Below are 144,179 nucleotides of genomic sequence, written 5' to 3'. Positions count from 1 at the left end.
TGTCATTCAGTGATCCAGGCTGACAGAGGCTTTGCCATCTTTGGCGAGTGGTTTCCAAGGCTGCCCTGGTCCTCACCATTCCAGCCAATGGGAACAGAAAAAGAGCATGAGAGGTGTGATGGGTCAGGAAGAAATGGCCATATCACTTCCGCTCACGTTCCGCTGGAGGGAACTTAATCACGTGGCTCTACCCAATGGGGGGTAATGGGGGGTAATGGTAATGTAATGGGGGGACTGGGAACACGGTGCAGCCGGAGATCCAGCCTCAATGATTAGAGCTCCTGTTTGAAAAGCAGTCCACATGCTTATTCCCAGGAAGACTAAAACTAGGGTCTAGGGAAGCAATGTCCAAGTCTTTGGCTAGTCTTGAGGGTAATGAAATTCTGGAGATGGATCAGATCAACACTTCTGGGAAAAGAATAGGAAACTAGAGAAAATCAAGGAAGTGGCCCATAGGGTGTAACCATTAGAAAACCCGTGGGAATGCCCCATGATTTCATCCAAACAGTCTAAGGAAGCATGGGAGGAACTCTTCCCACTGTCCCCATGACTTTGCTGTGGGTCTGGTGACTAATTCCTGTCCCTCCTAACAGTAATCTCCCGCTTGAATTCCCCTGCAGCCATCATCGGGTGAGGGACCCTCAGCTTAGCCTGGAGGAGTTCCCATGGGCCTCATTGCCTCAAGCTAAGAGGCAGTGAAAACAGGCATGAACCCCGAGCAGTCATCCTGCTTCCAGCCACAGAGAACTTGAGAGAGAATAAAGTCAGCATGGCATGGCCAGAACTGGACTCCTAGGAAGACTGCTGTAAAGTAGACACCAGGGGCCAAGAGGTTCGCCAGAGAAGATTCAGCTTGTTAGTTGCTTGTTTGTTGGTTTGAACCTTGGCTTTGGTGGTAAAGTGTCAAGAGTGCATGTTTGGGAGTCAGATAGAGCCGGATTTAAATCCTCCTCTGTGACCTTGAGCAAGTTATACATCCTCTCTGGGCAACAGTTTCCTCTCCTGCAAAAGGGAGGTGGCAAAAACCAACTTGCAGGGCCACGGTGCAGAGTACATGAAACAAAGTTCGGCCCAATAAATAGTTATCTTTCCTTTCTTCCTGTCCCTCAATTTTGGAATCAGTGCGTAGACCCCATGTTGTCTTCTTATAGCAATGTGTACTCACGGGGAGACAGTAGACTCTGTAGTGAGGTCATCTGCCATCACATTTCACATGTTCATGTGATGGAAATGTACATAGTCTATTTCAGGTTTTGCTCACACCCTGCACCTATAATGACCTCCTCACTCTTTTCCACCCACCAGAATTCCTTCCATATTCCAAGGCCAAGGTCACAGCCAGCTCTATGGTGAAGTCCACTCAAGCCTTCAAGTAGGATTCGATGTCCCCAACCTGAGTGTAAACACCCTTGGGGGCAGGGTTTCTGTCTATCTTGTTCACTGCTATATCCCCAACACTTGGGAGAGTGCCTAGCATACAATAGGTGCTCAATATCAGTTAAATGAATTTATTAATTAATTAAACATTCCCCTCTCTACCACCTACAGCCCTACTCATCCCATCACCATTCATTCGTTCTCTCATCTGTCAGCAAATACGATGAGCCTGTTGCACAAGGCATTGTGGGAAATGCTAAAATGACTGGGGACACAGACTGACCTTAGCAGAAAGGATGCCCTCTAGGAGCTCATGGCCAAGGAGAGGACATAGGCGTGTACTGTGTATACACACACACACACACACACACACAAACACACACACACACATACATACATATACATATATACACATACATATAATAAGAATAATATCCGGTAAGTGGAGTACTGTGGCACAGGGGTGGTTCAGAGGACAGGAAAGCTGCCTTTCACTGGAGCGATGGAATGGAGAGAGCATTATCAGATACAGCGTTCTGATTTTAACATATCTCCCACTGCACATCTTGTTACTTATTTTCATACCTGACTCCTCCAATAGTCACCCCCTCATCTTCTGGGTCCCTCATCCTACTTGGAGGGTTCACACTCCTTCCTGCTCCTGGCACAGAAAAGTGGCTTGAATACACGCTGTTTTATTTATTTTTTTAATTTTTTAAAATAATTTTGGCTGCGTTGGGTATTCTCTAGTTGCAGCAAGCAGGGGCTACTCTTCATTGCGGTGCGCGGGCTTCTCATTGCGGTGGCTTCTCTTGTTGCAGAGCACGGGCTCTAGGCGCGGGCTTCAGGAGTTGCGGCTCTCAGGCTCTAGAGCGCAGGCTCAGTAGTTGTGGCGCACGGGCTTAGCTGCTCCGTGGCATGTGGGATCTTCCTGGACCAGGGCTCGAACCGGTGTCCCCTGCATTGGCAGGTGGATTCTTAACCACTGCGCCACCAGGGAAGTCCTACATGCTGTTTTAGAATGCAGGTATTGCTGGGCAGCAATTGCTCAGGTAGAGCCTGTCTGAGTCACAGGAAGAAATGTGTCTTTACGTCTCTCCTTTTTAGACGGTGAGTAAATCGGGAAACAGTGCCAGCTAAACACAGGTCCTCATTTTCCCACTGAGTTAGTTTGAGGGGTTTTGGTCCAATTCTGCTCCCAGAGCCAGAGGCTGAATCTCGAGGCTTGACATTTGATTCCTTCAAGTATCATTTTTTAATTTGCAATAAAAATACAGACATTCTCACTCTTAACTGGGTTGGGAGTACATGCATGGATGAATATGTACCCAGGTATGTGGAGTCTTAAAAGAACAGACTTTTATCTACAGCTTCTTGCCTATTACCTCCTTGTCAATGGCAAATCATTTTGTAAAATCTGGCCCACATCCTGTTAAGCCACCCCTTGCCCCAAATTCACCTGTGCTAATGGCCCTTCATGAAGGCAGGGGTCATCTAAGTATGCTAAGTAACATACCATTATAACATGAACAAGACGTCTCAGCTTAAAAATATCCATCAATTTTCTTGTCTCTAAAAATGTTAGCCTTCACAAACCCAGCAAGCACCATGTATAGAAAAGGCAATGGACCTGCAGCAAGGATATCTGCGCCAGATCTAGGCCCAACTCAAGTCATACCTCTTCCAGAACACTGTTCTGACATCTCTATCCCTCACCAGTCTATCCTTTCTTGGAATTTTTATTTCGTTAATGATCTGTTTCAAATGATTTACATAATGTGCTTAGCACATGCTTGATATATAGTCGGTCCAGCAAACGTTCACTCTCATCATCATCACGGTTACTACACAATCCACCCCTGAATATATTCCATCTTAAATTATGCTCTCAAAACGTCCTGTGTAAGCATCCTGTATAATCAAAACATCTTAACCTTTGAGAACAGGAACTTAGATCTGTACTCCCCTGGGTATACAGTAAATATTTAATACTATTATTTTTGTTTTTCAACTTGGAAACCACAAGAGAATAAGCATGCAAGTAATCTGTAAGTACAGGAAGAAAATGTGAGAGAATCCTCTGTAACATCTAACATCAGTGGCCCATATTGCAGGCATGGCTATAATCTTCAAGATTCAATTCAACAGGGAAATGTGTTAAGCAGACTTCTTTAAAAAACAAAATCAATCCAGACTCAGGATAAAGAAATAATAGGTAGAGAATCTATACAACAAGGGCACACACAAGAAAAGCAGAGAACCATAGTGGACCACAGGCATATACAAATATATTGCAAGTCATTTGGGTCAGGCTATTTTTCACGGAAGGGATTGCCTGGGAGTGGAGAGAAAGTTGCGTAGTGCTTGTTCTAGGATAAAACAGAACCGCTTAATCAGGATTGCTTTGAACTATCACAATTCAAGAATGATGTGGGAAATATGGAAAAGATTTAGAATAAGTTCGCAAACAGGTCCTAGGCAGAAAGGCAAAACCCTCAAGTGAATGGTTACTCTTAAGCCTGAAGAAAAGGATAAAGACTAAAGTTGCGGCAACCTTCATCTGTGAGCAGGTAGGACAGAGGAAGAATGGTGACCAGCTGTTCCTCACTCCACTGGGTCCGGAGTGGAGGAAACAGTCAACAAGAAGAATTTAGGTTAAATGTCAGGATTAATTTCCTGACCATGAGGGTTGTTAAATGCTAAAGTGGTTGACCCACAGATGTTAAGGACTCTCCTTCGTTGACACTCATTAAAAGGAAAAATGAATGAAAACGACACTTCTGTCTTGAACAACTTATGTGAAGACTACCGCCAAGCAGATGGATACGGCAGACGGCTTCTGAAACCTCACGCCCACGTACATATGTGTTATTTTATACATGTCTGTGAGACGGGAGGTATTCAAGAAATAACTGCTACACACTTAGAAGATAATACTCTGTCCAAGTGTACGCTTCTCCCTGCGGTGATGCTTGGGGATGAGAGTGGGTCCAGCATCACCAATTACCACCATTACCAAAATAAGCTCTTTAGGAACCCACTCCAGATCAGCCAAGCTCGGCATGCCCAGCAATGATGTTCTATAGCCGTCCCCAAAGATGGTCCTCTTCTCTTAAATTGAGTAGGGAAATTGAGCAAGAACAAGCTGAAGCTGTCCAACCTGGGCTGAGTCTGCCTGTTTGGTGACGTGAACGGTCTTGGTTTGCAGAGGTGGGAGGGGTGCACTGTTCTCAGAGACAGGGCCCTCGGATCCTGTCTTGTGTTGGTGCCCAGCCTGCTGTGTGGCACCTGACAGACCTCACGGCTTCCCTGATACAGTCTGTGTTCCCACTTGTGAAATGCACTGCCAACAAGAACTGTTGTAAGTTAGGATTAGATACCACTACAGAAAATACCAGAGTTCCAAGGCACCATGTGGCGTCATTATTGCCAAAGTGAGTTTCCCCAAAGGAATCCTCTGCTAAAGAAGAGTAATATTCCATTGTATATATGTACCACATCTTCTTTATCCATTCCTCTGTTGATGGATGAAATTGGGTCATTTGTAGAGACATGGATGGACCTAGAGAGTGTCATACAGAGTGAAGTAAGTCAGAAAGAGAAAAACAAATATCGTATATTAACGCATACATGTGGAATCTAGAAAAATGGTATAGATGACCTTATTTGCAAAGCCGAAATAGAAACACAGATGTAGAAAACAAATGTATGGATACCGAGGGGGAGGGGAAAGGGGTGGGGTGAGAGGAATTGGGAGATTGGGATTGACACATATACGCTATTGATACCATGTATAAAATAGACAACTGATGGGAACGTACTGTATAGCACAGGGAACTCTACTTAATGCACTGTGGTGTCCTAAATGGGAGGGAGGTCCAAAAGGGAGGGGATATATGTATATGTATGGTTGATTCATTTTGCTGTGCAGTAGAAGCTAACACAACATTGTAAAGCAACTCTACTGCAATAAAAATTAATTAATAAAAAATAATAAAGTTGTGATGGAATATTTTTTAAAAAGGAGAGAAGAGGCCGCTGATTTGGGCTGAGCTGGACTGAGCTGGTAGTTCCTGAAAGCAGCGATCAGACCTGGCAGAAGGGAAGACGAGGGCAAGTCCTTAGTTTTCCAAATGCAATTAGCTGCCCTGGGGGATCAGCCAGTTGTTGGGGAAGTGGGAGTCTCAGCTCCCACTTTCAGCTTCACACGCTCACATGTTTCAGACAAAAGGTCAATTTAAAGATCCTACCCTGTTTAGCAATTGGCTGATCAGTCTTCAGAGAAAATGATTTCTGGATGGAACCTGGACAGGGTAACAATGAAGAGAAGCATTAATGACCCAAATTTCCAGTAAGTCAAAAAAAAAAAATCACTTCCTCATGAGGATGTGCAGCTGTGTTGGAGGTCCTGTGATTCTTTTTTATAATTATGATTGTTTATGAAAAAACCCTCAGGGCCATTTCCGGTTGTAGATTCCCAATGTGTGGAAGTAATACTGTAAAATGCCCTTTCCCTTCTCCTGTCACCTTCCCCAAGGACATTCTTCAGCCTGCCTTGTACCCCAGACTTGGTAGCAGAAAATCATGAGGGTGAAGGTGAATTCACCAAAGTTGGACTTAAAAAAGCTTGGGAGGTCACCAGTGAAACAAACTGTCCATTAAGGCAGAGCAAGAACCCTTGACGTGGAGAAGAAGACAAGCTGGTGCTCGCTGGCAGGTGATGAGCAATTAATTAGTGCATCTTTTGCACTTTTTTTTTCAGAGTGGTGTAGATGAAGCAGCATGGTTTGGTACACAAAACAAAGGATTCGGAGATAAGAAAACACAGTTCTAATGCTGGGACTACCACGAGCTGACCTAGAGGCCTCGGCAAGTCTTCTCTGGGCTTCAGTTTCTCCACCTACACATAAAACAAATTGGACTAGATCAGCGAGGGCAGACAGAGTTTCCCTTGCACGTCCCCTCCAGTTGACTGACAGTGGCTGCTGGGACACTACATTGAAAGAGATTCCAAGGCTGTATCCTGGCTCACTAAGAAAAAGTGCTGTGATCCATTAATGATGCCTGCCATGGGTGCAAATAGCAGTTGTGGCACGTGTGCCATGGATTTGCCATCCCTGAGGTGAATGAGCTCGGGCTTGCATTCTACAGTGGTGGGATTCTGCGAAGCCTTTACAGAGTTAATCAGAGCCCAGAGAGAAATCATCCTTCCCTTTTACAAATCAACTTGAAGTTTCTTCAAGCTTTAACTGCTCACCTCCCCCACCATGTCCAAATGGCTGGATCTGAAATGCCTTCTGCAGTCCCACATTGTCCCACATGTCCCAACACACACCTCACTCAGTCATAACCTTGCCCTGTCATTTAACATGGTGGGAGATGACACCCAGCAAAGAGGTGAATAGGAGCTGAAATATTTTTTCATAAACTCATATGACAAGGCCGTATCACATGACTAAATGTAGCTAATGAGGCATAAAGAGAAATGAGCCGTTGAATCAGGAGTGCTGGACTGTAGCCCCAGACTTGCCATCAACCTGAAGGCTCAGACACACCCCACTCCTCTGAAGGACCCCAAGCCCCCCCTCTTCCACCCCTTGTGGGTGATGTCCTCACTTGCCCCCTCTTCACTTGTTACTACTCTGAGATTGTGACAGTTCCATGAACTTTTTTTGGGGAATTAATTACCCTTACAACTTCAGAGCTGAAATGGAACTCAACCTCTTCCCTTGGATAAGGAAACCAAGGCCTCAAGCAGAATGAGCCTTCTCCCAGAGACCAGAGAAACTGGGAAGAAGTCGCTGGGCACCCAGGTGAGGAGGCCAGAGGTATTGTCCCCACTATGACACCCAGTCCCATCCCTACCTTCCTCTCTCCTTGGATAATAGCTGCTCTTCCCACCTGGGCTGGAGGCTCCTACAGGCAGGCAGCATTGTGCAAACAGCAACAAGATGTCATGGAAAGCGTACAGATTAGCATCTATCTCCTCTCAGGCCTGCCACCCTCCCAGCTGGTCTCAGCACACCTGCCGCCCCGTTTATCAAGCCATCTCCAAACCCTCGTCCACAAGACAGAACGATATATTCCCTCCTGCACCTTATCCATCCTTCCTTGCTCACAGATCACCCGGCATATGGTAATTTATGGCTTGTCTATCTTCCTACTAGTCTGCAACTCCTGGGAAGTTTCTTCTTCATGTTTCCTGTCTCCTAGTCTCCAGAGCCAACTGGAGCAAGGTCATGTCTTCAAACTTCAGTTTCCTTATCCCAACTCAAACAAACAAACAAACAAAAAAACCACTAAAACTAAACTAAACTAAAACAAGAATAGCAACACACACTGAGGGCTGGGCACTCTCTCATTTGATGGCTCCATCACTATTTCCACTTTACCAGTGGAGAAACGGAGGCTTAGAGAGATTAAGCAACTCGCCTAAAGTTTCTCAACAAGTAAGAGCTGAAGCTGGGAGGGGATCCCCGGCAGGTGGAAGCCAGGGTCCCCTGATCACCACAATGCTGGCCAGGCCACTTCTGCCAGAACCCCCGACTGTGCCCAGCCTGACAGATGGTCGTGGGAACACATGAGACCCCAGCCCACCCTCCCCCATCCAGGCCAGACATCACCCCCCCACCGCCCAGCATGTCCCTGTAGGATTGATCTGAATCCTTCTCTACTCTGACTTTGTCCCATCACAGTGCAAACTCAAAGGCTCCAGAGAGACGCAGGAGGAGATTTTTTAAGGGGTTGGCACCTTTGGGCACTTAAGGTCCCCTTTCCACACTGCCGTCTAAAAGGAGGGATGTCCTAAAGGGTAAGACCCTTTGTTTCAAGGCAACGGGGACCACACGACCCCCCAGGGAAGCATAGGCTGGAACTAGAAGATGCTTTGTAGAGGGTTTGAAGAAGCTCAGAGCACGCTTGGCTGTAGTGAGAGGTCAAGGCTGGCAGCGCCCCCTCCAGCCTACAGCTCCCCATGCACTTAGGTCCCCTGCCCAGAGCAGTTCCCGAAGAGCACATCTGTCATGCTGATGGGAGAGCAAGAGGCAAGAAGGAGTGACAGGCAGGTGCCTGCTACATGCCAGGTGCTGGCTAGAGTTCACGTGTGTCCTCAAAGTTAGGCCCACCCTTGAGGTGGCTGTTGTTGGACCCATTTCACAGATGAAAACAGAGAGGTTCAGAGGTGAAGTGACTTCCCCAATGACTCTCCCAGAGGACAAAGCTGTCCTAAGGTAATACTCCCTGTTCACCTCTTTCCAAGCGTGGGGACAGTTTGGGGTAGGGGCGGGGTAATGGTCAAGCAGGCTGGTGTGACAAGAATATGCCCATCCTACCTGGGCAGAAAGTGATCCATCCCTGCAGCGTTCTTCTCTCTCCCTCTCCCACTCCCTCTCCTCTTAGGTATGGCTTGGCTGTAGATGCACAGGCAAGTGAGAAGCATGTCTAAATAAAAAATGACCCCAACAGACCCTCTGATCCCGAGGCCTCGAGGCGAGAGGAACAAGTGGGCTGCAGCGGCGACCACGTTCAAGGATGGACAGCTAGAGGCAGGCCAGGACCGAGGAAGAGGTGAACTTGGACTTCGTGCTTCGGCCAGGAGCTTCTGGAGCCGCCCCGGGCTACCTGCCACGTGCCTGAGTGAAGTTAATAAAGTTGCATCCTAATAGCCTCCGAGAGAGGTCTCCTGGGCTGAAGTCCCCGAGGGGTCCAGGCATCAGGAGGTGCTTTGTTCATTTACTTTGGCAAGTTTAGCTCTGCATGCTTCTCGCTGCCCTTCCCCGTCTTTCGCAAGCTTAATAAAGTCTTCGTAATGAGCCTCTCCTTCAGTGAGACTGTGCAGAAGCCACTGAGAAACGGGGCAAAAGTGACAGGTTTTTTCTTTTTCTTTTTTTTTTTTTGAAAAAGAATTATTGTGTTTGCCACAGAGAGAAGTAAGAACTAATGAACTTCTACTCCATTTAGAGGCTACAGTCCCCATTTCTATAATGCAACTCTCCTAGGCGCAACCCATTTCTACTTGATGATTTCCAGGTTGAGCTTTTACACAGTCACTCTCAGGAAGTGGGGCTCGGGAAGTAAAGACACAACATCCCCGATAGCTGGGCAGAGGCTGTGATATCCACTCAGGGGTAACACCTGCTCGTGGCTCCGTCTGTGTGGCCAGCCCTAGGCTAGATGCTGATGAAAACCACGAAAGAAAGAGAGGGGGCAGAGGTGGAGGCCATTGCTTGGCCCTCCCAGGACGGGTGGTGGAAGGTGAGGTCTATGCACCTTGGGGAACAGCACACAAAGCCTACACTCAAGGCTGGCCTGATGGTGTAGTCAGTAAGGGCAGCTGTGACTCACCGCAGGGAAAGGATTCTGGAGCTAATGTTCCTCAGGGAAAGCTTCCTGGAAGAGGGTTCTGACTTTGGTCCTGAAGGAAAGGGGAAAAGAATGAGAGCTACTATTTGCTGAACATCACGTTAGGTATATTACCTTATCCACCCGCCCTATGAGGGAAGTATTGAGATTATCTCTGTTTTCACAGATGAGGAAAACAAAGCCCAGAGAGTTTAAGCAACTTGCCCAAGGACCCACAGCAGCAGCAGAACTTAAGCCCACAACTGTCTGACTCTAAAGCCCACAGCTTTCCACTCTTCCTCATGGTCCTGGGGAAATCTAGGACTTGGATGAGCAAGAGAGATTTAGGGAGAAGTTCACAGAGAGAAAAAGGTTTAAAAAAAAAACATGAAAAAAAGTTGAACGCTCAGTCTCAAAAGATGAAGGTCAGTGTGCCTGCAAACCAATTATAAATTCTAAAAATAGAACCCAACTGAAGCTCAAAGAAAATTTCTTCCATCAAAGACAGCTCTACTTTACCTGTTGCATTAATTTCCTCAGGTTGTCATAACAAATTACCACATCAGAGTTGTTAAGACTACAGAAATGTATTTTCTCATAGTTCTGGAGGCCAGAGTCTGAAATCAAGGTGTTAGCAGGGCCGTGCTCTCTCCAGAGGCTCTAGGGGATAATCCTTCCTTGCCTCTTCCGGGTTCTGGCAGCTCCTGACATTCCTTGGCTTGTGGCAGCATCACTCTTGATCTCTGCTTCCATCTTCACATGGCTTTCTTCCTATGTCTCTCTGGGTCTCCTCATGTTCTATCTTTTATAAGAAAGCTGGTCATTGGATTTAGGGCCCACTCCAATTCAAGGTGGTCTCATCTCAAGATCATACCTTAATTACATCTGCAAGCACCCTATTTCCAAACACCGTTCCATTCACGTACCAGGAGTTAGGATTTGGACATATCTTTGGAGGAACACAGTTCAACCTACTACACTTGCCATGTTGAAAATTTAATTGAATCCATTTCACCCAGTGAGTGTACAGTAACCAGACCTATAAAGCAGTTTAATAAGGGATTAGTGACCTCCCGGTAGAAGGTATGGAATACCTCCTCCCCAGTGGAGAGCAGAACATATGGGGCAACTTCCATGGCCTCCCCTCCCTCCATTGGAACCACAGTCAAGGGGTGTTGTGACTGGTCTTACGGGTACTGGACATACTTTTCCTTCCATCCTCTGTAATGTCTTTCAGATGTATACCTTCCAGGCAGCATGGCAGAACAGAAAGAATGAGCATCAGAGTTAGATGAGCTGGGTTCAAATCCCACGTCTGCCGGTTACTAGCTCTGTGACCTTGTAAGTCATCTACCTGTTTTAGCCTCAGTTTCTGCACCTATAATGCAGAGAAATAACAGAAGCTTTCTCATCAGGATGTCGTAAGGGTTGACAAGGCAAGCCTCGCACACTTTCTGCGCAGTGCCTGGTACATGTTGGCTAATATACCTATTGGACCTTTACCTTATATATCCCTGCAGCTCTAGCACCTAGTACTGAGCTCTGCCCATCAGGAGCAATGGCAGGTGACTCCTGAAGGATGTACACATAAGCTGAATCAGCTGGGGCCCTAGAAGCGTGAAAGGTGGTGGATGCTATGGGTTGGTTTCTCAACTTCCTTTGCTCCCTACTTCTTTACTTCTTAAACTGCAGAGGATGGAAAGCTAAGAAATAAACTTCCAGAGTGCTTTACCGCTGGTGTACTGGATGTAATTTGGGTTCTGTCAAGATTTGGAAGGCTCCTTTCGATGTTTTCCCCCTTCCCCTTCCCTTTTCCCCAAGCCAACAAGGAAAATCATGGAGAACAAGGAAATTATACAGCAGGGTTCCAGAGTCTCCTTTTCAGCTTCCTGAGTATCAAGAGACACGTGAGGTGGAGGCAGCTTCCTGATTCCTGATTCCTGACACCGGGATCACAGGGACTCCATGGTGGTCGAGACAGTCACTCTCCTGGGGGTGCCAGTTTGATAGTGCGGTGTTCCAGGACTCATTCCTGGAGGCCCAACCTAGACCCTACTCCTACTGCCTTTCCCGTGATTATGTAAGCATCTAATTCCTTCTATGAGATTCACCCTGCTCAAAACATAGATATGTGTATTCTTTAGCTTAATACCACACTGTCTCGATTACTCTAGCTTTATAGGGAATCTTGAAATCGAATGCTGTGAATCCTCTAAGTTCATTCTTCTTTCCAAAAACCGTTTGGCTAGTGCACATGCTTTGCTATTCCACACGTAAATTTTAGAATCAGCTAGTCAGTTTCTACAAAAAAAAAAAAAAAAGCCTGTTGCCATTTTGAATGGGATTATATTGACACTTCCTTAAAATATCTAGAGTTGATTTCACTTCCTGTTCTCTATCCAGTCTGACAAAGGCTCTTCCCTGGCCCTTACTTCTGGGCTGCCCCCTCCATTCAGTTCACCTGGGGTCCCTGTTCAACTAATGACAAAGATATGAACTCTTTTAGCCTCTCCCCAAGTCCTGAGCCATTGGCTCCAATGGGCAGCTACTGAAATACACCTCTCCATTTATTCTTGGTGATGCATGCCTCATCCCCCATTCCCCTCTCCCATCGCCTGACACTCCATTTTTCTTCCCTCACCTGGCATCCTCCCTCTCCTGACCCCCTTATGCCACCTATCACCTCAGCTTAAGGTTAAAAGACCTTTATGCAGATTTATTTTTGCACAAGGAAGTACAGCTCTATCCATTACCCTCATTTCCCTCTCCCTCCACCCACCCACCACACTGCCAACCCAGTTCCCTGCCCCAATACACAAAGCCACAAACGCTCTCCCTCAGTCCTAGAGAAAGAGATGACCAAATCCTTCCTCTTCTAGCCTCCAATTGCAGGCTTCCACAGATGGGGAAATTATAAGGTGTGAGGCCTTAGAAAGTTCATAAACTTTTATGCAGATTGGTTTTAGTCTGGTTTAAATTAGGCAACAAAATAGAATTTCCAGATGTTCTATTTGGAATTAACTTGGCTACAGAGAAAAGGCTACTAGGAGGAGGAGTTGGTAATGGGGCTATTTTTACATCCCAGAAAGGGAGTCACAAAAAAGCATATGGACTTGATTAGAAGAGAAGAACCTGCTGCCTGGCACATTAAGAAGACTATTCTCATTTATTCTGGTTGAGGACACACAAAGGTGCAATGAAACATTCTCGAGCCACTGGGAAGATAAAGGGCCAGGGCAATGGTGTTTTGTCCCAGCAGTCAGCTAAAAGCAACGCGAGGATTTTGGGCAGATGTAAGGAATTCTTTGAATGTAAGTCTGATGCTTCTCAAACTTTAATGTGTGTTTAATGAATCCAGAGTAGGTCTTATTAAATGCAGACTGCGATGGGTAGATGATGCCATAGCTGCTGGTCTACAGGCCACGTGTCATGGAGCAAGGCATTAGGGGGCTACAGTGGAGCTAGAAAAGAAGATCCAATTACACCAGTGTTTCTTAAGGACCTTCCATGGATCAGACCCATATCCAAAGGCTGGAGGGTGGGGAGACCGAGAGGGAACATGTGAACACTGGACATCAGCAGAATCTCCAGTGAAAGTGAAGGATGGATAAGTGACTAAACAAAATTCAATAAATGGGTCACAGATCTTTGACTCAAAGGGCTACGGGGACCCTGAAGAGGGAGTGGCTAATTCCGTGGGAACAAAAGGAGGTTCAAACAAGCCAGGTCTTGGGGATGGTGGTGTGTCAGGGAAGAGATGGAAGGGCATTCTCTGTGAGAGGAAGAGGATGTGCAAAGTCCCAGAAGCCACGAAAAAGCCACAACATGTTTAGGAAACAGTGAATTGGGTGGAGCACATGGTGAGTGAGAGAAGGGCTAGAAAACTATATGGAAGCCAAACTGGAAAGTCCTTAGAGCCTTGCTAAGAAATCTGAAGTTAGGGCAAAAACAAGAGTAGCTTGGGTTTATGTCAAGGATGAAAACTGCAGAGGAGGGAATGAGATGCCTTCATCCTTGATTAAGATGAGATTCTTAAACAGGATTATTGCTGAAAACAGAAAGCCCTGATTTCTAGACTTTGCTAATTTTTGTGGTGGAAATATGTCCCCTCAGCTGATTTCAAGATACCAAATGACATCGTTGAACTGAGTTGGGCAGAAATGCTGACAATAGGCTCTTGTGAGTGGATAAGAGTCAGATCCCTCACACCACCACATGGAAGGCCTCCAGGCCTGGCTGCGGTCTATGCGTGGGTATTTCTGCTAGTGTCGTTGGCTTCCTGGGTTGTATGGTCAATGTCTCTTTCTCCCATTTTATTCTACGATCCTCTGCTATCTTACTCTAAGCCACCATTATCAGTGGTGTAACTCTTTCAGCAGCCTCCTGTCTGTTCTTACACTTTCTTCTCTTGTTCCCGCCCAGATAGGGTAACTTCTTAACACACAATCTTACCAGGTCAGTCCCTGGGTTTAAAACTTTCAGTGGCTTTCCATTTCTATTAGGATAAAGTCCAAACTCATCACCACTGCCCACAAGGCTAGTTTTGACTTAGCCCCTGCCTGCCTCTCCAGCTCCATCAGGACCACTCCTGGCTCAGCCACACTGACCAGCTTTGGGGTCTTTGGCTGAGCCAAGTTCCTCTTCAACTCCGGGGCCTTGCTGTGCTTTGCCTCTGCCTGCAAGGCTCTTCCTCCTCCATTGTCTCCTTAGGTAACTCCTACTCATCCTTCAGTCCTCACTCAAAGATTTCTTCCTCAGAGATACCTTCAGTGACCACCCCATCACCACTATTGCTGTCTACCATAGAACCCAGACTTTTAATTTGAAGTGCTGATCCTGTTTGTAATCGTACATTTATTTGTGTGGTCCTTTGTTTAACGTCAGCTTCCCACACTGGACTCCCCATCAGATACTCAGCATTTAGCATAGAGCCAAGCACACGGTAGAAAATAAATGTTTTTTTTTCATTGAATGAACACATTAGTGGTCTATAAGCCCAAAGAGATAAGCAAGATCTTCATGATGGCCATTCCCAGCATTAATCTTTCAGGAAAGAGGAGGAACCCCAGAGAGAAAACTAGAACTAAGAGGGCAGGCATGAGACCACAAGGGAGGCACGTGTCTTTCCCTACATCTAGGGCCTCCCTGTCTTGAACTTGGACCTTGAGGAATCAAGGAGTCTAGACACATGTCCTGGGTGTGGGTGCTGAGGAGGTATGCACCCGTGAAGATGGTTACACCTATAATTCAGGTCCCCTAAAGGCCCTGGTTTGTTCCCCAGACTTGGAAAGAGTGGATGCATTTAAGCTGGTTAAGTGGAGATCAGGAAGCCTTGAACCTAGAATCTTCTACTTTTGTGATGGGATCAGGAAAGGAATGCATTTTCTGTCTGTGTTTTGGCCAAAGGGTAAAAAAGGAAGCAGCAGTCGTCCCTAAGGTACTACTAAGTGGTGGTGATGGGAATTAGCAGGAGAGCTCAAGAGGCCTGCTGAATCTCCGGACCAGGACCAGACGTAGAGCTCTTGGTCTCACTACGGCCAGCCAAGTGCAGCCTCCCTCCAGGTCCAACCTCGAAGGATCTGGTCCTGGTTTCTATGAGGCATAACAGGAAATGTCTTTATGGTCCTGTGGCCTACAGTCTCTGATCCTCCAGTGTAAGGGCTGTAGATCCGTGAGAGCTGCTGCATTCAGGGTCAACATTAAGGGGCCAACTGTAGACGCAGGGCCTCGGGCCATGACCTCTGAAGGAACTATGCACTGGCCTAGACAGGGTGGCAGGATTGTCCCTGGGAAACAAGGAAACTAGGACACATAAGGAGCTCGGATGCAGTGATGGCAAGGCAAAGACGGACAGGGATGGGCCTGGAGAGTGGCAGGCAGATAGGCCAGACCCTGTGGCTCTGCTAGGAATCAGCGGAGCATCAACCCCGTCTCCCCACGCCCATCATGCTGCTCTGGCTCACCCTCTGTCCCAGGAGGTGGGCTGTCAGTCTCTGCGGGGAAGGAGAGACCAAAAGGGAACCCACGCCTTCCCAGAGGCTGCCCAGAGGTCCTGCCATATGGACCCGAATCAGCTCCTCTCTCACTTCCAAATCACTTCACTCATCCGATGCTGACATTCCAGCCCACTTTTCTTTTTCTTTTTTTTTTTTAACATCTTTATTGGAGTATAATTGCTTTACAATGGTGTGTTAGTTTCTGCTTTGTAACAAAGTGAATCAGTTATACATATACATATGTCCCCATATCTCTTCCCTCTTGCATCTCTCTCCCACCCTCCCTATCCCACCCCTCTAGGTGGTCACAAACCACCGAACTGATCTCCCTGTGCTATGCGGCTGCTTCCCACTAGCTATCTATTTTACGTTTGGTAGTGTATATATGTCCATGCCACTCTCTTACCCTGTCACATCTCACCCCTCTCCCTCCCCATATCCTCAAGTCCATTCTCTAGTAGGTCTGTGTCTTTATTCCCATCTTGCCACTAGGTTCTTCATGGCCTTTTTTTTTTTTTCCTTTGATTCCATATATATGTGTTAGCATACTGTATTTGTTTTTCTCTTTCTGACTTACTTCACTCTGTATGACAGACTCTAACTCCATCCACCTCACTACAAATAACTCAATTTCGTTTCTTTTTATGGCTGAGTAATATTCCATTGTATATATGTGCCACATCTTCTTTATCCATTCATCCGATGATGGACACTTAGGTTGCTTCCATGTCCTGGCTATTGTAAATAGAGCTGCAATGAACATTTTGGTACATGACTCTTTTTGAATTATGGTTTTCTCAGGGTATATGCCCAGTAGTGGGATTGCTGGGTCATATGGTAGTTCTATTTGTAGTTTTTTAAGGAACCTCCATACTGTTCTCCATCAGCCCACTTTTCTTAAAGTCTACACCACATAACTCTGCAATGCATATCATTCTGGATTTGTCTCCAATTCATTCACCTCCAGAGTAGGATGTATGAAGAAAGAATAGGAAATCCTACTTGTGTTATTATCCGGCTAAGAAAAGTAACACAGACTTTACAAACATCTAATTCAGGATTTGCCATTGTGGGCCTCACTGGTTCATTAAGTCAGACCCTCAGGCTCACAGTATGGTGGGAATGATAATGACTCCCTCACTCCTCTGATTGTTTCAGCGTCTTGTGACCTACACAGTGTATGTGGAAGTTATGGATTACATCATCTTAAGTAGCAGAATATTTACAGCACTTTGTAATAAGATGTGGAGTGACCATGAATATCTTTTGTACCCTAAGAGGACTGTAGGTTATCTCTTGGCCAAGTATTTTGTTAAACGTAATCGATTTTAACATGAGTTATAGAGTCTTCTTTTGCAAAAAAAAAATCGTTCTAAATTTGCTGGACTTTTTTGTTACGAAACTGGCTCTCATAGTGTAACAGCTGGAATATTCTTAATTAAAAAAAAAAAAATCTATCCTTTCCAGGTAAAAGTAATATTTTAACAAGGAGTGATAAATAACTGTTTTGCCAAAGTAATGTGTGCTATAGTTAAAGTACTCTGAGCACAGATGTTTGGAGATGTTTCCATCACTGTGTAATTTTCTTCTTCAAGATAATATATGTAATACTTTTTCCTTAAAATGCTCTAGTATTTGCATACCTAAAAAAACCTTGGAAACAAGTTTCTAACCTATTTAAAAATTTTCTGAAAGGAGAGCTTCAGTGGATCTTGAACCCATTTGTTAAAAATATAACTTTTGATTAGCTTACAAGAATTGACATTAAGGAAGATGGAAACTGATTAGCTGACTAGATGAATTTCAATAAAAACCTTTGCATCATTGCTGGATGGGATTTTTTTTAAATGAGCATCTTGGTTTAGTAAGCATAGCCAACATTGCATTTCTTCCATTTGGATTTCTATGTCTTTATAAAGATTCTTTTTTCAGCTCTGACAACCATTAAAACGAAGTGTTTTTTAAAAACTAAACTTAGGACCAGAACTTTGAATCCAATGGTCTATCACAAAGGGTTAAACCAACATTAAAACATATTCAAATACATTTTTCTAAAACTAATAATAATTTTGAATGAGAACAAAATGTCTTCTGCCATTAATAAATAAAAATAACTTTTTAAATACTAAAAAGTATTACTTAATGCACCTTTATTGCATCGCCTTTTGTTTCTATAAGTATTTAGTTTCCTTTGAATTTCTTTCTTTTTATATTTAGTTCCTTTTGTCCCATTGATAAATACAATCTTTTAAAATTTTATAAGTATTGACACTTCTTACTTTGTTTTTAGCTCACTCTCATCAGTCTCTAACTTTGTGTATGTTTTATCCTGAATATAACACTAGTGTAGAAAGAGATACATATGGTTTATAAATAAGTAATCATAATGGGGGACTGATGGGGCTGCATGATCAAAAGTGTATAGTGATCACTCTTGCTTCATGTGAATGCCTTGCTTCACCAATAGACTGAAGGCTCCTTGGTGACAGAGAGAGTGACATAATTCTTCCACCACTTCTCTATCCCACCCAACACCTGGCCACTGCTGGTCAGGAAACACTTGTTGAATGGAGGGATGTCAGATCAGTGCAGTCAGGAAAGGATGAATACAATTGTCGAGGAGGCTGGGAAGATGCCCTCCCCTCCTTGGAATTCCACTTGCCTGGGAGTCAGAAGACCTGTGCTCAAGTCATAGCTTTGCCACCAACTTCTTTAGTGACTTTGGTAAGGGTATTACTAATTTTTTTTTCCTTAGCTACAAAATTAAGTTTCTCAAACTTCAGGCATTTATGTACCAAAAGGATTTTTGCCATTTTCTCATAATCCTTAGCCTCTGATTAACCTAATACTTCTCTTTTTAAAAACTCACTTTTTTCACAAGCCTTACCTTAAACAACAATAGCCTGAAATCATGGGATTAATGAAATAGTTATTTTTGTCTACTATACATTAAAATAAGTATGTAACTATTAAAGTATAAAATGTTCATATCCTTGTTAGCCAGAGTGTATGCACCATTCTTTGGAAAATGTGGAGCCAGATGGTATTTCTAAGGTCCATTCAGCTCTGAGCCTTGTGAGTCCATAATTCTATAAATGGGGAGATCCCTGACTTCCTTAGGGCTGTACAAGTCTGGGCACCAAGTTGGGACAGAGGCTCCCACCTTATTTCCGAAACTCAGGAAACACTTCCTGCTTTCCTTCTGGATCATGACTTCAGACAAACTCTTGAGGATAAAAGTAGGATCACTTTTATTTCAATATGACAAGCTCTGTCATATTGAACCACTCCAAACCAGAGCAATATGATACTCTACACATGAATTTCTGATGATTTCTTCTTAAATTCCAACTTTTAACTCAAATCTTCCTTTCCACCCACAAGCACTGAAGCAACAAAGTAGTATTGCCAAGACTGTGGACTTTATATGCGAAGTGACAAGGGGACTGAGACCCATGCTTTGAATCAGGGGACTGGTTTCTGGGTCCAGACCACCAGCAACTTTTCAGCACTGTCACAACGGGCAAGTCACCTAAAGTACCTCAGACGTAAGTGGAGCTGCGACTGGTCCCGTCCCTTGCGCGAAGGATGGAGACATATACGACTATTTTAGCATGTGCACACACTGCTGCTTTTATTCATACGACAAACATTGCTCTGCTCCAGGGCCTGCGCTGAGCATGGGGGGGCACAGCAGCAGCCAAAACAGAGAGCTCTGCCCCCATGGAACTTACATTCTACTAGGAGGAATCAGACAATGAAGATACTACATCATCAAACGGTGGGGGATTTTAGGAGGCGGAGAAAAATAAAGCAGGATGGGGGGATGGGGGATACTTGACAAGAATCAGGGACTCATTCTTCCCCCGACGGCAATTCTCCTCCATACCCTTCCTATCAGCTCCCCTGTTTCTCCCTCCACACTCTCCCCCAATTTCTAAACCCCCTCATGAGTCAGGCCCCATTACTCAGGTCACAACTAGTAGCATGAACCATCCACCAGCCCCCAGACCCAGACATTGTGATGTTCCCCATCTGGTCCTTGTCAGACAAGCTATTAGCCTGGCCCTGAACTAAACCAAGCCAGACCTGGAACCTCAAATCTAACCACAGCTAAAGCAGAAGCCCAAGCAGCCTGCTTGTAGGACCTGGGTAAGTCACTCGGCTTCTCTGGGATGTCAGGTCTCCTTTTCTGTGAAATACAGAGGTGGGATTAGGTTATTTCTAAAGGCCTTTCTAGTACGAAAATTCCTCAAGTGTAATTATCAACCACAAATGAGAATGCAAAAAATATTGAGAGAAGCGGATTATACCCAAACCATGATGATACTCCTAAGACCCTATAATGACATTAACCCTGAAATGGGGGCAGAAAATGGAACTGATGTAGCCCCCAAAGCCATCGCTGACTTAAGAGATCTTGGGAAAATATTCCCTATAGGACATAAAACACTACAACATTGAATTCCTGTCATCTGCCAAACGCTGGGCTAGACATTCATTTAATTGTCCCCACGGTCCTACGAGAGCTGGCTTAGATCTTTACAGCACTTTATACAAGATGAAGCGCCTAGTAGATTCTGCCAGCTCCTGCCATTCTCGGCTCCACAGTGCCTCCTGCCTGTCCAGAAGAGGGCAGAGTTTCTGGGCCAGAGGTCATACACTGGAGGCCTGCATCTGGCCCACAGACGTTTGACTTGACCCACATGTGCAGTTCACCTGTACCGTATTTTCAAAAAATATTAGATTGTAAACAACTAATTTCACACTAAAAAAAAAAAAAAAAAAAAAAAAGACTTTTTATTTTTTTTGTAAAAATCTGAGACTTTAGCCCATATTTATACCTGGTACTGGCTGGATATGGGCCACAATAGCCCCATGAGACAAGGCATGTGCACACCAGTTTGCCACAGACCCCACCACTCTCTATTGCCTCTGGGTCAGCCCCCTTCACTCATTGAAAATACTTACCTGGACTAGTTCCAGACTCCTGTCCTCTGTTCCAGACTTTTGTCATGCCAGGATCCAATGAGTAATGGGACACTGAAAGGTTCTTGGCCAAGTGAGCTGTAGTGAATGTACATTAGATTTATGTAGAAGCCAGAAATGAAAATAATAATAGCTACCCTCCATGGAGTGCCCACCCCACCAGAAACCTGTGCAAAGTGCTCTCACTGGGCATTTCATCTTGTCCTCGTGGCAACCCCTAATAAACTTCGTTTCCAAAAAAAAGGACATAGAAATTCAAGAGAGGTTAAGTGACTCGTCCAAGGTCACACCTTTGATATTTCGAGCCTAGACCAGCCCTACTCTGCCTTAAGCCAGACTTCCCCTCATCCCCACACCTTGCATTTCTCTAGTCCTTTTGACTTTTCCAAGATGTGAACTCTTGCTCCATTATCAAAATCAGGATTTTGTTCTAAACTAAATGATGTTTGAAGGGGTCAACCAGATGTATTCACTCTCTTGTACTGATGGCGAGGATGGCAGGGCAGAGGCAGGGCTAGAGGCAGACGGAGATAGCCTGGCAACAGTTGAGCCATGTCAAATTTGGGAGTGTTTGTGAGACCCATTAACAAGCATGCCTGTGTCTTTTGCAAGACTTCAGACATTCCAGGCCACCAGGCTGATCAAACCAATTTAACGGGGCTAGAGGTGAGGGTGAGCTCAGATTTGCTCAATGTTAGGCTGTGTCTGGGCACACAAAGTCGTGCATTTCTCCCTGACTGGTCAATACTACTGCAGCAAGGAGAGAATTAAAGAAAAATGAAAAATGAAAACTGCACATGTTGCTGGTGTTAGATCATCCTGCTGTTTGCTGGTTTGTTTTTGTGATAGATGATCCTCTAGAATCGACTCTCGGCCCCGATCACGATGGGAGAGTTGTCCTTTGATTCAGCCCTTCCTCACTGAGGGTGGTTCTGTGCGAGGTACGTGCAGCAGACGACTCAGACGTGATCCTTGCCCTAGGAGAGACTCCCATGCCACTGGGGACAGACAGATGTGGAAGCAAAGTGTTCTGGGTGCCCCTCTAAAACTCTGAATGAGGAGTTGGGTCACTTGGCCATGAGTTTTGTGACCACTCCGGGGCTCACTTTTCCTCTCTCCACAAGGGTGGCAATGTAATACCTACCCCACAAGTTCATTGTGAGAATGACCTCACTGGGCACCAACAAATTTTAGTTCTTCTCTTCCCGATCAAAAGGGAAATTGGAGGGCGAATACTTCCTTTGTCCTCTCACCTCACCCCAACGAAGCTTGACACCTTGGTAGATGCCCCTGGGGCACTCAGAAAATCCTCAGGCCTTGGGATCTAAGGAAGGATGCTGCGACCCAAGATCTCAGCATCTTGAAGAAGAGACTCTAAAGTCTGCAGAACAAAAGAGGAAGGTCCTAAAAATAGCTAAGGGGAAGAAAAGAGGTGAGGGGGTTCAGGGGCCTTTTGCAAAGAATATCCAGAAGGGCGGATGTCAATTTCAATTCAGTTACGCATCTAGCTTTTGAGTGCGTGCCTCCTCAGCTATCAGGGTGGGAGTCACAAAGACGAATCATATCCCGCCCCCTCTCCAAGCGGTTAGACTGTAGATTAGTGAGATCTCTGGGGTCCAGCCGCTAGTCAGTCAACCTTGTGCCTCGCTTACCATGCAGACGCCCAGTACGGGTTTGATAAAGGTGTGACTAGACTCCTGGTGCCCTATCATAGAGCCTTCTCTGTGTTCTTCAAAGCCTACCCACCACTATATCCCTGCTCCATCATCACGCATGTCTCCCCAACCTGAAGACACCCCGGGCCCTGCAAACCCCTCAGACTTCCTAGGATCACACTCTATACCAAACGCTTTGAGACCAAAGTTGATTCTGCCTGTACAGTGCACAAACTATCATTTGCCAGCACACAGTAGGAGCACAATGAAAATTAACGAATCAAAGCTCCTTGAGAGCAAGGACCGTGTCTTTATCTACGTCCCAGGCCTATTTGGTATGTTAATAAATTCTTGTAGCTGAGCTGTGTGCTTGCCACAGACAGAGAACATGCAACAGCCTGGGAGAAGGAGGAGACAATGTCAGTAAGTGGGCCTCGAGGCCAGAAGTGGCACTGGCCGTCCATCCCAGGGCGGACCCATGTGGTCACACACAGTGGCTCAACAGCCGGAGTGCCTGTTAAAAAGACCAGCCCTCTGACTCCTTCCGCAGCTCAGAACCCCGGGCTGTACCTGCCCACAGTCTCAGCCGCTGCCCTGCCCAGTGAGTGCAGAGCAAACGTTCTCTTGGTGAACAATGCTGAAACCTGAACCTGCTCTGGGTGAAAAGCCCCATAGAGGGAAAATGGTTGTTTGCCAAGTGATGCTTTTCAAAGCACGCATCTGAAAAGTTTAGAAGAGATGAGTCACAACCCTTAGCCTTTCCCCTCTTTGGATCAGGGCGATAGTGATTGAAGGATAGCTTTAGTATTTTTCCCCAATTCAGTGGCATTAACCTATTTAATTAATTAGACAAAGTCAACATCTTTCTGGTTTGCATATTTAAAGAAGAAATGTGAAACTGTTTAAATTTCCCAGAGCTTGGCACTCATTATTTTCCAGTGAAGTGATGAGATTTGTAGCTCCAAAACCAAATTCAAGCCATTTAAGAAATTTCACGTCAAGCCCCTCAAGGCCAGGTTTGGTCTCACATAATTTTTCTGCTCAGGCTCAAGTCTAGGCGAGGAAATGGCCCAAGGAACACAAGAGGTCCCAGACTTCTTAAGGCTGGATGGTCCTCCTACCCGGAAATTCTCTTCCGAAATGTAAGTAGCCGAGAACCAACCTACATTCTTAAATTCCAGGGAAAAAATATCTCATCCTGGTTGCGACGAATTTGATACTTTTGTGCTCTGTGCAATATGTGTGATATATAATCCGTATCAGGATTTCTAATCCTACATGTAATATGCTTCCTGGAAAGAGAGTAATTCTTTGCTAATCTTTTTGAGTTTATTGCATTTTCTGTCTGGGAGTACTCGATTCTAACGAATCCACTTCTGGCCTTAAAAATCGCTCACTACATTGTTTGTCTATCTGGTAATGTTATCAGTGGAGTCCGGTTATTTATTTGATGAAGAGCAAGGATTGTCCTCCGAGACCCCTTTCTCTGGGTCTTTAACAATTACAATAACTGAATCATTATGCAGCAAACTAAACTCCCATTCAAAATGAATTTTAGATTTTGTTCCTATGCTTTCTGCACATTGAATTGAAAGTTCATGAGTTTTATGACCCGGTTGTGAGGGTGCAGATGAGTGCTAGGGAGGGGAGGGGGGGATTCGAAATCTCTTGGATTGTCATACCGAGAAATCACTGTATAAAATTTTAATTATCTATCTTGAAGTAATAATAAATGTTTGATGAGATAATAATGAGACATGCAGGGAAATGTTAATGAACGTGTGGAACATAAAGAGTTTAAATAAAGGAGGAAGCGGGATCGCTCGGTAATCTGCTGTTACTATTCATGTGTTTGCAACAGTGTCCTGGAAGGATGCCTCATGGTCTTCCTGCAGTCGGAATAATATTGTGTTTGTTTATGGTGGAAACAAAGATCTTTGCATATTTTTCCACTGGCAAAACTGTTACCAAAATAACTCCTAGGTTTCCCTGGGATCTGGAGCCCTGTCCTGAAGTTCCATTTCATGATTTTCTCACTGTATCTCTGGGCTGGTTCCTACTTCCTTGTTGCTACCGGCCAGAGAGAACTTGCACAAGAATAAGGACAGTATCACAGTATCGGAAGCCTCAGGTCGCTGACGTCATCAGCAATCGAGGTGCTGGGGGAGGTTCCCAACTTAATTTCAGCAAAAAATCAGAAGGTGTGTTCTCTTTCGGTGGCGTTGTTTACTTAGAAAAACACCATATAATTAAAACCACTTTATGAGTTGTTGCAAGAAGAGAAATGATGACTCACGCGGCAAGATTTGTGGTTGGCGGGGAGTAGGGGGAGAGTCGGGGGTGGGGATTCTACTCAAGTGAGAAATAGAAAGTTGTGGCCAGATGGGACATTTGCAAATAGTTTTAATTTTTCCCTTATGCTTAGCGGGGCCTTACCCCACCCAGGACTCCAGGAAGAGGCAGAACCAGAAATAAGTAGGATGTGCGAGAGCCTTTATCTGCTGCAGGACCAAACACCTCGGCATCAATTCTGAAGCAAGATTTCAGCAACACAAATGCCCTCGAATGTGGTAGAAAGAGGATGGGGGGAGGGGAACACTCAGAACTGGCTCCACGCAGACTTTACATTTGACTCTTGCCAAAATATTTAAACAACCGAAAGGAAATTTTCATCCGATAACAGAGGGTGGCCAACACTCCAAGTTTTGCAGTAGCAGAGGTAACTTTCGGTAGGTACTTACCATGTTCTAAGGCCTGTATTAAGCACATCACAGGTATTAGCTCATCTGGTCCTCAGAACCCCAAGACATAGGTACTCCTACACCCATTTTGCAGATTCCATAACTCAAGGGTGGTGAAATTAAGAATTTGCCTCAAATCACAATGCCAGTAAGTGGAAGAGCCAGGATCAAAATCTAGTCTCTCTTAAGTTGAAACCTGCGGGTTCTCTCTGCGCGAGGTGGCACTGCCCCTCCAAGTCCTTCCCCTGCACTATTGGGGTGACATATTCCATGCATCGACATGGGGCACACCTCCAGCGCCTACTGTGTTACCAGCCCTTCCAGACCCATATGTACTTGCTGCAGAGGTTGGGGACGGATGGCCACCTGGACTGTCAAAGGCCTCAGAGCAGAGTTTAGGGACCACCTTGGACAGACCACTCACTTTACAGGCCAGGAAATGGGGAGGCCTGGTGTGGGTTGGGTGGGAGGGGGTAGGAGAGTGGAGATAGGAAAGATCTCTCACCTCAGTGCCTGCTTTTCAGGACCTAATTGTTCATACACTTTCTGGTCAACCTCATAAAACCACCTCTCCCAGCACACAACGCGTCAGAAGGGCTCTGCCCTTTAGAGCATCCAAGTAGGGGCTTGATGGGAGGAAGGGGAGGAAGGAAGAGAGTAAGAGGAACTAAGAAAGAAAAAGGGAAGAAAGTACGAAAGAAAAAGCTGTGCCTGAATTCCAACAAAACATATTCCGTTGGGACTGAATTCCTTTTTGTTTGCATGTATCACCGACTCAGCATTTCAGAGGGCACACCAACGGCATTCTCACACAAAACTGAGTCAGACTCAAAATCCACCATTACGACTTAATACATCCAGTATGTAATTTGCACTTAACGGAGAGATATTTGGGACCGTCTCCCCTCCCACTCCACCCTTCAGACTCCCAGCTCCACAGCGGGAGGTAGGCCTCAACACAACACGACCTTCGTGTTCAATCTTCTGACACCAGTGGCGGTTGGCCGGCTGGAAAATTCCATCAGTCTCCTCCGAGGTCCTTGGGCCTGGACCCTGGTTCTCTGGCAAGAGAGCGGACCCTCCTGGGTCCTGCTTCGCTGACACCCTGGAACAAGCCTCCAAGGCCCAGAGCCTGGAGAGAAACGGGGAGCAGAGGACCCCAAGCCCTTCCTCCAGAGAGAGTTACCTCATCAAGTTGGGTGCCCTCCCTGTTCTCTAAAGTTAGAGACTAGCCTGGTGGACGCCGGCTCTGAAGGTGGCCACAGAGGCTGGTTTCCCTTCCGAGGCCCGCTCTGTACTGCCCACAGTGTATACGTTGAGCATCTCGTAGCTCCTCACCAGGCCAGACCAGGCAGGCTTTGCAGAGATGCCCCCGCCCCAGCATCTGCAGCGCAAGCTGGGTGGTGACAAGGACGTAATTTAAACTGTTGCCTAGTGTTCCTCTAAGCCACGGCCTACTTTGCGGGGGGAAAAAAAAACCCCTTCATCTTCAGGCAACAGCTGGAAGGCTTGGATGAATGGTGTGGCTTCAATGTGGAGGGTCACAGAGTCCTGATCTAAGGGCTGCGAAGGCTTGCTCACCCAACTGTTGACACTCAGTAAACGGACGGGGCAGGCGGGGCTGGTGTGGGCATCTGAGGAAGAGGGCGCCCACGCCCCCCAACCCCCCCAGCCAGAGAAAGAATAGGAAGCGACTTCTATTCAGGCTTCCCAGGGGTCCCGGCCCCCCCCTCCGGCCCCTTCCAAAGCCACCAGGCCCTATCCCTGCCTCCAAGTTACCTTGTATTATAACAGGATTAAAGTATATTTAGCTCCTCTATTAGCATACTTTAGCCCCATTTTGGCCTACTTAAGGCTTCCGGCTGGCTTTGATCACTTTTGCGTTCTACTGGCCAACAGGAGGGCCTGGCACGCCAAAAAAAAAAAAAAAAAAAAAGGGTTGGGGGGAGGGGAAATCAGACTGTGAAATTATCCTGAGGCTCCTTTTCTTGTTCCGAGTATTCTGTGGGCTTCCTTAAACGGCCCAGTTTACACCCAGAATGGACAGGAAAAGAGGTAGTAGGAACCAATAGTAATTAGGTCTTAGTTGGAAGAGGAGAGAAAGGGTTTGAGCATCTCCTAAGAAAGGAGGGGGGGAACCCTATAATTTCTACAGTGTCTGCCTTTTTATTGCTTGCATTTGCATATAAATTAAATCCATATTGTAGCTTTAAGGCAAGTCCGGGCTTAGAATTCCACACAGCTCGGGGTCCCATTGTCTTACAACCAGTTCTAGGCGGCAGGGAAATGAAAAGGGAGGGGACAGCAGAGGAAGGCGAAAGTCAGCTTTGTAACGGTTTTAATTGCCTGTTTGTTTTCTCCGCCAATTACGGGCAAATTAATATTTAAACTTTGGGAGGCTGTGAGGAAGTGCTTACAAAATAGGTTTCAGTCTCCGAGGTGTGCAGCCCGCTGCTTTCAGCCATCCTATGGTTGAAATTTCGTGGTGGTGAAAGAAAAAAATCATCATCGGAATGAAGGAACAGCGTGGACCTAGATCCTGTTTCAATTTCTTCTCTCGTGGTGCCCAGGGCGCCGAGATGTCCCTGTGCTTCTGGAATGACCCAGGGTTGCCGGGAAGGGCGCCGGCTGGGTGTCCCTCGCTTTCTTCAGTTTTCCTGTTGACCAGAGGTCTGGCCCAGTGACACTCAGCTGTGTGACAAGTGGTCTCGGGTTAAATTCTGATTCAGTGGCGTGTCGCCAGGGAGCCTTCAGATGCGGGGTGAAGCCACTTTCCGAAACCCACATGCCATCCTAGCAAGCACCTCAGGACGGGAGTGATGTCGCAGGTCTGCGAGGAACATGGTGGGAAAGGGTCTCCCTGCTGTCTTAAAACTATTCCGAAGTAGTGGGAAGGAGTGGGCTTCTCCCTTGATGTTCAGCCTGGTCCAGCCATGGAATGGAAGCACGGAACCCCTGAATCAAAAAGTAATCATTTACACAAGATTCTAATAGAATGCCAAGAAGGCAAGAAGTCCCAGCTAGGCCCGTGTATCCCTTTTGTGGGATGTGTCGCTTGGGTTTATTTCTTTAATTAATATAGGTACCCTACACTGATCCCTCCTCCATCCCACTCCCCTCATCTCCCAAAACATTTCTCCTCCTTAGTGCTGCTGTGGATGTGTGTCGTCTAATTCGGGAGGAGGGGTCAAGTGAGTTATTGTTGTTATTAAGTTCCTCTTATAAATCTCCATTCTGACATTACTTCAATAAATGGTTCCACGGAGTGCTTGGCACCTCTTTGGAGTTATTTGCCTTTGCGAAGCCCCCTCAGAGCCAGTTTGTCTAAGTTCTGTAACCGTCTACACTCTTGGAGTTGATCTGTCTAGAGGTTTTTTGCTCCCACCCGTTTCCTTTTTTTAATTTCCATAATGTTTCTTTCCTGGAAAGAGAGCCAAAAATGCTTCAGCTTCCCAAACACAGCCTCCCCTTTCCTTTGTACACAGAATCTCAGAAAAAATCCGTAGTTTCCCCCCATGAACAGACACTGCTTCTCCCCTGCATTGAGGTCTTCTGATTCTCATTTTCCTTCTCTTCAAAGACTACTCCAAAAGCTCCGTGTTCCTCGCTGAACTGCACAGGATTTTTTACTTCTTTGAAGCAAACCCTTCATGACTCCTCCCTGACCTGGTCCCACGTGGGCACTGCCAGATGGGATGCAGTTTCCTGGGAAACAATGGTGACTCTAATTGGGTACATTTTGCCCATTTGCCTGATCCGTATCTCCGGAAAATGTAAGCTGCCCACAGGGGAGATGCCAATTTCAGCACCTCCCACTGTGTGTCCAAAAAAAGAAAAGTTCAACCTGGTAACCAAATTTTTTTAAGATCAGTCATTGACTGACTAGATGTTATCAAGTTGTTTCAAAATAATGAGAATGATAACAATGCAAGCAAATATTCTTGAGTGTTTACTCCAAGTCAGGCTCAATGCTAAGTGCTTTACGGCAGAACATGTATCTCGTTTTAATCCTCACGACAACCCTAGATGAGCTACGTACTATTTTTTAATCCCAATTTTACAGATAATGTAACACAGAGAGGTCAAGTAACTTACCCTAAGTCCCACAGCCTACAACATGCACAGCCAGGATTCAAACCTAGGCCACCTGCCTAGAGCCCGTTAGTTAACATAACCATCTGCCAACAAGGTCACCTCAGTGACACCAGGTAACACGGGCATCTGGGAGGGGCTGAGACTCTGCACACCACACCCCGACTCACATCGCCTAGTGACAGCCTGCAAGGTACATCCCCATTTCGCTGATCAGAAACTGAGGCTCAGAAAGGTGAAGGATCTTGCTCCTATCTATTGTTAGAAGATCAACTGAGGCATATTAAAATGTTTGAGTTTATTTGAGCAAAAATTGATTGGAATCAGGCAATGCCAAGCCTGAAGTAATTAGGCACCCCACGAGAGGAGCCAGGAAAGATTTTATACAGAGAAAGCACAGAGGCAAAGAAAGGAAGTTATTTGATTGGCTAAAGCTTAAAGCCTAGTTGGCTGTTTATGATTGGTCGTCTTTAGTGTTTTGATTTCATAGCTTTGAGGCATTTATAAGCTTAGATTTTGGTCGGCTTCCTTAGGTCACCACCAAGGCTCATCAGTGTAACGGCTTCCTTGCCTGCATTTAGCACTATATTCCTCATATGCGTAGAGCCCGCACTTAAACCCAAGGCAGCGGGGCTCCAAATGCCACCTTCTTCCCACTGTACCACCTGCTCGCCGTGTAGACGACACCTGGGTGTAAACAGCCATGTTGGTAATACCCACTGACCCCAACAGCTAGCTGACTCCATCACCACCCTTGTAAGTACCCGCAGGTGTGCATGCAGCACTGCTGGGGCAGGTCACGCGGGTCATTACAGACTCTACACAAAAGGCTGCGTGACTGTCCCTGTCCTCACAGACCACACCCTCCGGGGTTGGGGGACAGAGGAAGTCAGACAGACACTGGGAAATGGGCCTGTGATTTGACCTAGCCATGTGTTTTCAAGATCACGGGCAATTCCAATGCTCTGTTTTGATTCCAGTGGATGTGAGGGTTCCTAGACCTGCTGAGCCAGCCCGGCTCCTCCCCACCCCCAGGCCTTCTGTGGCCCGCAGCTGAGCCAGTCCCAGACACAGCCTCACTCCCAGACCTGCGCCTCATCAAGGCCACTGTCACCCGGAGTGAGACTGTCACTAGGGGGTGAGATTGGCCTGGAGATCCTCCTCTCTGAATCTCAGATGGCTGAAGTCTTTAAAACAGGGAATATATGCCCACGACACAAAATTCAAAAGGGACAAGAGAGCACACGGTGAAAAGTTCCCCTCCACCCCCATCTCTCAGCTATGCAGTCACCCAGTTCTCCTTCCCAGAGGCAACCACTGCCACTATTTTTATGAGTATATCCTTCCAAAGACATTCTGTGCATGTGTAAGCAACTTCGTATATATATGTATGTCTATGTAGATACACAATCACATATATATGTATATATATTTGTTGCTGTTTATAGAAATAGTAGCATTTGTTGTGCAATTATACTTTTCACTTAACAATATATATGAAGGATTATTCTATATCCATGTACAACGCTGTCTCATTCTTTTTAATGGTTATGTAATATTTTATTATATGGATATACCATAATTATACCATAATTTATCTAATAAGTCCTCTAAGTTGTTTCTTAATTACTTGACTCTTATTTGTTGTTCCCAGTGCTGTAGTGAAAATCTTTGTATATGATCACTTTGCTAGTGTGCTAACATATTTATAGGAAAACTTCCTGGACCTAAAAGGAAATGTGCATTTTTCATTTTGATAGTTGTTACCAAATTATTCTCTGCAGAGATTTTATCAATTTATACTTCCAGCAACATTATATAAAAGTGCCTGTTTCCCCACAGCCTGGGCAGCACAAGGTGATATGGAACTCTTTGCTCTTTGCCAGTCAGGTGAAAAGCATTATCTCATATTTTAACTGTGTATTTCTACTATTATGAGTGAAGCTAAGCAACTCTGCAAATGCTTAAGAACCATTTGAACTTCCTCTTCTGTGAATGATGCACATGCTTTGTCAAATTTTCTGTTGAGTTGGTGGTTCTTTTCTTATTAATTTATAATGGTTCTTTATGTATAAAGAAATTCACTCTTTCCTGGTATGATAAGTTGCAAGCATTTTCCCAGTTTTTAATTTAATTTTGTTGGCTTGTTTGTCTGTTTGTTTCACCTAAGTGGCCATTCTACAGCCTGGATTCTACTTTCACGTTCCCAAACTGCGAGTTACTTGATAAACACGATGGTGTTTAGAGATGCTGATACTATTGATATTTTAAGGAATCAGAAGTATAATAACACTGCTGAAATTCAAGTTGCCAGCAGTTCAACAGCTCTAGATCTCAGTATCTTGGCCTGTGGGATGAGGGGATTAGACTAGATGCTATGTAACTTCCAGTCAACTCTTGCCTCCTGTCCTTCCCTAAATCATTCCTACAGCTCCCGGGTACCCCTGGGCCAAGGGTCTGGCTGCCCACTCTGCTCCTGGGCATTGCTGTTGGATGCAGATGCGCGAGGCTTCCTTGGCACAAGGGCCTTGCCTCGTCTGAGCCACAGAATCTCGTCCCCCTCCTTTGGGGTAAGCCTCTGCCATCACCTCCACTGGGCAAGTGTACTGAATTCACACCCAACCCTCTCTGGCCTGCAGAGCACAAAGTAGACAGGAATCTGGGTCACCAAATATAGCCTTTAACTTCAGCCTTCCCCGCCAAAACCCCCCAAACATCCTCTTACACGTGGATGGTCACCGAAGCCCCCTGGCTCTGCCTTTGGAGTTGCTTTCTCGATCTACGCTCAGCACCTGCAATCGCATAAGAAGATACCCACTGTTTGTTTTCAATTACCTGGATAATATAAGCAATATAGACTTGGGGGCTTGGGGTCAGGTAATGCACTCCACAGAACCTGAAGAGTGGTGACTGTGCTGGCCTTTGGTACTGCCATCATGCTTTTCTGGACAAATGCTGATTTCCTTCCGTTGGTCTGTGTTGTCCCCTGGGAAATTTATATTTCTTCCTGGCATCCATCCTACATCTTCTCTGGCTACCACGGAGACAAAGAACTCCTTCCCTGGCTTTGAGAATGGCTCGTTTTAGAATTCCTTGCCAGCCTCTCAAACAAGGCCCTGGTCTGGAATTTAAGAAGCCCCTTTTCTCCCTCCTGCCCTAACTCACAGCCTCAAATGACATTTTCTGAGATCAAAAACTCCTCTTTGAAACAAAACAGCATAACCCCTCTTCTGCCCTCGTGGCAAAGGCCTGTCACTTAAGCACATAATTTAAAGGGTATTGGGGTCTTTGTAAAAAGGAATATTCTCTACACCCCTCGAGCTGAGCTGGCCAGACATTTTTACCTTCAGAATCACTCCTTTGAATGAGAAATAAGTAAGACTATTATATCCAAATGCTCCACTAGGATTGACTATTTTGAATGCCCTGGGCCAGGGCTGGGTGCTGGGGACAGAGAGGTGAGGGGTTCGGTTTGCCCCCTGGTGACCCAGTGCAGGCAGCCAGGAGAGCCCAACGAAGTTCTAGTGGATCGGACTCACAGCCCTGCCTGGGAGAAGAGCTCAGGGTAGCAGGCTTGCTGATGTTCACCTTGGGAGGCCCAAAGCATCTCTGACCTTGAGAAGATGAGTTGTGGGGCAGGGGAATTTCATACTGTAACAGCTCTGTTTGTGCATCAAAGGGGAGCAGAGAGAAGAGGGACAGCCGGAAGGAAGGAGGTGCCCAGAACACCTCCCAGTTTTGCCAGAAGTAAAGCCCGGGTCCAGCCTTGATGCAGCATGCCTGCCAGAGCCAGCCCCAAACACCCCTCTCAGGGCTGTGCTATAAACAGGCGTAGTGCTGCATACGTACAGGGGGGACAGACTCTGGGCCAAGGGCTCTGCAGGCATTATTTTACTTAAACTATCGCCACTAAGAGGGAGAAGAAACAGGCTTGGATGAGTAGAATGATTTGTCCAAGGTCACCCAGCTAGGAAACTAGAAGAGATGAGACTAAAATGCAGGTCCGTTCACCCCAAACTGACATGTTTAACCAATTGCACTTGCTGAGCGGGACAAGGGCCAGAGGGACACAGAAAACTTTGTTCTTTCACTGTTACCCGAAACAGACCAGAGGCCACTGTGGGCCTGGACACGTGATCAAGCTTCTCTACAGAGCAAGGACCCGTCCGACGAGCAACAGATCACACGCTGTCAGGCTAGACGGAGTCTCAGAAAGCATCTCGTTTTGCAAGGGTTCACATGTGCTCCAAGGAACCCGAGGGGCCAGCACAGCATCCAGGCCGACCACGAGGCTGGCCGGGGTCTCCATTCTCAGCCAGGTCAGCATCCTCGTGGTCTTCATAAGCTTCTGAATAAGATACCATTTAAACAAAGGGATCCTTGGCCCCAGATATTTACAGACCACTGAAGTCTGGAACCCTCAAAGTGTCTGGTGAGAGGATGTCAGAAGGTTGAGTTGTGTCAGGGGCCTGGGCTGGGCTGAGCGCAGATCCCAGGTCTCTCTGAGGTCCAGCTCCATCCTCGGCCTGGGAGCACTTGTGAGAAAGCAGAGCATGCAGGGAAACCTGCTCCTGTCAGGTAGCATGTGCCCCGGATGCCAGCATAGGGTGGGTCAGGGGGCCAGGGGATCTGAGGGGCCCCCAGGCACTGAGGACCAGCAGAGAACACCTGTGCTTCAGGTCAGACGGCCTGGGTTCAGCCAACAGCCTGCACACAACATGAATGCGGTCAAGGGTCTTCACGTTACACACCAAGCCTGTTTATCGTCCATGCTCTAGTCAGCAAAGCGTGGATTTCTGTGTATGTCCAAGTGAGCCTGGTTACCTTGGCCTCTCTGAGTTTCATTTTCTTCAGCTGCAAAATGGGGCTCATCAATCCTTCCTCACAGTATGTGCGCTCGCTTTGGAACTGAAGGCCTATTATTTGATTTCCTTGTGCCTCCGTTTCCTTGTTAGCAAAAGGAGGTTAGTAATTCCACCTCCCTCATATTCTTCCGGGGGGTTAAATGACTGCACATCGCTAAAGCACCTGAAACAGTGTCTTGCACGTACTAAGTGTTACACATGTACATATACATACATACAAGTATCAGCACTTGTTCTTCTTGTTGTTGATCATGTTAAGTCACCGTGGCTGTGTCTTTGTGCGTTTGGGTGGCTCTTGTTCTCTGGCGGGGGAGGCCCTCATCTTCTGTGTTGTTTGGTGCCCCTGCGGCACCTGGAATGTTCTTCAGCCCACGGTGGATGCTCTGGGACTTCAACCCTTCTTTCAAGTCTTCAGTGTTCTTTCACCGAACACCTCCTTATGTATCTCCGGTCCCCAAAGGGTCCGGCAGAAAACCGCTACTATTTTGCATTGGCCGAGTGAAAATAACGATTGTGGCCACACGGCCGAGGTGATGTGGGCCAAACTCAGAAGGCCTTCGTCTTTCACAATGGGTTAAAATGACATCTTCTGGATTACTACCCTGACTCTGCACCTGGGTCGACAGACAAGAGAGATGCAGGAGGCTGTCTTCCTTTGCTTTTCCCACAGCAGAGAGGAAGCTCTGTCCAGAGCCTCCCAACACCTACGACCAGCCAGGCCTGCTCTGGGCCTACGGCACACCCACCTCGGGCAGGCCCAGATGTGCGGGGTCTCCCAGGGGGCAGGCCCCAGTCCTGGGCTCGGAATCTCACCCATCTGCGCTGGCATTGTTCCTTCCAGCCTTTGTCTCCTGCCTTTCCTTCCCACAGCTTCATGCGGCTTCCAGAATGGTCCTTTCCAAGGACGTGTTGTCATCAAACACACACACACACCCCCCACCTCCATCAGGCTCACGTTCATAGAACCTCCACCCCCGGCAGGCCTCTGCCTGCCCCCCGCAGCCATGCCCTGGCAGCCTGCGAAGGCCCCTGGGCCCTGCCACGGTGCCTGCCCCTGCACACAGGCCCTTTATAAGTCCCTTCAAAGGGGCTTTACGGCTGAGTACTTGCGGAAAATTTGCCACTTCCGGAGTTTTCTCTCTCTCTCCTGTCTGCCAGTGGGGCAGGTAGGCCAGCACCCTTTTCATAACAGCCCAGTTTGCTTTTCCATCCAGAGTTTTCCCCAGAGCCCTCCAAGGCAGCCCATCCTCCTGAAGGAGGGACAGAAAAGCCACTATCCCTGCGTCTGCCTCGGCCAGGCTGAGCAAACTGGGTACTCAGGAAGGTCAAAGGGATAATCCCCCTGCCTCCAGGCAAGTTATTCCAGGACATCAGCTGTGCTTCCAGAAACTGAGATTCAAAATCCATTCCAGAATTTCGGAGCTGGGTGGTGAGCCTTGGCCCCGTGCGGTCTGAGTCCCTGTGTTTGATAGTGAGGGAAGCCCAGCCTTGGAGGTGGGCGTGACCGCCACCAGCCGCAGCTGCATTCCCACTACCACTTACTGGGCACCCACTGTGTGCAGACACTGCTCATTCAATCCTCATAACAGCCCTGCCAGGAAGACTCCCTCAGCCTTGCCTCTTTAAAGAGGAAGAAACTGAGGCACAGAGAGCCTAAGGAACTTGCCCCAGATCCCTTGGAAATATGGGATCCAAGATTCAAGCCCAGGCAGAATTCACCACTGCACTGTGTGCCCGGGAAAGCTTAGACCCAAGTTCTAGCTCTGCCACTCACTTGCTGTGTGACCTTGGGCAAATCACTCCATCTCTCTGAGCTGCTGACTAAGATGGAGGAAATAATACCTACCTTTGGATAGCTAGCAACGATGCAGGTATAGGCCTGCCCGTAATGAGGGCTCAATAAATCAACCCATTCATTCTTGCCTGATCCTTGTAAAATCTGAGAAAAAGCCCACTGTCACCCTGAGATGGTTTAATGTGGTTGCCTCCCTTGTTTGCATTCATCCAACGTCAACTGGAACTGGTTTCCCAGCTAACACATCCAGCCTCATGATGGAAGCCCATCCAAGTTCTTGTGTAAAGACAGGGGTCTGCAGTAGGACTTTCTCAGGGTCACAGGTAGATTTGCCTATGAGGTACACCTTTAACCTGAACTGTGCACTTTATGTGTAGACACCTTTCAGGAAACACATGACCATTCATGGAAAGAATCTGTGTCTTTGCACATGCTGTTCCCTCTTCCTGCATCCTTCAAAACTCACTGTGGGCAGCATCTCCTCCAGGAAGTCTTCCCTGATTGCACCCATGCCCACCAACTCCTGGGGCCTCACGTCTCCCACTCTAGGTTTCCTTAGCACTCTATCCCAGCAATTACCATCCTACTTTCTTTTAGCACTTAAACCACTCCATCTCAGGGGGCTGCTTCTCATCTTCCCACTCAGTGGTCCTCACCTTTCCAAGTGCAACAAAATCCCCTGTGGAGCTTTTTAAACAGACACACACCAGGGCTGCACCCTTGGAGCTTCGAGGTAGGTAGGTCTAGCATAGGACCCATGGAATCTGGATTTGAAAAGCTGCAGGGGTGGTTCTGCTCTGCACCAGCAGTGGGGAGCCCTCAAGGCCAGTCTTGCATCCTGGTCTCCATAGTAACCCCAGCATCCAACAGAGACCTGCACCCAGTTGGTGCCCAACAATTATTCACTGGATTAATGAGTTTTGCCTCTCTTTTCCTCCTATCCTCAGATTTTTACCAACCTCTATGCACAATTTTGAGAATACAGTGGGGAAGGAGTCAGGAGGTAGAGGGGAAGGAGAAGGCACTTCCTGGAAGAAAATGGGGAATTCAGTAATTCCTTGGCTAACTCAGGCCCCTAAAGGCCCTTTTGAATCTAATTGTTAACAACTATAACCTTAACACCCTTGCTTTGGTGGTTCTTGATGGCTCTCAAATGTGTTCCTCCTATGAAAGAACAGGGCAAGGGTGATTAACCCCATTTCACAGATGGCCTCAAAGAATTTCAGAGAAGGCAGAGGTCCAAGAGATTATTCTAGCGATAGATGTCTCGTTTATTTTTAGATCAGGAATGAGGCCCATGGAGAGTGAGGAGCTTCTGATGGCCAGAATGAGAACTCAGGTCTCTGGACATCCATGGTCCCTTGGCTGCCTTAGGGGGCTGACCCAGTGCAGCCAGGAGAAGGGAGGCTAGTAGGGGGAGGGGGTTCAGCTGCCAGCTTGACAGCTCCACCTTCAAACAGACCCCCTGTCTCGCCCTTCCCTGACTTCACTCTCTTTCTTTATGGCTCCTGACGTTGAGGAAAGTTCTCAAAGGTCCCTGAGGTTCATGGGCCACGGAGTCAACAGCCTGAAGTTCGGCCCCTGCAGCCCCTCTGGTTGTTTCAGGTCTTCTGCCCAGTTAGAGCCTCAGTGCAGTGCTGCATGTGACACAGCAGGTGGCCTCTTCCCTAGAGGGGCTTCCAGGACAGCTCTCTACCCGAGGCCAGGCGCTCCCCACACGCACCATCACAGCTTCCCGCCTCTGGTCCTCCCTCACACATCAGCGATTCTCAGGGCACTTCCCTGGGCCCTCTTCTCCTTTCCCTCCACACCCTCCCTGAGCCCATCTTGCTCCCACCCACGCAAGAGACCCCAAATCTGCACTTCTGGCGCATTTCTCTCCCGGACTCCATGGACCGCCATGGTCATGTCCAACTAAAAGTCTAACACCCATCCCCAAACTCAGTATGTTTGTGATGAATCTCACTATCAACCCTCACAAAAGACAAATCTGCCCTCCTTCCTTCACTCCCAGCCTCAGTCACCCCATCCCCAAACCTGGAAAGAGCCTCAGCCTCTGCCACCACCGCCCCCTCCTCCAGTCCCATGGATTCTTTTTTATAAGCATCTCTTGACTTCTTTCTCAGCCAGCTCTGCTTCCCAACGCCCACCCACCAGACAAGGCCTCGGCTGCCAGCCTCCCTGCTTCCCACACCGCGGGTCAGGGCACTGCCAGGCCACGTCACCTTGCTCGGCCCGGGCCCAGACTCCCAGAGGGCAGGGAAAGGGAAGAGTCTTCTTGTACTGTCCATCACAGTGCTAGACTAAGAAATAAGGTTTTGTGGTGCTTTTCGAACTTATTTTTTTTTTGGCCACAAAATCATAGTTAAAAATAAAGTCACACTGCATGCAATCCAGTACACATGCACACGTAAATTTGTAAATTGTAAAATGACAGCACTCTTACTACACAGTAGAGACAGACTCATATTTCCTATCCTATTGTATTTATCTATTGTACTTTTTTTTTTTTGAAAGTTGGTTGCAACCCAGTGAATCGATTTTGTGACCCATCAATGGGTCATAAGCCACAGTTTCAAAATCACCTGTCGATTGGAATGGAATTTAATTATAGAATTTGCACTTTGAGCCTGGTGGATGACGGATTGTAACCGGACCTGGTCCTCAGATGGAGGATCCAGAAGACCAAGGCTCTTCTGCTTGTGCGGCCCTTTGTGCTGGGAGTTTGGATGTGAATCCCACAGATGAGGCCAGTTCCCTATGGCAGTCGACAAATGTGTGCAGACTACTGTGGTCGCCAGGGTCCGGTGGGTCAGGCCCTTGTGTATGTCGATACACGTAAGAGGTCTGCATATGGGGGCAAGAAGCAGCTCAAGTTGATGTGACTGGAAGTGTCTGCCTGTAAGCGTGAGTCAGCGGGTGTACACCCGCTCTGAGAGAATCACAACGGAATCACAAGCTGCACCTCTCGGTGTTCCTGTGGACCTGATCCTACTTATCTGCCCTTCCTCGGCAGCCCCCCACCCCTTGTGGCAGCAGCAAGGGAAGGACCCTTGAGAGAAGTCCCAGGAACCCAGCCAAACTCATGAAAGCCTCTGGAGAAGGGCTCCACCCTGAGGCCTGGTGGGTTCTCAGATGACACATGATTCACTGGGCCGGGGGAGAGAGCACACAAGGGAGAAAAAAAGAGAGCCATCCTCTGTTCCCCCCCATGTCTCCCTTTCCCCAGTGGTCACAAAAACACCACAGTTGTGATGTCTTGTCTTCTGAATCGTGGTCTCCGAGTCTCTCATTGGCAACAGCATGGTGGGCTACTTCTGTCCATTCAACACTTCCTGTTTCTTCCAGTAAGACACGGCACATGTAACATTCCCAGGTACACCTGACCACAACAGGGTCTGCTGCTAGTATTTACCACTGCGTCTAAATATTCTAAAACATGCAAATGTTTAAACCGTAAGTCAGATACGGGCACCCCAGCCCTGCTCAAAACCCTCCGGTTACTCCCTGCACCAGGAATTGTACCCTAACAACCTGTGTCCCAGGCCAGAGGCCCTGCCTGCTCGGTCTCCCGGCGGCCCCCTCACTGCATCCGGCTCCACCATCCCTCGTGGGTCCAACACACTGGCCCTTGGCTCCAAACCTCTTCCCCCAGAATTTCACATTCCTGATTCCACCTCATCTTGAAGAACTTGGCTCAAACATTAATCAGCCCTTCAACAGTGTTGGTGCCAGAGGATGGGCTTTGGGGGACGTTAGTTTCTTCCCCCTATAAAATCCAAAATAGCTCACTCCCAAAGACACCTCCAAATAAACTCCCAACTTAAGAAAAAAGTCATTTCAAAACAAATACTCTGACCCCACTTTCCAACCAAATATCCTCCAGACCCTTCCATATAAAATTCAGCTGTAGCTGCTGACTTCCCAATTTAAATACCTATATCATCCCTCTTTAGCACTTATCATTATGGGAAATTCTTATCTTTGTGTTTACCTGTTTATTGGGTGTCTCCCAGGCTAGACCATAAGCTCCGAGATGGCAGGAGTCTTGCCTGTCTCCTTCAGGCCTGTATTCTGGAACGTAGTAGGTGCTCCATAAACAACTGTTGAATGAATGAGCTGACCGCATAGCCATGGGCTGCTTATATAGAGATGGCTGTGTTCACCATCACCCTCTCCAGGTTGTTTGAGACCATCTGAAAGGAGGAGGAAGGAGACAGTAGTAAGGGACTAAGGTTTATTGAACGCCAGACTCTTTGCAAACATGACCTCATTTAATCCTCATAACAGTTTCAAGAAATAAATACCAACGACCCCTGCAGCACCACCCTAACCCCATGGTCTCTGCTGGCTCCCACCTGCACATATACCCCAGAGGCACACTGTCAGGCGGCTTCTCACCTGCCCTGTCCCCTCCCCAGGCAGCCCAAACCCCTCTGCATTCTGCTCCCACAATCCCCAGGCCCCGACCTCAGTGACAACATCAGCTCTAATGAAGCCCCCCAAAAAGAAGCAACTAGAAATGCAGCCCTGGTGGGAGGCTGCTATCTATCAGGACACCCCCAGCCCGGGGGGATGTAGGCAACCATTTACAACTTTGTGATCACAAAGGCAACAGAAAACATGCTCTGATATCAAAGTCTAAAGAAATAAAAAGACTTAAGGTTGTGTCTACCTGATGTTTACATCTGTGTCAACATGATACGAACAAAGAAATGGGCAGGAGCTGGAAGGGGTGGAAGTGAAAAATGATGACTCGATGGGAGAGTGGTAAAACTATGCAATGAGTGATTCTTCAAATTAACTGTATTATTGTTTAAACACTGATTTTGAAAAGCAAATATTAGGAAGGACAGAGAGAGAAGGAGGGAAGTAGGGAGTGAGGAGGGAGGAAGGGAGGAAGGCAAATCCTTTGCCAGTTTTTCCTGGAATATGACTGCTGTCTACAGAGCAGGGGGCCAGAGCAGCCCCTGCCACTAGTGGGCAGAGAGCAGTCTCTGGTAGCCAAAGAGAGAGGCAGAGCCAACGGTGTGGAAAAAAGCCAGGTGTCCCACCCCTGTCACGTGTCCCCAGAGCAGCAACCACAGCGGCGTCACTTCCAGCCTGACCCTCCTCAGCCTTCCTCCATCACCCCAGAACCAGCACCCCATCTCTCCCCCCTCTCCTTTACATACATCCCCTCCAGCTCAGTACACGCCCTATCCCTCCATCTCCTGCACCCCTTTCTCCTTCAAGAGCCAACTTCCAACTCTTCTCCCTGGAAGCACTTCTGGATTACCTTTCACTCTATGAGTCTCCAGCTTGCTAATGTTTGCCTTCTTTATACTGTAAGATATTTCACCATAGAGCAGCAAATCTTTAATATTTGGAAAGGCCAGAGTCTTTAAATTCCAGCTCTGCCACTCTCTAGCTGTGTAACCTTGGGCAAGTTACTTAACCACTCTGAGCATCAGTGTCTGAAATTATGAAATAGAAATACTGATATATCCTAAAGGGCTGTTATAAGGAGTCAACGAGATGAGATATATGTAAATAGCCCAGGAGAGTACTGGGCAAATAAGAAGCAATCAATAAATGGTAGTTCTTACTATGACACGTGGCATGAAATTCTAAGAAAACAATCCTGTAGTTGTATTCTTAATTGCATTACCTCTATAAGAACTATATGTGAAATCAGTGAGGAAGAACACTGTCCCTCCTAAGTCTTCTGTCTCTCCCTAACCCATCCCTGTTCCCGTCAGAGCATGCAATCCACAGTCAGGGAACAGGCAAGCCATCGGACCCCTAAGCCTTTTCATGCACACTCCCAAGACTCTGCCCACTAGGGCAGGCTGGCTGGTCCAGCTCGGGGTCAAGAAGGAACCGGGAGAGGGGTGGGCTCGAGGTGGAACAGCAGCTGGAGATTCTGCTCCCTAAGATTCAATGCCTGGGAGTCGCCGGGAACCGCCACACCCGCCTGCAATAGAAGCTGCAGCCAGTGGAACCTAAGAACATATGATTTCCTGGAGGGGCTTGGAAACCAGCCTCACAGTGGCTCCCAACCATCCCCCCATGCAGAATGCAACGTTCCTGCTGTGCCCACATTCTGAAAGCTGTTGCCAACCATATAAACTATAATAAAATGAACAATAATAACCACCATTTACTAAGGGACAACAATACACCAGGTGCCTTACAAATGTTATTAATTTTTAAATATTTGTTAAGTAAGGAGACATTTATTTTCCCATTTTTATTAATCAAAGGTACATGTACTCAACAACTGCCGGTCAGAGCTCCTGGTCAGCACGAAGCAGCACCTGTGAGCGCCATAAGCTGCTAGACCTTCACCCGCAAGCAAGGGAACATCAGGTTTGGCTGACCAGGGCCGCCTCAGCAAATGGAGTACAGGCGTACTTCCAGCAATTGCCTGAAACATGGGACTTGCTCTAGGTCCCTCTCATACTCCTGTCAAGGACCTCAAGTAGCAGACAGGGGATGGCTGAGCTAACCCAATCCCCTCATCTTGCAAATGATAGGCCCACACCAGGAAGTAACAAGAGTCCCACCCCAGGTCACACGCCTGGCAGCCGAGGAGGCTTCCTGATCCCAGTGGAAAAAGGAGCCTGGACCCCCTGGGGCAGTGCTCAGACCTCCCAGAGGAGGTGCCCTCCACCCGCCATCCCCCCCCCCTCCCTGCACTCTGCACGTGTCCCACCCGCCCCCTTTGACTCTGGGCCCTGGGCACACAGAGAACTCTCCCTCCATAAAAGGAACCCGCCTCCAGCAGGGCCCCATCAAGCACTGGCTTCGTTAGAGTGCCCACAAATATAATTCAAAACAAAACAGCGCTAACCAGAAATCTAGGGAGAAGGAGACCTGAGAGAGCTTTGATTTTTCCCCTAATGACTGTGTTGATACTGTCATTCAGGTGTCAGATATCAAATTCTCTGCCCACAAATGGCTTTGGAAGCCCTTGCTTTACTGATGCCACACGCTCAGGGCTATCAGGGTATATTCTACTCTGCCTCCTAGTCAGCCCTCCTCCAATGTCCTTGTTTCTAGAAGAAAGGGCGGGGCATCCTAGGGCTCTTTAATATATATATATATATGATATCAATATTATATATATAAAATAAATGAGTGGAAACAGGAAACATGCTTGCTACAGATTAGGTCTCCTGTCAACAGAAATATATTCTCAGAACATGCCTCATGGCCAATGAATTTTTATATATCACTGTTGTCTACAGATCTACATTATGGGAGAAAAGACTTCAAGATGCAAGTAGAGAGTTCTGTAAAAGACACCCCATTGCTAGGTTCTCTCATTCCAGACATGTTATCATGCCTTAAACTAAACCATTTGACTGGCGTCTGAGGGGCCCGGCCTACCATGTTTGAAATGCAAACAAATCTTCACTTGAAATGTTCACTAGTTCCCCAGTGCCCACTGGAGCCAGGCTTAGGCAGCTCGGTGGGTTGGGATGGGGTGAGGTGGGGTAGGGAAGGTCTGCTGTCCAGGCTTCAAGGTCGGAATTTTCGCCGACCCAGAATTTCCACACCCAAATATATCTTGTCCCCTTCCAAAGAGACACGCCAGAAACTTATATTTTATTCTAACTACACTGCCATGCTTAAAAGTCCCAAGAACTCTTCTTCTAGAAATGCATCAGAGCCTGTGGCACACTCTTTTGAAAATCCTCAGTGCTGGAGAACTTTCCTCCTTCAGAGAGGATCTGAGTTTGGGCAAGAGTTGAAAGTCGTTCTGAGCCAAGTCTGATGAATAAGGCCAGTGAGTTTTGAGCAAGAGTGAGGTTCGGATATAAAATAACAAGACTCCATTTATGCGTCTGGGATGGTGTGTGTGTGTGAATATATAGATTTGTAAACTAACTTCGGAAAGGGAAGTTCTTAAGAGGTTTGAGCAATTGCACTATTCCTGGAACAAGGGCATATACTTGAAAAGTCACTGCTTCAAAGAGGTCAACGGGTATTGGCAGATAGAGACAGGAGAGTACCAAGCCAGGTGTGACGTCATTACCTTGGAGCCCCACTTGGTGAAAGGTGAAAGGAGCGAGGTTCTATGGAGGGCTGGAGTGGAATCCCCTCCGTGACCAGGCACTGGACTGCATGCACGTTAAGGAAGTCACCTCGGTGGGAAGGCTGGGAGGGCGCTGGGCGGCCCCTGTGGCCGGCCAGCTCTGTTCTGAATGACACAGCTAATTAAGGTAAGTACTATTGCAGCTCTGGGCTGGAGCTGCCCAGACGGGGCTAGCCTTCCTTGTGTCACAGCTTCCAGATGAATCCATATTTCAGGGGTTAACAGTTCATCTGTAAATAAAATAAAATGTCCTCTGGGCTGCAGTCAGGTAGCCCATTCCTGCCTTTGGCCTGAATGTGATTAGCACGTTGGGGTAAAGGCAGGGAGGGAGTGAGGGGGCAGCGGGAGGAGGGAATCAGTGGGTTACTTTTTTAAACCTCTGAGAAGTGATTTTGGTGACTGATTTCCAAGAGGGGTTCCCCCTTGGAACACTACCTCCCTAGCCCTCAACTTTTGAAATTAAGCCCATTTTGAGAAGAAACCTAACATAGTAAATTAGCTACTTACTGCTCAAGGCCTCCGAACAGACTTAGTAAGGCTGGGGCATGGGACACGCCTCGAAGGTGCACAGATCTTCCTTGGACTTGGAGGGGAAGGGGGTGAAAGGAGGCTGGGTTTCAGGTTGTGCCCCAGTTTTTGTCGGAATCTCAAAGGTGACGCCAAGAGAGACTCAGCAAGATAACACGAACTATATCTGTAGAAGCGAACAGGCTAGGAGGTTTAGGAGGCAGTAAAAGCACGAGGCACCTCCATGAAAACAATCCATGGAAATCTGGTCCTTCAACTAAACCTAGCTTAAAAAAAAAAAAAAAGAAAAGAAAAGCACTATTTGAATACACTTAACTGTTATTTTAGTTTCAAAACTGAGTTTGTGTGTGAAGCCCCTGCCTCTTCTTCAAGGTAGACAGGAGCCCTGATAAAGTTACACAGACTACATTATATCTAACCTCAGAAGGAAGCTTTCTGCCTCTTGAGAATGTACTCAGGAAGAGGCACCCTCCCCGCTACTGTAATAATAAAATGAAGGCAACAATCTTCACAAGTTTTTCTGTAAATCGAAAACTCTTGGAAAGTAAAAAGTTGATTAAAAAATAGCAAAGCGACATCATTTAGGTGTAACACGCGCCTATGTAGCAAAGAGTCATCAGTCACACTGGGTTAGGTTTTGTTTAATTTTCCAAAATGCCCTAAGTGTGTGCCCAGGTGATATTTTTATGTCTTTTTATATGTCTATTTCGTCTCTTAAATAAGCTTGGAATGATGATGCACATGGGTTCCATTAAGGGCTTAAAAAGTTTTCTCACATCCAGCCACGCAAGAAATTCCTCCCAGTATATCTAACTTGACTGCGCGTCTGCTCTCTTGTTAACTTTCCAGCAACCTTTCCTTTCTTCACCCCAATTTCAGCATGTGGTGAAGGCATTAGTGAGGGTCGCAGCACATTATTTCCCGGTTCCAGTTAGATGAGGAGAAACAGTTGACTGTACTTTTAAAAGCGCAGTCAGCTTTGGAAATCATGGGGGTTTTTGTCTTTTTTTTTTTTACAAACAGCTCAGCTGTAAGAAGCCCGTCATATCTCAGCCTGCTGTAGAACTCCTAAAAGCCAAACTCTAGCAGTTGTCTTCCCACACACACATACACATACATACAACTCAGCTTCCATATTTCTAATACCATCCTTCAAAATACTTTTAACAAATTATTCCTACATTGGGAGTTCCACAGAATACGTTACGTAGAGTAAGGGTTCTTCTAAAATCCAAATCTGCACAGGAGTTTTCTGTTTCCCTGAAAAGCTTTCTAAGATGTGCACAGAAAATGAACTTCCGATAATTGTCTCCACAGTATTAACGTGTATCTTCTGTTGGGAGAAAATCTGTAACCTCATCAAGGAATAGAATTCAAATAAATTTTCATTGTCCCACTGCACAAAGCTAAGCTTAGGCGAATCCTAATTTGTTATTCATTCTTCTTGTTTAATTCATAATTTGATGCTAAACGTGGTGACACAGCAGTGCCCCACAAATTCAACTGCATCTGTCCTCAGATACGTTTCTTGCAGCTACAAGGGCTTATGTTTTACACTAAAAATGTTTTTAAGCTCGCCGAAGTGCAACATAAATGAAGGGTGAATTATTTCTTCTTTGTGTAGCAAGGCAACATTAATCTCTCTCCAAATTCTGGGTCCCGTTTTCAGTTTTTTACTCTCTTTTCCCCCATTCCGGCTAACTGCTTCTCAGTATTTCCTGAACGCTTATTTAAAGCAAAAATTCCTCCTGACAAATGCTTTTGTTTGCCCCAACTGGGTAAATGCCACAGAAGCAAAATGGTTTTCAAAAAATATTCCACAAACTGATTTTTAATTTACTGCATCATCAGCTACTTTTATGATAATATTTAATCTACTGAAACAAAACCAGCTTTAGGGGAAAAAAAAGCAAACACCAACAACGAAGAGACAGTTTATTTTTAGCAGCTTCATTCTCACGTAAGGTGGCTATTGAAAAGGGAAATAGTCTCACCTAGGAACAGTAGTTTCTCTCTTCTTTCTTTCTTTCTCTCTTTCTTCCTTCTTTCCATTAGTTGTTTCCTCTCCTTTTTTTCTCAGTAGCTGAGCTAATCACATTAAAGTTCATATTTCACTAAGTACAGTTACAAGTCTCCATAAGCAAAAGGCTTTCGGAAAGAAACTATCCCCCCAACCCACACAAAAAAATTTATAGTGTGGTGATAAGCGTAAATAGTCAACCGTGGCCCAGATGTGCAAAACCCCAAAATGAAAAGAAGTTTAGTGACTTCACTGCTTCATGAGGTCAGCTTTGGAAGATCTGGCTCAGATATCCCAAGTGCCAGGCCACGATAGTAATAGTGTCATTATTTAGAAGTCAGGAAAGTAGGCAAGAGAGACAATAAAATGCCTCAAAATTCAGAGGGTTCCTTCAACTCAGGCGCTTCAGACTCTTTGCTCCAGAGTTCATTGTTTTAGAGAAAAGTCAGATGGGAGAGATGGCAAAGCAAACTAAGCATTCTTCGGGCTTTTATTGGTCTCTAAATTCTATGTCTGTTAAGACAGATTTCTTAAGAGCTAAGCATTCTAGTGAGAGGCAGTTAAGCCTAGCACCGTGCAGATAAAAACATGCCTGAAAAACCATGCCCTGAAGATGCAAACTGTAATGGAAACGAAGCCAGGCCGGTGGGCGCCTCCCCCCCTACTTAAGGAACTGCTTCCAATCAAAAGGTGAACCCCTCCACATGCCTCCGCGTTTTTAAGCATTGGCCTATATATATCAGGCAGCTCAAAGCCATTAGAACGGGCCTTTCCTGAGTGGGAAAGACATGACTGAAGTTTTGCCTGTGTCTTTGGTAGAAAGTGGTCCTTCCCCAGGAGCGCTGTGCTGGTGGCTCCGTGTTCAGCAAAGTAGAAAATGTCACTTGCGCATGAGCCGTGACAACAGCACGTACATGCCCGCACGTACACTTTCCTCTGCTGAGCAGCTGCCGAGTTGCAAACTGCAAAGCAAGCTCAAGAGGACTAAAGAGGCCAACAAACCCAAATCCACAAGCAGCTCCGGCCACGGAACACTGCGAGAGAAAGTTCAGGTTATGTCAGGATGTCTCCCCTCAGAAAGAAGGGGAAGTTTCCTTTAAGCTCTGTAATTAGCTTGTTTGAAAGCTCTCTGATTCACCTCCCAACCCTAATTCTTAAGATCATGAATTTTGCATTATGCTATGCACAATAATGCACATAGAATTAAATAAACAATTTAATTAATTTAATTAAAATTAAATATTAAACATATTGTGTATAAGGAACCTGTGCCTTTGATTTAATTGGGCATGAGTACCCCAAGCAGTCTGGGTAACAGCAGAAAATAATTAAAAACAACAAGTACGTTAGCCTCTGGGTACAAGAAATAGTTGGGAGCCTCCTCTTGAGAAAGGTTTATTTAATTAAAATTAAACTAATCTTTGGAAAACATTTGATAAGCATTTCATAATACAAATCATAATCCAAAAAATGAGGCTCAGCCCGCTTCTTCACAAGACAGGAAAATCGTGTTAAATAATTTAGCTCTGGCAGTAGCTACTTTCTCCTTTACACATGCACAACACACACACACACACACACAGAGTAATCCAGGAGACAGCATGTTTACTAGTTTTGAATTCTAGGCAATATCTGATTCATTTAGAATCTAGATAAACATTAGCAAAGTGCATTAAGCGTAATATGTCTGTAGTGAGAATTTAGGAGACCTAGTGCTTGATTTCGTCGAACTGGGTATTGATTTTCACAGCCAACAAGCCTCCATCCAAAAACATACTGGTGAATTTACTTAAAAGGAAAATGCAACTGTTTTGGCAAGTCACTATCTTGGTCAGCGCTAATATGGCCCCAGATACACAAAGAGCGGGGTCCCACAGTCATCCTCAGATACATTTAACTCACAGGGCATCACGGTTAGTGCTTCCGACCAGGAGAGGAAGACCGTTTATGCTCCCACTTCCGCCCCACCTACCCACCCCCGGTTGCTGTGGCTAGATCTGTTATTCGGTTGCAGAGCGTTAGATAAGATTAGACACAGACCACAAAAGAAAGAGAGCCACCAGGCCCACGCACACGCGACCCCAGGAACTATATTCCTAGGGCCTGACCTGCCAGAACCCCAGACGTCCATCGTCTTTACTAAACTAGGGCCCAGTTTGACACCTACAACCTGAGCAGGAATATCACCAAAATCAGCTGGTGGTCCAATTCCAAAGTGACTGAAGGCATGCATCTCAGCTGGCAAGTACCTAGAGGCATAAGTCTAAGCCTAAAGTGTCTAAATACCAATTGTCCACCTCTTAAAACATCACATACCCCTAAAGGAAGATCAAAGTTAGACCAGCCACTGGCTCGAATAATTCCCTTCACTTCTATTTCATTATATAGAACGACTTAGTTTACCAGAGGAGTTAAAATATTTTCTTATATTCTAATGATTCGTAAAGGATGAAGCAACTATATCCACCTCAGATAGCTGCTGGGAGCATATAACAAAGCATTTTTGTTTTGTCTTTACAGCAAAAGATTTTCAATATATGCCTTGACGACAAATCATATTCTCCAGTGGTCACATGTAACCTAAGAAAATCATTGTGTGGGCTGTATATACCCACAGGTGTCACGCACATAGAAAAATATGAATCAAACCTAGTCCTGCCTATACCAAGGTTATTTTGTAGTGCCTTTGCTCTGTAAAGAAAGCTGTAACGATATACAACATGCTATTTTATAAGCAGTAATTCATAATGGCAACTAATAATTATTCCTGCAACATCACGCATTCTTCAAAAAATTCAGCTAAGCTTTTAACCATTTTTTTCTGTTTGGTTCAACTTTTCTTTGATCAGAAGAACAAAGTACCTTTGGAGACTTACAGTTGGGCCGAGAGACACGGCGATCCAAAGGGTGGCTTGCCTATTACCAGACTTAAATTAAAATAAAAAAATCTGGAGATTGGGCAGAGCTAAGAAGGATTGCAAGCAAAATATCCCAAAGCCACCTCCAGTTCAATGAACTCTTTCACATAATTATTGGAAAAAGGATGTTTAACCCTCTAGAAAGCACACAGCGAAGAGCCTGGTGCAGCCCTGGCCTCCTCCAGCCAGGACCACGGCTGCAGAGGGTTTCTCCTCTGCCATCCAGGGCTTGTCAGTGGTGCCCTTCATTTGCATGTCAATCCTTTTACATGATTAATATGTATTTATTGACCAGGAGGCCTTCCCAACCTAGGACAAAGGGAGACAGGCAGTCAGTCCCCTTTTACAGGGCAGCCATAACTTCACTGGCAGGACTGACAATTGTGCACAGAAATAATTCTCTTCCAGATAGAAAGTTCCCACCATTCAGACACAAGAAGTGATGGAAAGAAAACAGTCTAAACTGAGCACTGAAACCTCAAGTGCACCCTCCACCCCTTTCCCCTAAAGTTCTTAGTCTCCATTTCCTTCCACCTCAACTGGAGAGTACAGACAGGCACTCTGAAGGCCAGAAAAAAATGACCCAGAGCCCGAAGTCTGCACGTCTCGTTGGGCCCCCGAAGGCCTCTGAAGCTGAGGCTTGCCCACAGGCGAGGCCTAACCAGAACCCTGAGTTACCTGAGGGAGGAGACCTGCCTTCTTCTGAACGAACGTGAATCTAGAAACAGAACGAATCTGCACCCAACACAGCCCATGATTCAACGCGTCATCAATCTTTCATCCATTCAAAGAAACGTCACATTTCCCAGACTGACATGTGGAGTTTTATTTATTAAACAGCAAACTCCATTTTTATAAAAAAAAAGATCAGCCTTATATCTACCATGGAAGATTCCCAGAAATTCTCTCCTCTTACATCCCTTCACTTGTCCCACAGAGGAAAGAAAATAAATAAACAACAGCCTGGGCGGTCAAGCAGTGGCATAAACTTCCATTTTCACTCTGGCATCTGCCTCTCTGAATGTCAGAGCTGAGACTCCGGATAAGTTTAGAAAAACTGTGCAGGATTATGGTGACTTGTTTGTCCTGACACCAAGGATATTGAGTCAGAACATCCGAGAGGGTTTCTTCATCTTTATCCTGGGTGGTTCTGGGACTTAGTTTGATCGTTGGTGTCCCACCTCTGTGCATCTCTGCCCCACAGAGAGGCTGACCGCTCACCGTCTAGGGTTTCCAAGGAAAAGTGCACAAATCCATCTCTTTTATAAAGTCCTTAACTGTAGAAATTAAGAAAAAAGGGACTTTCCCTTAGGTTGAAGTAGTTCATGTGCAGCCTCTCTGTAAGCTCCTTAACCTCTTGAAGGAAATGTGCACACATTCATGAGGGGCCTAAAAGGAACAACCAACAAGAAACGAGTCATCTTTCCACTCAGAGGCCGGCTCTGAATTCCTCCCCTGGGAGTCAACATCCTGGGATTTTATGAAAGGTATTCATTAGAGGTAAATTCACTTGATTTTAAAAGGGAGTTCTGGGGTATCAGTCCCCCCATTCTGTCCCTTACCTACAGCCTAGCAAACTCTAGGAAGTCGGGGACATATGGTACACTTTGCAGGAGGATTGGCCACAGGCCTGCTCTAGACCTGCCACAGTCTGGTCTAGACAAGGTGAGGAAGTAGTTTAAATGACCACATTGCTGTTTGACTTCAACCAACTCTTATTTCATTCACCGTGCCATTTTTACTTAAACTGGTTTACATGTATAGACTGTTCCTAAAAGAATCCCAGGAAGAGTCCTAGAATTCCAAGAATGTAAACTTCAAGGGCTAGGCCTGCAATGGTGAACTTACCGCAAGCAATTTAACATAAAATGGCCCCAGTCGGATGTTTCAAATTTCTGCCCAAGTTCTGCCCATACAGAAATGTGATGCTTATGTTGAAGAAGGTATTTTTCTTAATAATAACTCTGAAGAATATTGCCCCAAAACAGACCTGGAATCGTTTCAACGATGCCCCTCTAGCTTCATACATTTTATATGATGTCCAGAATGCCAGGAGTCACGCTGGATCCCAGCTCTAAATGCTCTGTTCCAAATTCAAGTCTACGCTTCTGGAAACTATTTGAGACTGCTCCGTACAACCATATTTCTCAGAAAAATCCATCAAAAATTCCGGCACGTGTGTAGATAGCCCCTGAGAACAAATACAAGGATGAGGAGGGAAAGTATCAAGGAAAATAGAATATAATATCTAAATTCTGTAAATCTGTGGTTTACTCTACTAACCCGAACAGATGTATGTGGTAAAAGTAGGGAAATAATTTTTTTTCCTCAAGCTACTGACATAATAAACTAAGGTAAGGGCATCTAAACCTGCCTTTGTTTTCTATTTCACAGATCATAAATTCAGCTAAGTTAACCAACCAAAAACAGTCCCACAGGTATTGCCTCTGACATTATTAAAATGAAGAGATGGGCTCCGATTGTGTTTACAATATTCCAAACAGCCAGCCTTCAGGAATTCATCTGGCTAATCTGGAAATCTGGGCTGTGCCACAGCTACGTGGAGACCTGGAACCCTGGGAGTGCAGCCCACTGGTGCCCACCTTAGGGCATCACAGGCACTTGACTCGGGTCAGGTTGAGCGATTGAATAACTGATCAGGACACAACAGAGGTTTTCCCTCCGATGTTTGTCATCGTTAGAATCCAACCTCTGTTCGTGAAGGAATACTTTTAAGTTTTCAATTCACTGACCACGACTACAGGCATTTGGTAGGGGGAGGGGGTAGAAACAACAACCAAAAAAACCCCTCTAGATTTGAAAGAAAGCTTGAAGACTCTGGAACACTTCTACTCTCCCTTTGGTCCCCTCCTCATCGAATTTTGCAGGCCATCAATCCAGAATGGGCACTAGAGCATTTTGGTGTTTGCTTTCACATTAAAATGACTGAGTAATTAATGAAAGTTGGCAACTGTTCATGCAAGAAGCAAGCCCTCTTTCCTCCTTCCCTGACTTAGTGCGGTGTTATCACATCTACTTCCTGTCGCACCCCGTCCCCACCCAGCTAGCCCTGCCTCCCCTCACTGCATCAGTGGAACCTCCCCAGGCTCTGCGGGGTGACCTCGCTCTCAAAGATCCATTTAGACTGCCTCTCTTGGCCACTGAGGACATTTGTGGGGAAAGAGTCATCCTCTATTAAAGGCAGAAAGGACAACTACATGGGCTTGACTCCCTTGCAAGCTATAAACAAGTCACTAGCCATCTAAGGGAAACTGCATTATTTCTAGACTGGTCTGTGTTGATATGACAGCAAGTCCTGCACACACACTTCCATAAGATAGAGCCTTAAGAAAAACAAACCCCTCTAAAACAAAAGCAGAGCTAACTTCCACTTTCCCTGCAACCTGTGAGCTGGATAAGGTGAGAGAAAGAAGGGCTGGTGGTCCCTCCTGGTTATCCACTCCCCTTGCAAACAATAGCCTTTGTGTTGGAGGGGCCCCCAGCGTGGGATAGCTGGAATATGGGGCCACCACTGTGTTGCGGTTGATAACACAGTGTCACAAAGGAATTTAAGCCTGAACTTGGGAAGTTCTCCTTCTAGTAGTTTATACTTTTTCCTCTTCAAACTTCCCTGCTCTGTCTCAAAAGAATAAGAACCCTCTATCATTCCCCCTCCCCCTGCCACCCCGAGGTCATTTCACTTCCTTCCAACTGCCTCTTGGAGAAATGGCCAAAGAAATCCCTGATTATGGAGGAGGCAACCACCAGGCCACTAGGAGAGTTTTGGACACCAAAGGTAGAAAGGCTCTGGATCCACTTCCAAAACGACCCACCCTTTCCAGAGGGGAGTGCCTGCCCTTGAGGCTGTGTATATGCATCAAAATAAAACTGTGGCCAGAGAGCTGCCACTGTGGACACAAGCTCTTGGCCAAGCACGGTCAGGGAGGGCTAGTGTAGGGTTGGAATGAGAAAGTGAATGAGGTCAGGAGGGGGTACTGGGTCTCCTGGCTCTCTCTTGCAGTGCACTCCAAGTTCCAAAGAACCCCACTGTAAATAGAAAAGGGAGGTGTGGCGGTGAGGTTAGCAGTGTCTCCCCCGCCCACATCCACAACATGGCAGGGATCCGCAAGGGTGACACTCTGGACACCCCCCTCCCCCTGGTCTCACATCCCTCAACTCTGAAGTCAGGGGTCTGTAGCTAGGTCTTGACCCCAGCCCGGGGGAGCTTGCTGTCCGCAGCCCCAGCAAACAGCTCTTGCCTTCCTTAGGTAAACCCACTGCAGGGGCTTTCTCCGACGAGGCCGTCTCACAGCCAAGTGAGCTTGTGAACACGGAGACGGCTGAGAATCCGGGACAAGGAGCTCGCTTGCTGGGGCTCTGCGGGGCCGTGTTTGCCATTTGCGGGAATAAATGAAGCATCGGTAATCTCCATAAAAGAGCTTTCACGCTCCATTCTCTGAAACTAAGTTGGGGCTTAGACGGAAAGAAAAAAGGGAACTTTTAATTTAAAGTAATGATCATCAACACTCTGGCTCTAGAGGGTCTCTAGGGGAGGGGTCCCCTCTCCACCCCGAGAAGCGGGAGGGAGGGCCGCTGCTCCCTCGCCTCCCCAGGCGGGTCTTGACTTGCTTGGATTGGTGGGCCAAATCCAAACGCGGGCAGCCCTTCCGGGGTAACCGAGAAGGTAGAGGAGCCCAGAGAGGGAGCGATCCGGGACCGGGTGTCCTGGAGAAAGGCGAGTGAGCATTTCCCAAGACGGCCCGACCACGACTGGGGGCGGAGGCGTCCTCTCCTCAGGGCAGGCAGGAGTCAGCTGTGGCGGCGCCTCCCCAGAAGCCCACGCATCTCTGCTTACTTTCAGCCCGTGGCCGCTTCTATCCGGGGCCCAAGTTTGCACGTGGGCTGCACAGAACACTCAGAATATCCCCCACCTCGAATCCCCTGGTCCTGACCTGTCCGAGGGCCCACAACAGTTCTATCCCCGAAAGAGAATTCTGTTCACTTTAGCTGAATGAAAGTAGCTTGGAGCAGGCTATATCCTTCAAACTCCCCTTCCCCTACACTCACCCAGCACCCGGGGCCCCTCACTACGGCGTCAGTCCCCAAAGCCACAAACACTAGACTTCGCACTGTGCACCTCCAATGAGGTCGGCCCTGTGAGGGCATTTTGGAGAACAGATAAGAAACTGAGGCCCGATGAGCATGGAACAGAGTTCGGCCGTCCTTGCAGGGGTGGGATCTGCGGCCCCATTCCCGACGGAGCTCTTGGTTTCCGCCGGCTGAGAACAGCGCGTTTGAACCCACCCTGAAGTTGGGAGACTAGCAGTGAAGGCCAGAGCTCAATCTGCTGAGGAAGGAGGCAGGGGGAAATCGAGCAAAGGATCGACGACCGCGTCCCAGCCCGGCCTCGGCCACTGTCGCGCCCGCCTTGCCGGCCGCGCCCTTCTGGAAGCTCTGCAGGGCCTGGGTGGGCGCCGCCCAGAAAAGACGTAGATCGAGGGCAAGTTGACTGCGCTAGTTTTAAAGAAATTCCAAGTAGACAGTTAACCCGAGCGGGAAACCACAGCTGTGCCTAGGAAAGCGAATTGGCCAAATATCTCCAGAAAAGAAGGAAAGGGGAGGTGGGCAAAAGTCTGCGCCCTAAAGGTGGGTCTTTATTGTGGGAAGAGGCGGCAGGGGGCAGGGCTGCTGCTGCTGCTGCCACTTTTTCTCTCGCCCCCAAAAAACGATCCCGCGTCGGGAATTTCGGAAGGCGCTCACCTAGTCCGGGAAAATGCAGGTGGCGGCCCTTCGCGAGCCAGGTCCGCCCCAGCCAGGCACCTCGGAGGCCAGGCACCTCGGACGCCAGGGCCTCCGGGCCAGCCAGGGCCGCTCAGGGCGCCGAGCGGGCGGGCCGAGCCGGGCAGCCGAGCCAGCGAGGGGTTGGGATCCCCGTAGCGGGTGTGGGCGAGCGCGCACCTCGTCTAACCGTTCAGGACAAGTTGAAACAATACAAATAAAGTCGGGTCTCCACGGCCTTGAGGTCCACCCCTCCTCCTTCCTGGTTTGACCCCCAGGCCCGGCCGCTCCGAGGCACGGTTTGCGCAGCCCAGATTGAAAGCCTCTGCGCGTTACCGCCAGGGGAGGGGCGCTCCCCCAGTGGCCACGACTGGGTAGCCCCGGAGTCAAGGGGGGCCGGGGGTGACAGGGGGACACGGTGAGGGGAGGGGGGGGAGCGTGGCCGCCTCCAAGGTCAGCGCTGGTCTCCACGCGCCGGCCCCGGGAGGGGAGCGGGAGGTCGAAACGCCCCGGCCTCGCTCAGAACAGCGGAGCGAGGCAGTCTGGGGAGCAAACTTGGGAGCCGGGCTGGCGACCAGAGGAGACGGAGAGCAGAGAGCCAAAGGGACGCCCCCGGCACACTCTCGGCGTCCGCGCGGCCGGTGGGGTTGGCCGCAGGAGGGCAGCCTCCGGAGCGAAAATGGAAAGCTTGGAGCAGGGGGCCAGAAGGAACCCAGAGGCCGGGAAGCCCATAGGAAATGACCGAAAGCAAAGCGAACCCGGCTTAGACACAAATCGAAACTGTACAAAGATAGTCGCTGGAGAGACCCCGGGCCGGGAGTGTCGGAGCCTGCGGCCGGAGCGCGGGTCCCTGTCCATTGCCAGGAGCCCGGCGCGACTAAGCTGCCGGGGCGGCCTTCCCCTCGGCGTCGCCAACGAGCCGGTGCCCCGCGCCGGACCAGCAGAATCGGGGTTTCGCGGTTTCTAGAGGGAGGGCGAGCCCCAGATGCGCCCCGATCTCCAGCCCGACTCGACTGGCCAGCGCAGTTCGGGCCTATCGCCGTCGCCGCGCTGACCGGAAGTGCATCTGCGACGCGCCCTCCGCGGACCGCGCTGGGCCCAGGCAGCTGCCTCCCGGCTGGAGTTAAGACCAAAGGACGAGACGCCCGGGCAGGGCTGCGTCAGCTGACCCAGCCTGGGCTCAGGGGGGAGAGGAGGGCGTGAGGGTGGGCACTGCTGATGGTGGGTGGAGGGGGTCATCATAATGGGGAGAAGATCGGAACCTCCTAGGAGCCTAACTTGAGACCCAGCCCGCTGGAGTGGGGTTTGGGAGCAGGAATTCGGACGTGAGTTACTAGCTTGAGGGAGGAGGGTGAGGGTGAGGGCTGAGGACTACTCCTACTTAAGATTCCAGAAGAGAGAGAATAGTCCTTAACCCAAATCCATGCCTCTCCCTACCTTGTGCCGAAGTTTCCTTACTGCGGAAACTTGATAGTGCGCCGTGGGAATCGTCCTGGAATTTTATGACATATAATTACAGTGTAAGCTTTAATGTGGTTTGGCGTGACCTTGGACGTCATTTTTCTTATCTGTAAAATGGGGATGATAATATCCGCCTCAAAGAAGTGTGTGAGGTGGAATAAAGTAAATTGTGTCAAATGGCTACTAGCAATGTGCGACGTTGTCTCTCAGTAAACAGCGATTATGTTATTTTTAAATTTCTGCAAGTGTCATCTTCTGAATTGCCTCTACCCTACCAAATGGACAAATCCTGCACGTGGAAGTGGCGGGGAGAGGGGGGCGTTGGGCAGGGAGGGACCTGCTGAGGTGGCTGCTGGCACTTGCTTTAGTTTTCTTCAGTATCTACATTATATTCAGCTCGGATGATATTGGGACTCTTAACGGCTGCCTCACTCCAGCCCCATGCAGACGCAGAGCAGCAGCAGAGCTTTATCGGTCAAGTTCCCCACTGCGTTGGCTTCATCAGATGGCACAACTGTGGGCCTTTCTGCCAGAACTGGTTGGCCTCTGTCAGGGCCCTAGACCACTCTCGCAGTGGTCATTGCCGAATTTTAAATACCAGTGGGTCCCTCTCTTCTTTGGATTCCTTCCATCTTACCCACAGGGGTCTCCCTCCCCTCTGCGCTGTAACTGCTGTTCCTGGGGTGCCAGCAGTCCAGGTCTTCCGGCCACCACGGGGAGGCTGAGGCTTCCCACCACCCCTGTGCCTGCGTGGCAGTGGGGCCTGGGAGGAATCTTCTGATGGCTGCTAATCCCTAAAAGCTTGCTGGCGTTTGTACCCCATCCCCTGGCAGAGTTGAGGAGGGGGGAGGCTTGTGCTCACTGCTTCCCCCTGCACAGCGCTCCTCCCCTCACCCCATTCCCCTGTAGCCAAAACCTGAGTCTGGAGCGGTGGATCTGAATCCTCTTTTCAGAATAAGATGTGTGCGTCTGAGCACCCACAGTGAATCTCTGCTTTTCTGCAGACCCAGAGTCTTCTCTTATTGCAACCTGAAATCTTCCCAAATGTCCTCACAGCAACCCACGCCATATCTGTGGATGGGGAGAATTCCAGACTGGAGGGACCCACTCCACCTCCAGAGTGGGTATCTCTGGGAGAGGCTGCGTTTAGAAGCAAGCTCAAGGAGCAAATTGTAATGGCCCAGGACTTACCCAGATCTCTGAGAAATCAGTTTTGGAAGTCTGCCCCCTCCTTCCCTGGGCCTGCCCCACCCCTAGGAGGTACACCTGGGAAGGTGCAGGGTAGGCGGGGCGGGAGGGAGGGATGGAGACAGGTGTAGCAGCGTATGTGTGTCTGAGCCCAGAGTCAGCCAGCCACAGCTATCTCTGGGGAGAGGAAAGGGCTGCCTTGACCCCAGTCTTTCCACCCGCATACAGTCAATCCACCCACTTCAGCCCCAGTTCTCCCTGGTGGCCTCCACGAAAAGGAGGGGGCAGGCAGGTATGTCCCCAGCCCTGGGAACAATGTCCCTGCACTGGCTAGGAGCAAAGCCCACCAGCTGGGGCATGCAGGTGTATATTGGACACAAGCAGGTGTACTCCTAGACCATGTATAAATGTGTGCCGGAAGCTTCTACCCGGGCAATGGCCATGTGCTTGCTAGGAACCCACCTCTGTACATCAGCTCCAGATATCAGCCCGTGGATACTTGTTTGTAGATGTGTACATATTTTACATATGTGGACGTGTGTACACATGAGTGAGTGCATTTCTGTGCACCTGGATGGGCGGAAGTGTGTGCACGTATTCTGTGTGGCTGCGTGTGCATTGGTACTACCCGCTCAGTGACACACTGAGGCTCTTAGTGGACTCAGAGGAGATGTGTGGATTTTGCCTCTCACTTCCTGTAGGCTCTCACACCCTGAAAGGCACTTTCCCTCCCAGATCCCACCCTCCCACTCCCTCCCATCACCCCCCCCTTCCCCCCCCCCTAGTTAAATGAGACCTTTTATTCAAGAATCCCTGCAGGACCCCCTCCAACAATGGGACTGCATTAGATGACTGGCCTAAGTCATTTGGGGAGGAGTGGGGGGCTGGTAGAGTCCCCAACCCTGCCCCTTTCCACAGGTTTCCACAACCCTCTCACCTGGGTTCAAAGCGAGAGACAGCAGAAGTCCCAGGCGTGGGTGATGAGGGATGGAGCAGTGCTTTGCCACCTCCCCCCAGATGGAGTGAACAGGATTTCCAATGTAACCCATGGTGACATCCAGATTAAACGGGCCCCAGGCTGTGAGGCAAAGCTAGGAGAGGGCTGCTTCAGGGGCTGCTTATATTGCCAGAGGAATGGCTTTCAAGAAGAGGAAAAGCAAGGACACCTTTACAGGCGCTGATGTGCCCCCCGCCCCCGAGAAGCCACGGCAGACACCTTCACGGGGCAAGGAGTCTGGGGAGGGCCTCCCTGACCCTGGCCTTGGACTCGGTCTCTTGGAGTCAGCCAGGTTCACCCCTACCCCTGCAGTTAGACCCTTCTACTGAGGGCGTTGGGGCACAGTGGGCTCCCTGGTGATATCATCTCTGGAAGCCCTGTCACAGGTGACAGGGCTGTGAGGGCCAGGTAGAGGGTAAGCTAGCAAGTGACTCTTGCTCTGTACCCTGGGCTGCCTGGCCTAGAGGGCCAGAGAACTGGGCATATATACACACACCCACAAACACCAAACAATCACTATTGGCACCCATACACTCAAAACACACACTTCCACATCCCAAGCCTAAATAAATGTACTCAATACCACCCCTATGTGAATGGCCACGCACAATATGACACACGAACACACAAGCTAACACAGACCTACGACGCAGCCCCATACACCCAAATACCCCTTCTTTCGTCCACCCCCATCCACTCCTCCTCCTCCTGACCCTACCAAAGGAAAGGGAGTTTCCAGGAAGAAAACAGAGACCTTTGCCCTAAGAAAGAGCCAGGGATCAATACTGTTTAGACTTGGCTAGTGTGTATTTCCTCCTGGGCTGAGGAACATATAAGTTTATGGTTCAATCCAATCTTAAAAAAAAAAAAAAAAAAAGGTGGAAAATAAGGAAGTTGGGATAGCACACTCCAGTATTTATTTTGATGCAGCCCCAGACTTTAATACACAGGCAGCTGGCTAAACCAGCCCCATAAATCAGAGAAATCGATGCCTGCTTATGTTTATTATTACTTTCTTTTTTTAGTAGGGGTGCACGAAAGAGATATGACCAGAGTCCTCCTTCCCTCGTCTCTGCCCCAATCAGGAGGATTTTCCAGTGGGGATGGGGAAGAGTGAGAGAAGATAGGAAAGTCATTCTGGACGATGACTTCAGGGCCTTGGTCAGATTCCTGAGAAAAAGGCAGTTGTAATGAGTAGATGTGACAAAGAGGAAGACACAGGGGCACAGAGGAGGCATGGACCAAATGTTTAAGTTCTCAGAGCTTCAGTTTTCTCATCTGAAAAATGAAGAAAATTTTGCTTACCCATAGAGATTGGAAGATAAAAGGAGATAATGGGCCAGAAATCAAATTACATAATAATGACACATTTATACACTTTACTGATATAACTGTGGGGAGAGGTAACCACCTCTTTCCTCTTCCCCAGGGTGAAGAGGGAGAACTCTTGGCTTTTGATCTCTTGCTAGAGATAAAGAGGAGCCTCAAGGAACAGGATGCTTCTTGGAGTTGCTGCTCAAGCTGGCCCCTGCCCCAGGCTCTGGATCTAGTGATCTTGAGGGGCATAGGTACCCTAAGGGGCCACATTGAGGAAGGGAGAAGGAAGGGCAGCTCAGTTTCTAGGCATTCAGAGAAGTAAGCTTCTCTGTAGAACTGGGCACCCCCAACATCGTATCTGGATGTGGCCGGGAAACTTCTTGATATTCTGAGCTGTCTGGATTCGGGAAGGGGTACCCTGGGCCTCAGGTCTCAGACCCCCTAACCCAAAGCCCTGGAGAGCTTGGAGATTCCAGGCTCCTGGCCCGCATCCTCCTCCCCGAGAAAAGCAAAGGATGTCCTTCCAGCCACTAGAAAACAACTCACCTGGGCCATCCCCAGGGAAGGGCCCACCTCACTGCTTCCAACTCTTCACTCAAGGATTGGGTGAGCACCTATTATGTGCAGAGGTTACTCCACACACCCCAGAAAGGTGTGAAAGGAATAGAAGAAACAGATTTACTGCAGTAAAGTTGGGAACCCATGGCAATGTCAAATATGCTCTCCAACTCCAGGTGCCTGAACCCCAACCCCTCAAGGCCTTGATCAGGGACTTCAAGGGTCCTTTGGCTTCCTAGACCTGGCACCTAGCACTGTCACTTCCCCCAGACATAGGCCAAAATCAGGGGGAATTTTTCAAGAAAAAAGGCAGACACTGGTCATACCCACTTCTCACAAAATCAATCCAACAAACAGGAAAGAAACCCAAGGGAAGAGCACAGAGGCAGAGTTCCCATGTGTGCACAAACACACCTGCAAACATAAATAAGCATATGCACACACACTGTGAACTCACAAACATCCAAGTGTGCATCTAATTACAGAGACATGAACACCCAATCGCATAATACTCACACACGCAGGAATACACAAAACCCGGTGGAGTACTCAGACGCACCAATATCTATCTACACGTGATCACATATGCACATGAGGTTTTCGGGACACCTACGTATCCGGCCACACGAGTACAGGTACATACATACATACTACAGAAGACAGGGGAAAGCGGAGAGAACAGAAGTTACCATTAAAAAAAATCCTGGACCAAAGGGAAATAAGAAGGGACCTCCCCTTCCTCCTCCTAGTCCCTGAATGGCGGGGTCCAGGGGCTACCCAAGAAGTCTGGGCACCAGGGTCTGGAGCAAGTGTCCAGACATTTCCCTCTATTAAGTCCGGGGGTCCTGGGGGCCCGGGGGTCGTGTGTCTGCGCCCCTCTCGGTCAGAAAGCAAGCCAGGCTTTGTTGGGATTGTGAAAGGGACCCTGCTTAGGCTTTGGGTTAGTGTGGAGTCAGGCCTGTGCCCACGTCGGAGGTCGCGGGCCGGAGCGATCCCGGCAGCAGCGGACCGAGGGGCTGCCGCTCTGCAGAGCTTCCCAGCATCCGGGCCTCCTCTCCCGGTTTTACGGAGCCAGGAGCTCCGAGCCCCGCGAGGCTTGTGTGCCGCTCTCGACGAGCCGTTTCGTCAACGAAATCACTTCTCCGAACGAAGAGCGTGAAGTCCAGGCAGCCCGAGGCGCCCCCTCGCTCGGGAGGGGAGGCAGCCCCTCACCGCTGCCCCGCCCTGGGAAGGCCTTCTGCTTCTAGAGGAGAAAACCTCCAGCAAAACTCGCATCAGAAAAAAAAAAAGAGAAAGAAAAGCAGCAAGCTGGAGCGAGGAGCAGGTTGAACCAGAGCAGGCTGCAGCCGGGCCGGTCCTGGCTCTGCGCGGGAAGCAGCCCAAGAGCCCGGCAGTGTTTCCGAAGTCAGGACTGGGGGTTTCCGGCCTTTGGGCTCCTTTGAAGGCAATCGGAGACCAAGAGTGTCCCTGCAGACCCTCCAAACCCGGGCCATCCCCGGGTCTGGGCCGCCCCTATCACCGCGCCCCCCCCCTGGCGCCCCGTATTCGTTGTGTGGTGATGGATCTTAAGGCCCGGCCGAGCCGCGGGGGCTCCCGGCCCGGTAAGCGCGCGCTGTGCGCCGAGCCGCCGTGTGCCTGCGCCCTCGCCCTTCCCCAGCCCGCAAAGAGGAGGGCCGCCAGCCGCTCGTGAGCACAGCGTACACTTTATTTCAGACTACAGGTTTCTGAACATAATAAAATCTTTGGCTTGTAGCGGCGGTTCAGTCTCGCAGTCTGTAGGGTCGTATTTCTCAACAAGTCTCCGGAAAACGAAAGGGGTGGGGGGCAGGACAGACAGACCGACAGAAGAGGCCGGGAGAAGGGCAGACACGCGAGGAAGCACACTCTCACGCACACAAAGAAAAGTCCCAGAGAAACGAGGGCCAGCGATGCGGGGCGGGAGGCACCGGAGAAGCAGTAACATTCAAAAGAAAACGAAACTGGGCTGGGGGCAGCGAGGCGGAGGCGGGGGATAAAATAATTATAATAATTATAATAATTATAACAATAATAATAAAGGAGATTAATAAAAAGTCCAGCAAATAGAGATCGCTACACATAATTCTTTTCCTTACCTGAAATTAAATATATACAAGGTCGTAAGCGGTTTGGCTAGATAGAGCTTTAAGGAGTTCGCAGTTTCGTCCCTTATACTGTGAAGAGAGAACTGATCTGATTTTTCGATAGCACCTGTCCGAGTCTTTCTCCCTTTGGAAAAATGTCTCGTTGCAACGCAACTCTCCGTCCTGTGGACCCCTTTCTTTCTCTTTTCCCTGTTGTTCCCTTCCTCCTCCTTTGCGCTGATTATTTCTCCCCGGGCGTGGGGCGGCCGGCAAGGCGGCGGTGGCGGTACCAGGAGGGGGCGCGGGCGCGGCGGCCGGACCGCGCGGCCCCTGCCGGCGGCGGCTACTCGCTCTCGTCTTTGTCCTGGACCGTAGTGGTTGAGTGGTTGTATAGTCCCTGCGCCATGAGGTGCAGCGCCAGGCCGTTCTTGATGCCCGTGGCTTTCTTGATCTTGGCGCGCTTGTTCTGGAACCAGATCTTGATCTGGGACTCGTTGAGGCTGAGCTCCTGGGCCAGGGTCTGCCTCCGCTGCTCGGTGATGTAGCGGTTCGCCTGGAACTCCGCCTTGAGTCTCTGCAGCTGCTCGGCCGTGAACGCCGTCCGCGGCCGCTTGTCCTCCTTCTCGTTCTTCTTCTTCTTTAGCTTTCTGGTGCGCGGACCTGCAGCGGCGGAGAGGAACGGGTGGGAGGTGGGGACGGAGGGCAGAGGGGAGGGGGAAGAGGGCAGAGGAAGCGGTGAGAATTGCGGAGCCGAGCGGGGATCGCGCCCCGCGCTTCCCGGGCGCTAGCCGAGACCCCGCTGCCGCCGCCCCCCACCTATCCCCCTCGCCCGCTAGCCCCTAGATCAACCGGCTGGCTACTGGGGTCGCTGGGTTCCCCTCTGGGATGCCAGAAGGGTCACGGAGACAAGTTGGCCGAAGTTGTGTGCGCACCCACACCCCAGTTCAGCACAGGAGAGCCGTGTGATAGGCTTAAATCACAGAGTCCAAGATGGAGAGATATTTGAAGCTCCATCCGGCCCAACCTAGAGTTGGAGATCAGGGGCCTGCTGTCTTCACAGTCCCGGAATAAAAAGAAGCTCAACACTGTAGTAAAGACACTAGGACAGGACTGCCTTGGGGAAATCGCCAGCCTGAAAGCCAATCCTCTCCCCCTCCTCAAGAAGCGCACCTACACCCACACACCTACAACAAGACCCCATCTGCTTGTAGCTATTGACTCCAGAAAACAAGGGAATAAGGAGGGCGCTGTCAGAGACCTGTCTAGCTCCAAAGTATTCAGCATCTGCTCTCTCGACCTGTTCTTCTGTCCCTATGGCCTAAAACGAAGCCCTTTATAGAGTCCCAGCAAGACGCTGGCCACCCGTTTCCCTGAAAAGGGAGAAAAGGCCTTCACCCGGTTGTATGCCTTACCCACGTGCCCTGGCCCCTGAGTTCTCTGTTTTGTCCCTTGGATGGTGCCAGTAAGAAAGAAAGAGCCCTCCCCATTCCTGCATCCAGCAGCACAGGCACGTCTCCCTCATCTCTCTTTTGGACACAGAAGCTGCAATTTCAGGATTGAAGACTGAATAACAAAAGCAAGCCAGAGCTGCTTTCCCTGCCCACCTATATGCAAGGTTATTTATCCACGAGCAAAACAGGGGCAGAGGGACACAGAGTGGGACAATCCCGACAAAAATCTGTGCTTTGCCTCTAAGATGGGTATAGGAAGAGGCCACAGGAAACCTTCCTAGGAAAGTGAAGTGTTCCTCAGAACCTAGTCTGCGAAGAGGGCTGCTACGGAGCCCAGCCCTGAAGAGAAAAGGCAAAAGAGAGAAGAAGGCTGACCCTGAAGCCTGCACCTCTGCCCATCAGCCTGCACACCCAAGTCTCCTGGCGTTTCCTTGCTGGGCCCTGCCATGGTTATGGGAGCTTCCTGAGTCAAGTGAAGTCCCTGTCAGGGCTGTTAACCTATAAAACTGTCTGGAAGAAGGATCTTCCCCCGCATCTCCAAACCTAGCAACAGAGGGGCAAACTGGGCAGCTGGCTTCTGGGGCAGACCAGCGCTGGGGTCACCAGCTGTCCTGTGACAAAAAAGTCCAGGCCTGGCCGACCCGCAGGTCTGCGCTGGGGTTCGTCTCCCTGAACTGCCCATGCAGGAGAAGGAGCCAGCACCCTGCCTCCCCAGGCTCGTAAGAAGAAAAGCAGCCAAGAACAAAGACAAAGCCCACTCCTGAGCCCGGTGCAGAAAGCACTGGGAGGCGGGGTGGGACGGGAGGAAGGCCTTGGTTTAGTGTGGTCATTAGCCTAGCGAGCAGAGATGGCCCAGGAAATGTGTACATCCTCAGAAAGACCCCGCTGCGCGTTGTGCGTCCCGGACGTGGTTAGTGTGTTGTTGTTGTGTGTGTGCGTGTGTGTGTGTGTGTGTGTGTGTGTGTGTGTGCGCGCGCGCGCGCAAAGGCAGGAACACTTGTAATAAAATCGTAGCCTCCTGGCCAGCCCGAGCCTCACGGCCTGACAGCTCAATCACTCTATCCACCAGGCGAGTCAATCAAAGCAGCTTTTCGGAGGTTCAGGGAGCCCGACGTGTCAATAACGGGGCTCGAGATGGCGGGGGCTGATAGTGCGCATCGATCCGCGCCCAGCCGGCAGCGGTGGGGAGGCGGAGACCAGCCAGAGTAGAGCGGCGCACCACTACGCCGTGCCCGGCCTCCTGCCAGACAGACCCAGGTGGCTGGAACTCCAATCGGAGGCCAAGAACCCCTGCCGCCCTCCTCGTGGCGCCCACCGGTCTCCCGGGAGCTGCAGTCCGGGGAGGCGGGCAGGCCGCAGTCTCCTCTCCCGGGGCCTAGCGGCTGTCCCACAGTAGGTCTCAGCTTAGGGTTCTCGAAGCGCAAGGAGTATGTGGGTAAAGGGCCGAAGGATAATCGAGAAAAACGGGCCTATGGCTGACAGAAATCTGCTATCTGGCAGACGTGCGAAAGGAAGGAGTAAAAGAAGGAAGGGGCAGGGCCGGGAGGATGTGCGAGGCGTGCTCCGTAGAAGCTGGGGCGGAGGGGGGCTCTCATGCCCTCGGCCCGGCTTTCTGACCTGAGCCTGGCCTGTCTTCTCTCCCACTGTCTGTCAGCTCTAGAAAACCAGGGGCCAGGGGCTCTCGGCACCCACCGTTTCGGCAACCGCCCTTCCCTGAATTCCACCCACCCGGGTCAGACTCTCTTGGCTACCCGGCCTGGGGAAGAGGGACGATCTGACGCGTTTCTCTCTCTTCCTGTGTCTCTTTAAATCTATCTGTATGCAAGTGAGCTCTCCGCAGAAAATATCGATATGCTGTTTGTGTCTGTAAGAACACAAAGTGAAAATTATTACTCTAATCAAAGCTTTTGCTCGATTTCGGCCTCCGCAGAACCAGGCTGGCGGGATTTCAGACCCAGATTTCTAGGCCCATCTTCTCGCTGATTCTAAAAACCCCTTTCCCTGGACGGAGAAGCAACGACTGCTTGTGTCCTTCCTAAGAATAATAAAGGTAAAACACAAAGAAGGCCGGAAGTGCTCGGAGTTCAAAACCGAAGGTTCGAGCTTCCCGTGCCATGAGCTATAGCCTCCCGGGAGGTGGCCGCAGAATCCAGGGGCTCGACTGTGACTGAGACCGAGGTCAAGGAGGAGGAAGCAGGCGTGAGAGAAGAGGACGCCCGAGATCCGGCATGCTCCCCAACCCGGAGGCTAAGAGTTCTAAGGGCGGCGTCCGCGGAGTCGAAAGGCACGGCGCAGCCTGGGGCTGGGTACTCACCGGAGGACGGACGATCCGAGTAGCGCGTGCAGTAGACCCAGGCGGGCCACACGAGGGGCTGCTGCGAGTCAGTTTTGACTACGGGCCCGCCGTTGGCTGAGCCCATTAGCAGGATGGCCGGGTTGCTGTGCTCCGGGTACTTAGCACCCTGCGCTCCCGGGCTCCCCACGCCGCCTCCACTGCCACCGCCGCTGTCCGAAGGTTTGGCCGCCGCTGCTGCCGCCGCCGCTGCCACGGCCGCCGCCGCCGCCGCCGCCGGGTTCCCAGCTTTGGACGCACTCGCTCCGCCGGCGGTGGCTGGCGGGGAACCGTCGGGTGGGCCACAGTTCGCGTCCGGGGCGCACAGGAGTGAGGCGGCGCCTGGCGCCCTCGTGCCCAGCGGGTGGACAGGGTCTCTACCTGCGCCGGTCTGGCCTCTGTCACGCTCGACCCGACCTCCTCCTGCGCCTCCTCCGGCCGCCGCCGCCGCCGCCACCAGGAGCTGCGGCGGCGGCTGCTCCTTTTTGCAGCCGAAGTCCGGCCTCAGGATGTTGTCGATGAAAAAGTTGGTGGTGCGGTGCAGCTGGGCCGCGGGCTGCGGCTGGTGAGCAGGCGCCGCGAGATGCTGCTGCGGCGGCGGCGGCGGGGGCGGGGGGTGCGGGGGGAGATGCGAGTGGTGGGCCAGGGGCGGCAGGCAGGGCGCCGCGGGCGGCGAGGGGGGCGCGGGCTGCGGAGACACCGGCACGCTGTCTCCATCGCTGCCGCTGCTGCCGCTGGCGCCGGGGCTGAGGCTCAGGCTGAGGCTGCCGGGGGCCGCCGCCGCCGCCACTGCCGCCGCCGCGCCGAGGCCCGAGTCGCGCTGACTTTTAGGTTCCGGCTGCTGTTCTTCCATGCTCGGCCGCCCCGCCGCCTCGGCCGCCGCGCCGGCCCCCGCCCCCCCCGCCTCGCTCCCCACCCCACTTTGCCAGCGGCCCGTGGGGGTGCGCGGAAGAAGGAGGCCGGCGAAGCCCCAGCGAAGGCACGGGGCGGGTGCAGAAAGAAAAGCCCAGGCGCCTGGCCTGGATCGCTCGCTCTTATCGAGCAGATCTCGCTGTCTCTCCCTCTAATTTGTAGACATCCAGATATGGAGACACTTGGCTATTTCTTTTTTCTTTCTGCAACCAGATTCAATGATTTGTTTTAAATGGGGAGTAAGCCACGGCCAAAAAGAGAGGAAAAAAAAAAAAGGAAAGGAAAAAGAAAGCAATAAAAAAGAAAAAATCTCCAAGATTTTTTTTCTTAAAGATAAAAAATAGTCTTTAAAGTCTAGCCGTCTTCCTAGGCAGTACTGAGGGGTTTGACTTCCCCGAGTGTCACGCTCAGCTGTGCCCAGAGCGCGAGGCTGGCAGCGCCTTTAATCGCCTTTGCTTTTTTTGCAGGGAGAGCGCGTCTCCGCCAGCGCCGGGGCTGCCTTTTTTTTTTTTTTTTTTCAAATCTCTGACAGCTCGGATCTTTGCTCAAACTCTCTCGCTTAAAAAAAAATCACCCAGGCACACTTTTTGCCTTCAAACCGGAAGCACGTGAGTCAGGGCCGCACGTGTGCGGGGCCAATGGCGAGCCAGGACTCGCGCTGACACCCGGGCCTCGGCCCAATAGGAGCGCTCGGGACTTTGCGGATAAATAATCCGGGGGCGGCAGCCGCTGGTGGACAGGGGGCGCCGCGGCGCGGGCCCCGCGTGTCCGGCCCGCCCTCCCCAACCCGCACCCGAGCCCCTCCCCCTCTTTCGGGCCAAGACCGAGGAACGGGCAAAGGAGACCGAGGAGGGTTGAATTTCGGGGTGTAGGCAAATAGGGAAGCAACTCCATAAACAACTTGTTGGAGAAATGCAGGATTACGGGTGCGTGCGCGCCAGGCGCAGGGTCAGGAGACAGGGGAATCGGCTCTTTTGGCAACCCCCATGCCTAAGAAGCAGCCTTTTATTTTATTGCTCTGGCTTTTTTTTGCTGTTATTAAGGGTGAAAGGTTGCTGTCTCTGTCGGGGTGTGCCTATATGGTGTATGTTGTGTGTGTGTGTGTGTGTGTGTGTGTGTGTAGTGGAGGGGGAGGGGTGAGACGAGGAGGGTCGGAGATGTGAAACAGACCTAGATTTGGTTACTTTCAGAGGAGCAGTTTATTTTTAACAAATAGCAAACCCCGAGGCCAGCTGCGCCTAGCTAGCACCGTCTGTTTGAAGGTCTGTAGTGTATGCTGGCCGGCTGCACTGCGTGTCCTTCCCGGGATATCCGTACCCATGCCTTTCCCTGGCGGGACCTTCGACAACCCCCAAGAGCTGTTCTGCCGCCGTAAAGCCAGGCCCAGAGGGCACGAGAGAGCCCGAGCACCAGTCCTTCCCTGGCCGCCGGAGTCGAAGCTGTCCCATCGGCCCCTAGGCCAAGCAAGTCAGGGTGCGGATACCCGCGAGGCCCCGGCTTTTGGCTCAGGGCAACCTCCGTGTTAGATTTCCCTGCAAAGTGAAATCAAACAAAAGTACTGCACCCCAGGTATTTGCCCTAGCCTGCTGGACAGCGAGTTTCCCCCGGTGGCCCAGATTTTCCTAGGATTGCTCCCGACTCCGTGGAGGCCTCTCGCTCTAGCCCAGAATATTCTTCCCAAGCTTTGGGGGGAACTGCAGGGGCTCCCGCCGCTCCCACGCTCACGGAGATTCATCTCCAGTCGCTGGGCTCTTTTTCACTGTTTCCTGGTCGAGGCACCCCAAAAGTTTTCCCACTGCGAGGGACAGGGTGGGGGAAAGTGAGGCATTGGACATCGGCGGGGTTTGTCTGCCGAGCCTTTTTGGAGGGCCAGGATCCGACTGTATGCTGAAGCCTTCGGTTCGAGAGTAGCTAAAAAAACTCCAGCAACTGAGGCCTCCGAGGGGATGTTGTCTCGGAGCTCCAGCGAGCCTCTGGCTCTGACCACCATCCTTAACTGGGACAGCGGAGAAAGGATCTCTTTGGGGATGTCGTCTAGCGGAAACATGCAAAATAATCCCCTGTACCCAGAAAAGTCACAGAGGGTTAGGAAGAAAATAAAACGAAAATCACAATAAGCCGAACCACCGCACTAGCCGAAGTTTCTCAAAGGGGCTGGTGGAGAGCGGGAGTTCGTATAGTTGGCTGCATCTTCGGGTCAGCCGAGGATCTTCTGAAACTCGGGCTCCCAGAGTTCCTAGTTGGACCTTCTCTGCGGCTCGGGGGCAGCGAGAACCACTTTCTGAAACGCTGCTCTAAAGCAGGCCCGACGTGATCTACACAAACCTCCCAAGTCGCCCCCCAACTGCACCTGGGAGTCTCCCGGGGCCCTCCTCAGTTCTACACCCAAGGGCTCCCCGAAATCTCCCGGTGCCCCCCACCCTTTCTCCCCGAAATGGGGGTGGGATTTTATTTATATTTAAGTTCGCAAAATTGAAATCTTTATCCCGCAAGCGAGCGTGGGTACTTAATTAAATTCTAATTAGGACACTATCAATATCCTATTTAGCCGCGTAGCTTTTGTGCGCTGCGGTCCCTTTCAGCGCCGTAAATAGGGTCTCGACGCCTTATCTCGCCTGCAGGAGACGCCTCGAGAAGGGCTGCGGAAGATAATTTATAGGTTTTAATTACTCTTCATTCCGCCTGATCAGCTTGGCGTTCATCACAGGCTTGTGAATAAAACCCTGGTCAAAAGCTCTGTCACATCGCGCTGGCAAGACGCTTAATCAAAGTGAGCGGCCCCGCGCGCCGCGCGGCCCGGCTCCTCCACGTAATTTCCAGCCAGCTGATAAAGCCAGCTGAATAATGCGGCGGCCCTTTGGAGACACCATTTACAGAAATGACTTTATTGACGGCTTAACGTCGGTAATTCATTTTACCTTTCATGTAGTGGAGCCCGGATTTGTTACAGTAATGGGATGATAAATGCCCCCGCAGCCCGCGAGCTCCGGCTGGATTAGGCGCCGGCGCTCGGCGCGCTGGCTCGCCCCCCATCCCGGTCCTCCCCCCCCCACCCCGGTCCTCCCCCAGGCCAGGCCTTCGCCGGATGCTCGGCACCCAGAGCCTCCTGCTCTCCGTGACCCCCGTCCGAGCCCACGCCCTCCTCTACCTCCTGAAAATGGACCTATTATTGGGAACTCGGTGTTAGCGGTTTGGTGTCCTGGCAAGCCTGACAGTAAGGTGTCAGAGTGAGCAAATGTTGACCCAGGTGGGTGTGTGAGGGTCCAGAGGACTCGGAGTGAGCCCAGGACTGTGCCTGTGGGTGAGCAAATACGGGCAGGGTGAGTTGTGTGTACAAGCATGTGGGTAAAGGGGTTAGGTGTGTGTGGAGCAATGTGTGTGCACATGTGAGTACACTTTTGTGGCAGTCCTTTTTGGGGTACTGGTTTGTGCCTTTGAGAATTAAGGCATTTCTTCCAACTTGATAGAGTCCAGGTAGGGAGGTGGACTGACAGGAAGCAGGTTGGGAGAATTTACGCAAATGGAATGGAGCCCTTTTCTCCAAATGCCCTCTGCTCCTGGGCCAAAGATATGGAAGTCTGGAGACACACGGTGCCCATTTCCATTACCTGAAGTTCTGAGCTGTGCAGCTCTGCTGGGGCAAGATGGCCCACAGGAGGCCACTGACCTAGCTATACCTCTGCAATAAATTGACTGTCCCCAAGTTCCACTTCCATACCCAGCCCACATAAAAGTGGAGAATGACGAGAAATAAAAGAACTTTAAATGCCAATGGGGGCATTTCTTTCCCTACTTCACTGAAGGAAGAAGGGAGCCCAAAGAGGCTTTCAATAGCGGAGGGTGGGGTAAGAAAGACAGGGGAACCCCCCAAAATTCCTACCTCCCTCCCACTCCCAGACTTCCTCTATTGCAGCTAACCAGGGCCTTCCACTGAGCGAAAGGCACCTGGCCAAACCGAGGGGAGAGTATTTGTGTGTCTGGGGGATGCTAGAGAAGTGTGGGGGTCAAAATGATGAGGGGATCGTGATGAGTGCTTCTCACAGTGAAGGCTGGGATATTGTTCCTTTGTTTCCCAATCTTGCAAAAACTACTTATGGATGTGGAGAGTGGCCCTTGGCTGTGAGGGGTAGGAGCCTGGATTCGTGTCTATTTGCTTGTGTATGTAAGAACCAAAGAGAGAGAAATGAGTCCATAAAAGCATTGTTTGTGTGTCTGTGTGTTTGTGTGCATGGCTGGAGGCTCGTGTATGTACACATCAGTGTGTACCCCCGAGTCTGCGCCACCAGTTGGGCATGGAGAAATGTGTTTCCTGAGGGTTTGGGTGTATGCTGTTCAGAAAAGAGAAGTCTCCCTCCATCTCACATTTCCACAGAAGTTTGGATTTCGTTTAGGCAGAGACAAATGTCACGGTCCTGCCTGCTTCCACCTCTCTTTTGTGGATGGTTGTGAGGAGGAGAATTGTGAAAGAAAACCTCGCAGCCTGGCCAGGCGTGCGTGCGTGCGTTGGGCCGAGAGTGCGAGCGTTTGCATGCACATGGTGGTAATCGCATTTCGAGTGTAGATCAGATGGCGGTGGGGCCTCGTGGAGCGGGACATGAATGAGTTGTCGTAACACAATAGCGGGCAGCCTTCCTACGGGGACTGGGTGACCAGAGGTTTTGTTGGGAGTGAATGCGAGGAGATTTCTGCTACAAGTGCTGCGGTATTATTATGAGCCGGAAGGTCAGACTATACATCGCAGGTCCCCAAAGCCTATAGACCTTGGGAAATGTAGGGCCTCGGGCCACGTCATTGTACCTGACAGTCCTTTCAATAGACTAATTCAATTAGCGCTTGGGGTTTTGGTCTTCATTTGGAGGCGATAATAATGTGGAGGTGGGTGGGTGCAGGGGGATTCCTTGGGTATTGGTTCTGCCGGAAGCTTGGAGTGGAACTGGGGGAGGCAGGGGAAGGGATAAAGCTGAGGTGGGTGGGGCAGTGCATGGGAGGCAAACCCTAGAAATAAAATGTTCTGTTGACTCTAGAAATTGGGGCGGCTGCTTTATTTGTAGATAACCTAGAAGATTAGGGTGGGGGGGGGAGGCAGGGAGAATTTCTCTTTTTTTCTGTGTGCAAGAAGTACAGCTATAAATGTCCAGGTTCCTAGAAAGCCACCCAAAAGCCTCCTGTGGGAGGTTGTCACCTTTGGGGATTTCAATATTTGGATTTATGCCCCTACCATCCTGCCTCCCCTCAGGGTTTTCTCCCTTTTATCCGAGGGAGGGGCAGTTCACAGCACGGATTTTTTTGTTCTAGAGTCAGTTTTTGTTTTGGTGTTTGCTTTTTCCCCTTTAAAGCCGCACAAGCAGAGAAAATTAAGCCCTTTCTCCGCTTGACTATGGGAAATGGGGGAAACATCTCAGTGACTCCCGAAAATTGAGCACGGGGTCGGCTCCTGACATCCCGGACACCAGGGCGCAGACACCAGACCCGTCGCTGCCGGCGGGTTGATTCGTCGGCTTAGGGCTGCTCGGGGTCGTTGGGAGCGAGATGCAGGGCCCCTCGGCTCGGATTACGGAAAGGAGCCTTTACCTTCTCCTCGGTATCCCCAAACCACCCTAAAGCTGTACCACGCAATCAGCCAGGCCCCCCGGAGCCGGGAATTTTAGAGCTCATGGCTCCCGAAAGCAAGGCGACTACATATACTCCTCTCTATATTTTTCACTTTAATCAGACATCCTGCTTTTCTCCTTACATTGAATTCCACCCAAACCCCAGAATCGAAACCCTAATGTTCGCACCCTCCCCCGCCTAAAAAAAACCCAGAGTAAATTCAGCTGCTACGCTCGAATTTTCTTCTCTCCTTTATTTTGCTTTTCGCCTTTTCTCACTTCCTCCTTCTCCCCAGAAGGTTCCCAGAGCCTGGCGACCCCAGGCCTAGGGGGCCCCCTGCCCACCCAGGTCCCCACCTGTCCGAGTGGCGGCTCCCGCCTCGATCCGGCTCGGCGCGGGTCGGGGTCCACACCGACTGGCCTCGGGAGTGTGCACGCCGGTGGGTACCGCTGTGAGAGCGAGTGAGAGGCACCAGCGTGGCTTCCGGGTTCTGCTGCCCCCCTCGGCTGAGTCCGTGCTCCCCGGGAGGTCCAGACCCAACTCCAAAGGTGTGGTCAAAAAAAGAACTCAAGAAAAGAAGAAATCACCCACGATATCCAAGTCCTTTGCATAGAAGTGCCCTGTGGTTCCAAAACCGTGTTCTCTGGCTCGCCCCAGAGTTAGCAGTCATCCTTCTTCCCTCGACTCCTACAGGGGTGAGGGCTGGTCCCAGGGCTCTTCTCCCACTGACCCGGGAAGAGGAAGCAGAAGTCCGCGCACCCGGCTCTCGGCGCTCGGGCTCCCGGCCGGCGCCTTCCCTCCGCCCTCCCCGCTGGCCCCGGGGCACGAGCCAGGCCGCGCCCCCCTTTGGTTCTCCGGGGTGCAGCCTCCCGAACCCCTTCCTGGGGAGAGTGCGGGGAGGACTCCGGGTTCCCACCGAGATCGGCGCTGCGGGGGACTGGTGGGGAGGTGTGGGAGGGAAAAGTTTGGGCTGGAAGTGGGGCGGGTGGGGAAGGGAAGTCTGGCGCGCCTGGGAGAGGAGAGGGAAAGAGGGGCGAGCACCGGCGTGCCTCCCCCCAGCCCCCGGCCCCACCTCCGAGCTCAGACTGGATCGCTTGCGGGGGAGGTCGGCGGTGGGGGGGAGGGGTCACTGCAGTGTCGAGGCCTTCTCCGGCCACCTTCCCTGTTCCCCTGCTCCTGCAGAAACCGGAGTGGGGGGCGACCGTGCGGCCGTGCGCCTGCGTGTTTGTACGTGACTGTGTGTGTGAGAGGCCCCAGGTGGGTGCGTGTGTACGTGTGTGCCAGTGGGCACGAAACGGTTGTGTGCATTTTTCGTGTCCCTCTAACCCTTGCGTGGTTGCGCTGTGTCCGTGTGTGCAAGTGTGTGCATGGGCTCTGCGCCGGTGGCTGTGCTTGTGCGTGGCCCTGTGTACAGTCTCGGTGTGTGCGTTTGCGTGCCAGCTGGGAACCTGAGAGCAACTCCCTCCGACCGAGGCTCTGCAAGTGAGGTGTGTGAAAGAGCAACGATCAGAGGGTTCTGACCCCAAACCTCCCCTACCACCACTCCCCCGCCCCCATCACTGAACTACGCAAAGGCAGAGGGAAGTAGTTGTTTAAATCCTGATTAAAATAGCCACTGGTTCTCTGTTCCCCACCAAAACCCACCTGTGCAATCCCTAAGCCCTAAGGCCCCACTGGGGGAAGAGCGGGCAACACGTGGCAAGGTCAACATCAAAGGGACCTCGGGGAGAGAATAGCCCAAAAGCCCATTCCACAGATGAGCCAACTGAGGCCCAGAGCGGGGAAGGGACTAGGTCAGGGTCCCACAGAGGCCGTCAGGAACCTTGGACATCTGAGTTTTGTCCCTCGCCCTAAGTGCCAGATGAGAGCGTGGTCTCCTTCCCGCGCCTGCCAACCCCATTCCATTCACCTCCAAGTAAGGTGCATTCTCTCCCCAATCTGTCTGTGAGATAGAAGAGGCAACATCTCTTGGGGCTGGGAATGCAGTGGGAGGCGAGGGGGAAACACAATCCCTCCCGTCGTCGGTCCCACTGGAGGGCGTTACTGTTCCTGCTCCCACGGGGGGGGGGGGAGGCGGGGCTGGGTCTAGCTGCTTCCTCTCCACCCACCCCCCCTCGCCTTCAGAACTTTCCAGGCGTGAATGGTGCTGTTAGGGGTGGGAGGTCAGTGAGAGGAAGGCTGGCCTCACGGGCGGTGGGCGGGGGGAGGGATGGAATACGGACCCCAAAGCCATTCCAGGCACGTCCCTCCCCTCCCGCACCAAGGACGCCCGCCCCAAAATTGTTATGCAAAGGAGTCAAGTCTGTGATCTTCTGGCGATCAAAGCGGCAAAACCAAATATTAGAAGAGAAGTCAATAATGGATGAGCAGATTAAGAAACCCATCTCGAGGACAATTATCGTCGCAATTGAAAAAGCGCCGGGCTTCCCTACTCCCCCCGTGCCCCAATATTAAAAGAAGAAAAAAAAAAAGTAGGCGGAAGAATGGGGCCTGGGGATAGTGGCAGAGGAGGAGGGTAGCCGCCGAGCGTGCGTGAACGAGCGGGTGCGTGGACGCGCTCGTTGAGGGGAGATAACGCCCCCTACACCCCAACAGGGGGTGACCCTGTTGGGTCCCGGTGTTTTCTCTGGCCAAGTGTGCAGAGCCTTACCCTCTGCCCTCAAAGGTCTTTGGCCTCTTAAAAGAGAGCGTGAGGCCACTCTGAGCCGAAGAGCTAGAATCAGGGTTTCTAAGGTCTTTCTTTTCAAACCCTCCGGCACCCAGCCCGAGTCCCCCGGCTGCACCCCCTTTCTGTCCGTTTTCCGTCGGGAGAGGGACCCTAGGCGGGTGGGTAGGGCAGGGAGCCGGGTCTTACGGGCGCGGGCGGATTCCCGGCCGGTTTTCCTGTGAGGAACGCGCCACCTATCGGTGCTCTCGGAGAACTGCACCCGTGTGGAGCTCCCCGGCCCGCGAGGCTGTTGGGGGGAGGTTGGATTTGAACTCCCAGGGCCGGGAGAACCAGACCCTTTCCTGACAGTCGACACCTGACTGGGGACAGACTACGGGATTCCCGGAAGGGAATCCTTCTTGGAATCCCCTCGCCTCGTGAGAGCTAAAGTGGAGAGAAAAGACTATGAGGGGCTCTTTGCTCTGTGATTCCTAAAGCAGAAAGAAACGCCTGAGTTGCAGTGGGATGGGCCCTGCGTTGGGAGTCACGATTGGATTCCTTTGACGCCTCTGCCTGCCATGCGAACTTGGGAAGGCCCCCGGCTTTCTCCGGGCCTGTTTCCTTGTTCCTAAACTGAGAGCACTGGATTATATTGATCCCCTCTCAACTCTGACCTTGAATCTAACATTGAATCTAAGCAGTATATGTAGACACCTGTGTCTTGTATTTGTTTCTAGCTCTTAATAGATTCTGGACCTTTATATGCCATTTATATCCTAATCTCTTATACATATTTAATGTATACCTGCTTCAGTTAATATTACTGTTTTCTCAGTTGTCCAAAGATTTCATTTGAGTGGGGTCAGGATGGTCCTTGGCCCGAATAATCCTGATAAATGCCCATTTACTTAAACTTGAAAAAAAAAAAAAAGAATCTAACAGGAAAACTTCATTCACTTTGCAGTGTGGACACTGCTGGGGAGGACTGGTGTCATGGGGTCAGGAAGAACATAATGGACAGTCATGTGGGAGGGTTAGGAGAGAAGACCCAGGCCCTGGACTGCGGCCAGTGTCAGAGAGGACCCGGAAGGACAGAGGCTAGACGGAACTAGAGAGACGGCTGAAGCCATGGACACTCTGAGACCCCTGGGGTGGGGTAGGGGGTAGCTCCTGACCGGAGGCTCCTTGATAGACGGTGTCGCAAGAGCAGAACAGGCGGGCGTGGAGACCAATGTAGGATAGCTCAGACCTTAAGCCAGTTCCCCTTGAACTCTCCATGAAATTAATAAAGAACGGAAAGAGGGGGTGGGAGACAATATTTTGCTCTAGTTCCCGGGAGATCTCTTATGACTCCTGCTTGGAGTTCCGGGTTTGTGTAGCGGAGGGAAGCGAGGGTTCCGGCTGTGGGTCCTTTCCGCAAGGCCTGGAGCTCGAGCTTGAGACAGCCTGCCTCTGCCCAGGTTAGACGTGCCGACTGGGGGGGCCCCCAAACGGCCCGCACCTGACAGAGCAGCAGGCAGGCCCGCTAGCCTCGTCCTCAGCTCCTGAGTGGCCAGTGGCAGCTCGCAAGGCCGGATCGGCTGCATCCGGCGACAGCTGAGCGAAGGCGCGCATCCCCTCCTCTGGGAATAGAAACTCCCCTTGGGACACCCAGAGGGGCTGCCGCTTTGAACCTGGGACCCATTGCTTTCGGAATGGAGGGGACGCTTCTGGTCTTTCGATCCGCGAGTCCTGGAATCGTTATGGGCTGCCGGCTCCTCGGAAGTGGTGAATTTCAGCGTCTTGACAACCGGCGCACAGTGCGATTCAGGGCCAGGGGTTAGTGTTCTTATCTGGAGATGAGAAAATCAAGGGTCTGGTCACTTGTCCTGGTGAACGTGAAACGAGACCTTGAGGGGTCCGTTGGTGGCGTAGCCCTGAAGTCCTGGCGGTCTGTGCGGCTCAGAATTTTTCTCCCGCTTCCGCGAGGTCGAGTCACGTTAGTGGCCGGCGTGGGGAGGGAGGGGAGGTTGGTGGTCCCGGTTCTCCGCGGAACTCACACAGCAAGGGCGCTTTCCCAGCCCCTCAGACCTGACCCGTGGAATTCCGAACTTTGCGCCCCCTGGCCTCGGTGTTGAAGCCCTGTTGGTTGCCACGGTGCTAAGCCAGGTCGGCCTGGGAGATGGGAACTCCAGGCTTGGGCCTAGTACGCATGGCCCGCGCACTGGGGCCCGAGGGGAGCCCTGGGCTGCCGCTGTGGGCTGAGCGGGGGTGGCCGCGTGGACACTGTCTCCCGGCGGAATGAGGAAAGGCAGGGATTCCGTGTCCATCCCACCACCTCCTGGACTGTCCCAGGCGGGCCAAGAAACCCAGATTTCAGGAATCACAAGACGCCAGTGACGAGTGCACTGCGGAGAGCTGACCGAGACACGGGAACTTCGTCCGCGCTGGGGTGGAAAACGCCGGTTCCAGTGCGCACAGCTCAGGCTAACCTCTGTGGTGGGACAGACATAAGAAAAGGAACGGATTTACTTTGCACGTTTCTCACACTTCACTCAGATGTTGCCGGTCTACAGAGCCATCGGGAGAGACAGAGCGATAAGGAGAGAGATGGGGGGGAAGGGGAAGGGGAGAGAGAGAGAGAGAGAGAGAGAGAGAGAGAGAGAGAGAGAGAGAGAGAGATGGATTAAAGGTCCCCTTTCTCCAGAAGAGAAGCTAGGACGCTGAGGAGTGGATAGCCAGAGGACATCGGGTGTGCTTTGGACGCAGCTCGAAGCTCTCCACCTGGGTTAGCTCATTTAATCCTTACAGTAACCTACTGAGATATGTAGCTTCTCCTCTCCGGTTTACAAAGGAGGAAACTGAGGCACGGAGAGTCGTAAAGTAGCCCAAGGGCATGCCCCTAGCAAGTGGAAAATAGAAAGCAGAATCTGTCCGCAGCTCTGGAGGAGCCAGAAGGGGGCAATCCGCTCAGGGCACTCTCGAAGTCGCCCCCAGGCCCCAGGGAGGACGCAGGTTATCATTTTCCTCCCCCCCGCACCGACGCGAGGCCTCAGCGCTCCCAGGTGCTCAAGGCGGGCAGGATTCCGGCCCTGGGCCAGAGTCTGGCTGCGGGGCTCCTTCAGGGGAGACCTCAGCCCAGGGCTTCCCGGCCCTCCCCGGGGTAGGCAGATCTCCCGTCCCTTGCAGGGGCTGGAATCCTCTCCGGGGAGATGACCTTCCGTTTCCATCACTCGGACAGCCCCGCCGGGGCGCATCGCGGAGGAGGCCGCAGCCACTCATTGCTGCTGTTGGTGCTTTCTTCGCGCTTCCGAGCTTAGTGATCTCGGAAGGGGCCCAGACTCGGCCTTGGTTGGCTGCAGCGGGCGGCGAGGGGGCAGAAAAGCTGGTCCGGGCAGGTCGGAGCTGCTGGGACGCGCCTCCACGCTCAGTGGCTGGTCTCGGCTGCTGCGAGGGTGACCGCCAAGGCCCAGACTTTTACAGACTTGCTTTCAGGCAGCGGACGAGGACCCCGGACGGGACGCGCAGGGCGCTCGGGTCCCACGCAGAGGACAAGTCCCCGGGCTTCCTCAGACCTGCGCCTCAACCGTCCGGTTCAGGTGATGGGCGTCCTGGCGGTGGTTGAGACCAGTGGCAAAACTCCGGGGACCCAGCCTTTCCCAGCCGTCACCCCTCGGGATCGCTCCCCTCCCAGGCCCCAGCAGCCCTTCGCACGTCTTGGAGCTCCCTTGACCAGGATGAGTGTGGGAATGGGGAGGAAAGGACGCGAATCTCTCTCGGGAGGGAAGGAGGAGACCTAGGATAAGAAGCGCCAGGAGACACAGGTCCATCCCTCTCTACCTTGGCTCCAGGTCACCTGCAGGCAAGGGGAAACTGCCATCCCGAGAACCTGTAGCTGGTGCTTCGCAGAAGGGGTTGCCATTGGTTCCAACTCCCCTGGGCCCTGGTGAAAGGGCTTTCCAGGCAGAGGAAAAGGAGGTGCCCTCAGCTCGCTTCAGAAAAGCGCAGGTGGGCTGAGAGGACGGGGCTGGTGTTGGCCCCGGGTGGTGCGTCCCGAAGCTAACCGCCTGGGGTTTTAGTCTTCCAGCCATGGCTCCCTCCTCTATGTCTTCCCCGGAGCTTTCTCCTTGAACCCCAGGAGCAGAACTAGAGGCCTTGCTGTGAGGTCTTGTCTCTAAGGTGGGATCTGTGGCTTCCCCAGTGAAGCCACTTCTCCAATGAGCAGTGAGCGGAGAAGCTGCCCCTTTCACAGCCCAACTCTGAGGTCCGCTGACCAGCACCACTCTATTTTAACAAACCTAATTAGGACTCGTCAGATGCTAAAATCTTCCTATCCTATCCAAGGCTGCCCTGGGTCTGGGAATCACAACCCTGTAAATTCACAGTTTGCTTTAATGGAGATTTGGAAAGAGACTGAAGGTGTCTGTAGTTATGAATGAATGTGAACTTGAACTTGACTTTTTTTTTTTTTTTGGAAATGTGTCTGAACCTTGAGCCAAAATACACCAAAGAGATTCTCCTCCCCCCTCCCCGAATCCCCACTCCGTCCTGGAGGTTACAGTTACCTTGATTGTGGGGTTCTGGGGATTGGGAGTGCAGAATCTGCAGGGAGTAGGGGAGGTTATTTATCTTGGCTGGGTCACCAGAGAGAAGGAAAGCCAAGAGACAGTGCTGCCATCCCCTCTTCTCCATCAACCTTTAGCATTTATCTCTCCCTGCACCCCAACCCCCTGTCAGTCTCCCAGCTATCAAGTGTGGACTCGACAGGAATGTTGCAAGGAAAAACTAATTAAATGGCAGCACAATGCTTTGAAAATATTGTGTCATGTAAATGCCTAATGCCAATAATAATCTTGATGGAGGTCATTATGTGCCAGGAAGCACATCCCAGACAGCCCAATGCTGAGCCCAGATGTGCGAGTCTAAGAGAATCCCAGGGAACAGCCGTCCTTTCTGCTGCAGAGCCCCAGCTCTGAGTGGCCAGGTGTAAGGTGGGGACTCTAGGTCCTGCCCCCATCCCCTGTAAATCACCTGGGTTTAATTCTGGCTGGGAGTCCTAAAGTTACTGCCCTCTCTGACACTGGAGCCCATCACCTGTAAAGTGGGAAGTTAGTGATTCCCAGGGTGTGGCAACCCCCATGGTGGATTCTGCTTCCTCCAGGCTCCGACAGGCTCCACGGTGTGCTCACATCAAGGTCTGACCTTTGTGATCTGGGTGTCTTCCATCTTCCAGAGCTTGGTTAAGACATAGCCGTTAGGAGGGTTATACCCTGGTTACCCTTCACGCTTAAATAGAAGGATGTCCTGTTAGGGAACACACATCCCTAACTCCCCTCTGTCTCTGAACTGTCAATGGGAGGGGCAAGAGGTCTCAGGTCTTTAACATTTTTCTAGTTTGATGAAACACCAGGCCTTCCCCAGGACTTAAAGTTTCCTTATAAGGCAATTTCACCACCACCCATCCCCTCACCCCCATCCTCTCCCAGCTGAAGCTTCCCCACTACTGCTGGGCTGAAGATATGGGACACTGAAGTCTGCCAAAACCAGTGGAGGCTCAGAGGGCAGCAAATTACAGTGACTCATGATTGAGGCTTTTGGAAATTTCCTCCAGAAATCATTGGGCCTTTTAGGGGTTTTGTAGAGTCAAAACCTGGATACTTTACTGCTACTCTCCTCACCCTTCAATTTGCCCTAATTTTATTTCTCAGTGACTTGGGGAATAGGTTACAATTTCAGGCTCCTCCGGCTGCCATTTTTTGTTAGACCTAATTTGGTTGGATTTTCAGTCTTTACTGCTATGTGATGACATACCCCTCATCATTTGGGAAGAAAATAGCTGACTTTTTAAAATTATTATTCAAAAGAAACAAATTCTTGTCTAGTTAAACTTTAAAAACACAGTGCTTTGTTTTGTTTAAGCTAGGCTTCAGTAACTCAAAAACACCTTACCTTTAAAAGTAAAACTTTTTACAAATCATACAGAAACAGGTGCTTTCCTGGGTATTTTTTTAAGGTGTCCAAATAGGAGTGCTATTAACAGTGGGAGTGCTAGGGTTTGGGGGTTAGGCCATGTGATATTTCATGGTCAAAACTGAAGAGGTTTATAAGGTCAGACACTGACAACACACACACACACTCACACACACAACACAAATGCACAGTTAAAAGGAATTCTAGACTTTGCCATTTCACTCTTTCCTAGGAACCTTTGGGGGGAAACGGGAATGAATATGCATGTGTAACTTTTGTAAATTTTCAACAAGTTTGTTTTGTTTTTGTTGTTGTTTTACGCGGCGCCACGTGAGATTCTTGCTGCATCATGAAGAATTTGTTTCCAAATCAGATAAGTCACCAAGTAAGACACACTTGATATTGCCGATAAGCTTCTGGCAACAGCTGCCGAGTCAGCTTTTTTGTTTTTCTGAAGATGTTACTCACCAGAAAACATTCCCTCCTCTAGGAATTTCATGGCCAAAAAAAAAATTTTTTTTTAAATTTCTGTCCTTTGGTTTCCTTCAGTTGGTGGGAGGGCAGTGTGGGGTGGAGTCGAGGCGACACAGCAGGGCCAGGTTCTGGACCAAGGGGAGAGAAGGTGGGGTAGGGGGGAGGCTGGACAGAGCGAGCAGTGTCCTGTGGGACGAGGGTCTCAGTTCTGTGGTGCTGCCCAGAGCCACTGTTTTCCCTCGCTGGCTTTATTTGTTCCTTTTCACTCACTGCCACCATCCTTTTCATCATGCAGAACTCCCGATCTTTATTCAGCATCTGTATTTCTACCCTGGCTGCTGTGTTTGTCGTGGGCTGTGGGTACCCAAGCATTTTGTTTCATAATGTTGGTTAATTCTTTTAAAAACACTCTGATCTGAGCGGGCTGTTCAGGAAATGTGGCTTCTATCCCACTGCGGCAAGCAAGCCCTTCTCCTCCTCCGTGGGCTGTCAACACAGTGTCAGACACTGAAAAACAATATCTCTCCAGAAATTCAGATATTTCCACACTGTAGGCCGTCTGGCCCTGGGAGCCGAAATGTTCAACATTTCCTCCAGATAATAGCATGTTACTAGGTCCCACAATAGCCTGGGAAATCGAGTTCCCCTTTCCCTTCTCCACAGGCGTCCTTACAGAAGAATGGCCCAAAGGCCTATAGAAACCACCAGACTGAAATTCTCCCTCAAGGCGGAGGCGGGGGTAGGGGCGGGGGTCGGGAGGTTGGAGAGGAAGCATGGGGACATCATTCCCATTTCTGTCCAGGGGAACCGGCCCAGCACCTGTGGACGAGACTGCCCCGTCCAGTGCAGACGCACTGTCCTGGGCCAGGGTGGTAGATGCATTGCAGGAACTGGGCTCACAGAGCAGGCGGGCTGGCCTTCCTCCGGCACTTCTGCTCAGAAGCTAGTTTGATGGGAGGGCCGTCGAGCTCGGTTGTCCTGAGCATTCCCTGTGAGGGGTCAGGAAAACTAACTGGGGGTAGGGGTGGGTGAGAGAGGGTTACAGGGCCTTGGACTCTCTTTGACAAGTCTCTGGTGGGCCAGAGAAGCTGCTCCTCTGTCCTCTGGGTCTGTACCCTTGCCCGTGGAGGGAGGACCTCCTGGCCCACATCCTTCCATAAACTCAGATCCCAGGTCTCTGGCCTGTGAGTAAAACAAGAGAATAGTGTGTCACATTTAGGGGTTAAATGATATGAAGCCCCAAAGGAGCAGACGGTAGAATTTCAGGCATTATCCAGCAGGTGGCAAGGAATCTGGGGGAGTGCAGGCTGACCTGGTGCTATTGCTAAATCAGCCTTGCACTTTGGATGCCCCTGGGTCCAACTATCCCTCCACACTGTATGTAAACTGCTTCTCAGAGCTGGTGCGTGTGACTTTGTTTCAGTTCTGTCCAGTACGATGGCCACTGGCCCCATGTGGCCATTGAGCAGTTGAAGTGTGGCTGGTCTGAATCGATATGGGCTGTCAGTGTAAATTAAAACGCAGCATAACCAACAAGGACCTACTGTATAGCACAGGGAACTATATTCAATATCTTGTAATAACCTATAACGGAAAAGATCTAAAAATGAATAGATATACATGTATATGTATAACTGAATCACTTTGCTGTACACCTGAAACTAACACAACATTGTAAATCAACTATATTTCAATAAAAATTAAAAGAAAACACACAGAGCAGATTTCAAAGACTTAGCAAGACAAAAATAAAGTATCTCATTAATATTATTATACTGATTATATATTGACATGATAATTTTTAAATATGTTGAGTTAAATAAAATAAATTATTAAAATTAATTTCATCTGTTTCTTTTTATTTTCTTTTAATGTGGCTATTAGAGCATTTAAAATTACATTTTCAGCTTGTATCAGGGTTCACATTATATTTCTATTGGACAGTGCTGGTCTAAGTAAACCCTTCCCTTTTGAAGCTATTTTGAGGACTTGCTTATTTGTTTCCTTCTCTTGTTAGCCCCATGGCATGGAGGTGGCTCAGAGCTCCAGGGAAATTCCCTTTCTGCTAGCTAGGCACTGAAAGGGCAGAAATAGGCTGGGAGTCCTAGTTGACTTATTTCCAAAAAGTGGCTTCTGGTGACATCATGTGGCCATTGCTTGGTACTACACCAACGACAGGCTGCCTGCGGTCCCCATTTCCCTATCCTGGGGTTACCCACTGCTTGCTGTAGTTACCACACTGGATGGGCTAATAAATCAGAATTACTACACTTGCAGAAGAATGTTTTCCCCCTTAATGTCTCCTGTTATCCTCTACACCTCCTTTCAGCTCTGCCACATCTGCAATATTGGGTCTAACCCACTAACCCACTGGGAGGTTTTCCTTATCCAAGAGAACAGCTCTAGAAACGTCTGTCTGGAAGACAGAGGTTCAAGCCTGGAAATCTCGCAAAAAATTGGCTAGCCTTAGGAATGTCTTTCTACTTCTCTGGACCCCTTTTTCCTCAAGTGCAAAACAAATGGCTGTAGCACCTGACCTCTCACCTCACTTCTGGCTCCCCAAATCCATGAAGCTGATGGTGGAATCTCAGCTGTTGGTGGAGTACACTCAAATAACCCCTCACTGGTGGTCACCTACAAGAAAGGGCCTAATGTGAGGTGACCCAACATGGAGCAGAGATAACCAACCGTGATTTCTAAGGAGGTGATAATACAACCACAGTTGTTGTCATTGGTGGAGACTAAGTACTTTACATATGCTATCTCATTTAATGCTCACAGCATCCCACAAATTAGGTATGATTACGTCGACTCAAAATATTTAATATAATATCTGACACATACATGTATGCATGTGTATTCAAATGTAAATTTAAAATCATAATACTATGATGAACACCTATGAACTACACCCGAGAACTAGAACATCAGTGCTGACCTGCTTCTATGCGTTTGTTCCTCCCCCATCTCCTTCTGCCTCTGCCAGGACTAATCACTAACGTAAATTTTATGTTTTTCATTTCTTTGCTTTTAAGTAGCTGGTTTGATTATATATTGTTTAGTTTTACTTGCATCTGAGGTTCATAAAAATGGTATTATAAGGTCCCATGGCACTTGCTTTTTCACTTAGTATTACTTTCCTAAGACATCCATGTAATGTGTAACTGGACTTGAGTCATGTTTACAGCTGTATGAGATTTCATTATTGCACTATAGTTCAATGTATTTATCCATCCTCCTGTCAATGGACATCTGGGTTGTTTCTAGTTCTTTGCTTCTGTGAGAATTCTCATTTGTGTCTCTCGGTATACATGTGTAAAAATGTCTCTAGAAGGCAGTAGAAAGCTGAGTGGTTGCCAGGGGCTTGGGGCAGGGGTGAATTATTAAATAGCTTTACCACCTAAAAGTGTGGTACCATGATGATGCATGCATGATAGTATGCACTTGTCAAAGCCAATGGAACTTTGCAGCACAAACAGGGAACCTTAATATATACAAATTTTAAAAAATCATCTAGGAGGTCAGGGGATCCTATGGGGGGATGCAGACTGTCGCAGAGAATTTAATTGTATTGCAAATGAATAAAACAACCCCACTAGAGGGAGTAGGGAAAGATGCTGATCTAAACAACTTTGGAAATAAGTAAGACTAAAGGCATAAAAAAGTACACGTAAACACTGTACTCTGGTTAATAAAATTGTTTCCCAGGGGGACATGCAATGGTTTTTCTGATATTACTAAACATGTGCACTGGAATTGGACAATCAAGTAAATAGGTGGCAGATGATGGGAGACGAGTTTCTTATCGATGGAGTGGGAATTTACAAATAGTCAAGGAGAAGAAGCGGGAATGATTCATGTGGTAATGGATTAGAGTTGGAGACATTAGTATGAACTCATGTGTAGCTTATACAGATGATTACATAAAGAAGTATTTGTAGATATGCATATATACACATATGTATATACAGGTTAATATACACACATGTATTTCCTGTTCTGTAAGCTAAGAGGGCCTAGAAGCAATGACACGCCAGTAACAACAAGCGTCTTAGCACCCAGATCTTGGTTTCTAATGCCATTCTTCAATAAGGAGCCAAGGGTCCTTGGAGAAACCCAATTCTAGAACTGGGACAGGAAATATACATGGTGAGCCTGGAGTATCTTGTGTTGCTAGAAAGTAAGAAGGTGCTCAAAAAATTTATTTAAACCTACATTGATAGGGGTATACAGGAGCCAACTGAAAGAATTCCGGAAGGTAAAGCTGGAACACTCTGAGCTACAAAATAAAGTAGTATAGGAATGTGACCCAAAGTATAAAATAAATATGTATTCATGGGTCCATACTGATATAAATGACTGAAAATATAAATGAATGGGAGAGAAGAGGCAGATCTCCCTTGAAGAAAATTTCCAAATACTTAATTTCACCCTCAAGGAATAAGACGATGCATCCCCATCCCATAGGTGTGGCCTGTGCAGTGACTGCCTTGCAAAGAGTGCAGTATGCAAAGGCAGAGGGTGAGGGGAAGAATTCCTTACTAGCAAAACCTGCCAAACACTGCCTCAGGCAGATGATCAAGGTCATTATCAGCAGAGATAATTCTTGTTAGTATGTACCCTTGGTAAAAGGATACTTTGCCTCTCTGGTCTTCCTCCCCAAAGCCCATAACTCCCGTCAAGTCATGAGAAATAATACATCAAATAAATCCTACAGCGGGACATCCTACAAAATATTTGAGCGGTACTCCTCAGAACTGTCATGGTGATCAAAACCAAGGAAAGTCTGAGAAACTATCACAGCCAAGAGGGGCCTAAGGAGACATGACAAGTTAATGTAATGTGGCATCCTGAGAGGGACCCTGGTAAAGAAGAAGACAATGGATAGAAGCTAAGGAAATGTGAATAAATATGCCCTTTAGTTCATAACAATGTATGAATATGTAACGTGTAGCACACTAATGTAAGATGCTAATATAATAATAGGGGAAACTAGATCCAGGGGCATGTGAGAGCTCTCTGTACCATTTCCTCAACTTCCCTGTAAATTAAAAACTGTCCTGAAAAGTAAAGTCTATCAAAAATGTTGTGGGTTAGGAAAAGTGATAGGTGAAAACAAAATGAGGCTGTAAAAAATGTCTCTAGAGAAGGGTTGGCAAACTTTGTAAAAGGCTAGTTAGTAAATATTTTAGGTTTTGTGGGCCTTATGGCCTCTATTACAGCCACTCAGGTCTGCTGTCTTAGGGTAAAAGCAGCCACAGGCCCTACAGATAAGGGTGGCTGAGTTCCAATAAAATTTTATTTAGCAAAAACTAAACAAACAGACAAAAGCCCGTGAGCCATGGTTTGCCAACCCTGCTCTAGCATGTATAATTAGAAGTGGAATTGCTGGGCCACAAGTATCCAAACGCTCAATTTTGGAAACCTTCAAATGGTTTTCCCAAGAGATTGCATCAAATCAACAAAAAAAGAAATGTATAAACATAGAAGTTCCTTTTAATTCATGTCTTGCCCGGAGCTTAGCATTTTTTCTAAAATGGTTTTCCACTGGGTTCTTGTGTTGCGTTTCCCTGATTATAGTGGGCTTGTTTATTGTGATCCCTCTTCTGAGAAATGCCTATTGGCAGCTTTTGCTCAATCTCTGTTGTGTTGTCTTTCTTTTATGCATTGGCCGGAGCTCTTTCTATATTCCAGATACTAATCTTTTGTCAGTTATAGATGTTCCAAATATCTACTCCCAGGATATGGCTTGCCATTTCATTTTCTTTTCAGTATCTTTTGATGAACAGAATTCTTAATTTTAATGTAGTCAGGTTTATTAATCTTTCCTTTTTATAATTAGTGCTTTCTCTTCTCTCTTGTTGAAGAAATCCTCTTGTACTCAAAGTCAGAAAGATACTCCCTCTATTTTCTTTGAAACTTTGGAAGTCTTGCCTTTCACCTATAAGTCCTTCAGTACCCCTGGAATTTACACAAAGTCCAGAATATATGGTGGAGGAAAGGATTCAATTTTATTTTTTTCTCTTTGGACAACCAGTAGTCCCAGCCCCAGTGCCTCCTTCCCTGCGGTCTGCAATGTCACCGTGTCATGTCATGTCCACATTGTACATCTAATGCTGGAATCTACTTTGTGTCATTTGTCATATAACTTCTATAACATCATGATAAATCCTGATATCAAATTACCCCCAACCTACTCTTTTTCAGCAATGTCTTGACTATTTTTTAGCCCTCGGGGCTGCCATGTATTCTTTATTGTCAAGTTTTATGAAAAAAATACTAATTTTATTAGTTCTGAGAACTTATTGGGATTGCATTGAATCCATAGACTGGTTTGGGGAGAACTGACATGTTCAAAATGCTGAGTCTTCCTATGTATGAACATATGATGTGTCTCCTAATATCTTTGTTTGGGATGAGGAAACTGACATTCAAAGACATTAAGTGACCTTCCCCAGGTTACACAGCTAGTTAGTGGAAGGGCCACCATCTTTACCCAGAAGTCCTTGCTCTAAGCAGCTAGGCTGTACCATGACTTTGTTTCAGCGAGGTCTCTCTCCTGGACACCTCAGGCATGACTCTGAGAGTCCCACGATCTGCTGACCAGCCGCCAAGACAAACATGTTAGCACTTCCCAGGAGAGGGGAGGGCTCAGTCCCCCACAGCTGGGATGTGTCAAAGGGAGGGTCTCCATGCCTTGCTTGTTCCATGATACATCTATGAGTCGTTCTGGGTTTTATTCCAGCACAGGATCTGTTTGGGAGGATTTGAGGCTGTGCATGTAGGGAAGAAGGTTGGGGAAAGGGACTGGCTTGGGATCTGGGTGGGTCACACCCTTGGTGTGAGGACCACATGTCAGAACATTTGAGTTCAATTCCCACCTCTGCCTTTTTCCAGCTCTGTGACCTTGGGCAAGTCACTTAAGGTTGCTGAGTCACTGTTGTCTCATCTCTAAGGAGGGATACTTTCTATTTCTCCCAGAGGAGGTCACTGAGGGAATTAAATTAGGTAGAGCACATAACATGCTTGTCCCAGCCCCCGGGCCTATCCAGTGAGACTGAGATTAGTCCTGTGAGCTCTGAGTTTCCCTTCCCGTCCAGGCTGTAGGGGAGCTGGGACTCAGAGCTCACCCACCTTCAACAAGGACTTTCTTGGATAGAAGGAGAGCAAAGAGATCTCCCGACCATAGCAAGCTTACACACCCACCAGGGAACCCAGAGCAAATTACAGCAGCAGAAGGGGCCCTGACCCTCTGAGTCTTGCACGATGAACCACTGCCACTCCTCCTGCATCTCAAGCGTTTGCTTAAAGCAATTTTTAATAGGTCCTCAGACAGGGAGATGGCAATTAGGTCTTCTCAAGGCTCCAGGTGCCCTGGAGGGAGTGGTTGGGAAATCTGATCCGATGAACAGATAAGAAATAGTTATAATTAGCACAGTCTATGTGAACACATGTGATTGCCCTATAGTAGTTTTCCAAACCATCAAGACAGTTCTCAAACAAGTTTTCACTCATAGGGCGACTCAGCGTGGCCACCGTATATACTACCGATTTCCTTGTTTTCATAAAGAGCAGATAAAAAACCCAACCGAGCTTGTCTGTACATCTCCCAAGTCTAAAATCCAGGAACTGAAATGAATAGGCACATAGTATTCTTTAGGTATATCCTTTAAAACATTGTTTTTCCACTGAGGTATAACTTAAATTCAGTAAGTTTACAAATCTGGAGTGTCCAGCTAACTAAACTTTTACACATGTATACACTGTGCAACCACCGCTCAGATCCACCTCTTCAACATTTCCTGGCCCCAGAGGCTCCCTGTGCCCCTCAGTCGTGTCCCCCACAGGTGGCTGCTATTCTGACTTCAATCACCATAGATTAGTTTTGCCTGTTTCTGAAATTCCTATAAATGGAATTCTATCACATGTATTTTTTGCATATGGCTTTATTTATTTATTTATTTATTTGGTTGCACCAGGTCTCAGTTGTGGCAGGCAGGCTCCTTAGTTGCAGCTCACCAGCTCCTTAGTTGTAGCATGTGGGCTCCTTAGTTGTGGCATGCTAACTCTTAGTTGCAGCATGCACGTGGGATCTAGTTCCCTGACCAGGGATCGAACCTGGGCCTCCTGCATTGGGATCACGGAGTCTTATCCAGTGTGCCACCAGGGAGGTCCCTGCATAAGGCTTCTTTAGCTTAATGTTACCTCTGTGAAATTCATCGGGATATCACGTCACCGTTGTTTGCTTTTTTCAACTACTGTGTGAAAACCCATTGTCTGATATGTCACGAGTCATTTTACTATTGGTGGACATTTTGGTTGTTTCCGTTTGGGGCTACTGTGAGTAAAACTGCTGTGAACATCATTGAACATGACTTTTAGTGCACGTGTACACCTTTAAATTGGTCTAATCCCAGAAGTCCAATAGTCCAATTTCTGAATTATGATAGGTATTGAATTTTCTTTCTTTCTTTCTCTCTATTCCTTCCTTCCTTCCTTTCTTTCTAAAATCACCTTTATGATAGAATTTGCAGTATACAATTTACATACAATCAAATCCACCAATTTTAATTGTACATTATAATGAGTTTTGACAAACATATATGGTTGTGTAACCGCCACAGTCATCAAGATATGAAACAGTCCTATTATTCCAAATAGTCTCCTTGTGTCCCTTTGCAGTCACCTTTCCCCATCCCCAGCCCCTGGCAACCGCTCACTTGATTTCTGTCACTATAGTTTTGCCTTTTCTAGAATTTCATATAAGTGAAGCTATAGTTTCTATAGTCCTTCGTGCCTCGTCCCTTTCACTCAACATAATTACTTTGAGGTTCATTTGTGTTATTGCATATGTCATAGTTCAATCCTTTTTATTGGGATATACTGCATTTTATTTTTCCATTTATCTGTTGATGGACTTTCAGGATTTTTTTTCCATTTGGGGAGGTCTTTTTAATAAAGTTGCTATCATTATTTTCTACAGTTCTTTGCACAGAAATGTGTTTTCATTTTGGGGGGTAAATACCAAAAAGTAGGATTATTGACTTACATGGTAAGTATATATCTAACTTTATAAGAAATTGCCAAACTGCTTTTCAAAGTGGTTTTACCATTTTGTTCTCCCACCAGCAGTGTATGAGAGTTCAAGTTCCTCCATATCCTTACCTACACTTGGTACTGTCAATCTTTTTAATTTTAGCCAATTGTAGAAATATGTAATTGTATCTCATTTGTTTTTATTTATCTTGTTTTATACCTATTGGCCACTTAAATATCTTCTTTGATTAAGGACTGTTAAAATCTTTTACTTTTTAAAAAATTGGGTTGTATTCTCATTAAATTGTAAGAATTCTTTATATTTTCAGGGTATGTCTTTTATCAGATATGTATCTTGGGAATGTTTTCTCCCAGGCTGTCACTTGTCTTTTTATTTTCTTAACAGTGTCTTTTGAAGAGCACAATTTTTAAATTTTGGTCAAGTCCATTATATTTATCTTTTTTTTTAAATAGTTTATGTATTTTTGTGTCTTATCTAAGAAATTCTTGTATAATCCAAGATCAAGTTTATTCCTATATTTTTTTCTATAACTTTTAAAGTTTTAGCTATTACATTTTAGGTCTATGATTCGTTACAAGTTAAATCTGGTGTATAGTATCAGATAAGGGTCAAGGAATACTTTTTTGCATATGAAATTCCAGTTGGTCCGGCACGTTTGTTGAAAAGTCTATCTTTTTCCCATTGAATTACCTTAGCATCTTTGTCAAAAATTCATATCTATATGACAGGGTTGTTGTGAGAATTAAATGGAACTTTGAAAGCACTAAACCTTAATAACTGGCACATAGTAATTGCATAACAATTATTCTCACATTTATAATCATTTAAAATATTAATTTATAATATGTAATTATTTCAGTTAGATTTTCTGTAAAATAGATGTAATACTACACAACTTGTAGGGTTTTGTGAGGATTTGGTGACGAGTCGTGTAAATAGAACTTTTAACAGTATCTGCATGCAGTAAGTTCTCAACAAACAATCTTCTTCTCTATATGACAGTGCCTAAAGTAGACACTCTCTAAACAACAGCTATTATCTTGTGTACCTCTGTAAACCCTCATATGATGAATAATACATGAAAAGATTTTACGGAACAGTTAATGCTAATATCCCATATGAAACAATAAGGATTTATTATTTTCTGCCTTAAAACTTGGGTAAAGTTTACAAAAGACTGAAACTCATTGTTGCTAAGAATGAGGGAAAATGAGCACTCTTTTATACTGTTGGTAATAGTGCAAATTAACCCAGACTTCCTGTAGGGCAATCTAGCAATATAAATCAAAACCTGTTAAAACATGCATACATTTTGGCCTAGCAATTCAATTTTTAGGAATTTTAGCTCAAGAAAACAATTAAGATTGCGTGTTGAGAACTGTGTGCAAAGCTGCTCACTGTAATAATATATATAGTCAGAATAAAACATAACTACCTAAATGCTTGACAAATAGTTGAATACATTACTGTACACTCATGTAGTAATATACAAGACCCCCCTCCTTTAAAACGATGCAGTAGAAAAATGTTTTATGATGTATTCATTTTTTCATTCAGCAAATATTTGTTGCAGGCATTGGGCTGGGCATTCGTGCTGCGATGAAGAACTAGACAGACAGTACAGGGCAGTAAGTGCTGGGATAGGAGAGGGTAAGGTGCTAAAGGACCACACACAAAGATGCCGAGGTCAGATTTGACCTGAATTTGCTGTCTAGATGGGGGTCAGAGCTCCCATAGTGAGTGATATCTTAGTTGAGACCTGAAAGATGAGTAGGGGCTGAGCAGAGAAAGATGTGGGGTTGGTGGCAGATGGAAGAGGGTTCCAGGCAAAGGAAACCATGTTACCACAAGTTCCAGGAGATTATTGTAAGCTTTCATGCTAAAGAGTGAACTGATCAGCTTTCACATTTTAGAAGCACTTCTCTCCAGTGTGAATGGGGTGGATTGGAGGGGACCATTTTAGAAAGTAAGAAGACCAGTTAGAGACTGTTGGATCAGTTCAGAGACTATGATGGCCTGATGTCTGGGAGACGGCGGTGTTGGAAAGAAGTAGGCGGATCCAAGAGATATTTAGAAAGGACTCGATGATTGATTGGGTATGGGCAGTGAGGAGGGGAAGAGGGACACCAACCACGTGTCTGGCTTGGCCATCTGGATCAAGAGTGATCCCCTCAGAACATGGGGAACTCTAGGGAGGGACACTGGGAGGAAAGGAGGAAGAGGTGTTAAGTTCTGCTTGGGTTACATTCACTTTGAGTTCCTCTTAGTGAAGAAACTCAGTAGACAGTTGGGGATTAGGGTCTGTAGCTCAGGGGAAAGATCAAAACTGAAAGTAGAGACTAATCTCATATATAGGTGATGACTGGACACAAGAGAGTGGGTAAGAACTCATAGGCCAGTATTTTTGAAACTGCAGATCTTAACCCCCATTAGTGAGCTATGAAATCAATGTAGTGGGACACGTCCAACATTAAAAACAAAGAAAAGATAGAATAAAAAAACTAAGAGTTCATCCATAAATAAGGGTAAGGATTGCTTCATGAAAATTTTGTTTTAGATTATATATGGATAAAAGACTGCCATAGTGTGTGAAGAGGATCACAAAAATTTACCCTGTCCCCAGGTGCGGCTTGCCTCCACCTGATGAGTGAGAAGCTGTCCCAATGCATGTATTTAAATCAATATTTGTGCCCCTTGATAGTTGGCGGCAGGGAGGTTCAACTGAAAAAAAGGTTAACCATTAAGTTCTCAAATGAACTCATCAACTAGTAAACAGATATAAACATATGGGAAAGCACCTGAATTCTGGATTTCTCATAACCTAATTTTTCCCTATTAAGGCTTTTTTAATTTTAAGATAGTGGAGGTGAGGTTGGTTTGATGAAGACATAGTCCCCCGGTGGGTGTTTCCTTGTCCCTGGAGTCGAGAAACGTTGTTCTTATGCTAGAGGGTCCCTTTCATGTCAATTTCCTGAAATTAACTCTTAGAGCACAATTATTTATGGCTATAAATCTTTAGGTTCTAGGAACCCAAAGCAGTAAAGCCAGCCTGAACTGGCTCAGGAGGACTGGAAATAAAGTTTGGAGTAGAATGAGGGGGGCTGATGGGGCAGCACACGTATCATAAAGGAAGCTGGTGCTCGAGTCCTTGCCGTCTGCCTTCTGGCCATGGAAGGCACATTTCTCAGTGAGCCTTTGTTCCAAACTCATAATATAGAGACATAAAGTCCTCCTCTACAAACATTGCCTCTTTGTCGAGAGTATCAAAACAAGATGCAATATGGAGAAGGGTTCTGTAAATTGTAAATCATCTACAAATGCTTGGCAGCATGCCTTGGATTAACAGTCCTTGGATTGACTTTTAAAAACAGGAGGTAAAGCTAAGGGAGGATCAAGTTCCTAGGGTTTTTTCGGTTGTATCATAAGCTCTCTGTTCTCTCAGTTACGGTGCAAGCACTGTGGACACTCCACACCACTCCTGTGGTTACTATATTACAGACGACAACAGGGGACACCAAGCCTGCAGACTCAGACCAGCGTTGGAATCCCAACTCCACCCCTGGCTCACTCCACCCTGAGAGCAAATATGTAATGCGAACAATAGCACCTTATTCAAAGGGTTGTTTGAATGACACAATACAGTAACTGTGTGAGCATAGTATATGTTCATTAAGTCTCAGTTCCCTCTGAGAAAGCCCTGATCTTCCCCCTCCATGCTGGGTGGAGGAGGCTGGACCTCTCCATTCTCAACAACCTGCTTCTCAGAGAGAGATATCCCTTCTCTTGTGTCACAAGTTCCTAAACTTTGATGTGCAAATGCTCTCGGGTAACACGATTAAAAATTCAGTCTCTGGGACCAGTCCCCAGGCAATTGAGACACGCCTGTAACACTCTCGCCTGCCCTGGTGTCTCCCTGTGACAGGTGGCCAGTGCTGAGGCCTCCAGGACACTGTCTACCCTTTGAGGCTCTGGCCAGAGCTTGGGCTCTGCCTCTCCCCTGGGTTCCCTTATTCAAGGTCAGAAATAAAAGAAAGGACTTAACGCTGACAGAGCGACCTGCAGTTTGCCCATCAAGCCTGTGTCCAAGGCCATGTCCCCACCCATCTCACGAGCACACACACCTGGAAACACCCTAAACCAAGTAGGAGCAGCCCTGACAGCCCTGGGGGAAGAAGGGAGAGATTTCTTCTTTCTCTATTTTAAGCAGAAGTGTTAGGCTGGCCCTCAGCCCCAGCAGGGTCTCCGCCAGGGCTGGGGAAGGTCCTTGCCCACCTTTGGGAGCAGGTACTCTAAGAAGTCCTTCCAGGCACCTCCTCATGCAGGCCTTCTCCTGGGCAATCACTCCTGCAGGGGCAGCTCCAGAATTTCTATGTTGGGGGGACTAGGTATAGGAATGGGGGCCTGGGCCTTGACCCGGCAGAATGCTGTTTTTCACCTAAACTGCCTTTTATATAAACGCAGTTTTCTAGAGGTGCTTTCTTCCCACTTGAGTAAGATCAAGAAAACAATTGTAGATATGTGACGATATTATTATTGTTTTAACTGTTTTTGTAACTAGCGCTTTTTGACGATTCCTTCTTTATGATCATAAATCCAAATGGCTCAGTAAACCATGATTTCGCACAACTCGTTTGGCGGTCAAACTCTTCCTAAATGAACATGAAACAATTTATAGTCTTTATTTCTCTGGCTTGGTTTGAATATTCATCCATTTTGTGTGTTTGATTATAGGGTGCTGTCCCAGACCCCTCAGGGATATCAGATACCACACAGTATTTATACCATATTACTTTCCTAAAACCTTTCAAATTCTGAATTTCCAAATGCACCTGGCTCCCAGAGTTTTGGATAAGGGATTGTGGGCCTTATTCAAGAATCAGAGTTGAGGGGCTTCCCTGGTGGCGCAGTGGTTGAGAGTCCACCTGCCAGTGCAGTGGACACGGGTTCGAGCCCTGGTCCGGGAAGATCCCGCATGCCGCGGAGCAGCTGGGCCCGTGTGCCACAACTGCTGGGCCTGCGCTCTGGAGCCCACGGGCCGCAACTAATGAAGCCCGCGTGCCTAGAGCCCGTGCTCCGCGGCAGGAGAGGCCGCGGCAATGAGAAGCCCATGCACAGCAGTGAGGGGTGTCCCCCGCTTGCGGCAACCGGAGAGGGCCCACGCGCAGCAATAAGGACCCAATGCAGCCAAAAATAAATAAATAAATTTATTTAAAAAAAAAATCAGTAGTGGGAAAATACTTAAAAAAAAAAAAGAAAAGAATCAGAGTTGATATTGTTGCTGTTCAGGATGGGTGGAGGTGTGTCAAGACTAGAGACCTGTACCCGCCCCCAGCCTCCTACCAACCCCTTCCCCGCACTGGTCTCCCGGACCAGCTGGTCCTCAGACACCATTGCCATCAGCTTCTGGATGGCCTGTGGCCGGCTGCATCGGCTCCATCTCAGGCCAGATTCTTGCCAGCACTCGAAGCTGTGCCTGGGACGAGCTCCCCACGCAGGAGCCCCTGGCACTGTGCCTGCTTTCCCAGCCCACGTGTGTGTGGCAGCTTTCCACACTGGGTCACAGGGTGTACTGTGGCTCCGAGCCTCAAGCAGAGTCTGGGAAGACGCCAAGGCAGCTGTTAACACCCAGCAATAATGAATCACCGGGATTATCTCTGGCACCTCCATCAGAGGTGCTCTCAGCCAGAACTCACAGGTACCTGCCAACACCTGAGGGCCGCTCCCCCTCCCCAGCAAGTCAAGCAGGCTGAGAAGGGAAGGGGGAGGGCAGAGTCTCTCCCGGATGGAAGCAGAGGCTGCTGTGACCCATCAGACTCCAATGGCTCCAGAGGTGTTTGTGGGCCCCAGAAGGACAGGGCCACAGCCATTTGACCCCCACTGTGTCCTAGCACAGCACCTGGCCTTCGAGAGGAGCTCAGGCTTATTAGCTGAACTTATTAATTAACCCAAGTGGCACTCAGTGAACTCATCAGGTGACAGAATAGAAAGAGGTCAGAAGCTCCCCACGGGTCAGTTGTAGCTGTGGGAGCTTTAATGTGGTACCTACTGTGTGCAGAGCCCTACTAAGTGCCAGGCCCTCTCTAGTCCAGACTTTATGATACCACGTGAAGAAGAGATTTTTATCCCTACTTATAGACGATAAATTCAGGCACACAGAAATCGAGAGGCTTTCTGAAGCTCTCCCCAGTCAGCCGGCCTCCAAACTCTGAGTCATTTCTGTCCTGCGCTGCTGCCCGAGAGCAACCCATCTGTCTTCCACTCACAATGGGGCTGGGTCACCACGCTCCACTGCCGTTCTTTCTTTTCTGAGTAGAAACAACTGCAGGGGCCTGGAGGAGAGACTCCAACAGCTTTCTCCAAGGGCAAGGAGCCAGGAGGCAAGTCTGGGGAGAGGCTGGAGGAGGAGGGGAAGGTGGGTGGAAGGCGGGGGAAGAAGAAGAGGAGATTCCCCCTTTCCTGGGATTGAGTTCCCACTGCATGGTTCGTTCTGCTTTCAAACCCTCTTCCCTCTTCCTGAAATTCCGAATCACAGCTTCTTTACAAGCTTAAGGATTTTTTTTAAAGGGAAATTGGAACCAGATTGTGAAGGGTCTTTTATTATGCATTTCTTTATTTTTTGTATAAATTTATTTATTTTATTTATTTATTATCTTTGGCTGCGTTGGGTCTTCCCTGCTGCACGCGGGCTTTCTCTAGTTGCGGCGAGCGGGGGCCACTCTTTGTTGCGGCGCGCGGGCTTCTCATTGCAGTGGCTTCTCTTGTTGCAGAGCATGGGCTCTAGGCATGCGGGCTTCAGTAGTTGTGGCGCACGGGCTCAGTAGTTGTGGCGTGTGGGCTCTAGAGCACAGGCTCAGTAGTTGTGGCGCACGGGCTTAGTTGCTCTGCGGCACGTGGGATCTTCCCGGACCAGGGCTCGAACCCGTGTCCCCCCTGCATTGGCAGGTGGATTCTTAATCACTGCACCACCAGGGAAGCCCCAGCTTGAGGATTTCTCTCATCTCCATTTCCCACGACCCAGCACTGCTCCCTACCCCTTACACCCCTGGTTCAGTGGTCCACACAGACGAGCATCATTGCTCTTGCAAGGCTGGGAAAGCTCAAACCTTGGCCTTGCTTTCAGTTAAATCGCAAGAAGCCGTGTTTGATACTCCTTCCCACCTGTGGGAGGCGTCCCTGAGAGGCACGCTGTGAGTAATCCCCTCCCCTTAAAGGCGACCTGGATTTAGTGGTTCACTTCCGGGGGTAGAACGTCAGGAGGCTCCATGTCTACCTTTGTTGTTCATTTGTAGGAATCACCTCGTCCTGGGATCTAGGAGCAGTTATCTTAGGGTCTGATTGAAAGCTATGAAGCCGCTGCCGACACAAATACGCATTACCCTCAGAGGTTTGTGAGCCCCATCTGGGAGACCATTTATGGCCTCCAAGTAAAGGGTCAGTTTCCTGAATGGTTACTATTTCTTTTAAACAGCATTGACAGTTTATCATCCACTACGTGTGACTGAAGTCCCACTCTGGTTAGGAGCTGGGTCACGGTTTGAATGCAGCCCATCTGTCTCTAGACTGCCTCTCTGATGTTTGTTTGTTTGTTTGTCTATTCTTAAAGCAGCCTGTGGAAGTTTTTGTTGTAGTTTGCTCTGCTTTGTTCTAGGTATATTGTATGTATAGTGAAATGCACGCATCTTAAGTGTGCAGTTAGATGAGTTTAGACAAATATACACATTGTGTAACTCACCCCAAAACCAAGATGTACAACCTTGCAGCCACTATGGAAAATAGTATGGAGGTTCCTTAAAAAACTAAAAATAGAGTTACCATATGATCCAGCAATCCCACTCCTGGGCATATATCCAGAAAAGATGAAAACTCTAATTCGAAAAGATACACACACTCCAATGTTCAGAGCAGCACTATTTATAATAGCCAAGACATGGAAGCAACCTAAGTGTCCACTGACAGAAGAATGGATAAAGAAGATGTGATACACATATACAATGGAATATTACTCAGCCATAAAAAAGAATGAAATAACGCCATTTGTAGCAACATGGATGGACCTAGAGATTATCATACTGAGTGAAGTAAGCCAGACAGAGAAAGACAAATATCATATGATATCACTTATGTGTGGAATCTAAAAAAATGATACCAGTGAACTTATTTACAAAACAGAAACAGACTCACAGACCCAGAAAACAAACTTATGGTTACCAAAGGGGAAAGGGTTGAGGAGGATAAATTAGGAGTTAGGAATTAGCAGATACGAACTACTATATATAAAATAGACAACCAGCAAGGACCTACTGTATAGCACAGGGAACTATATTCAACATCTTGTAATAACCTGTAATGGAAAAGGATCTGAAAAAGAGTATATACGTATGTATAACTGAATCACTTTGCTGTACACCAGAAACTAACACGACATTGAAAGTCAACTATACTTCAGTTAAAAAAAAAAAAAAAGATGTACTACCTCTCCATCATCCCCCAAATTTCCCTTGAGCTGTCACTGAATCTCTTTCCTGCTCCCTCTAACCACATCGAGGCAACTGCTCTTCTGACAGCTGTTACCATGGAAGAGTTTTGCTGCTTCTTAACCCTCATGTAAGTGGACTCATAACTACACACACTTTTATATCTGGCTTCTTTCTCTGCTAAGTGAAATAATAATTTCTGTGAAGTTCATCCATGTTGTTGTATCTACCCCAAATTTGTTCCCTTTTTTTACTGAGTAGAAATTTATTGTATGAATATATTGTAGCTTGTTTGTTCATTTTCCTCTGATAGAAACCTGGACATTTCCATTTGGGGGGCTATCATGGATAAAGATGCTACAAATATTCTTTGTTAAATATTTTGTGGGTGTATAAGCTTATTTCTTTTGGGTAAAGACTTAGGAGTGAAATAGCTGAGTCAAAGTATAGGCATATGTTTACATTTGTTAGAAACTTCCAGACAGTTTTCTAAAGGAGTTGTACTGTGTTCTCTTTTGTTTACCCTTCAATATCAGATATATTTTAAGCTGTCTCAAGTACCTTTTGGAAGTACATAGTCATTCAATGAATGAGTGGATGAACGAATGATCCTATAAACCACTCACCCTCCAACCTACCATGAGACTGACATGGAACCCCCCAGCTCATTAGCCCTATCCTTCTGCCTTTCTCCAATGCATTGCTGCTCCGTTTGTGCAGAAAAACCCCCTAAGAGTCCCAACCCGGGTTAGTCCCTGCTGAGTTTTCAACAACATTCCTACTGCAGATATTTTGGCAGGAAACCCAGCCAAGCTAATCCTAAAGAAAAAACATTCCCTTCACTTAGGAGGGCAGGAGGCAGATGCCCATGTCTGGAGAGAAGGAGCAGCCCAGGGTGCCATTCCCAGCTCTGCCATCAACTCATCCTCCAAATGAGCTTGGGGCCTCTAATGGCTCTTCCTGTATGGGCAGTGACCCATTCAATGGATCAGGATATTGGGGGAGGCTGAGGATGGGACGCAGGTGCTGGTTTCATCCCTCCTTGGGTAACCCACCTCCTTGTGCTTCACCTTTCTCTGACAGCTCAGATGTACCTGGAGACTTTTTTTTATTGAAGTATAGTTGATTTATTATATATATAATATATATCCATTTATATAATATATATATATAAGATACATATTTTTTTCAGATTCTTTTCCATTATAGGTTATTACAAGATACTGAATATAGTTCCCCATGCTATACAGTAGGTCCTTGTTGGTTATCTATTTTATATATAATAGCTTGTATCTGCTAATTCCAAGCTCTTAATTTATCTCCCCCCACCCTTTCCCTTTTGGTAATCATAAGTTTGTTTTCTGTGTCTGTGAATCTATTCCTGTTTTGTAAATAAGTTCACTGGTTTCATTTTTTTAGATTCCACATATAAGTGATGTCATATGATATTTGTCTTTGTCTGACTTACTTCACTTAGTATGATAATCTCTAGGTCCATCCATGTTGCTACAAATGGCGTTATTTCACTCTTTTTTATGGCTAAGTAATATTCCATTGTATATATGTACCACATCTTCTTTATCCATTTCTCTGTCGATGGACACTTAGGTTGCTTCCATGTCTTGGCTATTGTAAATAGTGCTGCTCTGAACACTGCAGTGCGTGTTTCTTTTCAAATTAGAGTTTTCATCTTTTCTGGATATATGCCCAGGAGTGGGATTGCTGGATCATATGGTAACTCTATTTTTAGTTTTTTAAGGACCCTCCATACTGTGGTGACTGTACCAATTTACATTCCCACCAGCAGTGTAGGAGGGTTCCCTTTTCTGCATCTGGAGCCTTTTGAAGTTCCTGACCATGATTTTCTGTTACTGGAAGAAGTGATCATCTCAACACCAAGCTCTTCCTGTCCTCATTCTGAAACCTTGATTCCTTGAGAACTTTGTTTCACATAATCTCGTTGTCTATGGAGAAGCAGACTCCAGAAGCGTGGTAGAACAAAATACATAGACAGAGAAGGTATGAGTGGAGAGGCCTTGAATCCCCAGAAAAAGGAGAAGGTTAGGAGTGGTGCCCTTCCTCCAGGTCCTCATAATTTCTGCTCCTGTTCTGTAGTGGGTCCAGAGGCTTGCCTCCAGAGATTTCAAATTCACTCTGTTTTCTATGCGGGAAGAACTAGGGGCAGCATGTCCAGTGGGCTGTGGGACTGGACACTTTGAAACCAACAGGATTACACCACCGCTATCCCATCTGTGCCTTTGGGCAAATTAGAAAGGTGCCCTTTCTTTGGCTGGTGTAGAGGGTAAGATGGATCTCAGGCCAACTCATCCCCTGCAAGGGTTCCTCCCTGGGAAGGACATGACTTCCCTACTGGAAGTGGTGGCCCTGGGCACGGTGCCTGGCCTGACATGCACTCTTGGTGGTACTCCCAAGAAAGAGTCACAAGAAATGTCCATTGACATGGGTGGTCTGTGCAGACAGCCCCACCAAAGACATGGACTGCATCTGGGATGTGTTTCTCTGACAACAGTGCATGATCTGCCCCATCATAGCCAGGATGGAAACACCGCAGTTTCCTTACGATTGATTCCAAACCACGATAAAATCACCCAGATTCCTGACAGGGGTTTAGAAAGGGACATAGTGAACGGGGGCACTGATATACAAATTCACATTTGACAAAACCCTTTGTGAATGCTGAGTTCCTGGAAATTCTGATAACTGTAGTGGCCCTGGCCGTCTGGCTTCATAGCACTGTGGCCCAGATTCGGAAAGAGTGGGTTTCCCGGGAACAGCACCTTCTCCAGTCAGGTGAGCCTCGTGCCACTCAGATGAATGAATGAATGAATGACCCAACAAGCCAATCACTCTCCAACCCCAGCACAAGGCCAACATGGAATCTCCCAACACATTTTCCTACTTGCTAGCACAATGCATGCAGGAAGAGTTAAGAATCCCGTTTTTGTTTGTTTTACAATCAAAAACAGAGTAAGAATACTTCTAATTTAAATATCAAATATTTGGGAAACTATTTCAAAACACCCATGTAACATAATGAGCACAGACTCTGGAGATGGGCTGGTGGGTTAAATCCTGACCCCACCATTTCACATTGGTGTGACTGGCAGTTTCTGTAACTTCTCTGAACCTTGATTTCCTTGTCTTTAAATAAGGATGATATTGGGACTTCCCTGGTGGTCCAGTGGTTAAGACTTCGCCTTCCAATGCAGGGGGTGCGGGTTCGATCCCTGGTCGGGGAGCTAAGATCCCACATGCCTCATGGCCAAAAAACCAAAACATAAACAACAACAGAAGAAGATTGTAACAAATTCAATAAAAGACTTTAAAAATGATCCACATCAAAAAAAACCTTAAAAATAAATAAAATAAGGACGATATCTACTTCCTACAGTTGAAGTAGAGATTAAATAAGATACTGTATGTGAAGCACCCAGCCAGTCATAAACACTTGACAGATGATTATAAGACAAGACATCGGAATGGCCATTTCCTCCTTTGACCTGGATAGAACAATTTTAAAAATTTATAAATGAAGAGAAAACAATTGAACAAATGGTGTTTTCAGAAGACTGTTGAAAGACAGAGGATGGGCCAAATGGCCCCTTTCCTTGCAAAGGCTTCAGGCCAGCGTCTGTATGAACGTTGCCGAGCTGTTTGTCCTTTCAATAGAGTGACACTCGGATAACGGTGTTGGCCAGCATGGTCCCTAATTGAGTTTTAATTACAGCAGTTCCAGGAAGAATGAAGTTAAACCTCTGTTCTCCTTGCGTAATTAAATTTAGGTTAGCATATCTGGAGAATTCTTATCCCACACATATACCATGCCTCCTTGTCTGCAGAGGGATTTCAAAATTGGACATTGTTGTTTAATGGATGAAGTTTGAGAATGACACACGGGCTTTGTTCTTCTTTGATTACGAATAGTTAATTGTAGAAAGAACCTAATTAGATTGCCACCGGAGGGAGATGTAGGTGGAGATGAAAAGGATCTCTTCATTAGGTATGGTTCCAAGGAAAGAGGGGCCAGCTAGGTCTGTGGGATTCTGGGGACTTTCAGGCAGGGCAATCATAATTTTGAGAGACCCCACTCTGCATGGAAGGAGGCTGGCTTGGTGAACCTGTTAGGTGCTTTAGAGACCTCTGTGCCAAGCACTGTGCTGGCTCTGAAAACAGCACAAGAGAAGCGAAAGGCATGATCTTCTTCCTTGAGGTGTCTCCAGCTTGTTCAGAGAAACAAAATTAGCATACCCAAGGCAGAGTAAAAGGAGAATTTAATCAGCGCCTACACCATGAGCTACTGATGACAAGTTCTAAAGGGCATCTGAGAAGTGAGTTCGTGGAGACAGCAGGGGTCGGTAGAAGGCTGTGTGGAACCCAAGTTCAAAATTCAGCTCTACCAAGTACGAGCTCCAAGGCCCTGGACAAGTTCCTTGACCACTGCAACCCCATTTCTCATCTGTAAAATGGCACCCCCCTCGCAGAGTTGAGTGAGGAACAAAGGCAGGAAAATACTGAGCGTGGGGCTTGGTTCTTATTTCATGATGGAAATAAACAGTAGCTGTTCTTATGATTACAGGCCCTCCTGAATCTGAGGATTCTGAGATGGAATCACCCAGACCTGTCCTGAACAGGTTTTGTTTTCCACTGAGACTTAAAACAGGCCAGTCTCAAAATAGCCCTACATGTGTATGGGCAAGGAGGGGCCCCATGGGTGAAGCTTGTGGAGGGCTGTTCTGGAGGACTAGGACCGGGGGCTGATTTAACACCTGCTTCCAGGACCCCACACGATGTGGGTCCCGGGGCCTCCTGCTGAGCCAACTTGGGCACCGTCCCTCCTCTTCTTGCCGTTTTGCTAAGAACCAGAAAGTTTATTAAGTGAACAGTTCCCTGGCTGAATAGTCCAGTGGTTTTCAACCAGGGGCAATTCCTCCCCAGCCCCCCAGAGGACATTTGACAACATCTTGGAGACATCTTTGGTTGTTATAACTGGGAACTGGGAGGGGTTCCTACTGGCGTCTAGTGGGTAGAAGCCAGGGATGCTACTAAACTTCCTCTAATGTGCAGGACAGTCTCTCATGACAGAAAATTATCTGGCTCCAAACGTCAATAGTGCTGATGTTGAGAAACCCTGGAGTAACCTGTCCTGGATCTGGGGCAGCAAGCCTGGCAGAGCAGTCTCTGAATGGGCGTCAAAGTCCGGCCGGAGGGATGTGTCCCAGACAAGGGGTCCCAAGCAGCCCCCACCAGCAGCATCACCAAGCGTCCTGCATGAGGGGTCCCAGCCTGAGGTTCTGGTCTCATAAACAGCCTCAGGGCAACTGCCCACCTATCTGGTCATCAAATTGCCCAAGGCGTGTGTTCTACAGTGTGGCCACCAGATGGAGATCTTGGATGCTCTTTCCCACGGAGGACATGTACCTGGGTGGACCATTCTTCCCAGAGGGTGGCCTTTGTTCCGCTGCTCTAAGTGCCTGACAGCCTTCAAAAAGAAGGAATTTGTGGGGGGAGGGAGGGAGGCATGAACTGGAGAAAGAGTTCAATATCGACTTCTTGCTTAGCAAGTTCGGGACCCTCAGATTCATCCCCTTCAACCTCCCTGTTAGCAGTGATTATTCTGAAGGGTGATTAGAAAAATGCATCCTGAAAGCAAGATAGAGAAGATGTGAGCAGGATGGGGTGGTGTGCAGATGGAGGAGCTACTTGATGGGGCTGCTTCAACTTGTGCCTGACGCTCTGCATACACTGTCTCCACTTATCCTCGCAGCACGCCCACCTGGGGGCCTTTAGAGAGAGGCTTCGTAACCAGCCAGAGTCACACAGTAGACCTGAGTCCAGTCCTCCCCGCCACCCCAAGGGGTCTCTTGTTTATCATCAACGTGGGAGAGTTCCTCATCTGTAACCCAGGGGAGTGGATTGACTGCTGGCTACATTTGGGGGACCATATAATTCACTGCCTAAAGCAGGACGCTTTGGAGAGTAAGAAGGGGCAGCAAATGCCCAGGAGATGGGACCACAGATGCAAACCTGACACGAGGCCACTGGAGCTAAGTTACCTTTCCTCTCTAATGCCCCAAGCTTCTGAGACCCAAGCAGGACTTTTTGTTTAAGTTTTCATGACACTTGTGTGATCATCCAGTGCAGACCCAGTGGGAGAGTTGAGGGAAGAAGGTGAGTAAGAAAACTGGAAAGCCTGGACCTTGGGGTTCTGCCTGCGACCAAGGGGGAGGTGGTGCCTTCCCCGGTGAGTGCAGGCAGGTGGAGATTCTGTGCATCCAGGAGAGACTGAACTAAAGGAAGGAGTTCTTGTTTGATAGTTGTTACCTGAACAGCCATGTGTGTATTGTGTTATTTTGATACGTGTGTGGTGTGTGTGTGTGTGTATAACAACCATGATCGTGTTGCTGATTATGAAAGTGTTGCTTATCAGCTTATTGCCTCGTGTCTCCCAATCCATCCTTTTTTGCTCGACTGTGATTCGGGAACTGAATCTTGCAAACTTCTCTCCTTTGCCAGTAGGCCGGATGCTGCGCTTCGCCAGTAGAGGGCGCTGGAGGCGCTCCGCCGGAGGAGGAAGGGCTGCTCTTCCTGGTTGCTGGTGGCGTCCTTCCTTCTCGCTCCTGCGACGTGCAGGATGCCCACGGAGCCCCCTTCACCCCTGTGCATGGCTTTCTGGTGAGTTCTGCAGGCAACTCATCCGACTTCCGTTGAGTTCAAGAGCACCCCGTGGGGCTGGCTTCCCAGAAGCTTCCTGGCAAGTCCCTCCAGTGCCTCAGCCAGCTTTCCAGAAATTTCAACCACCTTCCCTTCAGACAGCTTCTGGAAAGCTTTATTGCCACTCCAGGGGACAGTTTCCTGCTTGACTGTCTCCACCTGCGTCACTTCTGCAAACTTCACCATGCAGTGGGCCAGGCCCCGCCCCCCCACTCTCCAGCGAGATCTGAATCTCAGCCTAGTGTGTTGGGAGAAGGCCCCCAAGTTAGTTTTTCTGCCTCGGCCCTAGGGCAGTGCCTGCTTCCTGCCCGTATCTGCCATTCCCAGATTCCTTAGCGTTCTCCTCACCCTTAGTAGCCAATGCCCTGTTACTACACCCCCCTGTTACTAGTCACTAATCCTTTACTCAACTTTCTCTGTTTAATATTCTGTGTAGTTTGGCTCTCTAGTCTTGGCAAGTGGAGGGTTTTTTTTTTTGTCTTTCAGCATCCATCTGTTCTTCATATTGTGTGTTTGTCCTGATTATCAATGGACTTGTTTGTAGGAATACAGGAAATACATTATTTCACTCCACCAAGGGCAGGAGACACGAGTGAATGTGCTAAGTGGTTTCAGATAAGTGACCCTGACAGTGTATAGAACTGAATAAAGTGTAGAGCCTCCAAAAAGCCATTCTCCCTATGTTTCCAAGTCCCCTGTATTTAAAACACCATGTTGATTATGCCACTTTTCAATAAAAGGTGGACAAGTTACCCACCCCCTCTCTAGGCCTCAGGATTTCCTTGAGAGGGTAGGACAAGGTCTTCTCCATACCTTGCAGCTGTGAGAGTTTTACATTCCATGACTGAAGGTATGTTCCAGAATCTTCTATGCTTTCTCATGTTACATAGACATAGAATCTGGCATTCAAGGCTAGGTGTTTCTTTGCCTAGTGAAAGCATCGTTTCCAACAAAGGTGTGACCACCTTGTTGCACCCTGTTGCCTTGTTGCACCTTGTTGCAACAAATACGCAACCAACAAAGCTTTCTGTGTTAGTCATTTACCCATTAGTGATAATGAGTGCAGAAAGATCATCTGATCCAATACTCACCTTTGCAGAGGAGATGATAGAGGCCCAGATGATTAATTGACTTGCTCAGGGCTAAACAATTGGTTGTAACAAAGCCAGGACCAGCACCCAGGGTGCTTGGGTCCCAGTTTGGTTCCTTGCATCATATTGCTCCTGTACCATCTTTTAAATTCCCTACTAGTTATTTTCTTGAGATTATGTTTGAATGGCAGTAGGAAGACAAGCTACTGTATTCCTGAGATTAGGGGTGAGAGGTGGCAGTCATTTATAGGAGAAAAATACAAGGGGATTCTAAAGGGGAGGGTAAGGGAATTCTGAAGACAAACTTTCCCTTTAGCTGTTGGTAAATGCAAAATGCAGTTCCTTAAACCAAAATATTTTAAGGATGCTTTTATGAAGGTCAAATCTCTCACCAACTTTATGGAGTAAGCAGGCTCTTCATGTATTTGTGTGATTGAATTCAGTGGTTCTCATCTGGGGGCAACTTGATTTCCCAAAGGACGTATAGCAATGTCTGGAGATGTTTTTTATTGCCAGGACTAGGCAGGGGGGTACTACTGGCATCTAGTGGGTAGAGGCCAAGAATGCTGCTAAACATCCTAAAATGCACAGGACAGCCCCCTGTAACAAAGAATTATCTGATCCAAAATGTCAATAGTGCCAAGGTTGACAAATCCTGATCTGCTCCAACATGTTTCTTAAAATCGACTCACAGAGCTGATAGTAGCCATCCTAATGTGTGTGAGGTACTGTCTCATTGTGGTTTTCATTTACATTTTCTTAATGATTAGTGATGGTGAACATCTTTTCATGTGCTTATTGGGCATTTGTTTGTCTTCTTTGGAGAAATGTGTATTCAAGTCCTTTGCCCATTTTAAAATCAGGCTGTTAGTTTATTTTTGTCGTTGTTCTTTATGTATTCTGGATATTAACCCCTTACCAGATATATGATTTGCAAATATTTTTTCCCATTCCATAGGTTGCATTTTCACTCAGTTGATTGTGTCCCTTGATGCACAGAAGTTTTAAATTTTCACGTAGTCCAATTTATTTTTACTTTTATTGCCTGTGCTTTTGGTGTCTTATCTAAGAAATCATTGTTAAATTCAACGTCATGAAGCCTTTCCTCTATGTTTTTTTCTTGGAGTTTTGTAGTTTTAGCTCTTATTTAGGTCTTTGATTCATTTTGAGTTAATTATTGTATATGGTATAAAGTAAGGGTCCAGCTTCATTCTTCTGCATGTGGATATAGTTTTCACAGCATCAGTTTTTAAAAAAGACTCTCCTTTCACTATTGAATGGTCATGGCACCTTGTTGAAAATCATTTGACCACATATGTGAGGATTATTTCTGGACTCTCATCTATTCCATTGTCTATATGCCCTTCTTTCTGCTAGTACAACACTCTTTTGATTATTGTATCTTTATAATGAGTTTTGAAATTAGGAAGTGTGAGACCTCCAACTTTATTTTCCTTTTTCAAGATTGTTTTAGCTATTTGAGATCTCTTAAGACTCCATATGAATTTTAGGATGGATATTTCTATTTCTGCAAAAAATGCTGTTAGGATTTTTTTAAGGATTGCACTGATTCTGTGGATTGCTTTGGGTACTATAGACATTTTAACAATATTAAGTATTAAAATCCATTAATTTCTTTCCATTTATTTGTGTCTTCTTCAGTTTCTTTGATCAATAGTTTTCAGTGTATAAATCTTTCCCCTCCTTGGTTAGGTTTACTCCTAAACTTAGGAGTAAAATTTTGATGCTATTTCATTTTTTATTTTATTTATTTATTATTTTATTTATTTAATTAATTAATTATTTAAACACCTTTTTAACATCTTTATTGGAGTATAATTGCTTTACGACAGTGTGTTAGTTTCTGCTTTACAACAAAGTGAATCAGTTATACATATACATATGTCCCAATATCTCTTCCCTCTTGTATCTCCCTCCCTCCCACACTCCCTATCCCACCCCTCTAGGTGGTCACAAAGCACCGAACCGATCTCCCTGTGCTATGCGGCTGCTTCCCACTAGCTATCTATTTTACGTTTGGTAGTGTATATATGTCCATGCCACTCTCTCACTTTGTCCCAGCTTACCCTTCCCCCTCCCCGTATCCTCAAGTCCATTCTCTAGTAGGTCTGCATCTTTATTCCTGTTTGCTTGTCTGTAAAGGTTTTAATTTCTCCATCGAATCTGAATGAGATCCTTGCTGGGTAGAGTAATCTTGGTTGTAGGTTTTTCCCTTTCCTCACTTGAAATATGTCCTGCCACACCCTTCTGGCTTGCAGAGTTTCTGTTTAAAGATCAGCTGTTAACCTTATGGGGATTCCCTTGTATGTTTTTTGTTGCTTTTCCTTTGCTGCTTTTAATATTTTTTCTTTGTATTTAATCTTTGATAGTTTGATTAATGTTTCTCAGCATGTTTCTCCTTGGATTTATCCTTTATGGGACTCTCTGCACTTCCTGGACTTGACTGACTATTTTCTTTCCCATATTAGGGAAGTTTTCACTATAATCTCTTCAAATATTTTCTCCATCCCTTTCTTTTTCTCTTCTTCTTCTGGGACCCCTGTAATTCGAATGTTGGTGCGTTTAATGTGTCTCCCAGAGGTCTCTGAAACTGTCCTCAATTCTTTGCATTCTTTTTTCTTTATTCTGCTCTGTGGTAGTTATTTCCACTATTTTATCTTCCAGGTCACTTATTCGTTCTTCTGCCTCAGTTATTCTGCTATTGATTCCTTCTAGAGAATTTTAAATTTTATTTATTGTGTTGTTCATCGTTGTTTAGCTCTTCTAGGTCCTTGTTAAACGTTTCTTGTATTTTCGCCATTCAATTTCCAAGATTTTGGATCATGTTTACTATCATTATGCTGAATTCTTCTTCAGGTAGACTGCCTATTTCCTCTTCATTTGTTTGGTCTGGTGGGTTTTTACCTTGCTCCTTCATCTGCTGTGTATTTCTCTGTCTTCTCATTTTGCTTGACTTACTGTGTTTGGGGTCTCCTTTTCACAGGCTGCAGGTTTGTAGTTCCCATAGTTTTTGGTGTTTACCCCCAGTGATTAAGGTTGGTTCAGTGTGTTGTGTAGGCTTCCTGGTGGAGGGGACTGGTGTGTGTGTTCTGGTGGATGAGGCTGGATCTTGTCTTTCTGGTGGGCAGGACCGCGTCCAGTGGTGTGTTTGGGGTGTCTCTGGACTTATTATGATTTTAGGCAGCCTCTCTGCTAATGGGTGGGGTTGTGTTCTTGTCTTGCTAGTTGTTTGGTATGGGATGTCCAGCACTGGAGCTTGCTGGTCATTGAGTGGAGCTGGGTCTTAGCATTGAGACAGAGATCTCAGGGAGAGGTCTCGTCAACTGATATTATGAGGGGCCAGGAGGTCTCTGGTGGACCAATGTCCTGAACTCGGCTCTCCCACCTCAGTGTCTCAGGCCTGATGCCCAGCACAGGCCTTTCAGCCACACAGCTCAGAAGAAAAGGGAGAAAAGAAAAAAAAAGAAAGAAAGAAAAAAAATAAAGTTATTAAAAATATATTATTAAAATTAAAAAGTAATTAAAAAAAAAAAGAAGAGAGCAACCAAACCAATAAACAAATCCACCAATGATAACAAGAGCTGAAAACTATACTAAAGAAAAATGGACAGAGAGAACCCTAGGACAAATTGTAAAAGCAAACCTATACAGACAAAATCACACAAAGAAGAATACAGATACACACTCACAAAAAGAGAAAAAAAATATAAAAAGGAAGAAAGCAATCAAATCAATAAACAAATCTACCAATGATAATAAGCTTTAAATACTAAACTAAGATAAACATAAAACTAGAAACAAATTAGACGCAGAAAGCAAACCCTAAGTCTACAGTTGCTCCCGAATTCCACTGCCTCAATTTTGGGATGATTCGTTGTCTATTCAGGTATTCCAGAGATGCAGGGTACATCAGATTGATTGTGGAGATTTAATCCACTGCTCCTGAGGCTGCACGGAGAAATTTCCCTTTTTCTGTGTTTGCACAGCTCCTTCTGAACTCCAGGGGTTCAGCTTTGGATTTGGCCCACTTCTGCATGGAGGTCGCCCTCTGGCATCTGTTCTTCACCCAGACAGGAGGGGGTTAAAGGAGTGGCTGATTCGGGGGCTCTGGCTCACTCAGGCCAGAGGGAAGGAGGGGTATGGAATGCAGAATGCTGGGTGAGCCTGCGGCGGCAGAGGCCGGCATGACTTTGCAACAGCCTTAGGTGCACCGTGTGTTCTCCCGGGGAAGTTGTCCCTGGGTCATGGGGCCCTGGTAGTGGTGGGCTGCACAGGCTCCCAGATTGGGAGGTGTGGATAGTGACCTGTGCTTACACACGGGATCTTGGTAGCTGCAGCAGCAGCCTTAGCGTTTCATGCCTGTCTCTGTTTTCCGTGCTAATAGCCGTGGTTCACACCCATCTCTGGAGCTCATTTAGGCATTGCTCTGAATCCCCTCTCCTTGTGCACCCTGAAACAATGGTCTGTTGCCTCTTAGACAGTTCCAGACTTTTTCCCGGACTCCCTCCTGGTTAGCTGTGGTGCAGTAGCCCCCTTTAGGCTGTGTTCATGCAGCCAACCCCAGTCCTCTCCCTGGGATCTGACCTCCGAAGCCAGAGCCTCAGCTCCCAGCCCCCACCCACCCTGGCAGGTGAGCAGACAAGCCTCTTGGGCTCATGAATGCTGGTTGGCACTGATCCTCTGTGCAGGAATCTCTCCACTTTGACCTCTGCACCCCTGTTGCTGCGCTCTTCTCGGTGGCTCTGAAGCTTCCCCCTTGCCCACCCCCTGTCTCCACCAGTGAAGGGGCTCCTAGTGTGTGGAAACTTTTCTTCCCTCACAGCTTCCTCCCAGAGGTGCAGGTCCCATCCTTATTCTATTTGTCTCTGTTTTTTCTTTTTTCTTTTGCCCTACCCAGGTATTTGGGGGAGTTTCTTGCCTTTTGGGAAGTCTGAGGTCTTCTGCCAGCATTCAGTAGCTGGTCTGTAGGAGTTGTTCCACATGTATTTCTGATGTATTTGTGGGGAGAAAGGTGATCTCCATTTCTTGCTCTTCTGCTATCTTGAAGGTCCTACCCCTTTGATGCTATTTTAAATGAAGTTATTTTCTTAATTTCCTTTTCAGTTTGTCCATTGTTAGTGTATAGAAATGCAACTTATTTTTGCGTGTTAATTTTGTATCCTACAACTTTGTTGAATTCATTTGTTAGTTCTAACAGATATTTTGTGTATGGAATTTTTAGGATTTTCTACGTATAAAATAATATCATCTGCCAACAGGGATAGTTTTTCTTCTTCTCCTATTTGGATGCATTTTATTTCTTTTTCTTTTTCTTTTTTTCTTGTCTAATTGCTTTGGCTAGAACTTCCATTACTACATTAAATAGAAGTGACAAAAGCAGGCATTCTTGTCTTACTCCTGATCTTTGAGCAAAAACTTTTAGTCTTTTGCCACTGAGTCTGATGTTAACTGTGGACTTTTCCTATATTACCTTTGTTATGCTGAGATAACATTCCATTCCTAGTTTGTTGAACATTCTTTTTTCTTATCATGAAAGGGTGTTGAATTTTGTGAAATTCTTTTTCTGCATCATTTGAGATGAGTTTTCTCTCTCTTTTTCTTTGCCAATCTAGCTAAAGATTTGTCAGTTTTGTTGATCTTTTCAAAGAACAAACTCAGTTTCACTAATTTTTCTCTATTGCTTTTGTATTCTGCATTTAATTTATCTCTGCTCTAATCTTTATTATTTTTCTCCTTTTTCTAGCTTTAGGTTTAATTTGTTTTTCTTTTTCTAGTTCCCTAAAGGTATAAAGTTAGGCGGTTGACTTGAATTCTTTTTTTTAATTGGGGTGTAGTTGTTTTACAATGTTGTGTTAGTTTCTACTGTACAGCAAAGTGAAGTATAGTTCCCTGTGCTATACAGCAGGTTCTCATTAGTTATCTATTTTATACATATTAGTGTATATATGTCAATCCCAATCTCCCCATTCATCTCAACCCCCTTTCGCCCCTTGGTGTCCATACATTTGTTCTCTACGTCTGTGTCTCTATTGAATTCTTCTTTTTTAATGTAAGTGTCTATAGATATAAGTTTTCCTCTTAGCACTACTTTTGCTGCACCCCATAAGTTTCATTTTGTTTTTATTTTCATTTGTCTCAAGATATTTTCCAATTTCCTTTGTGATTTCTTCTTTGATCCATTGATTGTTTAAGATGGGCCTCTTAAACATGAAGAGATAATCTGGGACAATCTGATCCTCTCTCTGAGGAATCTGGACTAAGAAATGTCCAGAAAATGGACCCATTATCAGTAGGAGCTAAGGCTGAAAGACTGTAATGTAGAAAGAAGTCAAGGTCTATCACAGACAATCTGAATTATAATAGAGCAGACATGGGAGACATGGAGAAGCTAGACAGAAGTGCATATGGCCCAGGAGAGAAATCATGGGAATCACCAGTTCCTAAGTAGCCACAGTTCCTGGTAACACTCCATTAAATTTCTATTATCAGTTTGGAAATAACTATAATCTCCCTCTTCCCTAAGCTAAATTGAGTGAGTCTCTGGTAATTGTGACAAAGAGATTTCAGTGTATACTATGATCTCAATTAAAACACATATTTTTAAAAGTTTGCTTGGGTAAAAGACTAGAAGAGAAAACACCAGGTTGTTAACAGTGGGTATTTCTATGGTGGTAGTATAACTGGCAATATTAATTTCTTCTTATATACTATTATGTAGTTTCCAAATTTGGGGAATGTCTGTGTATTACTGTTATAATCTATTAACAAAAATGTAAACCTATCCACATATGGAACTCTGTGTCCTTGCTCTAGGACACAGATTATCAGTCTCCCTATCTTCAAGAAATCAATGATCAAACACCAGCTACACAGCCACGATCAAAGTGACTTGGGATGGATTCTGGTAAGATAGTTGCAGCAGCATAGTTTTAAAATTTATGTAAGTCCCTCATTAAGGTATATACAAAGACCAGGGTAGCAAAATTAAAAACCCATGGACATATCTACAACAAAACTGAGTGAAAAGATATGCTTATAAACTTGAAAATATGAGTGGGGGAGAGACGAGTTACTGACAGCTATAAGACCTGGCTTATATCAGCATTTATGCAGAATGAAGACAAGGGACCTCTGATGGCCCTACGAACAGAACTCCAGAATCACCACTGGAAAACACAGTGGACCAATCTGAGAATAGCAGCTTCAACTGGAAGGGGTTCTGCAGAATCCAGTATATGAATGAGCGCAGAGACCTCAGGAGGTCTGAAAGTACTGGGGTAATGTGGGCCCTGTTATCTCATGAAAAGCAAATACAAAATGACTTTCAGGAGAGATCACTACCCTGAGAAGAAACTGCCTAGGGTGGAGTTGAAACTGAGCAAGACAGGGACAATAAAGGCATGGGAAAGAAAAGATCCAAGGGGGGGGGAAGTAGAGGAGGCAGATATCACAAAGTATAAACTACATTTTTGATTGCTTCATAAAAACAACATAGGAAGGAAGCCAGAGCTGTGAAAAGCTGGCCACTCACACTTCTAAAAGTAGAAGAAATGTCATTTCCCTTAAAAATGAACAACAGAAAAAGATTTCCAAAGAATATAAACAAAATTAATATAAGAAGATGGAAAAAAGGAATAGAAAAATGTCCCTACACAAGTGATGAAAACAGGCTAAAAAGACATGCCCACAAACCATGTGAAATTGTACCCTAATGTTCCAACTGAGCTAAAGTCATTTTAAAAATGATGGAAAGGACCACATAAAAATGAATTGGGAAAGCTCAGAAATGAGGTCATAGATAAAAGGAAGATTTGAAAAGACAGGTTAACATTCAGAAAAGAGTTAGCACTAAAGGAAAAAAATTATAAATGAAAACTGAACTAAAATGAGCACAAGAGTGACGAATGACAGTAGATAGTGCCTTAAGACATATAGAAGATGGAAAGCAGAAAATTTTAAATATCAAGAAGAAACAAAGGAAGAGATTTTTAAAGAGTATTCAAGGAAAACATTATAGCTATAGAAGATGTGGAAAGAAGATCCAACCTATGTGTAAGAGGAGATCACAAAGAAGACCAAAGCACTGGAAAAGAACAAATACTATAATCTGTAAAATAAAGAATATTCTTGAATTAGAAAAACAAAAATTTTGAAACATATTGAAAGGACACAGCACACATCTAGGAAAACTGAACCACAATGACAACACTGAGACATAGTCTAGTAAAATGATTGGACTTTATTGGGAAAAAATCCAATGGGAACCCAGACAACAATATAATGCCATCATCTATAAGGAAAAGAAAATCAGATTGTGATCAGACTTTTCAACATCAACACTGGATTTCTGTATTCAGCTAAACCATCCTTTGAGTAAAAGGGCAGAGCTAATTGTTTTTACCACGTAGGAACAGAGACAATATTATTCTCATGGTCCATTTCTCAGGAATGTATTACAAAACAACTACAAATAACCAAAACATTTGACTGGAAAAACATCAGTGCAAGGACTGGTGGTAAATATTAAATATATGTTTAATATGTAAAATATTAAATATATGTTTACTGTGGTTCTAAAATAAATGATGCTTATGAGAGAAATAGTACAGTATGTAATGACTATATGTGCTAACAATGTAAATACAATACAATTATTAAAAGAAAGGATGGGAAGAATGTGTGAAAATAAACCTACTAATTGTCTTAGAGTTATTAACTGAGTACAGAGATATTACTATCCCTTAGATCCATGCTGGGGGATAGAGAAAAGAAGGGGAAGAAACTTAAGTAGCCAATTTCAGTATTATTTATAGGAGGTAACCAATAGCCAAGAAGTGATTTTTTTTTTTTTAAAAAGGAGAGGGCAACTAACAATATTATATAAAGATAGTCAAATATAGTAATCATCAGAACAAAAATGCAAACCTTCCTAAAAACAAAAAGATATACTAACAAAACAGGGCAAATAAAAAAAGCCACATAGTAAAAACAACTCTTTAAAAATACACAGACAGTCAATGGAACAGAGTGGAGGCCCAATATATGGATCATAAGATTTCAGATGGGCTAATAAAGCAAAATCCAATGCCATACTTTATAAAAAGAGATACTTAAAACAAAGAGATTGAGAAAGGTTAAAAATAATAGTTCAGACAAAGATAAAACAGGCAACTGCAAATTAAAAGAAATTAAGAATTGCAATTTGATACCTAACAAAATAGAACTTATACCACAATGCTGTAAAAGAAACACAAAAGAAGTCTTTATTATGCTAAAGTCTACCATTCATAATGCTGATACCCAATTACACGTCAGCAGTGTTTACAAAGCAGAAGCCCCTGGAGATAAGGGGAAAAGTAGATATACACATAATACCATGAGGACTTTAATATATCACTCTCAGTATGAGAAAGATCAAATGGAAAAAAATTGGTAAGGAGATAGAAGAGTTATATAACATAATAAATGAGATGAATCTAAAGATAGATATCAAACTCTGAAGCCCAATAATAGAGAGTACACATGTAACCTTCACAGTAATTGGCCATGTATTGGTACTCAAAGAAAACCTCAGTATATTACAAGAAACAGAAACTATATAAAAACAACATTCTTTGATCATAATGCAATAAAACTAGAAATTTATAACACACAAAGGCCTTTACACTTGGAAATCTAAAAAGAAAAACAACTTGCCCTTAAATAATTTTTGAGTCAAAGAAGAAGTACAAAATTATAGAATTTCTTTAAAATAATGATAATGAAAATGCCATATACATATCAGATCCTATAGAACCAGGTAAAGCAGTTATCAGAAGGAAATTTACACCATTACATATCTCTATTGATAAAAATGAAAACATGAAAATAAACTGAAGACTAACTCACAAAACTAGAAAAAGGGAAAAAGAAAGCAGATAAAAAGATTACTATATTTATCTTAAAAGAAGAAATTATTGTCAGGAAACAAAACAAAAGTAACAATAGTGGAATGTTAGAGATACTTACTGAAATATTTTCAGATGAAGCAATGTGATGTCTGGACTGGGAAATGTGTCGGGAAGTACACGGAAGAAGGTTGGTCATGAGTGATGGCGCACAGGCATTCATTACACTATTTTTTTCATTTCCATGCTTGACCGTTTATATTATAAAAAGCTAAAAAAATGTAAATGAACTTGGATTAAAGGACTCTGTGAAGAACAAATATGTAACTATTAACTAATAATCATAGGGGTGAGTGTGTGGAGAGGAACTGGAGACGAGGAAACTTGTCCTTAGACAAGGGAACCAAGAATGTGATTCTCCTCCAGTGACAGTGATCATCTGGTCCAGTCACCTGTCTTGTTGCTGCAGACCCCAGGTGATGACCCGTTTCCTTATACCTTTTCAGAAAAAAGGACTGGCAAGGAGACTGCATATGGTGGACAATGCATGTGCGGTGTCCTACCTGCTCTGGATCAGGAAAAGCCCAGGCTCTGGATCAGAACTACGTCAGTGCCCACATTGATTACAACTGCATTGTGACCTTGGGCAAACATCTTCCTGCCTTTCCTAATCTGTAAGCTTATAGCATTGGACTAGATGACTGCTGAAATTCTCTCCAGTTCTCACATTTTAAAAAGAACATGGATGGAGTCAGGATGACAGTGTGGGAAAATGCGGAGTTAGTGTCTCCCAACAACTAGGGCACCTGCCAGCTGCTGGTGGGTGACTTTGACGCCCCAGGAGATGGGAGGAACCCCAGAGTGAACTGGTAAGATGTAGGGGCACTGAGGGGGAGGAGAAGTGGAGGCTAGACAGGATTGTGCCCCTGAGGACGGGGACATAAGGAGAGGCAGGTGGGAGGGACTCTCCAGGAAGAGCGGGAGAGGAGTGGAGAGCGATCACCTGTCCCACTCAGGCTGGGGAGCCTGCTGGGCTCCCAGGTGAGGTCCCCTGCCCTCTGAGACCAGGGGTGGGAGGCACACCTGGGCCCCTTCTGTTCCTTGAGCCTAAGCCCCACCCCCACAGCCCCCAAGGCCTTTTCCAGCCCAGTGGGTCCTGAGCATAGGCCCCACCCACCACCCAAACCTCGCCCTTGCTTAGACCATGCCCTCCACAGCCAAGGCCTCCCCCCCTTTTTTTTTCTTTTACCTCTTTTTTACTATTGTGGTACTGATGTACCTTCCAGTTGTTGATTCATCTATATTTTTATTTTTATATTCTTTCTAACATATCTGTTATTTTCCTAGTCTAATTTTATTTTTTACTTTGTTATTGTTCTCTTTTTTTGTTGTTGCCCCATACGGCTTGTGGGATCTTGGTTCACGAGCCCAGGGTCGGGCTGAAGCTCCTGCAGTGGGAACTATGAGTCCAAAACCCTGGACTAACAGAGAACCTCAGACCCCAGGGAATGTTCATCGGAGTGAGGTCTCACGGAGTTCCTCATCTCAGCACCAAGACCCAGCTCTACCCAATAGCCTACAAACTCCAGTGTTGGAAGCCTTAAGCCAAACAACCAGTAAGACAGGAACACAATCCCACTCACACACACACAAAAAAACCAAAAATGAGACAGCAAAAAGATATGTCACAGATGAAGGAGCAAGGTAAAAACCTACAAGACCAAATAAATGACAAGGAAATAAGCAAAGGACCTGAAAAAGAATTCAGAGTAATGATAGTAAAGATGATCCAGAATCTCGGAAATAGAATGGAGGCATGGATTGAGAAACTACAAGAAATGTTTAACAAAGATCTAGAAGAACAAACAAACAGAGATGAATAACACAATCACTGAAATGAAAAATACACTAGAAGGAATCAATAACAGAATAACTGAGGCAGAAGAATGAATAAGTGAGCTGGAAGACAGAATGGTAGAAATATCTGCTGAGGACCCAAATAAAGAATAAAGAATGAGGGCTTCCCTGGTGGCGCAGTGGTTGAGAGTCTGCCTGCCAATGCAGGGGACACGGGTTCAGGCCCTGGTCTGGGGGGATCCCGCATGCCGCGGAGCGGCTGGGCCCGTGAGCCACAATTGCTGAGCCTGCGCATCTGGAGCCTGTGCTCCGCATCAGGAGAGGTCGCGATAGTGAGGGGCCCGTGCACCGCGATGAGGAGTGGCCCCCACTTGCTGCAACTAGAGAAGGCCCTCGCGCAGAAACAAAGATCCAACACAGCCATAAATAAAAATAAATAAATAAAAAAGATTCTTAAAAAAAAACAAGAATAAAGAATGAAAAGCATTGAAGACAATCTCAGAGACCTCTGGGACAACACTAAATGCACCAACATTCAAATTATAGGGCTCCCAGAAGAAGAAGAGAAAAAGAAAGGGTCTGAGAAAACATTTGAAGAGATTATAGTCGAAAACTTCCCAACATGGGAAAGGAAATAGTCACCCAAGTCCAGGAAGCACAGAGAGTCCCAAACAGGATAAACCCTAGGAAAAATACACCAAGACACATATTAATCAAACTAACAAAAATTAAATTCAAAGAAAAAATATTAAAAGCTGCAAGGGAAAAACAAAAAATAACATACAAAGGAATCCCCATAAGGTTATCAGCTGATTTTTCAGTGGAAACTCTGCAGACCAGAAGGGACTGGCAGGATATAATTAAAGTGATGAAAGAGAGAAACCTACAACAAAGATTACTCTACCCAGCAAGGATCCCATTCAGATTCAATGGAGAAGTCAAAAGCATTTCAGACAAGCCAAAAGCTAAGAGAATTCAGCATCGCCAAACCAGCTTTACAACAAATGCTAAAGAAACTTCTCTAGGTGGGAAAAACAAGAGAAGAAAAAGACCTACAAAAACAAACCCAAAACAACTAAGAAAATGGTAATAGAAACATACATATCGATAACTACCTTAAATGTAAATGGATTAAATGCCCCAACCAAAGGACACAGACTGGCTAAATGGATACAAAAACAAGATCCATATATATGCTGTCTACAAGAGACCCACTTCAGACCTAGGGACACATACAGACTGAAAGTGAGGGGATGGAAAAAGATATTCCATGCAAATGGAAATCAAAAGAAAGCTGGAGTAGTTATACTCATATCAGATAAAATAGACTTTAAAATAAAGAATGTTACAAGAGACAAAGAAGGACACTACATAATGATCAAGGGATCAATCCAAGAAGAAGATACAACAACTGTAAATATTTATGCACCCAACATAGGAGCACCTCCATACATAAGGCAAATGCTAACAACCATGAAAGGAGAAATCAACAGTAACACAATAATAATAGGGGACTTTAACACTCCATTTACACCAATGAACAGATAATACAAACAAAAAATAAATAAGGAAACACAAGCTTTAAATGACACAATAGACCAGATCGATCTAATTGATATTCATAGAACATTCCATCCAAAAGTGGCAGAATACACTTTCTTCTCAAGTGCACATGGAACATTCTCCAGGAGAGATCACATCTTGCGTCACAAATCAAGCCTCAGAAAATTTAAGAAAATTGAAATTGTATCAAACATCTTTTCTGACCACAGCGCTATGAGATTGGAAATCAATGACAGGAAAAAAATGTAAAAAAACACAAATACATGGATGTTAAACAGTGTGGTACTAAATAACCAAGAGAACACTGAAGAAATCAAAGAAGAAATTAAAAATACCTAGAAAAAAATAACAATGAAAACACGACGACCCAAAACCTATGGGACACAGCAAAAGCAGTTCTGAGAGGGAAGTCTATAGCAACTCAATCTCACCTCAAGAAATAAGAAAAATCACAAACAATCTAACCCTACACTTAAAACAACTAGAGAAAGAAGAACAAAGAACACCCAAAGTCAGTAGAAGGAAATAAATCTTAAAGATCAGAGAAGAAATAAATGAAATAGAAATGAAGAAAACAATAGCGAAGATCAATAAAACTAAAAGCTTGTTCTTTGAGAAGATAAACAAAACTGATAAACCCTTAGCCAGACTCATCAAGAAAAAAAGGGAGAGGATGCAAATCAATAAAATTAGAAATGAAAAAGGAGAAATCACAAGTGACACTGCAGAAATACAAAGGATTATAAGAGACTACTACAAACAACTATATGCCAGTGAAATGGACAACCACGAAGAAATGGACAAATTCTTGGAAAGGTACAACTTTCCAAGACGGAACCAGGAAGAATTAGAAAGTATAAACAGACCTATCACAAGTAATGAAATTGAAACTGTAATTAAAAATCTTCCAACACAAAAGTCCAGGACTAGATGGCTTCACAGGCGAATTCTATCAAACATTTAGAGAAGAGCTAACACTGATCCTTCTCAAACTCTTCCAAAATATTGCAGAGAGAGAAACACTCCCAAATTCATTCTACGAAGCCACCATCACCCTGATATCAAAACCAGAGAAAGATATCACAAAAAAAGAAAATTATAGACCAATATCACTGATGAACATAGATGCAAAAATCCTGAACAAAATACTAGCAAACAGAATCCAACAGCGCATTAAAAGGATCATATACCATGATCAAGTGGGTTTTATCCCAGGGATGCAAGGATTCTTCAATATATGCAAATCAATCAATGTGATTCACCACATTAACACATTAAAGAATAAAAACCATATGATCATCTCAATAGATGCAGAAAAAGCTTTTGACAAAATTCAGTACACATTTATGATAAAAACTCTCCAGAAAGTGGGCCTAGAGGGAACCTACCTCAACATAATAAAAGCCATATATGACAAACCCACAGCAAACATCATTCTCAATGGTGAAAAACTGAAAGCATTTCCACTAAGATCAGGAACAAGACAAGGATCCCCACTCTCACCACTCTTATTCAACATAGTTTTGGAAGTCTTAGCCACAGCAATCAGAGAAGAAAAAGAAATAAATGGAATACAGATTGGAAAAGAAGAACTAAAACTGTCACTGTTTGCCGATGACATGATACTATACATAGAAAATCCTAAAGATGCCACCAGAAAACTACTAGAACCAATCAATGCATTTGGTAAGGTTGCAGGATACAAAATTAATGCACAGAAATCTCTGGCATTCCTATACACCAATAATGAAAAATCAGAAAGAGAAATTAAGGAAAAACTCCCATTTACCATTGTGACAAAAAGAATAAAACACCTAGGAATAAACTTGCCTAAGGAGGTGAAAGACTTGTACTCAGAAAACTATAAAACACTGATGAAAGAAATCAAAGAAGACATAAAGAAATGGAGAAATATAGCATGTTCTTGGATTGCAAGAATCAATATTGTGAAAATGACTATACTACCCAAAGCAATCTACAGATTCAGTGCAATCCCTATCAAAGTACCAATGGCATTCTTCACAGAACTAGAACAAAAAATTTTACAATTCATATGGAAACAGAAAAGACACCGAATAGCCAAAGCAATTTTGAGAAAGAAAAATGGAGTTCGAGGAATCAGGCTCCCTGAGTTCAAACTATACAACAAAGCTACAGTAATCAAGACAGTATGGTATTGGCACAAACACAGAAATATAGATCAATGGTATAGTATAGAATGCCCAGAGATAAATCCACGCACATATGGTCACCTAATTTATGACAAAGGAGGCAAGAACATACAATGGAGAAAAGACAGCCTCTTCAATAAGTGGTGCTGGGAAAACTGGACAGCTACATGTAAAAGAATGAAATTAGAACACTACCAACACCATACACAAAAATAAACTCCAAATGGATTAAAGACTTAAATGTAAGGCCAGACACTATAAAACTCTTAGAGGAAAACATAGGAAAAACACTCTTTGACATAAACCACAGCAAGATCTTTTTTGACCCACTTCTTACAGTAACAGAAATAAAAACACAAATAAACAAATGGTACCTAATGAAACTTAAAAGCTTTTGCACAGCAAAGGAAACCATAAACAAGACAAAAAGACAACCCTCAGAATGGGAGAAGATATTTGCAAATGAAACAACAGACAGAGGATTAATCTCCAAAATATACAAACAGCTCATGGAGTTCAATATCAAAAAAACAAGCAATTCAGTTAAAAAATGGGTGGAAGACCTAAATAGACATCTCACCAAGGAAGAGGTACAGATGGCCAAAAGACACATGAAAAGATGCTCAACATCACTAATTATTAGAGAAATGCAAATCAAAACTACTATAAGGTATCACCTCATGCCAGTCAGGATGACCATTATCAAAAATCTAGAAACAATAAATGCTGGAAAGGGTGTGTTGGAAAGGGAACCCTCTTGCACTGTTAGTGGGAATGTAAATTGGTACCACTATGGAAAACAGTATGGAGTTTCCTTAAATTAAAAATAAAACTACCATATGACCCAGCAATCCCAGTACTGGGCATATACCCTGAGAAAACTATAATTCAAAAAGAGACACATACCACAATGTTCATTGCAACACTATTTACAATAGCCAGGATATGGAGCCAACCTAAATATCCATCTACAGATGAATGGATAAAGAAGATGTGGCACATATGTACAATGGAATATTACTCAGCCATAAAAAGAAATGAAATTGAGTTATTTGCAGTGAGATGGATGGACCTAGAGTCTGTCATACAGAGTGAAGTAAGTCAGAAAGAGAAAAACAAATACCATATGGTAATGCATATATATGGCGGTACTGATGAACCTAGTTGCAGAGCCAGAATACAGAGGCAGACATAGAGAATGAACTTGAGGACATGGGGTGGGAGGGCAAAGCTGGGGCGAAGTGACAGTAGCATCAATATAGATACACTACCGAATGTAAAATAGTTGGCTGGTGGGAAGCAACAGCATAGCATAGGGAGATTGGCTCAGTGCTTTGTGATGATCTAGAGGGGTGGGATAGAGAGGATGGGAGAGAGGCTCAAGAGGGAGGAGATATGTGTATGCATATGGCTGATTTGCTTTGTTGTGCAACAGAACTAACACAGTATTGTGAAGCAATTATACTCCAATGAAGATCTATTAAAAAAGAAAAGAAAAGAAAAACAAAAAATATATAAATAAAAAGAACATGGAGCAAATGCAGCAACCCAACCTCTCCTTGCTAGTAATCCATCCCCCCTTCAGACTTTCCTGGGAACCCAGCTTATGGAAAGCTCAACTTTCCAGAGCAGGGCTATAGCCTATTGTGTGATTGCAGGATGCTCTTTACCAAACCTTGGCTGACCACTCATCATAGTGACGGGTCTGAAGCATCAAGAAAGTATTGACCTCTGTCTAAGAAGAGGCTGCATTTTAGAAAACTTACATTAACTGGCTAAAACAAAAGAAGTCTTGATTTCCAGGAGAAGAGGGCTCAGTCATCTGAAAAGCCCACCCATATGGAACCTCCCACACCCCCAGTCTCCAATGATGCAGGATAAATGGAGGATGAGGTAGTCTCCACTCATACATCTTTTGCTTGTTTCATTTTGATATCTTCAGTGGCATGTGCCGCTGATGCCGATGCAAAATGTGAGAAAGGGGCAGTTTCACCTCTGAATATCAACATAAAGCAAAAAGTCTCAGAACAAGGGCCGTCTGTATTCAAAAAATAATACCATGCTAATGAACAACACCACAGAGAGTGCAGCAACTCTGACTTCTAATGGAATCTGGATGAGGGGCTCATTAGAGATTCAAGGCTTGTGACTCACTTTAATTAAAATTTGAGCTGGGAGAGCTTGGAGAAACCAGCCCGACGAATGAGGTTTAGAAGAGAGGGAGGGGAGAGAGGGGCAGGATATTGACATGAATAAAGGAGACCTTAATTAAAGGATTAATGATGACAATAACAATAAAAATCGCCTCACCCTCACTTTGTGTCTGCAGTTGGACAAAGTACTTTGTGAGTCAACGTCAGGCTGAGGCTGCCCTTTGCGACTCAGAGAGAGTGAAATGCTGGGACTGTACAGGAAATACTTGTCCTTATATCATTTGGATGTTTTGCACAATTGAATATTTGGCTGAATGATCCCATCTGATTCTTCACTTCACGAGTTATGTATAGACTCACCCGCCTCATTTAAGAGGAGAGCCCTTCTTGGAAGACTTAATGATGATTAAGATGCCCCTACACCCAAACTAAACTGTAAAATAACTGCAAGAAGTTTCAATAAATCCCCCTTTCTCCTTGATGGCTACTTGAATTATTTGGGGGCAAAAGACTGAAAATCAAATGCTTTCAAAAGAATTCTTTGACTTACATTGTTTTTGCCTAAGCCTGTGCTTTGTCTGCCTAGGGGGTCCTTCAGCAGTGCCTGAGTGCAGCTGAAATGATGGCCACTCCCACTGCACTGTTCTGAATTGATTCCTTTGGCTGCCCACTGTCCTATCTTTTAGGTCTTGGAATTGAGTCCATAACAGGGATTACAAAGCAAAGGCTATCAGCACATTCATATTTTATATTTGCATGGTTCCTTTCCTATAACCTCTTTTCTTTGCCCAATATTTCCTGGCCGTAAGAGCCTAGGTGAAGGGCAGAATTCACCCAGATTTCAATATGTTAGCTATGACTCATGTATTGCTGAGTTCCCTAAATTAGGATTCTGTTTAAAATGCCCTTAATGCAGAGACTCTGGTTAAGATGATAAATAAACTTTCATAAGCATTTAAACCTACAAAATTAATTATGAATATCTTATACAACTATATCTGTAAGTAAACTCCACAGCACTGGGCTTCATTTAGACCACCAATCCCTCTGCACACAGCAAGTTGGCAACATTTCACTGGCTAGAAGTGGCTTGAGCTGGCTCTCCTTGCCCCTCATGTCTATTGTCCTCTGCAGACTTGCCTGATGTCCAGGGGGTAGACGCTCAGAGCTGGGTGATGCCCACACACCGATCCCTTTGCAGACAGCTCTGCACCTGCATCCCTCTCATCCCAAGGCTCTTCCAGCCCTTGCTTGGAAGGTTTTCAAGTTCTCTCTGTTCCTCTTCTTTTTCCTTCTCTTCCTCCTCTTCCTTCTCTGTCTTACTCCTTTATCTTCTCCTTTTCCTCTTACTTGTAGTGGAAATTAGTATGCGTTTCTCCTGTGGTTTTCCCCTTCTCATTGGGAGGAAAAGAAAGGCCTCTGTTATGGGCTGAATTTTGTTCCCTCAAAATTCATATGTGCAAGCCCTAACTCCCAGTACTTCAGAATGTGACTGTATTTGAAGAGGTAATTAAGTTAAAACGAGGCCGATATTGTGGGCCCTAAATCCAACATGTCCTTATAAGAAGAGGAAATTAGCCCCAGACACATACAGAAGGAAGACCATATGAAGACACAGGGGGAGATGGCCTTCTATAAGTCAAGGAGAGAGGCCCCGGGAGAAACCAACCCTGCTGACACCTTGATCTTGGACTTCCAGCCTCCCAAACTGTGAGGAAATAAGTTTCTGTTGTTTATGCCAGCCAGTCTGTGGCATTTTTGTTATGGCAGCCTGAGCTAACTAAAACAGCCTCCTAGAAGTGCCATGAGGAAAATTACCCCCAAACTCATTCCAGTTCCTCCAACATCCTCAACCTCCACCTCTAAAACAAACATTCTTTCTCTATTCTATCCTGAAAACAGAAAACAGCCAATGCCTTCACTACCAGGTGGTCTGGTTGCAGACACATGGTGAAGATGAGAAAGTTATATGTGTAAAGCAGAGTTGCAGGAACTAGCCTGTGATCTTTGCTGAGAAGGCATGAATACCCCTCAACTACCCACACAATTAGGCTTCATTATGCTTTCAAAGATACCTTCATCTTTATTACTCATTGTATCCTCACAACAGTTGGAAAAGGAGAAAATGTTCAAAAAATTAAATTTGCAAATGAGGAAACCAAGGTTTAAAGAAGTTACATTGTTGATCCAAGGCCATACAACTCCCTGTTCCTAGAGTTTATATTAGTTAATGTGGTGGACATTAATGTTGTCACCAAATAGTTCCACATTTCCACCTTCTGGGCAGAGGGCAGGATTGTACTTCCCAAAAGCTTTTGAAGGAAATCATATCCACATAACCTGCTTTTAATGTGAGGGAAGTGATAGATGTCACCTCAGGGCAGAAGCTTTTAGGGCCAGTGTGTCACTCACAAGATGCTCTTCCCAGCCTCCTCTATGGCCCTGAGGGGCTGTGATGAACAGATTTCCCTGCCAACCCCAAGGGGCAGATGGCCTGAGTGAGAAATTAAATCGTATCAAGCCACTGTGATGTGAGTGTCATTTGTTACCATGCATAATCTAACCTATCCTGACTAATACAGTTAAGATGCTTTCAGCTGCAGGAAAAAGCAAATCCATCAGAAAATGGCTCACAATAAGGACATTTATTATCTCCTGTAACACAAAGTATGTAAATAGAGTAGTTTGAGTTTGGGCAATTCTGAGACTCAATGATGTCCTCAAGGATCCAGGTATTTATCCACCTGCCATCCTCAGCACTTTAACTACTCCCCTCAGAGGGGCAAAATAGTGTCAGCAGCTCCAGACATCAGACTCACCTACAAAAATATCCGGAGTCAGTGAGAGAGAGACATTCTGACAGGTTATTTCCTATTCTTTTTAGGAACAGGCATAACCTTTCCAGAAGCCCCTGTCCTTCCCCCAGTGGAGTTTGGAGTTTCCTTTAAGCCACCTTGGCCAGAACTGTGTCACATCTCTACCACACTGTCAAGGGGGAAGGAATCAATGTTGATTTGCTAGACTAGCTCCTTCCCCAGGGGCAGCCGAGGGGCCCATTATCCCCTGAAACATAAGGCCACCTAATTTTGTTTGCAAGAAAGGAGAAGGATACAGTTGTGAGGTCATCCAACTGTGTTTATTACAAAGGGGATTCAGAAACCTGAGTCTCACATACCAATCATTCCAAGAGTCGGAGAATAGAACAGACAATGCTCAAACGCTGATGCTTTGTAAATAAGCAGAGAAAGATTCAGAACTTTCTCTGATAGACCAGCAAATTCCCCGAGGGAAGGAGCTGTGCATTTTTCATGCTCCTTGGGGTCGGTGCTAGGCAGACAATTCAGCACCAGAGAAAACCTTGGGTCCATCTTCAGGCAGGCAAGTGTTAATATTTCTTGCACATGCAGATGTGGACACTGAGACCTCCTGAGGTGGTGACTTCCTGGGTTCTCAGCCAGGTAGTGGTGCAAGAGGCCCAACATTCAGGACTTTCACTTCCCAGCGCAATATCCATCCCTTTGCCAGCTCCTGTTTGCACAACAGCACTTGCTGATGGATTCATTAAAGTCCTGTTTACTACTCTCACTTTGGGAAATAAACTGACAACTGAAATTATAACTAGATTTAAGACAAGGATGACAGACCCAGATTGGAAAGTATTAAGGGAAACTGGATGTCTGGGGACATCAGGAACACTCAGAATTTGCTATCTGGAAAAATATCCCCATCATTTCATTAACCATTTCTCCAGGATCTCCAGCAGAGATATTACTGTGCCCTGTGTAAGCCAAGAGGCTGACCCCGTGTGACAATCCTGACCTCCTTAATGGCCAGGGTACAGGCCAGGGAGTTTCTGATCTCAGAATAACTTTTGCTGAAACATTAAATACTTTTGAAGAAAGGAAATAAATCTTTTTGCAGGAGTAACTGTGTATTTTTGTGTGTTGGGGGGATATGTATATGTATGTACCTGTGTGCATTGCGTGTGATGTGAATCCATTTCTTTGCTGGGGTTGGGTGTGAGGAGAAATGGTACATGTGGCCTTACTAGTTATATTTCTAACACTGCAAATCCCACCCCTAATATAAGGGGAGGGTTTCCGTTCCCTCATCCCTGGAATTCCCCAAACATTCCTGATCTGTGAGATGCTACTCTGACTACGTTCCCACGAATCACGTCAGCATAGGAAAGACCCAGGGGGCCTCCCTGGAGGACTGCTGCTCTCTACTGCCCCGACATCCCACTGGTTACCCCTCAGTTATTGCTGGACTGCCCAGTTGGCTGCAGGAAAGCCAAGCCTTCCTCCAAACAGCGGCAGGGGAAACTTGGGGAGACAGCCCTTCTGTGGTGAGAAGGTTGAGGATTGCTCAGGGCAGGACTTGGGGTGATGGCTGGAAGCAGTTCCACACCCTGGAGGGCTGGCTGCCTTGCACGGTCCCCTTTGGACTGAGTTGAAGCATCACCATCTTATGGTGGTTGCAACACTTCTGGTTTGTCCAGGGCCATCAAGGATCTTTAGGCCAGTGTCCCGCTGGGGCTTGACCATCTGGCGTTGTGGTGGAGGTGAGCGGAAGCATTTATCTATCCATTCATTTATTCACTCAACATAGTTATTGAGCACCGTCATGTGCTGGGCGTTGAGCAAGGCCCTGTAAATGCAGCTAAGAAGAGAGGACAGTCCCTGCACTCTGGACAGGGAAGACAGTTGGGAAGACATTCAGTAAGTCAATAAGCAAGCAAGACAGTTACAGAGGGTGATAAGTGCTATGAATGAAATAAACAGAGTGATACTGCAGAGGAAGTGGGATGCTGCCACGTTAGGTAGGGAGGGAGGTCAGAGCATATTTCTCTAAAGAGGAGAATACACAGGTGGAGACCTTGAGGTTGAGAACGTCAGTCATGCAAAGTGCTGGGAGTGCACCTCACGGGGAGAGAACAATGGTTGCAAAGACTCAGGGGCAGGAAAAGGGAAAGGCTTGTGCCTGGAGCTTGGTGGGATGGGGATGGGGATGGGGAAGTGGGGGCCAGATCCAGCAAGGATTTGTAGGATCTGCTAAGGAATTTGGGTATCAATTTCAGAGCAATGAAAGTGCATGGAAGGTTCTTGAGCAGGAGAGTGACATGATGTGATTTACATTGTAAAAGAGCCCCTGATACTTCATGGAGACCAAGTTGAACCCTATCTTCACAACCTGATTTGTGGTTGTCCCAGCGTCCCTGCTGGTGGCTGGTTTACCTGTCTAGGCAAGTTCACAGGACCAGATAATCGTCAACATACCACTTCCCCATATTGTAAAAGGGAAATTCTCAGCCTCCCAGGAATGACAGTGAATTCTGGAACTAGTGTAAATAGGGAGAAAGAAGATCAACAGAGAAGGCAAGAGTTCTCGGCCCTTGTCTCAGTCCTGCTTCAAGAGCTGTGTGGCTAAAGGGGACCCACCCCAATGCCACCAACTTCTGTTACTTCATTTAAAAAACAGACATGCTGACAGGCTATTTCTTGATTACCAAGGCCTGAAACTCCTTTGAAGTTTCTGGATCTGGGATCTATAGTGAAAATGGTTATTAGAATGCCCATTGCATTGGTGGAAACACTGAGACCCTGAGTGCACCAGGGAGCAGGTAGAGGTCAGGCTGCACACCTCCTCAACTGATAGCACTCCAGGCATTCCAGAGCCCGATTCCCCATCCCCTTCCTGGAGAGCCTCTGCCTCAATCCTCCTGGGATGGAATGACAAAGGCTTCTTTGACTCTCATCCCAGCAGCTTTGAAGGGTGTATCATTCAGTCACAAGTAAAATATTCCCCAACTAGCAGTGGCTTAAATTATTAGGACAATGTTACCTCAATAACAATATTTCACAGGCAGAGTTGTTAAGTGAGTGGCTCCATGATGATGGGGCTGTGGGTCTGTTTCTCTGTGATTTTCTTCACTTCCCCTCATGGTCACAAAATGGCTGCTGAAGCTTGAAGTATAGCATCAGTTCATGCATTCATTCAGCAAATATTTAATAGTGCTACTATGTGTTGGGCACTTTTCTTGGTATTGGGGACACAATGGTGAATATAACTTACAGAAATCCCTGCCCTAGATTCCGTGCTAGTGGGGAAAAGGGAGACACTGAGCAAAATAAATTTTAAAATTACATAGTATGTTAGTGGTATGTTCTGAGGAGAACATAAAAAGGAAGAAGAAGGATTAAGGAGGAGAAGAAGGATGGGAATTTTTTTTAATGATGGCAGGGAAATGTCTGAGAAACTGACATTTGAGCAAAGTCCTGAAGGATGTGAAAGAAGGAGCCAGTGAAGATCTGGAGGAGAAGCATTCTAGAAGGAAACAGCAAGTGCAAAGGCCCTGAGGTAGAAGTGTGATTAGCATGTTCTAAGAAAGCAAGGAGGCCAGTGGTTGGAGGAGTGTGATGGAGGAAGACCATCATAGGGGATGAGGTCAGGGAGAAAAAGGAGGCCTCAAGTCATTGAGAGAACATGACAACATGTGTAAACACCAAGGAAAGAAAGGCTTCTCCTAGTGCAACTCTTTTGTTTATGAGAGCGGAAAGTATTTCCCAGCTGTCCAGCCCCACCCCAAAGACTTTCCCTTGCATTTCACTGGCCAGAACTGGGTCACATGGCCACTTCTAAACCAATCGTTGGCATGATTCATTCCCAGGATCTGGGTCTACCTCCTGCAAGCATGTAGCTGAACACAGTGGAGGTCTGGCAGCAAGGACAAAGGTGGGGAGACTGTTGGGTGTGCAACAAGAGCGCCAGCCACACAGAGACTTTCCATTCAGCACTTAGCGTTGGAGTCTGCTCCAATCTCCTGGCTCCCCCAACAGGTTATTAACCCACAGGGCGGGGCAGCAGGAAGCAGGGGCGTCTGTCGGGACTTCGAGGACTTTTCTAAGAATGAACTTTCAAAGTCCCTCTTCCTCCGCTTCTCTCTCAGGTCTCTGGTCCACAAAAGCAAGTCTCTTCCATTAAAAGAAAAATAAAACACTTTTAACTATGGAAATTTCAAATGCATTCAAAGTAGGGAGAATAGGATGATGTCCCCCAAGTGCTCATCTCCCAGCGATTCAGTCCTATTTCATTTATAGCACCTGCCACTCCCGCTGCCCAGTATCCATTCCATTAAAAAGCACACAAGTCCCTTTGGAGTTGTCCTAAGGTCTAGCTGGTAGAGAGGCATGGAGGACTAAGAAAGTCACTCCACCCAGCCAAAGCTCTCCTGGGCCCAGAGCAGCCATGCTTCTCGCGGTGTCACTTGCCTACAACCAGCTGAAGGACACCAAAGCTTCTCCTGAATCATCCTTGCATCGGCTCTCAGGAGCTACAGATGTTCACAAAATCATCTATAATCGGGGCACTTGGCCCATTAGGAATTTGGATGGACCAAAGCATAAGCCCTCGGCACTGCTCAGGAAAAGCAAACACGAGCAATGCGAGATTTGACTTCTGCGCAGTTAATTTAAACTCCGCTCTGAATATAAATCAGCTGCTTTAGTTCCGATCCACTCAGTCTCATCCAAGCCTTGTGCTGAATGATAAACACTGTCGGTAAGGCTAAATCATGACAGGCAAAATGAACTGTTTCCTTCAGCTCAAGTGAAGTTCCTGGGCAAGCAAAGGACACTGCTCAGCTGCACTCAGAAGACCTTCCTCTGTCTGGGTGTCAGGGTCTGCTTGTGGGAGCGTGGAAAGCCAACTTGTCTTACATTGTTGAGGACCTGACAACGTCTTTAGGTGAAAGGGAAGATTAATCAGAAGCTCTTGTAGAAGTTTCTGGGGAACGACACCATTATAAGCCACGTCACTCTGAAGGACAGGGCTCTTGGTACAAGGGCTAGCATTAGATTAGAGCAGGTAGGAGAAGGGATAAGTTCTTCTGGCTCCTGGCTGCCTGTTGCGGTTTTACTGAGTATCAGACATGACCAGCTAAGCTGATGAAATATGGGGGAAGGATGAGAGGGTGGAATTACAGACTGACTCTCCCTCTTAACTTCAGGGGGGATGTACAGGTCACAGTTGGGTCTGTATGAGAGTAACTTAGAGGATTTTACCCGTCCCAGTTTCTCCCTCTGAGGTAGACAGTGTGTCCCCAGGGGCACTAGGACAGAAGGACTTTGTTTCTTTGTGAAGATGGAGTTAGCCTATGAAGGAAGATCAGGCAAGGCTCATAAAAACCCAAACATTTCCCTACCAGATTCTCCTGGTGCCTGAGGTTCCTACATCAGAGCTTCTCCTCTGAGTTAAGACATTAAAGATCCTGATAAAATGCAGATCTATGATCAGTGATCTTGATGGGTAGATCTTAATTCAGTCACTCATTCAGTGGACATTTATGACTTCCAGTTCTAAGTCAGACACTATGGTAGGTGCTGTAAGATAGTGGATATTTATCTCAAGTGTCAAAGTATAATTTTAAAAAGTTAAGAACATGACTTTCATTACAAATATAGAGTACCCCTGTGTCACAGATTTTATTCAACGTATCAGTTAATGAGTGAGAGAACTGGTAAGATGGTAAAATTAGTTCCAAGAGCGCTTTAAGAACTTAGATTAATATAGCCCATCAAGAAAGGTTTTTTTTTTTTTTAATTTGGCTGCACTGGGTCTTGGTTGCAGCATGCGGGATCTTCTTTGCTGCGTATGGGATCTTTTAGTTGTGGCATGTGGGATCTAGTTCCCTGACCAGGGATGGAACCCAGGCCCCCTGCATTGGGAGCATGGAGTCTTAACCACTGGACCATCAGGGAAGTCATAAGAAAGGTATTTTTAGAAAGAAAGAAAAAAAGAAAGAAAGAAAGAGAGAGAGAGAGAAAAAAAGAGAGAAAGAGAGAGGGAGAGAGGGAGGGAGGGAGGGAGAAAGGAAGGAAGGAAGGAAGGAAGGAAGGAAGGAAGAAAGAAAGAAAGGGAGAGAGAGAAAGAAGGGAGGTAGGGAGGGAGGGAGGAAGGAAGGAAGGGAGGGAAAAAAAGAAAAAGATTGTCAGGTTAGATAAACACTGATTAATGTCATACCAATATGACAATAAATATGGCAATAAAAGCATAACCATTGGGGTTATATTCTTTTGCCAGACCAAAATCTACAGCTAAACATGTAATTTCACTGTATCCAGGCTCTAATCAAATAGTATAAAGCACAAGTATGGTTTCCCAGAGAATTAATAACCCTTTAGCAGGCTTGTTAAACAAGGCCCTGGTACAACATTAAAGGACTTGCTGTGCTTTCTTTTGATTTTCAAGATTTTGATAAATTTTTCTTAACACAAGAGATGTAGAATAACATGCCTATCACCCTTAGTTGAGACTAGGACCTAGCTCAATGGGAAGAGATGGAGGAGAAAGTTTGGGCCTATGAGTCAGGAGACCTGGGTACCAGTCCTATCATCAGGTGTCGTGTGACCTTGGGCAAGTCACATTACCTCCTAAGCCATGAATTCTCTCTCTGTTCAGTGAGATGCAGAACTGGGTAGGCTCCAGGGCCCCCTTCGGCCCTGATATTTTCTGAATCACAGCAGATTATGAAGCAAGGCTGTCAGGGAAATCCCCTTGTCTGTAGTGACAGACCAGTGGGGAAGCACCATGGTAGGTCTTTGGATAACTGAAGGGAGGTGGTGGGTGGAGGGAGGTGGGGAGAGGGTGCACAAGAGCACCGCATGCAAAGACAGAGCACTAAGAGAGAAATGAAAGGATTTCACCTCTAGGCTCTCACCTTCTCCCAGTCTCTGCTCCCCATCAGTACTCTGGGGTGTCAAAGAATCAGAAGAGGCCAGGTCAAGCTACAGTAACAAACTGATAATGAAATCTCAATGGCTTAACCCAACCAAAGTTTACTTCTTCCTCATGGAATTCTGGTGGGCAGCCGTCCTCCATGTGGTGACTGAGCAGTTCACACTTTTTCTATCCTACAGCTCTGCTATCTTTCCATGGGGCATCCCGAGTCACTGTGGCAGAGCAAGAGAGAGCACAGAACACTCACAACAGCTTTTAACCACATGTAACTTGTACTCATGGGCCATTAGCCGGAACTAATCTCATGGCTCCAACTAAATCAAGGGAGCTAAGTAGTAACTCCTCCATGGGCCTAGAAGAAGAGAAGACCAGATACTTGTGAGTCCTGACCTGGAAAGGACCCAGCTCCTGTAAAGACTGAAGGCCTTTCAAGTGTTCCAAGGTACCCCCATCCATCGTCTGACTCTAGAACATCAGCTGGAATAAGGAGTTCAGCTGGAATAAGAAAGAGAGTTCAGCTGGAATAAGGAAGTATTCGGCCAGATACCCGCACGTTCTGTCCAGTCAATACTCAACATCTGAGGGTTTCAAAAAGCCTCCAAGCCTGGCCCATGTTGACACAGTTCAAGGAGGGGAAGTTTGATTCCCCTGAGTTTTTAGATTCAATGTGGACAGGTCCTTTGCATCCCCAGGAAGCCAAAGCAGCATTCTTGATCTCCTAGTGAGCTGTGCTCTAAAGTTTCTGCCTGGATCATTGCCAAAGCCCACTTCCCTGTGTTCTGGAGGAAAGAAAGTTCTTCTCAAAAGAGAAGTGACTTTTACTTGCTCCCTTGTGTCATCCCTTGTTGTCCCTTATACGTAACCTTGATTGTTTCAGAGCCTGGAATCTCTGACAAGATTACAGGTTCCTTGGGTAGGGGCGATCGATGTTAGTTTTTCTGTACCTAACAGCCCAGGCTGAGAGAATGCTTGAGATTGGTGCTGTGTGTTGACTCATGCATGCCTGATCAGAGCGCTATAGGGATATTGACCTATAGGACCATTGCACTGTGGCCGCTAGTCAAGGATGCTGGTCAGAGATGTGAGAAGGGGGCTTGTGTAAACAGGCAGACCCACGGGAGTCTCTGACCCTTCCCCAACCACTGTCACCAATTTCTCTCTCTGTCACTTTCTCTCTCAACTTGTTCCAAATAGTATTTGAGGCTTCATAGAGATACATAGACAACTTAAGATTTAAAAATTAACAAGATGAGGGAACCAGACCATCATTCTACAAAGAACTCAGGTCAACGTTAAAATTGTTAACATTGTGCTGGTGGCAGAGCCACTGGGAGAGAGCCCAGCTCCTGGTGCCACTGGCAGCCTAGCCTTTGCTCACGCCCCAAATAGAAGGCATGGGAGGTGGTACTTGGTGCCTCTGAGGAAACAGTGCCCATGGGATAGGACGTGTGATGGATGTGCTGTCACAATGTACCTGGGCATGGAAGCCGCAGCAGGGATTTGAAGTGCGAATACCAGCTATGCCACTAAATTCCTGTGTGACTTGGGTAAATTATATCATCTCTCTGAACCTCAGCTTTTTCATCTGTAAAACGGGGATAAGGACAGTTCCCTTGCAGGGTTTTGTAAAGAATTTCTATCAGTCTCTTGGTGACGTGCCTGGCTAGTTTCTCTCATCAGTGTGGGAACTACAGAAGATTGTAGCCGTGCATTTCCCACAAGACTGGTCTCTCCCAGGGCAGAGTCAGGCAGTTCCCCACATTGGTCTGGAAGCTCCCCAAGGAAGGGAGCCCCACGTAACAGGTAGCTATTGTTATTCTTATCGTTATTGCAATGACCATATTCCTACCTGAGGAAAAGGCCAGGAGGAAGCAGAGTAGGAATTCTAGAGCTCTTGTGACATGTGTTAAGTCTCAGCAAACCCCACCTGGTGGTGTTTGCTCTTTCTCTGCATGTCTCCCTGCCTCCTTCAGTGGTCCAGAGGCTCCCTAAGGCCAGGGATCATGTCTGACACATCCCATGTCCCTCACAGGAGATAGTGAATTAGTTCTCGTTAAAGGAAAGCTGAGGCATCCGGGAACCACAAGTAGAGGAGCCTTGACTCTCCCTTCCAGGAGCTTCAGGAGACACTCTGTTTGCAGATTATTTAGGAATACTAACTATACTATTTATCAACAAACTGGGACACTTTTAAGGGCAAGGGGGAATGTTATTAACAATTAGTGAATACTTACCGTCATCTTCAGCACAAGTTTGCTAAAGTCTGGAAGGGGCAGGACTCAGGGAAGTCTTGACAGAAATAATCAGGAAACCCCCAGACTTGACACCTGCTGGGGAAGGCACGTTCCTTGCCCCCCCATCTGATAGGGGAAGCAATGACCTTCAGCTTAGTGAGTGCGTAGTCTGACCTTTACCTTGGGGGGCTCACATCTGCTCTGAGCCTGCCTGGACCCTTCCAAGCCCTCAATCCCACAAGACCCTTCCCCAAGTATAATCACTGGAATCAGTTTCTTATGCCTCTTTCTGTAAGCAGACATTGCAAATACAAGCTTACTCAATCTTACACTTTTTTTTTTTGGTGGCATCCTCTGCAGTGTGATCAGCTGCTGGCCCTGAGTACACCCACTGGTATCCACTGAGATTGGCTGGCCTCACAGAGTGCTGGCACCTCTGTCACAGTGCTCAGAGATTGCCAATGTCTTCAGAATCAAGATTCTACCCTCTGTGGCCTTTTGACTTAAGCCCAAGCATTTTCCAGTGCCCAGGTCTGGTCCACTGGTGCTTTCATAGCTCCTTAGGGTATCTTTCCCCACATCACACTGGGATCTGTGGGTTTTGAGGAATGTCTTCAGGTGTGGTGCCCCGTCACTCTCAATGTTGGGGAACCCAAGTTCATTTCATGTGCCCGACACAGTGAGGCTGAACAAACTGAAAGGTCGGAGTTTGGAACAGAGAAAGGTTTATTGCAAGAGCCAAGCAAGGAGAATGGGTGGCTTGTACTCAAGGCTCAAACTCCCTGATGGCTTTCAGGCAAGTGTTAAAGACAGACAGTGTTAGGGGAGAGGGTCGCGGGATGTGTGCATGGTCAGCTCCTGGACCTTCTTCTGATTGGTTGGTGGTGACGTAACAGGGTGATGTTTTAGGAATCTCAGTCTTCTGGTTCCAACCAGTCTGGGGTCTACGTGCTTGTAGTCAGCATGTAGTCACCATCCTCCAACAGGGTGGGAGTCTTAGTTTCTAGAGAACATCTAAAGATATGCATCAGATTGTTTCCTACATCCTAGCAGGAGGAACCAGGGGTCCTGTGACTCGATAGTCCTGATCATTAACTGATTTGAACCTGCTCTTTGGAACTTGGGGAAGGCCTTGGAGACTAAAGCCTTTTATTTTTCTATTGTCAAATAAGATACATATTTTATGGCAAGACCAAAAAAACCTTAAAACATAAACAACAACAAAACATAAAAACAAAAAAAATTTTTTTAAACCATAAACAATTTTCTCCTCCCTTTGACCTCCTCTGTCTCCTCCACTGTGCATTGTGTATCTGCATTAGGCACCGACCAGACCTCCCTCATTGGCAGAAATGCCTGCTTAACTGTATAGCGCAACAACTCCTTGATAACATTCCTTCTTGATCTTGTAAGGGATCACATGACTTACCACGACAATGCTTAGATCTGGATCATGTAAACTGTCAATAACACATCATTTGATGTACAGCCCTCTGTCTCAAAAAACTTTATAACTCTGCCCTGACTTCTAATGGGCAGAACAGTTCTCGGAGCTTTCTGAGATCCTGTTCCTGGGTTATAATCCTCAATTTGGCTCGAATAAAATTTTCCATTTCTTTCTCAGATTGACTGATTAATTTTTTGTCAACACTACAAACAAGAAATGGGGAAAACAGAACGGCTTTTGTACCCAGGAGGGCCCCACAGGGTCCTGCTCGGTTTCACCAAGCCAGGTGGGACGTGACATTATGCTGAAGGCTTGTCGTCTCCTTAAGAGTGTCTTGGAAAGCAGCACAAGGGCCCCAAGGTGTTCTGGGTGCACCTTGAAAGGGGAGCCAGACTTGCCCCTCCAAACACTCACCCTCCTCAACTACTCTCTCTCCCTCAACACCTCCTTGCTGGCTGTTCCTCTGACATCAGGAGGGTATCATCCCACTCATTCCTTTTGTGTCATTTTATTGTCTTTTACTCTATGGCCTATCCTTCAAACTTTGGTTCTTGACATATGAAAAAAATCCAGCTTTGGGAGTTGTGAGAAGTCCCTTTTCTATTTCAGGAAATGTCGAATGTTCAAGATTATGGCCTCACTCTGAACCTTATGAAGTCCAGAAATCAAAGCTGAGAAATGATTTCTCTGCTCTGGCCTGTATCAGCCTTCCCTACCTGGAGGCAGTGCAAGCACCTCTCACAAGCCTGGGCTGCTGGGCCTCACCTTGATGGCCCAGGGGCAGAGGAGGAAAAAGCAAAAGAAAAAAAAATTAGCAAGAAGAGAGATACACTTGGTGATATTTCAAAATCACTATTGTGTTATACTAGGGTGTCATTGTATGAACGGATCATAATTTATTTAATGGGTTCCACGTTGAGGGGCCTTCTGGTTATTTTCAGTCTTTTCCTTACAAACACAGCTTCTGTGAATATCCTTGTACACATGTACAAGAATACTTGTAAAATAAATGCTTAGAAGTGGAATTACTGCATCAAAAAATGGCTGTTTTAATAGATGGCGCCAAATTGTTCCTAAAAGAAGATACGGCAATTTGTACCTCCGTCAATTTTGCACAGGAGTGCCTATTCTCCTTATACTTTTGACAATAATGTCTTCTCAAACTTACTGATATTTTCAAATCTGACATTTAAAAAATGGAAATGTAATTTGTATTATCATTTATTTATGACTCATTTCCTACCCTACAAACTGCTTGTGCATGTGCTTTGTTTGTTCTTCTATTAGTATTTTTAATTTATTTGTAGACTCTTTATATTTTTAGGAATTAGCTCTTTGTAAAATGTGTTTTAAATATTTTTCTTGTCCTATCCTTTTAAAATGGAAAAACTTTTCACGGTATTTTCTCCCCATATTGTTAACTGTAACTTATATGTGTTCAAACTTGCAGCCCCTGTGTTTTGGCTTTGCTTGGAAAGTTCTTACCTACTCTAAGAGTGTTAAAAATAGACTAAAATAGATCACATTTCCTCTTGTACTGACAGTTATTAAATTTTTACATGTATATCTCTGATTCAACAGCATTTAATTTTATGGAAAGGAGTTGCTAACAAGTTGTCTCAACATAATTTATCAAATAGTCTAGGGACCTTCAAGATGGTGGAAGAGTAACACTTGGAGATCACCTTCCTCCCCACAAATACATCAGAAATACACCTACATGTGAAACAACTCCTACAGAACACCTATTGAACGCTGGCAGAAGACGTCAGACCTCCCAAAAGGCAAGAAACTCCCCACGTACCTGGGTAGGGCAAAAGAAAAAAGAAAAAACAGAGACAAAAGAATAGGGGTGGGACCTGCACCCCCAGGAGGGAACTGTGAAGGAGGAAAAGTTTCCACACACTAGGAAGCCCCTTCACTGGTGGAGACAGGGGGTGGGCAGGGGCGAAGCTTTGGAGCCACAGAGGAGAACGAGGCAACAGGGGTGCAGAGGGCAAAGTGGAGAGATTCCTGCACAGAGGATCAGTGCCGACCAGCACTCACCAGCCCGAGAGGCTTGTCTACTCACCTGCCGGGACGGGCGGGAGCTGGGAGCTGAGGTTCGGGCTTCAGAGGTCGGATCCCAGGGAGAGGACTGGGGTTGGCTGCGTGAACACAGCCTGAAGGGGGCTAGTGCGCCACAGCTAGCCAGGAGGGAGTCCGGGGAAAAGTCTGGACCTGCCTAAGAGGCAAGAGACCATTGTTTGGGGTGCGTGAGGAGAGGGGATTCAAACACTGCCTAAACGAGCTCCAGAGATGGGTGTGAGCCACAGCTATCAGCGCAGACACCAGAGATAGGCATGAGACGCTAAGGCTGCTGCCACTGCCACCAAGAAGCCTGTGTGCAAGCACACATCACTATCCACACCTCCCCTCCTGGGAGCCTGTGCAGCCTGCCACTGCCAGGGTCCCATGATTCAGGAACAACTTCCCTGAGAGAACACATTGCACACCTCAGGCTGGTGCAACGTCATACCAGCCTCTGCCACCACAGGCTTGCCCCAAATTCCATACCCCGCCCTCCACCCAGCCTGACTGAGCCAGAACCCCCTAATCAGCTGCTACTTTAACCCCATCCTGTCTGGGCAGGGAACACATGTCCTCAGGCAACCTACATGCAGAGGTGGAGCCAAATCCAAAGCTGAACCCCAGGAGTTGTGTGAAAAAAGAAGAGAACGGGAAATTTCTCCATGCAGCCTCAGGAGCAGTGGATTAAATCTCCACAATCAGCTTGTTGTACCCTGCATCTGTGGAATACCTTAATAGACAACAAATCATGCCAAAATTGAGGCAGTGGTCTTTGGGAGCAACTGTAGACTTAGGGTTGCTTTCTGCATCTAATTTGTTTCTGTTTAAATTTATCTTAGTTTAGTATTTAGAACTTATTATCATTGGTAGATTTGTTTATTGATTTGTTTGCTCTCTTCCTTCTTTTTTATATATATATTTTTTCTTTTTTCACTTTTTGTGAGTGTGTATGTGTATGCTTCTTTGCGTGATTTTGTCTGTATAGCTTTGCTTTTACCATTTGTCCTAGGGCTCTCTCTGTCTTTTTGTTTTGTTTTGTTTTTAGCACTTCTTATCATTGGTAGATTTGTTTTTAGGTTTGGTTGCTCTCTTCTTTCTTTTTTTTTAAATTATTTTTTTAAAAATAATATTTTTAAATTTTTTATTTCAATAACTTTTATTTTATTTGTTTTTTTCTTTCTTTCTTTCATTTTTTTTCCTCCCTTTTCTTCTGAGCTGTGTGGCTGACAGGGTGCTCCAGCGGGGCATCAGGCATGAGCCTCTGAGGTGGGAGAGCCGAGTTCAGGACATTGGTCCACCAGAGACCTCCCAGCTCCAAGTAATATCAAATGACGAAAGCTCTCCCAGAGATCTCCATCTCAACACTAAGACCAGCTCCTCTCAACGACCAGCAAGCTACAGTGCTGGACACCCTATGCCAAACAAATAGCAAGAGAGGAACACAACCCCACCCATTAGCAGAGAGGCTGCCTAAAATCATAATAAGGTCACAGACACCCCAAAACACACCACTGGATGCAGTCCTGTCCACAAGAAAGACAAGATCCAGCTTCATCAACCAGAACACAGGCACCAGTCCCCTCCACCAGGAAGCCTACACAACACACTGAACCAACCTTAGCCACTGGGGGCAGACACCAAAAACAATGGGAACAACAAACCTGCAGCCTGTGAAAAGGAGACCCGAAAAACAGTAAGTTAAGCAAAATGAGAAGACAGAGAAATACACAGCAGATGAAGGAGCAAGGTAAAAACCCACCAGACCAAACAAAGGAAGAGGAAATAGGCAGTCTACCTGAAAAATAATTCAGAGTAATGATAGTAAAGATGATAGAATATCTTGGAAATAGAATGAAGAAAACAGAAGAAACGTTTCACAAGGACCTAGAAGAACTAAAGAGCAAACAAACAATGATGAACAACACAATAAATGAAATTAAAAATTCTCTAGAAGGAATCAGTAGCAGAATAACTAAGGCAGAAGAACGGATAAGTAACCTGGAAGATAAAATAGTAGAAGTAACTACCACAGAGCAGAATAAAGAGAAAACAAGGAAGAAAATTGAGGACAGTCTCACAGACCTCTGGGACATTAAATGCACCAACATCCGAATTGTAGGGGTCCCAGAAGAAGAAGAGAAAAAGAAAGGGACTGAGAAAATATTTGAAGAGATTATAGTTGAAAATTTCTCTAATATAGGAAAGAAAATAGTCAATCAAGTCGAGGAAGCACAAAACATCCCATACAGGATAAATCCAAGGAGAAACACGCCAAGACACATATTAATCAAACTGTCAAAAAATAAATACAAAAAAAATATTAAAAGCAGGAAGGGAAAAACAACAAATAACATACAAGGGAATCCCCATAAGGTTAACAGCTGATCTTTCAGCAGAAACTCTGCAATTCAGAAGGGAGTGGCAGGACATATTTAAAGTGAAGACAGGGAACAAACCTACAACCAAGATTACTCCACCCAGCAAGGATCTCATTCAGATTCGATGGAGAAATTAAAACCTTTACACACAAGCAAAAGCTAACAGAATTCAGCACCAAAAAACTGGCTTTACAGCGAACGCTAAAGGAACTTCTCTAGGCAGGAAACACAAGAGAAGGAAAAGACCTACAATAACAAACTCAAAACAATTAAGAAAATGGTAACAGGAACATACAGATCGATAACTACCTTAAATGTAAATGGATTAAATGCTCCAACCAAAACACATAGACTGGCTGAATAGATACAAAAGCAGGACCCATACATATGCTGTCTACAAGAGATCCACTTCAGACATAGGGACACATACAGACTGAAAATGAGGGGATGGAAAAAGATATTCCATGCAAATGGAAATCAAAAGAAAGCTGGAGTAGCAATTCTCATATCAGAGAAAATCGACTTTAAAATAAAGACTATTACAGGAGACAAAGAAGGACACTACATAATGATTAAAGGATCAATCCAAGAAGATATAACAATTGTAAATATTTATGCACCCAATATAGGGACACCTCAATACATAAGGCAAATGCTAACAGCCATAAAAGGGGAAATTGACAGTGATGCAATAATAGTAGGGGACTTTAACACCCCACTTTCACCAATGGACAGATAATCCAAAATGAAAATAAATTAAGGAAACACAGCTTTAAATGATACATTAAACAAGATGGACTTAATTGATATTCATAGGACATTCCATCCAAAAGCAAGAGAAAACACTTTCTTCTCATGTGCTCATGGAACGTTCTCCAGGATAGATCATATCTTGGGTCATAAATCAAGCCCTGGTAAATTTAAGAAAATTGAAAACATATCAAGTATCATTTCTGACCACAACACTATGAGACTAGATATCGATTACAGGAAAAAAAACTAAAAAATACAAACACATGGAGGCTAAACAATACACTGCTAAAAATAACCAAGAGATCACTGACGAAATCAAAGAAGAAATCAAAAAAAACCTAGAAACAAATGACCATTAAAACACAATGACCCAAAACCTATGGGATGCAGCAAAA

The 144,179-nt window shown here is 46.7% G+C and overlaps 1 protein-coding gene and 1 long non-coding RNA gene across 2 annotated transcripts; one reads left to right on the top strand and one right to left on the bottom strand.

The window, feature by feature from the left end:
* Positions 1–62,384: 62,384 nt before the first annotated feature.
* EN1 (engrailed homeobox 1) lies at positions 62,385–75,070 on the bottom strand. The gene is made up of 2 exons (XM_082466530.1): positions 66,566–75,070; positions 62,385–63,460 (listed from the first exon to the last, which is right to left on the bottom strand). The coding sequence occupies exons 1-2, from the start codon at positions 67,434–67,436 to the stop codon at positions 63,144–63,146; spliced, it is 1,188 nt and encodes a 395-aa protein (XP_082322656.1). The 5' UTR covers positions 67,437–75,070; the 3' UTR covers positions 62,385–63,143.
* A 37,189-nt stretch (positions 75,071–112,259) lies between these two features.
* LOC309663056 lies at positions 112,260–124,157 on the top strand. The gene is made up of 2 exons (XR_014265091.1): positions 112,260–118,026; positions 118,853–124,157. It is a non-coding gene; the product is annotated as an uncharacterized lncRNA (long non-coding RNA).
* Positions 124,158–144,179: the final 20,022 nt, after the last annotated feature.

This window comes from Balaenoptera physalus, assembly GCF_965194825.1.
Source record: "Balaenoptera physalus genome assembly, chromosome: 6".
Taxonomy (NCBI): domain Eukaryota; kingdom Metazoa; phylum Chordata; class Mammalia; order Artiodactyla; family Balaenopteridae; genus Balaenoptera; species Balaenoptera physalus.
This window is presented reverse-complemented; position numbering and strand designations above follow the sequence as displayed.

What these genes read in the sequence shown, in the direction of transcription:
- EN1 (XM_082466530.1), bottom strand. Translation starts at nt 67,436, where the DNA reads ATGGAAGAACAGCAGCCGGAACCTAAAAGTCAGCGCGACTCGGGCCTC. An exon ending in CTCGGATCGTCCGTCCTCCG is followed by an intron (nt 63,461 to 66,565) that starts GTGAGTACCCAG and finishes CCGCCGCTGCAG; the next exon opens with GTCCGCGCACCAGAAAGCTA.